Source organism: Adiantum capillus-veneris, chromosome 21 (assembly GCF_014529385.1).
Source record: "Adiantum capillus-veneris isolate H3 chromosome 21, ASM1452938v2, whole genome shotgun sequence".
NCBI classification, from domain to species: Eukaryota; Viridiplantae; Streptophyta; class Polypodiopsida; order Polypodiales; family Pteridaceae; genus Adiantum; species Adiantum capillus-veneris.
In genome coordinates this window covers 143,667,075-143,811,253 of record NC_140951.1, presented here as the reverse complement: position 1 = coordinate 143,811,253, position 144,179 = coordinate 143,667,075, and the positions used below count along the sequence as shown (strand labels likewise).

At 42.7% G+C, this 144,179-nt stretch overlaps 2 protein-coding genes and 1 pseudogene across 2 annotated transcripts; 2 read left to right on the top strand and 1 right to left on the bottom strand.

The window, feature by feature from the left end:
• Positions 1-39,620: 39,620 nt before the first annotated feature.
• Positions 39,621-103,218, top strand: LOC147431871 (adenine nucleotide transporter BT1, chloroplastic/mitochondrial-like). Its single transcript, XM_086494339.1, has 3 exons — positions 39,621-40,495; positions 101,637-101,792; positions 101,867-103,218. The coding sequence occupies exons 1-3, from the start codon at positions 39,809-39,811 to the stop codon at positions 102,335-102,337; spliced, it is 1,314 nt and encodes a 437-aa protein (XP_086350465.1). The 5' UTR covers positions 39,621-39,808; the 3' UTR covers positions 102,338-103,218.
• Positions 103,219-128,392: 25,174 nt separating this feature from the next.
• Positions 128,393-129,093, bottom strand: LOC147431870 (uncharacterized; annotated as a pseudogene).
• Positions 129,094-130,946: 1,853 nt separating this feature from the next.
• CDC25 (Rhodanese/Cell cycle control phosphatase superfamily protein) lies at positions 130,947-140,189 on the top strand. Its single transcript, XM_086494338.1, has 3 exons — positions 130,947-131,119; positions 139,640-139,778; positions 139,862-140,189. The coding sequence occupies exons 1-3, from the start codon at positions 131,031-131,033 to the stop codon at positions 140,039-140,041; spliced, it is 408 nt and encodes a 135-aa protein (XP_086350464.1). The 5' UTR covers positions 130,947-131,030; the 3' UTR covers positions 140,042-140,189.
• The last annotated feature ends 3,990 nt before the right edge of the window (positions 140,190-144,179 follow it).

The following is a 144,179-nucleotide window of genomic DNA, read 5'->3' as shown; positions in this document are numbered from 1 at the left end:
ATAATCCGCTTTTGTGTACAACAAAATGGATGCATCACTATTCCCCAAAGCACAAAGTACTTGTCTGTTGTGCCTTTCAGATATCTCAAGATGTGCTTCACTGCTTCTTAATGCTTTCTATCACACTTGCCATAAATCTACTAACCACTTCCATTGCAAAAGAGTGTGGGCTGGTACATAAGATTGTTGATTGTTGAAGAATATGGCACCTTGGCCATTTTTGCTTTCTCAACATCAAACTTGGGAGCATCATTCTTGCTAAGTTTTTTAATGCCTACATTGGGGTACTCAATGTAGCCTTCCCCCCTGCACGATAAAACACTACAAGACCTTGTGGAGATACGTTTCCCGAGACAACTCCAATATTCTACGTCTTTTATTCCTCTTGATATGCATTCCAAGAAAGTGACTTGCATCTCCAAAATCCTTCATAGTAAACTGTGTGCTAAGTGAGTGGCCTCTTCAAAATGGCAATCGCAATGAGCATATCATCTTGGGACTACTGTACTTGCCAAAATTCATGTACCATTGCCTTGAGCCTTGCTTTAGTCCATACAAGCCTTACACAATCTACACACTAGTTCTAACCTTGTAAGATTTTCAAGTTTGACTTCAAAACCCTCTGACTGTTTCATGTAGACATCCTCATCAAGATCCCATGAAGGAAAGCCGTCTTCACATCCATTTGGACAAGTTCCATGTCCCAGTGGCTACTAGTCCAAGCACAAGATGCAATGTAGTCATCTTGGCTATTGGAGATAAAATCTCATCAAAATCCATGCCTTTCTTTTGCTTGAAACCCTTAGCAACCAATCTAGCTTTATACTTAACGCCCGGGATCTTCTGCCGTGTACTTCTTCTTATACACCCATTTGCAAGGCAAAGCTTGTTTGCCCTTTGGAAACTCTATCAGTTCCCAAGTTTCATTAGCCATAATCAAATTATACTCAAATCGCATTTCCTACTCCCACTTCATGCTATCTTCCATCTCAATAGCCTCTTGGTAGCAAGTAGGCTCTACGTAGTTAGTGACCAACAAATAGTCTAACCCTGGCTGAAAATGGTCAGGGGCATGAGATACATGTGTAGATCTCCTCGTTGCTTAATAGCTGGACTCTGCTCTCTCAAGAGCATCACTAGCTCTCTCTGGAGCACCACTAGTGGTAGGTACATCGCTAGTAGATTGAGTTGTTTTTGTAACTCTATTTGAGGCTACATCCTTGAATCTTAATTTACAATATTCAACCATTTTTAGGCCATCTGTGCATATTTGATTCATTAAAGATCGCTTGTGAGCTGCTTACAACTCTTTGAGATTTTGGGTGCTATAGATAATAGCATATTTCACCATCTGCACCATAGCCAATGAAGATGCATTTGTGTGACTTGGGCTCTAGCTTCTGTCTAAGCTCTTTAGGCACATGCGAGAATGAATCACACCCAAACACATGTAATCTAACATAATTAGGCTTCTTGCTTGTCCACATCTCCTATGGAATCTTGTAGCTCAATGGTGTACTTGGTGACCTATTGATTATATGCACCGCTATCATAATAGCCTCTTCTCGGAACTCTTGAGGTAAATTTGTCATAGATAGCATGGAAGTGACCAGATGAGATTCTCTTTGACACTAGAGACATACAAAGAGTACAATGAGCTAAACTTTTGGCCTTTGAGCATGATCAAGTTACCTTTTTTGATAATCCAAGAACAATTGCCAAAACACTCTAGTGTATCCAAGATCATAAGCTATCCTACTGAAACCAAGCTTTTAGTTGGCTTTGACACATGTTTGACACCTCGAAGCTATTGGGTATTCAAGCTCGATCTAGTTTTAATTAGTAGTCTACCCGTGGGCACATGCCCTTATGGCATACACATAAGCATGCAGTTGCAAGTCAAGTTTGCATGGCAGTCGCTTTTGGCTTTATAAACATTGTAAGGTTTACAAAGCAAAAATAATATACATAACGTATCATTTTATTTCTTACTGTGTTGAATTCTCTCTCTCTATCGGTTGCTCTGCACTTGTACACCATGAGTCTTGCAAGGCATCATCCACCATAACCGGCACCACCCATCACTTGGTATCACAGCTTGTGCTCTCGGCCTCGGCAAGCTTAAGTCAATACAACGTGTGCAGGAACCGTCGCTTGCAGAAAGGCAAATCCGTCAAATAGAGCAAACCCAGCCGCAATCGGGTCGCCCTGGATTTTTGAGCATTTTTCGACTCTTGACGCCTTCAACTGGTGCCTCCTCGGCCCGCTACGAGTGCATCCAGCTTGCCCATCATCTACTGTCTATGCTCTACAGAGAGAGCTCATTTTTCTTTTATGTTCACACCTTATTAAAGTGGCCAACCCTATTTTAATTTTCAAGCAAGTGGGCATTCCCACCCTCGCAAGGATCTTTCATGCTACACACCCTCGCAAGAATCTTTCATTCTACACCTTCTGTGGAATCTATGCTCGGTGTTGAGTAATGTTGGCATGCGATTTTGAAGACGTTTGCCACAAACTCAAAACAATAAATTGACATAAAATGGTATTAGCCATGTTCTAAAGCATCAACACCCTTGCTTCGGAACTTTGAAAGTTGATTGGAATTCTGCTACAAGTGGAATCTGGCTGAACCCTTCACCTTCTAAAGACTTCAACATGGCGTCAAAAGTCGACAAATTTAACGGATCCGGCTTCTACACTTGGCAAATTAAAGTAAAGGATATTTGATGCGAAAAAATATGTGGAGCGTCGTTAAGCCTCTGACAACTGACGAAGCTGACACATCCACTGCAGTTACCGGAGCATTATCTGTTGAGCAACAACGCAAGGATGAGCAAGCATTAGGTATTATTTTGACATCTCTCGAAGATAATTTTATTCATTCTCTGGATGACATGCAATCTGCCAACGCTGCGTGGATACAGCTAGAGAAGGTTTTTGGTGCTAAAGCTAAGTATTCAATGATGAGTCTAAATATGGAACTATACTCTCTTGCTATGCGTGCTGATGAAAATATTACATCTTTAGTTAACCGGTTGAAGAGTATTTAAAATCAACTTGTTTATTTCGAAGCCCCAGTACTAGAAGAAGATCTCATAGCTGTTTTGTTAAAAAGTTTGCCTGACAAATTTCATCAGATTGTTACTATTTTAAAGGAGAAAGATCTGGTTCCCTCCTTGGATGGTATCATCAATTCATTATAGGAAGAAGAACAAAGGGTACCTAGTACCGATTCTACTATTTTTCCTAGTGCATATACAGTCTCCAATGCAGTATCCCCCGTTAATTCTTATGATAATTCTAGTGCCTATGCAGTCACTAATTGTGCTTCTACCCCAGATTCATCTCAACCATTCAATAGTACCAGATCTTGTGCCATTCGTGGGTGCAACAATCATTAGACAAAACACTGTTTCAAGAAGAATCCTTGTGTTCACTGTGGTAAAACAAATCATCCGTCAAACATATGCTTTCAAAAGAGTAAAAATCAAATTTATATGATTGAGGGAGACACTGAACCTACAATATATTCTGTTGACAATGATGTCCTTTAGTTAAACTCTTTTCATATGTTTTGGTCAAAATAAATTGCCGGGTATTTGTAGGAAATTGATCTTTGCCAAAAAAAAAAAAGTTATCATAAATATACAAGAAACTTGACGGCATACCCTTCCTTTTGCATGATTTATAGTGCCACGGCAACCCATCTTTCTTTTGCATGATTAATGGTGCCACAACAACCCATAGCCCTCCTAGCGGCTCCTTTGTGGCCTTGGTCTTGATACCTGTCAAGAACGAGAGAGAATTCAGAGAGAAAGGGACATCAGTCCTTTAGTTCATGATTGCTCATGATAGATGGAAACCTGGTGGCCTTGTCACTATTCCTTGTGCCCTTAATGGCTTGGTGGCATGCATTCTTTTCAAGAGTCTTCACAGTCCCAATTCCCCAATTGTGAGCTTGACACCGCTTGCGCTCGCAGTGTCCGTGGAGGGAGAGCTTACCTCTTGGCCTTTTTTTGGTGGTAGCACTTCATGGAAGCAACCTCTCTTTAATCTCCTCATGCTTGCTGCACTCTCACAGGAGATTTGTACCCTCTTGTAGTGGCTTCTTTCTTATTCTATCCTCATATGCCTTACAACGTGCATTTTTTTGCATAAGAGTGAAATCTTCACCTACAAAACATTTTTTACCTCTCAAATAGATCCAACTATTATCAAGGATATCTTCTACTTGGTCTAACCCAACATAGTGCATACAATTTTTCTTTCTCGAGGATTCCTTGCTTGCGCACTATAGGTGCCCCATAAACTTTAACTCATTATGTACCAGTGAAGCAATTTCAATAACAATGGCAAAGAACAAGGCGTCTCGGATTTCTCTTCAAAAATTCAACGAATGAAATATCACTCCAACTTTCTTCAACTCCTCTATATCCACATTCTCAATAGTGTTTGTTTGAGCCATAGCTTGCTACTACATACATCAGCCCAAGACTTGGTTTTTCATGCATTTTTCATCTCGCTTACATCATGTCTGATAGTGTTAAAATTGGGCTCTTTCAACATGGTCATGCCCCACTTTGCTCATGCAATCCTTCAAAGCATTCAAGTTGGTAACAGAGCATTTACATTCTTTGACGTCTTATTCAAGTTCCATCAAATGTGTTGTTTGTATCTCAAGTGTCTCCTTCACATGCTTATTCTCAACAACAAGAGCTCTTAGCATGCCGTTCTCAATTGCAAGTGCATGTAACTCTTTACCTTGCTTGTTTATGGTCTCTTACATCAATACCAACAATTTTATAATCATGGTTGTTTTTTATTGAGTGGCTAAGATCTTTTTTCCTCGTGATTCATGAGTGGGTTTTTAAAAAGCGTTTTCATGCATGGCATCCTCAATATTTTCACTATGCAGAATGTCTTTATTTTAAATGGTACAAGTGGTGTCCAACAGCATGTGGTTGAGAGGTATTTTTCTTTGAAAGGTTTCTTTGCTCACCACTATTGAGGCGCTATTGAGGTTAATTTTGTGGCAAATGCATGGGTCTAAAAGGATGGTTTCTTGGCGGAAACATTCATTGCTTGATCGTCTAGTATGACTCCTTTGCCATCTTGGTTATGGGCTTTTCATGGCCATGTCCAATGATGGGCTTCTAGCCTTTATACATAGTTGTTTGATTGATCATTTGACCATGCATATTTCTTTTAGGTAATCAATATAATTACAAGAGCAGAAGAGACCTCAAACATCTATCGATAGAAAGGTTATGAGAGAGAGAGAGAGAGAGAGATGTTGAACAACATCAAGCTTTACAACCCTCACCCTATGCCTTTGTCATCAACTCCCTTCCTCTTTGCATACAATCGCCTTCTCTATCTTTGCCCTCTCCTTGTGGGTGCTCCTATCCAATGTTGCTCACTGGTCTCAACGTTTTTTGATAGGTTTCCCACCCCCTACTCCACCCTTCTCCTCCCTTGCCATGTCATTGCACCTATGTGCCATGTGACATGTCTTCTTTTTGGTTTGTTTTTCTTACAAGCTGATTTCCTTCATTTTCCTTGTATTTTTCTTTTTCTTATTTTCATTGCTTGCAACATTTTTCCTTGTCGTTGCTTTCTTGTTTTTTTTTTTTGTCTCTCATAGCTCTATATGTGGGAGGTATGTTTGTGTGTGGTAGGTATGCTTGCTACTTCTACATGTTGTTGCTTGTTTTTTTGTTTTCCCATGTGTAGTGGACGGATTTTCACTTCAAATACAAGGATGGAGGTAAAGGAATTGGTGGTTTTGATGGAAAGGGACCTTAGCCTCATTTTTAGCCCTTTTCCTCTACCTTTTGTTGTATCTTTTGCACGTTGCAATTACTAGAGATGGTGGAGGCTTCTTTCTCCTCTACTCTTTGGATTCTTTATACAGAGTTGCTTTATAGTGGAGGTGTAATCTTCTGTGGGAGTACATGTTGCAAGAATGGAGATTTGAAGCTTGCTTTAATGGATCTTTTTGCTTCTTTTGGGTTCAAAGAATTTGATGGCCTTATTTTGTTGTAGCTCTCTTCTTCACTCATAGTTTGATGGCCTTGTTTTGTTGTAGCTCTCTTCTTTCACTCATCCCGTGCTCCCTTGTCTCTAGCTTTTGATGTATCTCTGTGGTTTGTCCCTTGTACCATTGGTTGTTTCTCCCCTATGGCTTTCTAATCCTATTATATCCTAGGAGGGGTTTCTAATCCTATTATATCCTAGGAGGGGTTTCACTATTGTTTGGTGATTTATGATGCCTACGTACTTTTGTAATGCCTTCGGGCTTTTTGTAATTTTGCAAGTAATAGAAAGGGTTGAAGCCCCACTTTTGAGAGAGAGAGAGAGAGAGAGAGAGAGAGAGAGAGAGAGAGAGAGAGAGAGAGAGAGAGAGAGAGAGAGAGCTGTTCCAAATGTCACTAATGCCTCTATGCACACCCAATTTTTGCTGCACCATCTCCTTTTTGTGAAGTAGTATCTCCATCTAGTCAAATAATGTCGCCATTTTCTAGATCTTGATCGATGCAAGCTCTCTTTGTCAGAGAACCTTCTTTTCCACATGTTGTACATCTTCTTTATGGCCACTTCCTCCAAGAGTAGAAGTTGGCCAAGATGCGATAACAAATGTGACTTGATTAACTTGTGGAATTGATATAGCGTCCTCATACAATGTGTGTAGAGAGAGGGTCTTTATAGAAGAAATAGAATAGATAGGGTTTTCACTAAATGGAGAGCACTTTAGTAGAAATGGAGGAAATCATCGAATTGATAGAAGGCTGGAATACATGACTCATACAAGTGGCTAAACAATGGAGAGTAGGTAAAGATAGGGTTCACATCTCATGGGTATCTTATGATACAAACATGATAACATAGAGAGGATACACATGAAAGGAGCAAAGAGGTATTGCCAGCAAATAAGAGTTTTTACCTAGGCCTCCGTATTTTTTCTAAGCTTAGGGAACAAGTATTCCTTAAAAACATTGCAATTTTGTGAGGGTACTATTTATGGTTTTAATTCTTTATCATAATAAGCTCAAAAAGTCGAGGGAGAAAAATTTGCAATTACTAATTTAAGGGCCCTCATAGGTATTTTTTGAGATTCTTTTTAAGAAGCAAGTGGTGTTTTATTTTATACACACACACACATACACACAAGTACTTGTACCACAGCCTATTAATACTCACACAAAAAAATCCCCAAAAAATTTAAAAGGCACGAAACTTCTCCACTCTACATCGGATACCCTCCCTTAGTTGGTGGTTGCCCTTGGGATTTAAACCTCATAGAAACCCCTTCCTAAGCGGAGTGTGAGTCTTTCTATACCTTGGGAAGTATGCTGCACATATTCCCCCTACTCTGTGTTGCATACACACTAACAACTCCCCACTCCTTCGTATCGATGTGCTTTGCTTTTGTTCACTCCAGACACACCTAGCCTAACAAAACACCCCCCCCCCCCCCCCCCCCCCCCCCCCCCCCCCCCAAATGGATTTACCACGGCGACTGCCGCTGGATACTATTCTCCTTGTGATGATAATAGATCAAAGAAGATTTGTTTTTATTGTGGCTCCTTAGAATGTATACCAAACTGGGTATTTAAAACCAGGTGAGGGTTGCTCTATGCCCCTCAGTTAGCCATGACTCTTGCGTTTTCTGTGTGTGTATGTGAAAGAGAGTTGTTGAGGTCCTGATCACTTGCTTATTGTGTGGCTATGGAGATGGTTGACACAAGGAGGCATCACAGGTTGGTACTATGAAAATTTTTAAAAAATAAAAATTTGCATTCTTTGCAGTACTCTGCACCGCCTCAAGGTTGTTAAGGTGTTGATAATCCTTGGCATTGACAGCGAATGGTGACTAAAAATTATGTTCGTTGGGTTTGGATTAATGATGTGTTTTTCTGTACAAAGTACCTCCGCATCATTTTTGTCCTTTGACATGATATTGCATTTTATTTTCAAAAAAATCTACTACAATGACTAATTAATGTAAAAAATAGAGGTAGGTTGTGTGGTCAGTGGTTGTTTGACCATAGTATTATATGGTGATGTTCCTAGTCCCAAAGGGGGCCTGGTCTTTTTTGGCCCCTAGTTTATGTTTAATGGTTTATGCCACTCTGATGTTTGCGCTCTGGTGAGACCCTCTTCTATTGAACTAAAATGGTTTGGCTGCTTGCAAACTAACGTTGCCACCTTTTCGGCGCACTTCTAATTTAGGGTTGTTGGCGTATGCCGCATTGATTGACTTTGTGCTATTGATACCATTAACTGCGAGGATGCTTATGTGATAAAGATGTTAGTCTTTTTTCTTTTGACTTACCAGAAGTTGGCCTTTTTTCCTATGACTGAGTAGGATAGCAAGAGTAAAATCTCCTCACTTTTGTGTAACACTTATAGAAGAATACCAAGGTATGATGAGGATGTCTCTGACCCAAATTAAGGGGCTTTTATCAATTTAACTTTTTACTTGATTTAATTAGGCTAAGTCTAATGACTTATCCATGCAAAGATATATCATAATAGGTAGCCAGTACCAGCAACAAGGTCACTTGAAAAAGGGTGTTTTTTAACGTCCTCGAGTTTGTTGAAAATTGGGCACTATAAGGCTGACTCTTCTATGCCAATATGCGTATTATGACACTTGGATCAGAGGGGTGGTAGCCTTTTGATCAAAATGATATGTACAATAATACTTATTAAGGTCTATTAAAAAATAGGGGCTATATAGAAACCATATTTTAAAACTATCTCCTTAAAAAGAAAAAAACACTTTTAAAATAAATCTAGATTATATGAGCACTTTACACATTTGTTGTAAAGTTAAAAAAGTTGTAAGTTGGACATGGATAACAACTGATATAGTCCATTGACACCCGTAAAACGCACTCAGGGTTAATGTATTTGTTGTCTTGTTTGAATGGATGTAGGTGAGGACTCTATCCTTTCTTGGAAATTTTTGGCTTGAAGTAAATATCTATCCTTGACAACCAGCTCTCGTTCACCGCATCACTCCAGGGGGGATTTGTTACCATATACATGTGGTAGTGATGTGTGTGAACACACTAGGACCGCCGGGGCATTTTTTCCCTCTTTAGGAGGTTTTTTCCCCCGAGCATTGTATATACGCCCATCACTCTAGGGCTATCTATCTTTCCATTGCACACTAAGTAACACACTCTCTATTGTTTGCCTTGAGCTTCCTTCGTCTTCTTCAAGCTGTGTGTACTTCTCTGCAACCCTAATTCCAACATTTCTTGGCCCATTTTTTAAAGTTAGATGGTTCTACCCTCCTTGAATGCAGCTTGACTCACAAATGGCACTCCCAATCCTTTTTCCCCAAACAAAATTAGTTTTGTAATTGGACACGGGTGTCTTGTTTTCATACCAAAGATTTGGGTTTATTTTGTGAAGCTAGAAACAAATTTTAAGGTCCTTATTGTGTAAATATGCTATAACAAGAAAATTGGGGATTTTTTGTATGTCAAAATCAAAACTATGTTAGGAGATTCATGGAGTTTTAAGTTGAAAATTTCACCAAAATTTTAAAGTAAGGAAAAATGATACCACCAATAATAGAGTGTACTATTGATATCCTCTTGAGGACTTTGTACCTCATGTTAAGAACTTTGCTTTAGTCTTAAAATAATGCATGTGTTTGTGTAGAGGGAGATTGCTATGCTACCTCATGGTGTTTATAATGTGATCCATTCAATGATGGCTTTTTAGAATAGCTAGGGAGAAAGTTTTAAAATACCTAGAGGCGGATATCGGATAGAAACTAAGGTCCCAACAAAGCGTTACTAAGGGATGAATTTTAGGAGGGTAGCATCAACAACGAGATGGGATCCCCTCAACATTAAACCTAAAATCAAACTCAACAAGATTGAGAAGGACCAAGGGAATAAATTTATAAGATCTTAAGCTAACACAAGAAGGTAAATGCTAAACCAAATAGCTTCAAGAGAAAAGGCCATGAGTAAAGGGAAGTGCCATGCCTTGAGGACATGATCAGTCCACAACGGGGAGTAAACCCAAAGCTTTGCGGAAAGCTTCAAGCTTCTCACGAGACAATGCCTTTGTGAAAAGATTTGCAAGGTTGTCCTGTGTTGGCACAAAAGCCAAGCTGATCTCTCCTGCTGAGAGCCTCTCCCTGACATAGTGGTAATGCACCTCAATGTGCTTTGTGCGAGCATGAAAAACTGGGTTCCTCGCAACTGCCAATGCGCTCTGACTATCAGTGTAGATAGTGTTGGCAGTGTCCTGTCCAACACCCAAATCAGCCATAAGGTGTCTGAGCCATACACACTCAACCATAGCTATGAAGACTGCCTTGTACTCAGCCTCACAACTCGAAGTGGCCACAGTAGGTTGCTTCTTGCTCAACCATGATATACATGAACTGCCAAGCATGAAACAAAAACCACTTGTGGAAACTCGCGTGTCAAAACAACCAGCCCAATCTGAGTCCGAAAAAGCATGTAAGTCTGGCGGCAATGATCCCCCCTTGGGATAAAACAAGCCAAGATGTAAAGTGCCACTAAGGTAGCGGAAAATTCTCTTGACAACCTGCCAATGCTTAGACCCTGGGCTATGCATAAATCTGCTGACTTGTGAGACTGCAAACTGAATATCCGGCCTCGTGTTGCATACATAAATGAGGCAGCCAACAGCAGTTTGGTAAAGAGTGACATCAGCAGGATCGCCAGCATCATGTAGACTCACTTCAAACCTGTTTCCATGGGAGTGGCAATAGGTTTGCAATCCTCAAGTCCAAACTTACATAGCAATGTCTCTATGTAACTTTTCTGACACAAGGCAATACCACCATCACACTGCTTAAACTGTATGCCCAAATAATGATGCAACAGCCCCAAATCTTTCATCTTGAAAGTAGCATTCAAATCAGCCTTAAATTCAGCAATATGTCTCTCATTTGGTCCAGTGATCAGCAAATCATCAACATAAAGAACCACGATGAGAAATACATCACCCTCACGCTTTACATACAATGTGCTTTCTGTTGGACTGTTGCGAAAGCCTTGTTTGACCAAATGAGTGTCAGCTTTCTCATACGAAGCACGAGGAGATTGCTTCAACCCATACAAAGCCTTGTTACATTTGCACACTTTGTCCTCTTGTCCTTTTATGACAAAACCGCGAGGCTGCGTTACATAAACTTCCTCAAATATGTCACCATTCAAGAAAGCAGTAACAATGTCTGATTGATGTACATCCCAACCAAAATGAGCTGCCAATGCACATAGAAAACGCACAGTAGTCATACGACAAGTGGGAGCAAAAGTCTCTTCATAATCTATGCCTTTTTGCTGTGCATAACCTTTTGCAACAAGTCGAGCCTTATGGCGATCGATCTCACCATCCGGCTTGCGTTTCAACTTGTAAACCCACTTCGTACCAATGGCCTTTTTGCCAGGAGGCAAATCACATAAAGTCCATGTGTCATTCTCTATAAGTGCATCATATTCTGATTGCATGGTATCCATCCAATTTTCTGAATTCTATGCTTTATCAAAAGTCAGAGGCTCCTCAGCATCATGTAAGCTAGACACAGCCAAAGCATAACAATCTGATGCATAAGATGCATGGCGAGAGCCTGAACGAGTACGACTAGACAAAGGTGCATCCATTTTACTGTCACGCAAAGTGTGCACCAGCCATTTTGGCATACCTCTAGCCTGCTCATTTTCAGCCCTTTCCTCATCAAGTACATCATGTACATCTGCATCAGTAATAGACTGATCTAAAACATTTTCAGAAACCCCCATAGGTTGTACATTTGCCTCATTGGAACTTACATTCGTATTTCCACCACTGAAAAGAGGCAACAAAGTGTCATAAATGTCTTGTGAGCTTACATGACTGTCTCTAGTACATGACAGCAAGGGCTGAACAGAATCTTCCACAAACACTACATCCTGAGAAACCAAAATACGTTTTGTTTGTGGATGATACAACCTGTAACCTTTGCTTTCAGCACTATAACCAACAAAAATACATTTGACAGCCTTATCATCCAATTTTCTGCGCTGCACTTGTGGCACCAAAGCATATGCCAAACAACCAAAAACACGCATGTGCTCAATAGAAGGCTTTCTATCATGCCACGCTTCATATGGAGTAATAGACTGCAAAGCTTTCGTAGGACACCTGTTAAGTACATAAGTGGCACACATGATGGCCTCAAGCCAAAAAGAATGCGGTAAAGCTTGACTTTTGACCATACATCGTGCCATTTCCGTCAGTGACCTGTTTTTCCTCTCAGCAACACCATTTTTCTGAGGCGTATAAGGCACTGTACATTGGTGTTTTATCCCACGACTAGCCAGAAATGCATTAAATTCATGAGACATATACTCCCCCCCTCGATCGGAACGGAGGGTGCCCATAGTACATTTCGAGACATTTTCAACCATAGCCAGAAATTGTTTGAAGCACATAAAAACTTCGGACTTTGCTTTAAGCGGAAATACCCATGCATGCCTGGAGTAATCATCAATGAAAGTCTATTCTGCACAGGCTATTTCGTCATTTTGTGCAGAATTTCTGTCAGTGCCATTTTCTGCATAACAGGTGCCTTATAGTCTTCTACAGTTTGTGCTATATAGCACAAGTTGTTCCCGCTCCGTTTCTCCTATTTTTGGGCAGTTTTCACATCAGGTGCAACATTTACCATGGCTGACAACAACAACACAAATGTGTTCAAGATGTTTGCTGCTGAGGACAGGTTGGATGGGGACGACTACCCTATGTGGGCTTATATGATGCAACATGTTCTTGTGTCAAAGGGTGTCTGGAACATTGTGCAGGGCATTGATGTACGTCCTGGTTCTGAGGATGTAGGCGATGTTGAGGATGTTGCAGGTCTTGCTGCAAGGATTGCAGCTGTTAGAGTTGTTTTGGCTACGGCAGAACAAGCTCGTTGGGATGTTAAGGATGCGCAGGCTCATGCATTGATTGCGTTGTCTGTGAAGCGCACCATTGTTCCTCACATCCGTTTTGCAAAATCTGCAAAACAAGCTTGCGAAAATGACGAAATAGCCAAAGCTCACTGAAATCGGAGAAAGTGAGCATGCGTGTACTGGAGCAGCTAGCGACTAAGCCCGGGAGGACGTGACCTGCTCTGATACCAATTGTTGGAATTAGGGTTGCAGAGAAGCACACACAGCTTGAAGAAGACGAAGGAAGCTCAAGGCACACAATAGAGAGTGTTTTACTTAGTGTGCAATGGAAAGATAGATAGCCCTAGAGTGATGGGCGTATATACAATGCTCGGGGGAAAAAACCTCCCAAAGAGGGAAAAAATGCCCCGGCGGTCCTAGTGTGTTCACACACATCACTACCACATGTATATGGTAACAAGAAATTCAATGGATCCAAGGATCCCTATGATCATTTTGTAGCTTTAAAAGAGGTTTCTAGAGCAATACGTATTTATGACTTTTACTTTTATATTGAGAATTTGGAAGGATTTAAGAGAAAAAATTGTTATCTTTGTTGCAAACTCTTGTACGTGTAGTACCAAAAACCTTAACTTAGTGGTAGTAGACTTTGTCACAGACTCCTCTCAGGGGTTTTTACACAATAGTGTTGCTCAAAGGTACGATTTTAAGCAAAGAAAAGAGATTCTAGTAGAGCTTATATAACTAGAATATGGCAATATATTGCTCGATGTTTCGAGAAACAAGTACTTGACTAAGAAAGGCTAGTTTTCTTATTCCTATATGGATTGCTCAAAAAAACTTTGCAGGCAGCCCTCCTACCAAATGAAGCACAAGATCTTAACTACTTGCATGAAAGATGCAATTTGCTTTGGATGACGACGATGATTTCTTTGGTGATGATGAAGCAAAGAATATAGATGATAGTGCGTACACATCATCCACTTCACTAGCTAGAATATGTGGCATGTAGTGAACAAAATCAAGTAGATATCATTGGAAATGTACTTATGAGATTCTCAACTCCTTAAACCACCTTAAAGGACCATGTAGTGAAGGATGCTAGGACAAAGGGTCAATGTAAAAGCACCCAACATGGCTTGCCAAAAGAAAATGAAATGGTGTGCTATGGGAGGGAAAGTGCACAAAACACAAAACCCATGAGTGTTGGTAACATGTTATATGTGCCTACCTAAAAGCACCACCAACCTATAGGTTTCCACCGACTTTGAATCAAATAGAAACAACAACCTTGGGAAGGGATAGACCTTAACAGGTGTTGGGAAAACAACCTCCATTGCATGATGATAATCAATTTTTATTCAAGTTCATGCAATCAAATAAGATCAAGGAAGAAACTCCAATGGTACCCATGAGTCCATATAATGAATGTAAGGTCTGTAGTGCATATGTGGGTGGATTGGTCATCAATGATATTATGGGGTGCTCCACATGGTAGATCACCATGGATCTTAGTTTATTGCTTTCAATAGGTAATGTGGGTAGGATGAAACAAGTGTCTAAGCCCAAAAGAGGAAAACTAGGAAATTGTCCTTATTGTGGGGCTGATTTTCATTGGAGAAGTTAGTACCATATTAGGGGCTTTTGCAAGATTGCACAATAACTCATTGAACCTAGATTTTCCCAAGATCCCCAACAAATTAGAGAAATATCCCATGAACTTAGCAAAGATCATTATTATCAGTTGCCTTGTTTAAGATTGGGCCAATTGTGCCAATCAAAGAAAGAGCGCGGTTTCCCCGAGCGTGGAGTCTTCAAGAAAGGTGCATGAATGACTGCCGAAAGAGAGTTGATGGTGAAAATCCTCACTCACCTACAAGACACCCAATGTAACATATTTGGTAGCTTTTGGCTCAGTCCTGAGTTGCTTGGTACAATTTTTAGCTTGTATGTAGAGGAAGAAAACTAGGTAGGCAAAGATTCAGATGAGGTGATGGAGCAGGAAGTTGGGCAACCTTAGGGAACTAGAGCCTACTACCCAATTAACAAGATGCAGAACCCATTCCGGTTCCAACAAATAAAATGGAACTGGAGAGTGTCTGTGTGTTGGTAAAACTGGATTATATCTCCAAATACAACTTTGCCATTTTACATGTTGTTGAATGTGGAAGAAAGATTGGGTGGGCTAACCTTCTATCTCAAAGTCTTAGTACTGAAATTTACCTAAAGAAAGAAAAGGAGGACGAACTACCAAATTGTTGCCTTTCTACTGCTCTATAGATCCATGCAGTTAATATGACAACCTTGATGGGAAGTAGTCCAAGTAAGGTGGAAGTGCAGGTTTTGACCAACAAGGGTTCTTCATTGTCAGAGAGTCAGGTGGTGGCCGTAAAGATTCACGTGTAGAAAAGGTGCAAGATGAAATCAGGAAGAAAGGCTGGCAAGAAAAGACACAACAACAACAACCTTCCCCATAAGCTGGCAGGAACATGATGATATTTGGAAGTATTTGGGGATGGAATTTGACTTAAATTGGACACCTTTCTGTAAAACCCCAAAATGACCCCAAAGTAGGCATTTGTTAATGTTTTTTCACAAAATCCATTCGTGACGTTGAAGAGAAAGACGTTGGACGTTCTGAAAGTTGAAGAAAAGAAAGATATGGGTTCATGACCTACAAAGGGAGAGCAGATGATCAGCAATTTGATAACTAGATTATCATTGCTCAACTGTTCAGTTCTAAACAGAGAAAAGTTTCAATTGCAGGCACAAATTTTTGAATTGCCGAAAGTGAGTAAAAGGAGTGATGAAGATGCCAAATTGAATAAGGATCAAGAAGATCCTATTGAAGATTTAAAACTGGAATTAAAGAAAGCTAATGGCTCATCCTCTTTTTACAGCTCTTGGCTAAGCAAGAAGGAAAACATTGCAGAAAAGATTAAGGAGTGGAAGAACCAGTGGTTTTCAAGATTAAATGAACAGCTAGAGATACTACAATTTGATTATTCAAAGTTGCAAATGAGATAGCATCTTGTTGAGCAGGGTCCAAGCTTGCAAGGAGTTGGAGAGCAAATTGACGGATATGTTTGATGAAGACTTAGATCTTGAGGGGTGGCACAAGCTACGACAAGATGTAGAGGTTCTTAAGTCAGAAGTCAGGAAGCAAGGTGAACAAGTGTGGATAGAACTCGGAAAGAAAATGTTTGCTCTAGTGAACATTCCATACCAAGTTTTTGCAAAGGAGGAACAAAGTGCAGAGTATTTGCTACTTCAGCAACAATTTGAAGACTTGTAGGTGGAGTTGACTGAGCTCAAAGAAAAGATAGCTACAGGGTCAATTTGAGAGCACTCACAGATTGAGGAGACAATAGCAGAAACAGTTCAAGAGACTGTAGTGAACAAAGATTTATTGTACACTTGTTGAAGCAGCAAAGAAGCATGAAAAACGTAGAGAAGGATCAACATGAGATTGCACTTGAAGGGGATATTGAGCAAGTGATGGATCAAGAAGATCGGGTAAAAAGTATTGTAACAAAGTTAATTCATGAAATTATTGGGGAGAATGCAGGAATGTGATGAGGTGATGTTAGATCCAATGGACACTTTGGAGGAGCCCTCAGGGGAGGTGTCAAAGTCTTCATTTGACATAGTTGATTGAAAAGTGTTTCTTTAGCACTAATGGGGAAACTGGGGAGTGAATCATACTTTGACATAATGTAGCTTGTGTACCTTGGATTCAGTTCCAGGCACTGCACTTTGCATTGTGTTATTCCATGACCACTCAGATTTTTGAACGAGGGATTTTGTGAATTCAAGTTTAAATTTTTTTGGAGTGAAAAAACTTTTTTCCATCGGGCTATGCCAAGTGTTTAATCCATAGCTAGTAGTCTCTTACTTTGCAGTAAAGTGTTTGTAGACTTTCATGCAATTTTCAGTACTTGTAAGGAAAAAGAGAGTATGCCTCTTCAAATCAAGATACGACGTTATCCTTGATGGATGTAACCTTTTGACGTGCATGAATGAAGGAGAAGAAGGAGCTTTGCTACTGTGCGATGTCGTTTTCTCTATTTTTAGTTTTCAATCGCGGTTTAGGTTCCTGAATGTTTCTTGATTTCTGTTACACTGTACTACAAAGTTATATAAACACAGCTTTTATGAATTGAATGTGTTTGAGTAATGATTATGTAGTCTTTGTGAGTCCCCATAAGCCCCATCAACCCCTTACCCATGACTTCTCTGCTACCGTGTTTACCTGGAATGGTCTCAAGGATCCTTTGAATGTTGTCTGCATCCATATCGCACTCATTCTCCAACATTTTTCTCATTTGTTTCCAAATATGCTAACAAATTCAGGAGCATCTTCTAGTTGTGATTGAGCACATTTTTTCCAAGTGCGAAAAGAGATGAGGTTCTTGTCCAGCTAAAAATCTAGCTTTACTTCTCTTGATAGCTTTTCTTTATGTTCACCAATAATGTTGCACTTGATCTTCTAAGAATTTCTTTATGTACTGACTGATCTTGCTATGGTGGTGTCCTTGGGTCGAACTTTTTTTGCATTTTCTTTGCTTTGATCACCTGCTGTAGTCGATTTTGGCTCATTTGATTGTGTTACTTCACCTTTTGCTTTCAAATTTTTGAGCATTATCTGCATGCATCTGTGTAGGTTTTGATCTTAAACGATCCATTGTACTTTCTGGCATAATTTGTCTCTTTGGAGGAGATTTTGTTGGTGACCTTTGTGTAGGTTTTTAAGCTTTAGCTTCCATTGACTTTGAGTTATCCTTCACTTGTTGTGGCAGCTTGAGGTTTTGCACCAACATGAGATAGTCTTTGACTTCAGGCTGCCACAGTCATAAGCTTGTTGGTATTCATTTTGCAAATTGCATTTCGATATGCATATGTGAGTTTGGTCATGTGAAATTGCTCGAACAGTATTGAATTTGTCAACTTTTGACTTTGACTTGTGGAAGTCAGTTGAAATCTTTGTCCTTGATGATCTTCATATAGACACTTGTCAACAAATTTTGATGGAAACTCAAAACTCTCCTCTACCGTGAAAGTGTCAAAATTGACTGAATCTTTTGAAATGATGGCTCTGAATAGCCTAATCTGCAATCACATGTGAATTGCCTATAGTTTTATGATCCTAGGCTCGATTTGCAATGCAACTGCTTGCACTTGCTATTTTTAAATTAGCACGATCACTTTAGCTAGTCGACTGAATTGCAGAAACACTTTCCAAAATTGGCTACAATAATGATGTTCTTGGTCGAAACAGTTAAGCCCCAGTTTTCAAAGGTTTTCCTTGACTCTAGGTCAAGATTTTGAGCTCTAGTGAGTTTTACAACTTGAATTTTGTGAGCCTTGCCAAAACAAGCTTAAGATTTGCACCAATTCGCAAATTCGGCTTGTGAACACTTTCCTAATGGGTAAATTTTACAAAAAATCTCATTTGAATTGAGTTTTTTGAGCAATTTTTCTTGATTGATTCGGTTTGATGATTTTTGTTTTCTCTATTTCAAGCGGATTTGCTTTTGACACTTCTGAATTTTTATCCGGCTCAAAGCTCGCTCGTTTTGAAAAAAAAAAATCTCGCTTTTTCTTTCTTTCTGTCTTTTCTCCTGCTGCTCTCGTTTTTTTGCTTGCGGTGTGAATTCCTCAACGATTTTTTTTTTCTTTTTTGCTTTTTTCTTTTTTGGCACCTCCCCTCTTTTTAGTATTTTAATTTTTGTGAAATTTTTGAATTTATATTTTTTATATAATTTCTTATAGTAGGATTAACCACTAATTAGTTAAGATCAAGCTAATAAAGCATCATTAACAATCACAAGAGAGTATGAGAGAGGCATATTGAAGGAGAATCAAGCATTGATCAGTGTTAATCAAGTCACACGAGCAAGGAGAAGCTCAAGGACTCCATAGCCACACACCTCAAGAGCTCTCACTAAAGAGTAGTCTCAACAAATGAAGATAAGAAACCTAATTCCATTTACACACTGCCTTATATACCTACGATAAAAATATGCAGTGTCAGGCTCCACAACTTACTGAATTTGCGACCTAAAAAGACTAAGTGACCTATTTTTTATAGCTTGGAACTCTCATTGAGCCTGTAACACATTACAAATATTACAATGGCTTGAAATAAATCGAAAAATTATAATACATGGCCATTTTGGAAAAATGTAAATTATGTGTAACTCTAATCTTCACTGCTTCTCTTTATTTATCTTTCATGTGCCTTCATAAGGCTTGGGCCTTTAGAGCATATTTTGTTAACTGACATCACCTCAATTGACAACGTCTTTGAGCTATGAGTATTTAATTGCAAGGGATTCTTGGAGGCATCATGACTCAAACACTCCCACTAGCCTTGTTCTACCATCATAGATATTGAAGTAAGGCTCGACTACAAGACTTTGCTGCCACCTATTCAAGTTGAGCATATTTTTGCTTACTTAGGTTGCATTGCACGTACTATCTCCTTCGCACTCCATTAAGTAGTCTACAAAGTTTTGCTAGTCATATCAATAAGTTCATAACTTGTTGAAACAATGTTCCTTGAGCTACAAGTTAATTGAGATAGTTGCATCATTGACAGATCAATAATCTACCTTGAATCGAGCCTTAAATCATCAATTTTGTTTTCGCTCTTGGAATTTTGTTCATTTAATTTCATTACAAACGTTAGAAACCACCTTAACTTCTAGAAGATCAATTTGTTAGGGCTTCCCTTTGGCCCCACTTCTATTTGTATTTGCAACTGATGGAGTTCAAAAGAAAATTCAAGCCATATTAAAGGGATCACTCTCCCCAACTCACAGCCCCAACAATGCCTCTCTCAGATTGCAGACGACACCAATGCCCGTCTCTCACATGATGGAGACTCTCAATGCTTTCTGGGAGGTGCTGGATGTGTCTCTCCTCTCTCTGTGTAGTTAAAGAGCCTTGTATGTAAACCCATCCTAAAGGTTAATTTTTTGGCATCCGTATGGGGTCTCGCTCAAATAGAGGTGGGACTGGGTCTGTGATAGGTTGAAGTCCAAACTCACTAAATGGCGAACTATACTAATCGGACCCACTCTATTGGGTGACATTATTAAAAAAAAAATAAATCTCTAAATACATTATTGTGCCATTATGGTAAAAAAAGAAGATGTTTGTTGGTTTAAGTTGGATTTATATACATATCTCGTCATATAAGCTACTTCTACATCCTAGTTCATGGATGTTTCACAAGTTAATTCACTGAAACTTTAATGGTTATGACAATGTCCAATCCAAGTATATGTACATCGTGGCACAATTGTCCAAGAAGCAAATGTTGATTGCACACTTTATATGCTGTTGTTTGTTTAAGTTGGTATCATACATACCTCCTCATGTAAGCTCGCTTGATCCCCCTTGCTCTAAGGCATGGCTCATGGACATCTCACAAGTTAAGTCACAGAATTTGTCATGGTTATGAAAAAATTAGATGAAAGTATAGGCACATCGTGGCACAATTATCCAAGAAGCCATAGCTTTCCAAGAACCTAATCTTTATTGCAAGCTTTATGTGTGTGTTGCTGCCTATTATAAGCAAGAAAATTTCAAACTTTGTTAACACGATGTCTCCAATCAATAATTTTTTTTGCTCAAACTTCTTGAGCTTGGAAGATTTAAAATATTGAATTGGTAAAATTGAGCAAGGTTAATACCAGGTTTGCGCAGGAGCAGAATGTCAAAAGCTAAGCAAGCCTAGATTGCAAAAATAAAAGCAAGCTTCTTATTAATCCGGCTTGAAGTATTGTTTGATAGATGCCCGTCCCTATATCATTTTCTACTCTAATCAAAAGCGTAACATGTTATAGAAGGGCAACTAATAATTGAAAGTTTCGACATGTTAGAGAAGTTAAATAGTTAACTTCGACTATACTTTGCAGGGCTCATCCCATGATTGTAACTTGGTAAAGGTTTAATATGTGTATTTAGCTTCTTTATTTTTAATGGCATTGCCTCCTATAATTACAACAATCGGTCACCACTTATCCTCTAGCCACGTGTCTCTTCATTTTCAAGTGACAATTCCTAGAAATCATCATCTCGTGAGCTTGGTTAAATTTCCATACATTTTTAGCACAAAATAAAAGGCACAATAAACTCAACACTATTATGGGAATAGTTTGCAAAATATTTTTTTTGATGGTAGAAGTGCGTTCAAGGCTACATGTGCTTTGGCATTGCCATGAAAAATTTCAATAATCCTAGCCCAAACCCCATAACTGAAAGGATGGAGAGGATGAAGGACTACTTTAAGTGGTTATAGACCTCATCGAAGGCAAATCTTGGAAAAAATGAACCCATGTCATGAGCGTGTTTTGTCCCCTCCCACATGGAGATGATAGCCTCCATAAGTTTCCTTCCTTTGATGTAACCCTTTTGTTCTGAAGTGATCCATTTCATGAGGTGTGCACAAATTCTAATGGGTATGGCTTTGGATAAGATTTTGTATGCAATGTTCATCATGGTGAGTGGTCTCTAGTTGTTTAGGTTATTTTTCACTCCTTTATTGTGAAGGAGTTTGATAACCCCAGTGTTGATGGCGTAAGGGAGGGCTTTGTGAGAGGCTGATACTTCCCAAACTTTGAGAAGGTAGGGCGTTATGGTTTATAAAAAGAGTTGGAAAGCCTCAATTGTTGGGAGGTTGTCTAGCCCTAGTCTTCTTGGGTTTCGATGCTTTTATGGCTATTTTGATGTTAGCTCAGACAAAGGGGAGTCAACGGCAACGATAGCCTCTTGAGCAATAACCTTTGTCCTTGCATCCATGACCACTTGCTTGTTCAGGGAAAGACTGGGTAGTAATCGGTTCAAGAGGGCTGACGAGATCATCAAAGTTCTCTGACATATTTTAGGTTTTCTTCTGCTAAAGAAGCTTTGCCTTGGGGCGTTTGGAAGAGGGGGGTTTGCTCCCTAACATCTTTCTTTCTAAGCAGCTAGAATATTTCTTTGCTGGGATAATCAATGCAATGGAAATGGCCTATGAACTTTGAGAATAGCGGAATTAGGAAATTAGGTGAAGCACTTTTGAGAGATTACTTTGTGAGCATAGCGGGTGAACTTAATCGATGGGTAGCAACATAAACATGGTACCTAGTTAACTTGGCATGAACATTACTTTTGCAAGAGAGAGAGTTTAGAGAACATGACAATAGTTGAGGACCGGATTCATATGGAGCCGGTCCCCCCTCCAATAGGCATTTGTATTATAGTTTCTCCCATCAAGAGAGACTTGGTACAATACAATCTTTGTGCTCCTTGTAACCTAGGTGATGCAATGAAGATGGAAAGCTTCATGCATCACAAGCATAACATAAACTTGAAGAAAGCATTAACTATCCCAAGCTTCAGTCCCAAGGCCTCAAACACCTTCGAAGGTGGAGAGAGCTAGCGGGGAATGAGGATAGGGAAGAGGAAGAAGAAACATTCCATAGGAGAAAGAAATAGTTCCTCGCTTATCATTACTCTTCTTGCTAGCATATATAATAGCATAGTAATGAAGATGGAGAATATGGCAAGCTTAAGCATTGAAGCATAGCTCTTGGTTGGATTTGCATTCCATAGCCAAGAGTGTTGGTGTAGGCTTTCACTCTCACAAGCTTGGAGAAGGAGGTGGTGTTCCTCAACTTTCACCAAGTGAGAATAGCCTTGCAAACGAGTGTGTGTGTGGAGTATATCCCCCTAGCACCCCCCTTTCTTGCTTTGGGTGAGAATAGCCTTGCAAACGAGTGTGTGTGTGTGGAGTATATCCCCCTAGCACCCCCCTTTCTTGCTTTGGGCGAGAATTCTACTTGCTACAAGCTCATTGGACCCCTCTCCCCTTAGCCAATCACATCCAGCATGCAGTCAAGCATATGGGTACTCTTTTGACAAGTGTCCTCCTTACCCCTTAGAGAGAGAGAGAGAGCTTGAAAATATATAGATATTTGTTAGATGGAAGTAGAATCTCATTGGACCCCTCTCCCCTTAGCCAATCACATCCAGCATGCAGTCAAGCATATGGGTACTCTTTTGACAAGTGTCCTCCTTACCCCTTAGAGAGAGAGAGAGAGCTTGAAAATATATAGATATTTGTTAGATGGAAGTAGAATCTCATTGGACCCCTCTCCCCTTAGCCAATCACATCCAGCATGCAGTCAAGCATATGGGTACTCTTTTGACAAGTGTCCTCCTTACCCCTTAGAGAGAGAGAGAGAGCTTGAAAATATATAGATATTTGTTAGATGGAAGTAGAATCTCATTGGACCGCTCTTTAGCCCAACCAATAGCATTCAAGCACACCATGTGGTTAAGCTTAGTGAGAATCTGACATGTGTCCCATGTGCTCTTTTAGAATTCCTCTAACTTTGAGATTTTTATGCATAGGAAGTTTCTCAAGCAACTTCCTCGTTAAGTGAGTAGGTTCTCTTTTTGACTCAAGCATCTTACCCCCCATGCATAGGAAGCTTCTCAAGCAACTTCCTCATTAAATGTGACAAGTACCTCAAGTACCTTAGTTATCAAGCATGACAAGCACCTTAGATAGGGTTCCCACCTCAAGCACAGCCTTAGCTTGCTTAAGTTTAGGTCGGGTTCCCACATCAATCACAGCCCTAGCTTGCTTAAGTTTAGGTCGAGTTCCCACCTCAAGCACAGCCCTAGCTTGCTTAAGGTTCCCACCTCAAGCACATCCCTAGCTTGCTTAAGTTTAGGTCGGGTTTCCACCTCAAGCTCAGCCCTAGCTTGCTTAAGGTCAAAGGACTTTTAACACTAACCATTGGAGGTCTTTAATGAAGCTAACCCTACGGTCTTTTAAGCTTCATTAGTTGCACATTACTCTTGATAGACTACCTCCTTTTGGACCCCTATTGAGATGTAACCCTCTCTCCTCTTGGTCCCCTACTGAGGTAAGTCTAGAAGTACTTATTGCACATTGCTCTTTGATAGACCATCTCCATTTGGACCCCTTTTGAGATGCAACCATCTCTCCGTTTGGTCCCTCATTGAAACAGGTCTAAAAGCACATGTCTCTATTCTAACTCTTGTTCCCGTTTATTCCCCCACATTAAATGATCAGTTTAATATGAGAAAATCATTTGGTAAAGTTAGATATTATATTTTATGACATTACCTCTGTCTTGAAATCATAGTCATCCTCGACTATGAGGTAGAGAAGATAAAGCCTAGTCATTAGTCCATGTTTCTTAGCGGGTAGAGGATCCCTTTTTACCCTACGACATCATTCCAAGATAGATGACTAGTCCATTTGGTGCTTGGGAGACGTAGCTGCTGCAAGCATGTCTGCTCTTTAGTCCATATCATACTTCCAAAGTAGAGTGACAAGTTCTACTTGGTGTTTGGGAGACGTCGTCACCATAAACATGATTCTAAGCATGCATGCTTTTAAATTTGTGCACAATAAAAAGAGAACTAGTCTTATAAGACAAAAACATTTTCCATTTAAAATGCATTTTCATATGCTTACTCTAGTGCAACATTGTAAGCATGGACAAGGTTCATATTATCCTTAAGCTAGGTTCTTTGCATTCATCTAGCATCTTTCAAAGAATGATTCTTAAACTTAATAAGATATCGTCAAATAATCTTACCGTTTCTTAATACCTTGTCTTCATGTCATGGGATGGACTCAGGTTGAAGTACTTCTTCTTGATCTTTGATTTTTGGAGGGTCTACAACAACTATTGCTTCTTTTGATGGTGCTCCTTTGTAAAGCTTATGTAGGTTCTCATGAAAAACATGGTGTATGAGCCAATGGTCAGGCAACTTCAATTGATAAGCCATATCATTGACTGGCTTAAGAATTTTAAGGACCATATTATCTTTTTGCTAGTTTAGCATCATACTCTTGGTGGTCTGTAGGACTCTTGCCCGTAGTATGCCTCAGATGAGCCTCAAGAAACTTTAGCAAGACCCACTCATTTTCCTTAAAGGCTAAGGCTCTTTTGTGCTTATTAGCAGCAACCCTTTTTGCCTTTCCTGTGAGATGGATATAACCCCTTTAATCTTTGGAAAAGATTCTTGTAGGTCTCAGCTATATTCATCAGCAGCGAAGATCTTCCCCTGTAATTGAAGTAGTAAGGGACTTTTGGATCTTCCCTCTTTAACCTCGAAAGGTGCTTTCCCCATAGAAGCGTTTACAATGTCATTGTACGCATACTCTATAAGAGGTAGGTACTTCTATCATTGAGAACATTGATCTACTTCCATGACATAGGCTTTTAGTAGATTCAAGGATCATTAGATTAGTTATTTCACTTTGGTCATCCGTTTGTGGATGATAGGCCGAAAGAGAAATTTAATCTACTTCTTAGATTCTAAAAGAGACCCTTCTAGAAATTATTGGTCATTCTAAGATCTTTGTCCGACACTATAGATGTTGGAAATCCATGATTCTTGAAAATTTGAGATCTGAAGAGGGTTGCCATTTGATGTGCCTTAATAGTCTTTTTGACAAGCATAGAGTGTGCTTTCTCGTTAAGCATGTCAACTGAAACAATCCAAGTTGCTTCCCTCGATCAATTTTCAACTTTTGGTATACCATGCATTTTGAAACATACTCTCGTATGTTTACTTTTCATGGTAGACCAACAAAAATTCATTTCTACTCCTCGAAGAGTAGGCTATGGAATTCCTCTTTGCCTTGCATAAGGAGAAGTATGGGATTCATACATGACTTTCGTATTATATGGGGTGATTAACACATAGCCTATTGCCGTTTGGAAGATAACCATCCTTCAAGGTGAATGGTTCTTGTTTCTTTCCTATTGCAAAGGCTGTAATTACATACTTAAAGTCTTGGTCAATAGCATACTCATCTATCATAAAAGATAGATCATTGTGAGTTGCTATAGATACCACATTTACCCTTGGTCGTTGTGAAAGTACATTGACCACTTGATTGTGCTTGCCAACAATGTGAGCAATATGAAATTTAAACTACAAAAGAAAAATTTCCCACCTCATTTGTTTGTGGGAGAGCTTGGTTTGCGTCATGAAGTTCTTGAGGTTTTGTGATCCATTCGTAGGATGAATGGAGTAACCAAGAGATAGTGTTTCCTCGTGTTTAGGACATATAGAATAGCTAATAGCTTTTTTTGTATCTGCCCAATACTCACTTATTGAAGTTGAGTCTTTGACTCTCATATGTTATGGCATGCCCTTCTTGAAGCAAAATAGCTCCAAGGCAATCACCACAAGCATCAGATTGGACCTCAAATGGCTTTGAGAGATCTAGTAGTGTGAACACACGGTGAGAGATAAACTTCTCAAAAGCTTCTTGCACTTTTAAAGTCCATGAATACATAACGTTCTTTTTTTGTTAAGTCATGTAATGGGCATACATACCTACAAAGCTTCGTACCTCTTGTAGATTCCTTGGATTAGGCCATCTTTTTATTACCTCTAACTTTGTTGCATCCATACGGGTGCCATCTTTAGAGATAATGAGACCTAAGTATTGAATCTCTTGTAGAAAAAAATCGCTTTTCTTTTGATTAATGAAAAGCTTATTCTCTCTCACAACTTGAAAGGTTACCTGGAGGTGTTGCTTGTACTCTTCAAGAGAATTTGGATGGCCTGAAGATTTTTGTCCATCACGAGTTTGAATGCGAATGGAGCATTTGTCAAGCCAAAACTTGTAAATTATGAAATAGATTTTCTACCTGTGGCACAGGAAATCTATTTTTGATAGCGATCTTATTTAGTGCTCTATAGTCGACACACATGTGATATGTGTTGTCTTTCTTCTGCACTAAAAGCAACAGTGAACGAAATGGAGAGGAGCTAGACCTCACCATCCCCCCCCCCTTCTTTTTTTATAACAAATTCATGCACTTGCCTCGTGATCTCCTCTTGTTGAGCTTGTGAAACTCGATAAGGAGGCTTGTTAGGCGGTGAGCTTCTTCATAGGAGCTCAATTGCATGGTCATCATCCCTCGTTTTAGAGATAGCTCACTAGGGATGCCATCAATGAAAACATCTTGGAATCCTTTTAGAAAATTAGACAACTCTAATTCCTCTTGATTCCCTTTATTACAGGGATATGGTGTTCCCCAACTCATTAGCATCTATGTACATGCTCTTTTCCCTGTAGTGAAGTAGATTCTCCTTTCAAGGAACTTCATGTTGGAAGCCATGTGCTTAAACCATGGTGCCCCAACGATAACATTCTCATGTTTGAGAGGGGAGATGAAGAAATCCTCTTTGTCCAAATAGCTTTGGACATGAAGCCTTAATTTTCCAATGAAAGAAGTAATTGAGACGTCTTGCCCCTTGATAGATCCATTGGCTTTCAATGCATCTCCCATCTTGTGGGCTTGTATGCCTAAATTAGCGGTCAACTCCGTGGATATTAAGTTGTGAGTTGAACTAGGGTCAAACAAAATAAAGGCATTATGCTCTTGTATCTTTCCCCAAGCATAGGAAAGAAGAAATCCTTGGCAATGAGCATCCTCTTTTGGAGCTTCAAACATAGAGACTGTAGGAGTCTCATTGCGGGCAATTCTCTTGGGGCAAGGACGATAACCATGGCCTTGCTCCCCACACTTGTTGGAATTAGGGTTGCAGAGAAACACACACAGCTTGGAGAAGACGAAGGAAGCTCAAGGCACACAATAGAGAGTGTGTTACTTAGTGTGCAATAGAAAGATAGATAGCCCTAGAGTGATGGGCGTATATACAATGCACGGGGGAAAAAACCTCCTAAAGAGGGAAAAAATGCCCCGGCGGTCCTAGTGTGTTCACACACATCACTACCACATGTATATGGTAACAAATCCCCCCTGGAGTGATGCGGTGAACGAGAGCTGGCACATGAGTAAAGGGAAGTGCCATGCCCTGAGGACAGGATCAGTCCACAAAGGGGAGTAAGCCCAAAGCTTTGCGGAAAGCTTCAAGCTTCTCACGAGACAATGCCTTTGTGAAAAGATCTGCAAGGTTGTCCTGTGTTGGCACATAAGCCAAGTTGATCTCTCCTGCTGAGAGCCTCTCCCTGACATAGTAGTAATGCACCTCAATGTGCTTTGTGCGAGCATGAAAAACTGGGTTCCTCGCAACTGCCAATGCGCTCTGACTGTCAGTGTAGATAGTGTTGGCAGTGTCCTGTCCAACACCCAAGTCAGCCATAAGGCGTCTGAGCCATACACACTCAACCGTAGCTGTGAAGACTGCCCTGTACTCAGCCTCACAACTCGAAGTGGCCACAGTAGGTTGCTTCTTGCTCAACCATGATATACATGAACTGCCAAGCATGAAACAAAAACCACTTGTGGACACTCGCGTGTCAAAACAACCAGCCCAATCTGAGTCCGAAAAAGCATGTAAGTCTGGCGGCAATGATCCCCCCTTGGGATAAAACAAGCCAAGATGTAAAGTGCCACTAAGGTAGCGGAAAATCCTCTTGACAGCCTGCCAATGCTTAGACCCTGGGCTATGCATAAATCTGCTGACCTGCGAGACTGCAAACTGAATATCTGGCCTCGTGTTGCATACATAAATGAGGCAGCCAATAGCAGTTTGGTAAAGAGTGACATCAGCAGGATCGCCAGCATCATGTAGACTCAACTTCAAACCTGTTTCCATGGGAGTGGCAATAGGTTTGCAATCCTCAAGTCCAAACTTACATAGCAATGTCTCTATGTAACTTTTCTGACACAAGGCAATACCACCATCACACTGCTTAAACTGTATACCCAAGTAATGATGCAACAGCCCCAAATCTTTCATCTTGAAAGTAGCATTCAAATCAGCCTTAAATTCAGCAATATGTCTCTCATTTGGTCCAGTGATCAGCAAATCATCAACATAAAGAACCACAATGAGAAATACATCATCCTCACGCTTTACATACAATGTGCTTTCTGTTGGACTGTTATGAAAGCCTCGTTTAACCAAATGAGTGTCAGCTTTCTCATACCAAGCACGAGGAGATTGCTTCAACCCATACAAAGCTTTCTTACATTTGCACACTTTGTCCTCTTGTCCTTTTATGACAAAACCGCGAGGCTGCGTTACATAAACTTCCTCAAATATGTCACCATTCAAGAAAGCAGTAACAATGTCTGATTGATGTACATCCCAACCAAAATGAGCTGCCAATGCACATAGAAAACGCACAGTAGTCATACGACAAGTGGGAGCAAAAGTCTCTTCATAATCTATGCCTTTTTGTTGTGCATAACCCTTTGCAACAAGTCGAGCCTTATGGCGATCGATCTCACCATCCGGCTTGCGTTTCAACTTGTAAACCCACTTCGTACCAATGGCCTTTTTGCCAGGAGGCAAATCACATAAAGTCCATGTGTCATTCTCTATAAGTGCATCATATTCTGATTTCATGGCAGCAATCCAATTTTCTGAATTCTGTGCTTCATCAAAAGACAGAGGCTCCTCAACATCATGTAAACTAGACACAGCCAAAGCATAACAATCTGATGCATAAGATGCATGGCGAGAGCCTGAACGAGTACGACTAGATAAAGGTGCATCCAATTTACTGTCACGCAAAGTGTGCACCAGCCATTTTGGCATACCTCTAGCCTGCTCATTTTCAGCCCTTTCCTCATCAAGTACATCATGTACATCTGCATCAGTAATAGGCTGTTCTAAAACATTTTCAGAAACCCCCATAGGCTGTACATTTGCCTCATTGGAACTTACATTCGTATTTCCACCACTGAAAAGAGGCAACAAAGTGTCATAAATGTCCTGTGAGCTTACATTACTGTCTCTAGTACATGACAGCAAGGGTTGAACAGAATCTTCCACAAACACTACATCCCGTGAAACCAAAATACGTTTTGTTTGCGGATGATACAACCTGTAACCTTTGCTTTCAGCACTATAACCAACAAAAATACATTTGACAGCCTTATCATCCAATTTTCTGCGCTGCACTCGTGGCACCAAAGCATATGCCAAACAGCCAAAAACACGCATGTGCTCAATAGAAGGTTTTCTATCATGCCATGCTTCATATGGAGTAATAGACTGCAAAGCTTTCGTAGGACACCTGTTAAGTACATAAGTGGCACACATGATGGCCTCAAGCCAAAAAGAATGCGGCAAAGCTTGACTTTTGACCATACATCGTGCCATTTCCGTTAGTGACCTGTTTTTCCTCTCAGCAACACCATTTTGCTGAGGTGTATAAGGCACTGTACATTGGTGTTTTATCCCACGACTAGCCAGAAATGCATTAAATTCATGAGACATATACTCCCCCCCTCGATCGGAACGGAGGGTGCCCATAGTACATTTTGAGACATTTTCAGCCATAGCCAAAAATTGTTTGAAGCACATAAAAACTTCGGACTTCGCTTTAAGCGGAAATACCCACGCATGCCTGGAGTAATCATCAATGAAAGTCACGAAGTACAGGTAATTGCCCAAGGACGGAGTTTGCATGGGCCCACAAACGTCACTATGCACAAGCTGCAACCTGCATGTAGCCCTAACTGAACCATCCTTTGGAAACTTAGAACGCTGCATTTTACCCAGAATACAGCCTTCACAAACATGTTTGATAGGTGCTTCAAGAGGCGGCAAAGAAGCAACCATATCAGATTTCTGCAAACGCAGCAAACTGGCAAAATTCAGATGACCAAAACGTGCATGCCAAAGTTTTGCATCTGAAATAGCCCTTGAATCTGCAACAGCATTTGCAAAATTTTGTCCACACTTGTCATACAAAGTGAGCTTATACAGCCCACGGCACAAAAGCCCAGATGCAACAATTTCATCACCAAAACTGAGATCATGAACTGTACATCTGTCATCCACAAATTTGACTACAAGTCCAAGTCTAGCAAGTGCGGATACAGACAATAGATTCTTCTTGATCCCAGGTACATAAAGTGCATCAACAAGTGTGAAGGAACTGCCATTAGCAGCAGTGAGCACAATCTTTCCAACTCCCTGAACTGGATAAGAGGCGTTGTTGGCACAAGTGACTGAATTCCCATGAGGGACAGACTCGAGAGAGGTAAACAATTCACGATGTGAGGTAATGTGCTTTGTAGCACCACTGTCGAAATACCACACATGTGAATCTGCAGCAACTGACAAGCATGCATCATGGACAGCAGGATTGTAAGTGCACTCTGCGCTAAAAGCCCATTCTGCATCAACATCAGCATCACAATCTCCTTTCACAGAAGACTCAACAATGGCTGCATTTGTAGTGGAACCAGCATTTGCAGTGGAACCACCCTCTTTCTTCTTAGCCTCTTTGGCCTTCAACTTAGGACACGACTTGATCAAGTGATCATTGGCTTTACAATAATGGCAACGCATCTTCTTTTTGCCCTTATCACCAGAATTGCCAGACGAAGTGCTGCCAGCAGAAGCATTAGGAACAGAATTTTTGCCACTCGCAGCAGAACCATAAGAAGTGGCTGTATTACTGTTACCACCCTTTCTTTGAGAAGCAATAAAAGCTTGTTCAACTGCACGCTGCCTAGTCCTGTTTTTTCTAGAAAGTGACTCTTGCAACAGCAATGTGCATAATGCATCAAACTTGACAACTTCAGGATTTCCTTGGGTCATCAATCTCCAAGTACTAGCAAAAGTCTGGTAGGAATCTGGTAAGGCATCAAGAACAGTCTGCACAAGGGAACTGTCAGAAATGACTTCACCTGCAGAAATGAGTTGCTCATTGATATCCTTGACACTAGCAAGGAAAGTGTCCATATCATCTTCCTCATGCATAATCTTCGACTCTAGCTCTTTACGCAGCAAAGCAATTTTAGCCTCATTGCGGCTTGCATAAAGACCTGCTAGAATATCCCAAGCCTGTTTTGCAGATTTTGCTGAACGGATGTGAGGAATAATGGTGCGCTTCACAGACAACGCAATCAATGCATGAGCCTGCGCATCCTTAACATCCCAACGAGCTTGTTCTGCTGTAGGCAAAACAACTCTAACAGCTGCAATCCTTGCAGCAAGACCTGCAACATCCTCAACATCGCCTACATCTTCAGAACCAGGACGTACATCAATGCCCTGCACAATGTTCCAGACACCTTTTGACACAAGAACATGTTGCATCATATAAGCCCACATAGGGTAGTTGTCCCCATCCAACCTGTCCTCAGCAACAAACATCTTGAACACATCTGTGTTGTTGTTGTCAGCCATGGTAAATGCTGCACCTGATGTGAAAACTGCCCGAAAATAGGAGAAATGGAGCGGGAACAACTTGTGCTATATAGCACAAACCGTAGAAGACTATAAGGCACCTGTTATGCAGAAAACGGCACTGACAGAAAATCTGCACAAAATGACGAAATAGCCTGTGCAGTACTGCCCGTAGTGGAAACGGAGGCCGAAATGAGCCCAAATCAAAATTCTGAGCAGACTAAGCTCTTAGAGCTCTCCCAAAATATTTGTCGACCTGCGAACGCTTGCCAAAGCTCACTGAAATCGGAGAAAGTGAGCAGGCGTGTGCTGGAGCAGCTGGCGACTAAGCCCGGGAGGACGTGACCTGCTCTGATACCAATTGTTGGAATTAGGGTTGCAGAGAAACACACACAGCTTGGAGAAGACGAAGGAAGCTCAAGGCACACAATAGAGAGTGTGTTACTTAGTGTGCAATAGAAAGATAGATAGCCCTAGAGTGATGGGCGTATATACAATGCACGGGGGAAAAAACCTCCTAAAGAGGGAAAAAATGCCCCGGCGGTCCTAGTGTGTTCACACACATCACTACCACATGTATATGGTAACAACACTTAAAACATTTGTGGTCCTTACTAAAAGATTCTAGCTCTTTAGGAGAGAGTTCATATTTACCTTTGTAAACTCTCTTCTCCTTGGACCAATTGTTGTTGTTATTGGAATAGCCTTGTAAGAATTGTGGGCATTGGTTTTCCCCTTGGCATCATTTTTGTCTTTATTTTCCATGGGCTTGACATTCCGTCTAGCCCCTTGTTGGAAATTGCTGCGCGAAGCAACCATGGTGTGGTGGATTACTTTGGTGATAGAACTAAGCTGTTGAGGAGTTGACATACTCGGCCATCTCTTTGGGTAATCTCGCACAAAATTTTTTCTTTTGCACGACAAAATATATCTTTTGAAAGATAGTAGTCTTGAGATGTAAATCCCAAACTTGTCCACATATTTGTGGATAGACTCATGAGAGAGAAGCTTTAAACTTCACCATTTGGTAAGCACTTTGTCCTTTGAATCACTTGCAAGGAATTGCTTCATGATGGAAACTCGTAGAGTTTTCCATGTCTTTGGGGCTTTGCCGTTGCCACAAAGGCTAGCCTACCATTGATGAGATGATTTTTGGAAGTGCATAGCTACATGGTGTAGCTTGGAGGACTCCGTGAAGCCCTCGTCTCGAAAGGCCGCATTAAATTGTTGGATGAAGGCCAATACTTTGTCGGTAGCACTGAAGGTGCCATCATAGGTGAAAAAAGAGATACTCTTTCCTCCCTCTTTGAACTTCTTTAACTTTTGTGACCTTCGCCATGCAGGGTAAGATTTGCGATGTCCTCCCCTCTTGTATTCTCTAGGAGAATAGCCATAGCTTTCATCAGTAGAGGAGGAAGGTGAAGCAGAAAGAGAAGAGGGTGATCTCTTTCTTGCCCGTTTCTTCCTTTGTTTCCTCTCTTCCCTTTTGGAATGACGAGGAGAAGGACTATGGCTTAACCGTTTTCTCTTGGGAGGAGTTGGCGATCGTTTAGTCCTCCTTCTTCGTGGAGCCACATCTTCGGAGGAATTTTGGGATTCATTGCTTTCTTGATCTTTGGATTCCTCCTCTCATATGGGAGAGAGTCTTCTTTTGGGGATCTCTTTAAGAGGCCTCGTAAGCGCTCTCTCCTCTTGGAGAGGAAAGGAAATCCCATAAGCACGAAGTTGTTGAGTAACTTCGGCTTGCAAAGTGGGGTTGCTCATAACTTGTTGCAACCTAGTGACAAGATAATTAACAAACATGGGGGCATCATCATTAGCACCTTCATGTGCAAAATCAAAGTTATCAATGTTCATTCTACTCTCTTGGTTATTGTCAGCCATGTTAATTGATCTTTTGTGTTTACTTAGTGTATGCTTTGGCAATTCAAAACCTTAATTGCTACTCCTCTTAGCCTTTGAAAATAGGCACTTAAGTATCTACACCCACGGCTCGAATTGGTTAATTATAGACTAGTGGGTGAGTCTAATATAGCGAAGTTGTCGAGGGATAACTCCTTTCGGACTTCTTATGGCTCAATAATGGTAAAGCCGTAGGCGTCTAAATAGACTCCATTATTAAGTCCAAAGCTCCCGAGGTGTGCACCATATCCCACATAGTGGGTTCAATAAAACCGATAATAGATCCCAGTCCCACTTACCCTAATATAATTAACAAAATCAACCATTAATAGGCTACTTAAGGACCTCTCTTCTTAAGCCAGAAAAGAGAAACCTAATCCTCTGATACCAATGTAATGGAAATGGCCTATGAACTTTGAGAATAGCAGAATTAGGAAATTAGGTGAAGCACTTTTGAGAGATTACTTTGTGAGCATGGCGGGTGAACTTAATTGATGGTAGTAACATAAATATGGTACCTAGTTAACTTGGCATGAACATTACTTTTGCAAGAGAGAGAGTTTAGAGAACATGACAATAGTTGAGGACCGGATTCATATGGAGCCGGTCCCCCCTCCAATAAGCATTTGTATTATAGTTTCTCCCATCAAGAGAGACTTGGTACAATACAATCTTTGTGCTCCTTGTAACCTAGGTGATGCAATGAAGATGGAAAGCTTTATGCATCACAAGCATAACATAAACTTGAAGAAAGCATTAACTATCCCAAGCTTCAGTCCCAAGGCCTCAAACACCTTCGAAGGTGGAGAGAGCTAGCGGGGAATGAGGATAGGGAAGAGGAAGAAGAAACATTCCATAGGAGAAAGAAATAGTTCCTCACTTATCATTACTCTTCTTGCTAGCATATATAATAGCATAGTAATGAAGATGGAGAAGATGGCAAGCTTAAGCATTGAAGCATAGCTCTTGGTTGGATTTGCATTCCATAGCCAAGAGTGTTGGTGTAGGCTTTCACTCTCACAAGCTTGGAGAAGGAGGTGGTGTTCCTCAACTTTCACCAAGTGAGAATAGCCTTGCAAACGAGTGTGTGTGTGTGGAGTATATCCCCCTAGCACCCCCCTTTCTTGCTTTGGGCGAGAATTCTACTTGCTACAAGCTCATTGGACCCCTCTCCCCTTAGCCAATCACATCCAGCATGCAGTCAAGCATATGGGTACTCTTTTGACAAGTGTCCTCCTTACCCCTTAGAGAGAGAGAGAGAGCTTGAAAATATATAGATATTTGTTAGATGGAAGTAGAATCTCATTGGACCCCTCTCCCCTTAGCCAATCACATCCAGCATGCAGTCAAGCATATGGGTACTCTTTTGACAAGTGTCCTCCTTACCCCTTAGAGAGAGAGAGAGAGCTTGAAAATATATAGATATTTGTTAGATGGAAGTAGAATCTCATTGGACCGCTCTTTAGCCCAACCAATAGCATTCAAGCACACCATGTGGTTAAGCTTAGTGAGAATCTGACATGTGTCCCATGTGCTCTTTTAGAATTCCTCTAACTTTGAGATTTTTATGGATAGGAAGTTTCTCAAGCAACTTCCTCATTAAGTGAGTAGGTTCTCTTTTTGACTCAAGCATCTTACCCCCCATGCATAGGAAGCTTCTTAAGCAACTTCCTCATTAAATGTGACAAGTATCTCAAGTACCTTAGTTATCAAGCATGACAAGCACCTTAGATAGGGTTCCCACCTCAAGCACAGCCTTAGCTTGCTTAAGTTTAGGTCGGGTTCCCACATCAATCACAGCCCTAGCTTGCTTAAGTTTAGGTCGAGTTCCCACCTCAAGCACAACCCTAGCTTGCTTAAGGTTCCCACCTCAAGCACAGCCCTAGCTTGCTTAAGGTTCCCACCTCAAGCACAGCCCTAGCTTGCTTAAGTTTAGGTCGGGTTCCCACCTCAAGCTCAGCCCTAGCTTGCTTAAGGTCAAAGGACTTTTAACACTAACCATTGGAGGTCTTTAATGAAGCTAACCCTAAGGTCTTTTAAGCTTCAATAGTTGCACATTGCTCTTTGATAGACTACCTCCTTTTGGCCCCTATTGAGATGTAACCATCTCTCCTCTTGGTCCCCTGCTGAGGTAAGTCTAGAAGCACTTATTGCACATTGCTCTTTGATAGACCATCTCCTTTTGGACCCCCATTGAGATGCAACTATCTCTCCCTTTGGTCCCGTATTGAGATAGGTCTAGAAGCACATGTCTCTATTCTAAATCTTGTTCCCGTTTATTCTCCCACATTAAATGATCAGTTTAATATGAGAAAATCATTTGGTAAAGTTAGATATTATATTTTATGACAATCAATCTTTCCAACCCACCACTCTTTGAAGAAAACAGAGTAGTGTTTAAGTGCCACTTCTTGCTCGAGTATGAGATCATTCCCTAGCATATATATATGGCTTGAGTGTACAGGGGGAAGGAGGGGAAGAGTCTAGCTTTACCAGGCATGGATGGAGAGTGTCTTGTCTCTTTCTTTACATAGTTAAGACTTCTTTCTTGAAGCTAATCATGCATTTTTGGATGAGGTGAAGTGAAGGCGAGGCTCAAGAAGGGGATATAGTGGGTCATGAAGGCTTGGACCCACATGTTCTTAAGTGACCCTTGCACCTCCTCCAACAAGTGTGTGAAACTAGTTGTTCTTGATCTTTCTAGATTTGTCGTCGATGGTAATCATCACAAGGTAGTGGTGTGAAAGGCAACTGATGAAGACTTTGGCCTTCATCCTTACAAAAACATTGGCAACTAGGGTGCTGACGTAGCACCTATCCAATGGTGCTTTCCTTGCTATTCTACGAGACCATGGTTCTACCATGAGAATTCACCCGATTGGCCATTATCCCAGAGTTGGCATTGAGTGAGGAGACCACCCCACCTTGTTTTCTCATTGCTAGAGATGATGTTTCCCTTTCTGAGGTAACGATCCTCAAACATTTCAACCTCGTTGAGGTCTCCCATCAGAACACACTGAGCTAATCAGGAGGCAAGCTCACTCCACTAAGTCCTGCCCTAAACTGAGCCTCTTGCATAAACAAAGACTAGGGGACAATTAAAAGGAGCTGGGAGGTTAATAGAATGCCAGAACTTCCTAGCTTTAAATTGCACTTTAGCAATGTCTTAATGGGATGGGAATCATGGTGGTGCCACATGCTCCTCTAGGATGAGTTGAGGCGGTCCACTTCAAATCGTCGGACACTTCTACAAGATGTTTTGGGAGGGTTTCCCAGGTAGCACTACATAGTCACATTTGTTAAGCCTTAACCAAGCAATGAATTTCCTCGCCTCAAGGGGGGTAGGACTTTGTAGAGAAACTCCAAGAAACTTTTTATCTTTTTTGCCTATGTTACCTTGTCGGGGGGGGGGGTCTGGGCAACATTGGCATGGCTCCGTTTGTTAATCTTTAGGACTTCCATTGGATAAATTTTGTGTTGAGTAGGGTTTGGTTGGCTAGCAGGGATTTGCGAGCTTTGATTTTCCTTGTTCAAGTCTAGCATGGCTCGTGGTCTAGCTAATCAACTTGCATTTCTAATATGGCTAAGCTTTTGGCATCATTTGCTTGTGGGAGGGCTTGAGGAGGAGGGATGGAGTTGCTTGTTTTGAATTCGTCACCTCTTGAAAGAATTGCGAGAAGGGCAATCTGTTGACTGATTTGGTGTGTCCTCTATTGTTGTTCCTCCGAGGTTGTATTCTCTCTCGTTGGAGAGGTGGAATGGGGGTGCAAGGGAGAGGGGGCTAGAAACTTGAGCTGCATGAGGAGGTTAGGTTGGGGTCGGATTAACAAGAGCTATCGAGGGAGGAGCACATGGGGATGGGGGGGGGGGGGGGGGGGGGGGGGGGGGGGGGTGCCCCGTGATGCCACAAAGAAAGCAAGCTCACGGTAGGTACTTGTACTTTATGGCATGTTCAAAGGCTTCGCCATCATTGATGAGGATGTCTATGGCCTTTGTCATGGGTTTGGATAGGTCCATCTCTACTAGCGCTTGGGGATGCTAGGATGGATTTTACTCTTTTCTTTGTCAAACTCCAAGGATTAGGGTTTAGTCTACGAGCCCTACCCCTCTTTGAATTCAAGGGTCCATTTGAATAGAAGCAAGGAGGAGTTCCTTAGCATCCATTCTCGAGTATATTGAAAGCCATCTCATCGGTTTTGAACACAAACAGAAAGTGATTTTAGAAAGGGCATGGTAGGATTTCACTTATGCTCCACGTGCCCGGCACTGTGCTTTGATCCATTGCTTAAGGAAAGCTGCTAGGGCTCTGGCCCCTGTGGTGATGAGACCAACAAGGGCTCTTTCCTCTAAATCTTATTGTATTTTTCTAGCTTGACTAGCAAGCTCTTAAGAGTATAGAAGGCTTACCCGTGCCAACTCCTTCTTGCCCTCTTAAGAACTTATGAGGGATGGCCTTAAGTTCCCCCTCGACAGGGACCTTAGTAGGTCCATGATCCGACCTTGCCACGCTTTGGAGATGCGGGGACCCACCATTTGCCATAGGGAGGATGGATGAGTCTTTGAAACATGGCGTATTGAAGCTGGTCTACATGTACGTGGTGTAGAATCGCTTCTATAGAAGAACCTGCTTCGACTTGTAATGAAAGGTTGGGGATCACGAGTGATTGATGGGGCAGGTGATTTGACAGGTCCCAAAACGTAGGGAGAGAAGTGGTGGCAGGGTAGCGAATGATGAAAGGAGGAGGGGGGGGCTAGGGAACCAGGGAGCGCCATATTCCCCCCCCCCCCCCCCCCCCCCCCCCCCCCCCCCCCCCCCCCTCTCTTTGATGGGACGACGGAGGAAAGAGGAGGGCGTAGACCTAACCCTAGGCCATAGCTAGAGCAGATCGTTCACACTTGAGCATCGACAAACTCACACACTCTTACACACAGGCTTTTAGAGAGAATGTATTTATGACAAACACACATCTTCAAAGTCATGGTAGCGTTCGTTTTTTCAATTTTCAAAATATCGCATAAAATTGAGCAAAAATTTAATGAGAAAATCCAACAAAGCATGTGCCATGACTAAATGGCACGGGGTCTTAAATGCCGCCCCGGCCATAGGATCGATGGCACACGACTGAGGGCTACAATCTCGAGGAGATTGATCGGCTCCAAAGATCGGGCAACGAGTGCGGGATCGAGGATTCGAACTTGGACAGGCGATGTGGCAGCTCGATGGGGTAACCAAGCGCGCATATGCATTTTGTCGAAATGTGGGTGTGTTCACATTTATTTATGCTTGTTTGAGTGTACACATTGGATGTCTGAGTTTACAAAATGTGTCCGAGTTTAGTTTTTGAAAACCTAACGGCGCCTGGCGTCTCTGCTTTTGTGCATGCACTTCTCCTCCTTGGATCCCATGGCTGGATCTTTCAAGACCCCCTGTTCTTTTGTATGTACTATGAGGCATCACCAGGCCTAGTTTTGCAAATCGAACAACCTGAGAACGGTCATGCTCACATTATTTATTGAGCTTGCTTTTATCCAAGGACAGTCATTACTTCAAGGCCACAGGCCAGCTTGAAAGTTGAAAGAGAGGTTCCTAGGGTAAATTTTCAGCATTAACGCCAGCATCGTCGCCATCATCATCTTTTCCATGCTCGGTCATATCCGCACAGAAGAGGCTCATCAAAAGGGGTGTTTTGAGTTCCCAGCGTTTACATAACGCGGGTTCTGAACTCCTCCTCTGTTAAAGTTGCCATTTATTTTTCTGTGCACCTTATCAAAACTAAATTTCACAAATTCTCGCCATGGTATCCTTCACCAGCACCAGAGAACAGCATCCCTTCTTCTGCACTTTCCCGTCATTGGAGGCATCCTCTTCCTTACCGTCTCCATCTTCATCTTGTGTGCTTCCATCGCCTCCGCCTTCTGTTCCTTCAACTGCATCGCCTACATTTTCATGTCCATCCGGCATCTCCAATAATGCATGCCTTGTTCAGAAACAGAGACAGATGCGCCACCTTGTTGCAGAGAGGCTACCCTTGCCAGAACTGCCATTTGCTTCCTTCGTCCAATCGGATCTCAGCAAACATTTCAAGGGAAGGGATGCCATTATGCGTCCTGTTTCCATAGCCGAATTTGGCTTCAAATCCCTATTTTCGCAAACTTTAGAGGAAAGCATCGAAGGTGAAGAAGAAGAAGAAGGAGACCGCAAAGTGAAAAAGAGACAGAAGAGCAAGAGGAATCACAGGCCTCTGCGGTTTAAGGTTGGAAACGCATCTGCCAAGCGATTACTTAGTGGTGCATTTGCAGGTGCAGTTTCAAGGACTGCAGTTGCTCCTTTGGAGACCATTCGGACTCACCTTATGGTAGGGAGTGGTGGACGCACTGTTCATGACGTGTTCAACCACATCATGCAAGACGAGGGCTGGCAAGGGCTTTTCCGAGGCAATGGTGTTAATGTGATTCGCGTAGCTCCAAGCAAGGCAATTGAGGTTCGTAGTCTCTCACTTCTTCTCAACTCCTTTAAAATGTGCAAAGCATGTTCAAAAGTTATTAGAGAATAAAAGTTCATGCATGTACCATGTGGATGTTTTAGCAGTTTTAGACTATTAGCTCATTTTGAACCTACATATTGCAAGTCAGATACACCTCTTTTTACCTTTTACATGGCCATGTTAGCTGTTTTTAGTAATGAATGTAGTGTTTCAATTTTTATTGAATTGCATGAGCATGAAGCTCTCAACTGCTTTTTTTTTTCTGGAATTAGATTTATTGCTAAACCCAGAAGAGTCAAGATGGTACTGGTTGATTAATTCCTCTTTGGAGTGCTCGGTCGGACTTTGATTCTGTTGTATGAATATAACTCTGTGGTTTATTATTCTTTTTTCTTGGGTTCATTTTTCAGTTTATTGTCAGTAATTTGTGGTTTTAAGATTCATTAGATGACATTTGACATGGTATAAGCTGTCATAGTCTTTATTATTGTCTTACAATTTCTCCATTTGACATCAAGTTACAAGCAAACATTACTACATGTGCTACCTTTTGTCATGTATTCTCAAATGGCAGCTGCGTGTGTGTGGTGCTAGTGTATGAGTATGTGTGTTTTGATGATGTCGTGAGCTGTCAAATATTAGGTCGTGGGCTGTTTTTCTCATGAGCTTCCCTATCGAGTGTATCGGCTGCTTCCTCTCTATGCTTGGCACAGAATATGGTGGTGCGAGTAAAGCAGGCCTTTTGGCCTTAGGCCTTACACTTACTCTCCTGCCCCCCCCCTCTTTCTCTCTTGTGTATCCTCTTTTACTCTCTCTCATTGTTTTTGTTTTACTGTCTCACTGTCTTGTGCTCTAGAGTTTGTTTTCTTTTGTAATTATGGTTTTGCTTATTTAATTGATTGCTAGTGTTCTAACTAGTTGTTATTGTGTGGACTCTTTCTTCTTAACTAAAGTAGTGCTATCGAAGTGTAAACAATAGCCATTTATCAGTAATAGTCAATTCTAATACTTTCATTAATGTAACATCGTAAATATTGGATAAATTTGTTTTCAAGATATTTCTATCTCCATTGTAAGTCTCTTAATTGCTAGGAGTTCAACATTTTTCTCTTTATCTCTTTACTCTTTAAGGTATCTCGTGTTTATGCTTCCACAATTGCATTGTATATTGTGATATGGTATCATAGCACAATGGCTTGTGATCCTAGGCAACTATGGGCTTAGGGACTGACTTCGGAGATTGCGTGCACGAATGGAGAATAGTTTATGGAAAGGGTCCTAGCATCGATTCTTTACTGCAGCTAAATAAGTAAGGCTTGAGTTTGCCTTGCTTTTGTTATCTATAAAACGTGATGTGATAGCTTATGGATTTTTTTGCAAATAAACAATTAAGACCTTAGTCTTCGAGGCTTTTGCCTTGGTCATCTACCAAGCACGATTTGTGATGATGTGACATGATGGAGACCGGACCCAAATAGACGAGGATGCGACTCTTGCCGATTACGATCTCAAGGGCCAAAATTTGACCATGTAAGCCGGTGATTTGCGGCAGGATTCACGTTGCTTTTGCGGTGGAAAATGCGGGCTGATGTGGTATTTGTACGAACAAGTGACGTGATTGTAACAGGCATGCAAAGGCCTCTTAACTACTAGGAGTGGAACTCTTGCCAATGCATATCTCAAGTGTGAAGTTTTCAGTTTCATTTAAAAGTGTAATTTTGCATATTCAGTTCCATTTGTTATTATCATTTGGCACTCGGTGCCATTTTGGTTACAATGGTATTATTGTTAAAGTTTATATTATCTCAAGTGAATAGCCCAATGTGATCCCAATATTTATTTTCTGCTATAGGGATTTATTTTACTTATTTGTCAAATCTTGGATAGGGCAATTTGCTTAGGAGGGTATTTATGGTCCCCAAGGCTAGTATATTAAGCACCCAAGAGCCCATTGTATTTTATCAATTTCATTGCCAAGGTTTGTTGGTTCACAAGTCTCTCTCTCTCTCTCTCTCTCTCTCTCGTGCTTCTCCCTTGGTTCATGGCTTTCGCATTGTCGACTTTGACATGGTATCAGAGCCTTGGCGTCGAGAGCACGTGTTGAGAAGCAAAGAAGGAGAAGTTGTCGACAATGTCATTTTAGAATGTTGGCAACTCAACGATCTATCTTCTCCCTTGGAGTGCTTTGAAACGCAAGCATATTGGCGACCTTTTCCCTCTCAACGCAAGAGCGTTTTGAGAGGCTAGGCGGGCACAAAGGGACTCTTTTGCGGTAGCTCCAAGCTTTGCAACGTTTTGTAACGCTACAATAGAGGAAGTGCAACTGTGTCGTTTTCTTGAGTGTCTTGAGAAGCCTATGCTTACGACCATTGCTTGGGAGCCCATTCAGAATTTCGTTTTAAACACCGAGTTCTTGGAGGGCTTGGGAGCAAGGACTCCCTTGGGGGCTTGCGAAAGTTGCAGGGAGTTTTGCCTTGTCTAGAGCGGCTTGGGGGATTGTAATTTGTAAGAAGCCTATTGGAGTGCGAGAAGGAGGACAACTCAAGTTTCCAGATCTTACACCTGCGACATGGCTCCCAACTAAACGGGGATAATTATGCTTAAGAAATTTGACCATGCGACTTTGGTTTATGTGGAAAGGCTTATGGCATATAGCCAAGGACTCGGAGACGCGTCCCACGAGGGATAGCAACAATAGGTACACCCGCCTTCACGATGAGGAGCATCTAAAATCATGCGTTGATTGGGATGCGAGCAATATGAAGGCAATGTCGGCCATTGCAGAATTTCATACGAAGAAAATTTCTCGAGCCATACAAACTTTGAAGATTGCCAATGCTATGTGGTCCAAGCTCGTTGGAATGCTTGATTGGGATTCTACGATGCAAGTGGTCACCCTTCTTGGACGGTTATTTGCCATCAAGTTTCCAACTGGAAGTTCCATGCAATCTTTTCTTGAGAAGGCAAAGGTTATTCATGAACAACTATCGGTTATGAAAAAGTGCATTGCCAAGTACTCAGTTAGTTGCTCACGAAATTGCTTGAGGAGCACGAGACGGTGTCCAGGACACTACGCTAATAGCTGGAATTTGATGATCTTAACTCTTTTCTCATTGAGGAAGACGCCATGTTAATCAATCAAAATTCGAGTTTCCAACAAAGATGGTGAAGCACTTGTTGCTTCGGATTCTAGAAAGCAGTCCATTAGCCGTTGTTAGAAATGTGGGAAGTGTAGTTCTTCGTCTAAAGATTGCAGATTCAAAGGCAAAGACAAGCATAATGAGGAAGTAGTCTTAATGACTCTGGGAAGGACAATAATAAGTTTGTTGGAGATTGCATTGGCAAGGACTCCCTCCTTCTAGTCAATTGGATGCCGTTGCTGTGGCCTGCCACTAGTCAGCTTAAGCTAGGGAGAGGCTTGTGAGTGGCAAAGAGGGGCAAACAATGCTCCCTACAAATGATTTTGACCTATCAGTGTTTGAACTTGTGGGTCAAAGCTCTATGCACATGCATCTCGCAAGGAACCAATGCGACATATCTAAAACATTATGGATGAGTGCACCGATCCATTGTTGTTGGTTGGATTATGGATAGGATGTGTTTCAAAGTTCAACATCTAGGAAGTTTGGACGTGATGAGTTCACAGTTCACGAATGGGAATTCTTGGACGTAGTAGAGGCAACTGGTGCTCAAGATGGCATTTTTTCTCAGGGGACACATTGATAATAGCAAATCCGAGGTGTATCGAGCATGACAGTTGTTGCTGGAGTGTCCATGGTAGCTTCTTCATCGACTTGGTCTCACTATTTATGTCCACTATGAGCTACAGATTGGGTGTTAAATGTTTATAGCATCTCAAGTGAATAGCCCAATGTGATCCCAATATTTAGTTTTGGCTTTAGGTATTTATTTTACTTATCTGTTAAATCTTGGGTAGGGTAATTTGGTTAGGGGGGTACTTATGGCCCCCAAGGCTAGTATATAAGCATCCTAGGCAAAGAGCTCCAAGAATGGAGGAGGGTGCCTTCAATCTTCGACACAACTTTTGGCACAAACGACAACCCACTTCTATGCATAGTTACATGGAATGGCCCTTTTCAGGTCATCGTTGCCCGTTCCCGATCGCCATTTCCCGTTCCCAATCTAGTTTCCCGTTCCAAATCCCCGTTTCGTGTTTCGGACGCGAGTGTCTGAAACAGGGAATGGCATTTCATACCAATTGTCATCCTTGTTCCTCATTCCCCGTTCCTCGTTCTTGATAACTATACTTGAAGTTCTATGACCTAATGCATACATATGGTCAATTGGCTTCAATGGAGGATCAGAAGGATTACAAAGAAGGGGGCCAAAGCGTCGAGTTTGACACCTTCGTATCATCTAGGATCTCTAGATGAGTTTTACCTAGTAGTTTGATACTGCTTTCTCCTGGTACTTCTTCTTTGAAGCCTCAAAAGCATTTTTCTTTCTTGAAGGGAATGCTTTGAAATGGTGGTCGTCCTTTTACTTCATGGACAAGCATCAAAGGTTTGGGTGGGACTCAAATAGTTGTTCGCTTCCCTTTGGTTGACACTAGCATATGAGGTGGATATTTTGACTTTTTTGAACCACTTGTGGTTCAAGTCAGACACTCTACAATCTTATAACCAAAAGGGATGCTTTTCTTTGAGTCATTTCTTTCAATCTAGAGTTGAAGTATAGCCTAAAGCAGGCGGCCTTTAACATAGACGAGATGATGGCCCATGCACAAGATGGTTGTGATGAGATGTTGATGTGGCAATTTTTGGGCCACAATGTTTGGAAGCAGGTTACTCTTGAAGGCCATAGTGCCCATCATTGATGTCTGGTGCCATTTGTAAAAACCTGATTAGAGCGTGGTCGAAGAAGAATAATTGTGACTTTATCTGATTAATAAGTAAAGAATTATTGCTAGGGACTCGACTTGAAGACCATTACCCATTGGAAGGAACTACTGTTATGTCCCCAGACATCAGGATGGGCATTTGCAATATGTCCGGCAAGTCTGAACATGGCCCTTTGGTTATTAAGTCCTATAAATAAGACTTGGGTCTCATTTGTGAGACATCTTGTGTAATCACCTCACTTTGGTTATTAAGTCTGAACATGGCCCTTTGGTTATTAAGTCCTATAAATAAGACTTGGGTCTCATTTGTGAGACATCTTGTGTAATCACCTCACTTGGACTCTTAGCCCTTGGCAGCTTTGCTCGCAGACCCATACTGGTGTGGGCTCGAAGCCTCGATGGTATCGGACATTGGCTCTTGTGGTAGAGGCTTGCCCGCTTGGCAGCTCTGGGGTGAAGCCAGTATTGGCTCTATGGCTAGGAACTGAGCTTGATGTCTGCTCACTATGTGTGTCTAGGTGTGAGTTTGACTTGTGTCATGTCATGTGTGCAGGATGGATTCGGTGAGGGACTAACATTGGTATCAGAGCCCCTTCCTGCTCGTATGCACTACATGGCGACGTGCACAAATGTCACAAAGTGATGACGTGGTGGATAGCAGAAACCCTAAAAAAACTTGCAAATCCTAATTTTTGCCACAAACCCTAATTTTTGGAAATCGCAGAGGTCCTTTTTTTTTTTTGGGATAATTTTGAGCAACGCAAATCTCAGCTTTTGGCCAAAAAACCATAATTGCTTTTTATTGCTCTCCTTGAGAGAGAGAGAGAGAGAGAGAGAGAGAGAGAGAGAGAGAGAGAGAGAGAGAGAGAGAGAGAATTTGCTTTTGCTTTCAGAAACTCTTTGTGAGAGAGGGAAAAGAGCTTTTGCTCTCAGGGCTTTTGATTTTGAAGCTTTTGGGGCTTTGCTTTTGGGCATCCCTTGTAACCTTTAAATAAGTGGTGAGGGCTTCACTTCTCAGAGCATCTGGACGAAGAGTCTGAGAGTGAAACCCTAACCGCTCTCTTGTACTTTGATGATTGATTAATACAAAAAGAAATACTGAAAGGGGCGCAAGTCTTTGGGGCCAATATCTCTAGGCACGGAACTCCGTCGCGCCAGTGCAAATCTATTGTGATTTGTGAATTGTTTGAAGTGGTTATTTGGTGCTGTTGTGATTGATTCTTGACTTGGAGTGTCCAAGTCTGTTACAGTGGTATCAGAGCACGGCCGATTTCTCTTCTACGGGAAATCCGATCCCAAATTTTTTTTTCCGCGACACCTACGGCTTTAGGCAATGATCAGTCGACTCCCTCTGAATCTGGAGATGCGGGCAGGGATCACAACGAAGATTCTGGCACGGAGTATGGCCCGCCTAGGCCTACTCAAGCGGAGCAGCAAGAGATGGAGCGTTGTCAATTGATTGGCGATGCAACAAAGATGATGCTCAATTTTGCCAAGGACCTGAAGATGGCAAAATATATGAACCAGACCTCTTTGGAAGAGGTACAGACGGAGTGGCAGAGAACCACAACACCACTCCCGAAACCCGCTCTCAAGAAACCTTCTGTCTCTAAGAAATATACGGAGAAGGAACTGGAGAACGTGGTTGATGCACGGATTGCTCAGCTTTTCGGCGTGCAAAAGAAAGACAAAAAGCACGGCAAAAAGCAGAAGAAAGGCACCGACTTCCTAGGATATTTGGGTCGTCGATCGACATTCGACAAGGCAAAGAAACAAAAGAAGCGTGTCAAGTTTGAAGGCTTACCCAATTCTTCTTCTTCTTCTTCTTCTTCTTCTTCTGACAGTTCTTCTAGCTCTTCAAACTCGAGCGAAGAAGACTGAAAAAGCAAAAAGCGAAGCAAGAAACAAAGCTTCGGAAAGGGTAAGAAAAAGGCAAAGAAGGCTACATCTCGCCCATAGACTGACAGTTCTACTAAGGACTCGTCTATAGACAGCTCAGATTCCCATGACGGAAACTTTTATGCGAACAAGAAGAATTTTTTTACAAAGCTAACCAGTATGACTTTCTCGAAGATAAAAGCAAGAAAGTCCGAGAGTTTAAGGAAGGTGGCCACTCGATCAAGTTTGGTTTTTTTTTTCAGGATACTTAGATGCTTCGAACGGGATATTTGGGTCGTCGGTCGACATTCGACAAGGCAAAGAAACAGAAGAAGCGTGTCAAGTTTGAAGGCTTACCCAATTCTTCTTCTTCTTCTTCTTCTGTTGCGATCGCAAGAACCCAAGTTCGCTTGGGCGTATCGATTCCTAATCTTGTTTTTGAAGAGTGACATGAATCCCAAGAAAGAAGGGCTTGTCCAACCTCCCCTTGTGTCTCTTTTCACTCATTGAGAGCGGACCGTGCCCTTAGCGGCCGGCCACTCGACGCGAGGTGGGAAAAAGCAACCTTGTTGTGAGCGCAAGGCCGCCAAGTGGTGCGTCCGCAGAAAGGAGTAGAACTCGGGTGAAGAGAAGATCCTTCTCAAACACAGATTGCAAGCGAAAGAAGCCCTCAAGATCCTCAAGAACTGTAAGAACCTCAAGAATCCAAGAATCCAAGACCCTAGTGCATGGTCATCACCCGAAGTGGAATGGATACTTCGCATACAGGTGGTGGGCATGAGACAGGCGACGAAGAGTTCTCTCCACCAAGAGATTTTTCCGACCCTCCCCCTTTGCCATCTACACCATCTACGCCACGAGTTGTACCAACTTCTATGGAGGAGATGGTCAAGTCGATGTTGGAGATGATGGCACAACAACAAGAAACGAATCGAGTTGCGTTGGCACAACTAGCAAGAAAAGCAGAACAACAGTAAGCCAAGGACCGCGAGCACGAAGAAAGAAATGGAAGAATTGCCGAACAATAAGAAGCAAATCGCCTTGCTTTAGAACGCGAGCGCAATGAACGAAACGAAAGAAAAGCAAAACGAAAGGCCGAGCGTGAAGCTCAAAGAGTGGCCTTGGAGATCGAGCGTGAGGCTCAATGAGAACTACGCACTCGAGAATTGGTTCGACAAGCGCTTGCCTTGAAGTACGAACCAACCAAAGATTGTGGGAGTTCCTCAAGTGGCGTAAGCCACGATGTGGATTTCAACCATCCAGTCACAGAGAAGTTGACTTTCAGTAAGTATGATGGTAAGATCTATGCTACGGTTATTCATTCTTGGTTGCATCAATTTAATGCTTATTTTGCGACAACTAAGAAGAAAGGAAATAGCAAAGTTTTGACTGCAGCCATGTACCTTGTCGGTGATGCCATTAATTGGTACCACGCGTGGCAAGAGGCACAATTAGCCGTGCACCTAGAGGAAGCCGACGAATTCACGTTCCTTTCCTTCAATTGGGTTGATTTCCAAGACAAGCTCAAGGTGCGGTTTATGCCACCTCAGTACCTAGCAGGATTGAAGGAAGATTGGCGCGCTCTCAAGCAAAATGGTATGCCTGTTATGTATTTTTCTAATCATGTTTTATAGCTAGGTACCCAATTACGCAAGTCGGATGATGAACGCAAAGAGGCATTCCTTTTTGGGTTAGACGACTATATCAAGTTTGATGTAGAAGTCTTCGACCCAATCGATCTCAACAAGGCGGTAGCGATTGCTCTCGCACAGGAGATGAAGCACAAGAAGAGAAAGCCCAAGGAGAACAAGACTTCCACAAGTACCTCGCAGACTTCCCAAAACCCTCGGAACGATAAGAATGATAACTCTTCTAACCAATCTTCCAACAGTCTCTCGGAAAAGAATTCTTCCAATGAATCTAAGGGTAAGGCTAACACAATTGCTGAACCTAAGCTTACTCCATATGAAAAGGCAGCACAAAGAATTGTAGGAGGATACATCACGTGGGAAGAGCAAAGCACTTATTCTAAGGAAAGTCGATGTTTTCATTGTCACATTAAGGGTCACATAAAAAGAATATGTCCTAAGCTTGAATCGAATGAATCTAAAGAATCCACAGAACCCACTTCCTTTGTCAATGCAATTAATGATAACACGAGTGTACCCCAATTTTCTCTTGACCCTCCCATTGATGATTCTCTCATTAAATGTTATGGTCATGTGTCGGGGCAGCGTTTTGTCATAATGTTTGACCCAGGTAGTATGCATGATGTGATCAGTCCCTCTCTTGTTGAGAGAGCCCACCTAGAAGTTAGTCAGAAATCTCCTCTCGAGGTCTCTGGCTTTGTTCTCGGTATGGACACTCTCATCACGCAAGAGTGTCTTGGTGTGTTGTTTGCAATTCAACAAGCTGCCTTCACTAGAAGATTTGTTGTCTCCTCTCTCAGGATGTGATGATTTTGGGCATTTGATGGTTCCGTGATCTTAACCCTCTCATTGATTGGGAGGCTAACACTCTCACTCTCCATGCCAAAAGTGATTCTCCCATTGTTATTCGTGAAGAGGACATTGTTCATTCTCCATCTCTCATTGCTAATATGCAGGACAAGATTGAATGGATTCAGGAGAAGGAGACTTTCTCAGTCTCTTCTTCTCCAAAGCAAGACACTCATGATTTGCATGATTATGATAAGCATGATGATTTGAATGACAATGATTTGCATGATGATTTGGATGATAAGGAAAAGCATGATGATTTGCATGATAAAGATGTGATTTCTCACAAGCATGATGAGTTGCATGAAGATAATGTGATTGTTCACGAGGATGATGTGTTAGTGGATGCTTTTTCTAGCGAAGCTAACCTCATTGTAGATTCGATCAATCACGAAGAATCGATCTTGGCTTTCGAGTTGAGGTCCAAGAACCCTTGTAGGACGATTCGATCATTCAAGTAGAAGCGATCTTGGCTCTCGAGCCTAGGTCTAAAGAAGTAGTATGTGTTCGCATGATTAATACTCATGCATTGTTCGAGTGTTTCATTCGTGATCATTTCTTGTATTTTAGTCAGCATCTTTATGTGAGCCCTTTTCCTAGGCATGACATTGTACGTTGAGCACGTTTCACTCATGAATGAGCACGAATGTATGCGGATTTTTCATGGAAAGCTGAAAAGTATGTATGTAAGGAAGTCACATTCCATGTCTCTTCCTTGGCATGACACATTTGTAGAATGAGCACATGAAAGTACGAGCACCAAGCATGGGCATTTTCGTTGTGAATTGCCACAGTTGATTGCTTTAGATCAAAGAGAGATTCGATCTCATGTTTGCGTGTGTGTGGTGAGCGGTTTAGCACTCCGTCTATTGGTTCATTTACATTACATGCACAGTCTTTGAGGAAGACAAGATTTTTTCCACTCACTTTACATGGAATAGGTATGTTCATGGTTTTGTGTTGGAAATGGTTTCACGAATTTTCAGCCATGGAGATTCTTGAAGAAGAAAGAAGCATGACTCTAGACGAAGTTGAAGCATTGAAGGAGCCACAGAAGACTGTGTCGTTTTCGACGCGGCCCAAAGAAGCAAGCGTTGCAGACCTTTATGAAGTTCAAGTACCGCACGACCCACACATCAGAGTGGGCCGGCGAAGAGTCCCTTCCAGGATTCCGGATGCTATTGGCGATCTCCCTCGACACCATACAGTTCGGTAACAATAACTCTCTTTGAAAAGAAGGAGATGTCACGTGACACATCCAGCCCTATGTTTCTGTGGACAAGGTACAGCATGATCAGGGTTCAGTCAGTCCAGTTAGTCTAGATTTAGTAGTGATCTGGCACTTTTGTGAGTCTATTCGTAGACCGTGCATGCCCAGTCACTTAGTGTAGATGCATATCCTTTGGTTGGTTGCACACAGCATGATCATGAGCATTCCCATCAGAATCCATTAGGGAAATTTTTCAATGGATTTAGCCTATTTTACCTATTTTTGACATTTTTCACTTGTTATTTTTAAGTGACTTTTGTTGGAAAGTATTCGTAGACCGTGCATGCCCAGTCACTTAGTGTAGATGCATATCCTTTGGTTGGTTGCACACAGCATGATCATAAGCATTCCCATCAGAATCCATTAGGGAAATTTTTCAATGCACTTAGTCTATTTTACCTATTTTTGACATTTTTCACTTGTTATTGTTAAGTGACTTTTGTTGGAAAGTAGGACGGGAAGTTGGTCAACACTGGAACTTGTAAAGTAAAAGGATGTCTAGGTCCCCCTGTTGCACTTAGCAAGTTGGTGGATACTAGGAAGTGAACTTAATAAAGACATAAAGTCAAGGTGGGATCACCAACAAAAAGTATCCGACAGTTGGGTCAGATTGCACTTTGGATACGGTCCCAATGAGGATAGATGGTCAGATGACCAGTGGAAGCCCAATGGAAGCATCTTTTAAAAATTAGGGAACTGCTATTTTAAGGCATGAAATGTGTTCGCGTCATTACCTTCAGAATGACAAGGGAAACATTTTATTACTCTGTTGCAAAGTCAACTGATGCACCAGTTGAGAGATTTTTAAGTAGGAAGGCCAATGCAAGGAAATTGCATGTATGAGTGCCAAGTGACACTTTTTGGTCAATTTACCAAGTCTGGGAGAACAAAACTCGTAACTGCCTTTTTGGAGCAGTTTTGGAGGTTGTTAACTCTGATTTTCAACCATTTCTCTCCATTTTTGAGCTCCCCATGACTTTGCCTAGGAGCTCATTTTCAGCATTGGAAGGCATCATATGCGTGTTTATAAGGCCGTTTTGCTTCGTTTTCAACGATACGCAGGTTTTGGCAGCCATGAAAATCTTCCTCTTTTTGTATCTATTTGTTCACAGATGCATTACAGGTCAAGGGCAAGAGAGGGGACGCTCGATTTATGCTGGGGGGGGATGCTTCATTGAGAACCTGTCTCACAGGTTAAGAGCTTTGGAGTGCTTGCTTTCCTCTCTATGTATAGTGTGGTGCTAGGAGTGGTGACTTGCACACTACACACTGCTCTCTCTCTCCCCTACGTGCAGTTATGTGATGCCCCACAAGAGGGCTCTTCATTTGACTGATGTACAACTGTGTTGGTTCATGCGTTTGTGCTGAGGCAAGAGCCTCCTTGAGCAGGAACAGGGGTAGCTAACTGCTACTCCAAAGCAGGCACCGGTAAGGGTCATAACCTCACCGTATAGGTGCGTTTTCAGCGCTGTGTATGCGTTGTAAATTGACTGTTTTTCAGCCATACGGACGCTAGAACCATTGGGAATAGTGCCCCACTGGCAGAGGACAGTTAGGGGATTGTTTGGGGCTGAAAAGAGGGCAAAAACCAGTAAATACAGCGTGCTGAATTTACTGTTTTGTAGCAGGAATCAGAGGGTTTATGCCAATGGAAGTCGGTTCCAACTGGGGAATTGGTTTCGCGCAAGTTTTGGGGTTGTTATGTTGCCAAAATTTGGCCAAATCAAGTGGTATCTAGTTGGATATAGACAAAGGATTCCCAGGACTACTTTGTAAATTTACCCTCTCAAAGTATAAAGAAATACCGAAAGGGGCGCCAATTTTGGGGCCTACAGGTTGTCGGCGTTTGCTCAGAGCATTCTAGCTTCCGAGCCGTGTGTGTGCTTAAGTTTTAATTCCCGTCGTAGGTTCCCTTTGCAAAGTACTTTGTGTGTGTGTGTTTAAAGTAAAGAATTTCGGGTGAAAGCCAACGTTTACCGCCCCACAGGCCGGTTTCACTTCACAGCGGAAAACCCAGTAGCCTAGCATTTTTTCTTCAGGCAAGGATCGCCAACAGACCCATCCAGCTATCGTTTTTGAGGAACCTTCCCTAGCGTTTTTCAGAAACACATAAGCCTAGCGTTTTAGAAGATCCCATCGGTTGCAGACATCGCCATTTTAGCAATAGAAGACTAGCAAGATTCAGCCCTAAGAAGGTAGCAGATTCAGCCGAGTTTTCAGTCTTGAAGAACCTCAGTTTTCAGCCCTAGACCTGTAGATTTTCAGCGTCAAAGACCTACGAAAACAGTCCCAAAATCAGCGTTTTTGGACTAGTCGCAGATTTCTGCCCATAGCGTTTTTGGACAGCAGTAGAAAGATTGCAGATTTCAGCCCTAGTGTCGGCCTCGTCATCCCTGCCGTCGTCGTCAACATAGCCTAGACTTGCATTAGTCTCATGGATACTGTTTGTACCAGATTGTGCAATCAATAGTAGATCACTCTCGTCGACGAGAGTGGGGCCTTCAGAGGAGGGTTTTACGTCTCTGGTGTCGTATCTCTCTTCTCTCTCTATCTCTGAGTCTCATACACTTGCACGCACAGTGTCCATTGACTTTGTTTGTGATCATAGCATTCTCTGATTCAGAACGGAAGGCTCTACCTTCCATAAGAACAAAAGGAACCTTGAGCACAGTTCGGAGCACTCATCTTGAGCAAAGCACAAATATTCATTCCGCTGCACCTAACAAATAACCTAACCCTAATTTTTGGTGTAGGTTTCAGGATGGAAAGTCGCTTAAGAAGCTTGTTGACTTGAAGATGAAAGAAGGGACACCTATGTCCAATCATCTGAATGAATTCAACACAATCTATAGTCAGTTGTCAGCTCAAGGTGTCAAGTTTGATGAACCTGTTAGAGCTATGTTCCTGTTGATCACATTGCCGGAAAGTTGGGACACTTTTAGCACAACTTTGAGTAATTCTGCACCTCCAGATGGTTTGAACATATCACGTGTAGAAGGAAGTCTGCTTACTGAAGAAACCAATAGAAAGACAATGGACAAAGGCAAAGGAACAGCCTTAGTTGTCCGGGAAGGACCAAAGAAAAGTACAAAGGTGGAAAGAGGCGATATTTAACCTTTGCAGGATCTATACTGATACCATCCTTAGACACTATGTGCCCAGGAAAGTGACAGCCCAACTCTTCGAACACAATGGTCAAGTGACGCCTTTGCTCCTCTTCATTCTTTGAGTAGAGTATCATGTCGTCAAAGAATGTGTCAACAAACTTCTTATGCCAGCGGAAAACCCGGTCCGTCATTCTATTGAACCTGGCAGGAGCATTTGTAAGACCAAATGACATCACTAAGAACTCATAAAGACCAAATGTCGTTCTAAACGCAGTCTTGTGCACATCCTCTGGCCTTATACGAATCTGATGGTACCCACTCTCAAGGTCTATCCTGCGTAAAATTGCAGTACGCTCTAAACGGGCAAGAATAACATTAATTCTTGGGATAGGAAACTTGTTCTTGATGGTATTCTTGTTCAACGCACGATAGTCAATACACATGCGCAAAGAGGCATCCTTCTTCTACACTAAAAGCACTGGGGAGCAAAAGGGTGAAGAACTAGGATGAAGCAGCCCCTTCTCTAAAAGCTCCTCTACTTGGCTCATAATCTCTCTCCTGCGCCGCACTAACCTTGTAGGGAGGTCCGTTCGGTGGGCTACACCCTGGCACCAAAACTATCGCATGGTCCTCAGGCCTCTCCAACGGCAATTGCAACGGTAATGAATAAAAACTCTCGTTAAAATGTTGACCTTTCATTATCTAACACAAATAAATTTGACTGTCAATTATCTGAAACATCACGTGCGAATATCAAGTACACAAAAAGATGATTTTTAATCACAGAAGTGATAGCCGAAGTAGATACAATAGGGAGTTTGGACAGACTCCCCTTTGAGCTTTACATCCAAAACATGAGTTTTGTCTCTATTCTAAAAGGTGATCGTTTTGTCGAAGACATCCAGTACACCATGTGCTTTGAACATCCACGGGATTCCCATTAGTGCATCACACCCTTCCAATGGCATGATATAGAACTCTTCAGTGTCCACATATGACTGAATATGCAGACGTAGTTTTCCAATGATGGGTGTCACACACTCTGAGTGGCTAGGACATGCTAACCTTGCCTCTGTTGTGTACCCCATCTCTTCAGCTCTGATGCCGAGCTTCATATCCAACTCTGGTGATATAAAGTTTGCTTTGGCACTTGGATCAAAGAACATGAGTGCCGTCTGATCTCTGACTTTACCCCATGCTTTGCATAACTCGTTGGCATCTGTACTTGGCCTGTCACCCACCATATCTGGCACCAAACCTTGTCATGGGCTTAAGCTTCTTTCCTTTCTTATCTTCGTTATCATCCGAATCAGTTGGCCTTTTCCTTTGTGGACAATCTGCAACAAAGTGACCAAGCTGTTCGCATATAAAGCATTTATTTTCAGCCTTCAAGACCTTCTTTTCCTCAAGCGTCTTGCGCACAAAAGGCTCCCTTTTTGGCTTCTTTGCCTGTGCTCTAGAAGTTTTGGCTGAGTCCTTATCCTTGTTGTCCTTTTATGACCCGTGTGGTGCTTCACGAGCCGTTTTGACAAAGGGCTTCTTTGCTGAATTTTTCTTTTGTTGCCTCCCTTTTGTGTTGCCCGAGAACCCAATGTCCTCTCCCTTCAATAAGGCAAGACCATGTTGGAAACTTCCATAAGTTGAGTGAGGGTAGCCATTCCGTTCTTTGTACAGTAATCCCGAAGCCCTCTAGGCAGCCCACAACAATTCTTCTCAATCTGCTCTGTCAGTGACACAAACCTATAGGAGGTTACTGAGAGCAATGCTTTGGAGAACCTCCGATTGTACTCCTGTAGGCTCTTGCAAGTAGCCGCAGTGAGTTGGTGCCAATCGTCATGACATCAACTTCAAATTCATTTGACAGCCATGTAGATGCGAACATTTGTTTGAAGTATACCCATGTGGCAAGTGCCTGTCCTTGCATCAACAATGTCATTCACCATGTAAGCGCATTGTCTTTGAAGAAAGTGCTAGCTTTCTTGACCTTAGAGGCCTCTGTAAAATTCCCCCCTTCATCAGTTGTATCAAATTGTTGGAGGAAAGTAAGAGCCTTTGTCTTATTCTCAAAGCGGCTGAAAGTGCTAAACTTTACAGCTGCACCACCTTCTTTTTAAGCTTTTGGTTTCTCCTGTGCCCCCAAATTGTCGTAGGGAATTGTTTGCAACATGGGCACTGTGATAGGGATCATCGGCGCGCCTTGGCCATTGACATTTTGCGTCGTAGGTGCCGTATCTGCCTGTTGTCTAGAAAAACGAGCCATGCTAAAATTACCTTGTGGAACCTCAAACTGGCCCTGGTTGCTTTGAAAGCCTTGGTGCATGCTGATGCTACCATACATGTGTTTCCATGCGCATAACCAGCCATACTTTGGAACACAGATCCTCCCTGAAATAGTGTAGGTTGTGGAGAAACTTGATGCATTGCCTGGAAACTGGTTCCTTGTCCCTGTAACACATGCGGGCTTGGGAAGGTGGCGGGTTGAACAAGCAAAGCCTGTAAATAGGCGTCCTAACCACGTGTTCAAGGATGGAAGGAACCTGTTTTGGAGCCCCTGACTCCGCACTATGCAAGTGTTCCCTATCCTGGTGAGACGCATGAAGTACTTGGGGTGAGCTTCAACAGGCTCCACGGGTTGTGTGAGTTGCCTTGACTGTTGTGGCATTGGTGGTGCTTGCAAAAACTCCATAAACCTTGGGTTTTGCACCAGTCGAGAAAACACATTCACAGCGGCAAATAACTAAGTCTTGAACGCATCATCTTCAAGTTGCCCAGTCATAAAGCCCTGCATTGGGAGAACATTCACATCAATAGGAGGTACAGACCGGGGTGGCCGTGAACTCTCGCCAACCTCAAACACGAGGAATTTTTTGCCTCTTCTTCGAAGAGGAACCCTTTCCCATAATGTCCTTGCCTTTGTCAGCCATATTGTAATCCCACGTTCTTCTACTCTGTGTCTTCACCAAACCAACCGAGGCTCACTTCTTGAGGAAAAAGTTATTCTATCCAATGGAACCATGAAACCGGCCCGTAGGGCGGTAGACTTTGGCTTTCACCCGAAACTTTACTCTAGACTTTAGGACACAAAGAAAGTTGCAAATAAAACCTGTGACGGGGATTAACACTTCAAGATACGCGGCTTGAAAGCTAGAGTGCTACCAAGTAGATGTCCACACTTGTTGGCCCCAAAGGCTGGCGGCCCTTTCGGTATTTCTTTCTTGTATTCAAAGAGGGAATAAAACCCGTGATTTCCTACAAGCTGCCCTGCATAATTTGGGCTGAAAATGACATGATCTGGCCCGATTTCAGTAGCATAACTCTACTAGGACGCTTCACAGACAATATCCCCACACAATAGGTGTCACCAGGAGGTGTATTTTTCCTGTTGCCTTCCGTATGTAAGTATTAGATATATTTATTTTATTTTTACTTGTTTGTTCCAGAACCCTTGAAAAGGTGCAAGTGGACATTGCATGGCCAGTGTGAAACGGCTGCAGCCAAATGGGTTTCTCACATCGGGGATCTAGGTCGGTCAGACAGGGACTGCTCGGGCCAGTTAGCACTGAATTCTGATGAGTATGGAAGCTCGTGTGCGCCAAACTGGAATTTGGGCCACTCGTCAAGTCACTGCAACTTTATAAGTTGAAAGGGGCCAATAAATTAACCCACATTGTAGATGTTGGTCAAATGGTAGTCTTCAATGATGGTTAGGAGACCGATAGGGACGCCATGGAAGCATCTCCTAAAATTTAGGGAACTGCTATTTTTGACCGGAAAATGTGTTTGCGTCATTAGCTTTGGAATGACAAGGGGAACATTTTATTGCTCTGCTGCCAAGTCAATTGACGCACCAGTCGAGATATTTTTAGCAGGGAAAGCCCAAACTCGGAAACTGGGCGACGTGTCAGCCTGTGAGCCTGTTCTGCCACTCTGGGAGGCAAAAACGAGTTGCATATCAACAAAGGGGTGCCATTTTCAGCCTTAGGTGGATTGTAGCAGGTACAGAAGCTATGGAATGCTTACCTTGCCCTCTATGCACAGTATGGTGACGGGAGTGATGCCTTGCACGCTACATACTGCTCTCTTTCTCCCCTACGTACAGTATGTTATGCCCCACTAGTGGGCTTCTCATTTGACCTATGTACAACTGTGGGGAAATATGCTTTCATGCTGAGGCAAGAGCCTCTTTGTACAAGAACCGGTGTAGCTAGCTGTTGCACCAAAGCAGGTCCACGAGAGGGTGATAACCTCTCGATTGCGCAATAAATTCAGCACTGTTTGCTTGCTGTTTTTACTCTGTTTTGAGACTGTTTTGTGCCCGGGATGCTTCCAGAATCAAGGGGCACCAAGCCCAAGGTGCAGGGAACAGTGTAGGGACCGTCGTGTGCCCAAATCAGGTCAAAAACAGGACGGAACCAGAATTTACAGCGACCTGGAATTTACTGGATTGTGCTCCCAACTGAGGGATAACGCCAGTGGGATAGAGTCTTGAGCTTGGAAACTGATTCGGATTAATTTCGGTTGTTATGTTGTTGAAATTTTACCGAATCTGGAGCGTACTAGTTGGATGCAGGTGTTATCTTCCAAGGACTCTCTTTTTGTAATTCCTGCTCTCTAAATTAACGAAATACAGAAAGGGGCGCCAGTCTTTGGGGCCTACAGGGTGTCGGTCTCGTGTGCGCAGTGACATTCTAGTCGCTGGACGCAACTGTGTTCTCTTCCCTTCTCAGTGCTTTGTGTGAAGTTAACAGGTAATTGAAATAGTACCGCCCTCTACGTTGTACGGGCCGGTTATATGGTTCCATCGACGGGATAGTCACTTTTTCTTCAAAAAGTGCAGCGTGGATTGTTGTGGGTGAAAGCAACACAGAGCTTGTCGATATGGGAGAGAAGGGAGACCAAGTACTTGAAGAGGGATCTTCCTCACATGGCACAGAGAAAATCCCTTCAACTCTTAAAAGAAGAGGACAGGTTGTTTAGAACTCAACTGCGTTGTTGCATGGACATGTTTCAACAGTTAGCTAGCAACCCAAGGATGCAGGAATTCTTACAAGCTCCCACACAGGGTTTTCAGCCTCCTACACAGGGTACGACTGAGCCGTTGCAGGAAAAGGAGATTTCCAATGCGCAGAGGACTCATGATGCTCGAGGGAAAGCCCATGTTGTTAAGCAGCTAGCGGTGTCCAATGATCCAAAGCAACTTGCTTTAGTTGGACAGGAACCGTTTATGAATGGTCAAGGGAGCAATGAACAGGCTATGCGTCAGACCCTTCCATTACCTAATACTTATCCTGGTTATTTTGGAGGTGGTTCAGTGTTTCAAGCTACGGCTGGACCTTCCACAGCTTATATGCCAGGGAATGTGTTCGGGACAATGCAAAGAGGCATGGGTAACCCTATGTACGCGAACATGGGTGTCCAACCTGGTTTTCAAGGTGTCTATGGGCAGTTTCGAGTGCCTGGAACACAATTTGGTATGGCTGTTTTCTCGCAGCCATACGTACAAAATGCAGATATGACAGGGAAAACAATTGATGGGAGTGCTGGAATGAACAATCATGGAGCACCACTGTTACAGGCACCTGTTTATGATAATGTGGTTCCTTTGAGTCACCTGAAGGATTACAAGGAAGGTGGGCAGGGAGTGAAGTTTGAAACTTTCAGAGGAACTGAGAATCAATTGAAGGCTTTGACCTTCATACAGTAGTTCGATGCAGCTTATGCTGGAGGAAACTTCACGGAATCTTCAAAGATACGCAAGGCTGCCACTTTCTTGAAAGGGAATGCACTTCAATGGTGGACCGCATTGTTGAACCAGGGTCAAGCCCCAACAACGTGGGTCCAATTCAAACAGCTTCTTGCGCGTGCATGGTTGACAAACACTTTTCAAGTGGATGTGATGACAGAATGGCACGAGTTGAATGCTAAACAGTGTGCGAATCTGGAAGAGTACAAGAAAAAGTTTTGGGCATGATTGTTGCCTGTCACCTCTTACAGGTTTGTGCCCTTGTCAGAACAGATTGAGAAGTATTGTTCGGATTGCCCAAGAAAATCAGAGACTACTGCACAAAGACTACTGTCGTGAATATGTTTCAGTTGATAGAGAATGCAAGAGTGGCCAGCAATCTGTCGAAGGGAGATTCCGATGGATTTAATAGCCAGAAGAAAGGGTCCTAGGGCAAACAGTTTTCAGCCAAGGGCAATGTTGCAGCAAAGCCTTCTGAGTCTCCTGTAAAGAACCCCTCCACTCAAGAAGCTGATACGTCCAAGAAGCAGTCTAAATCTTCTTTCGAACGAGGACAAGGACAAAAAAGGCAATTTTTTTGGCAAAACTTTTCAAGAAAGGAAAGCTCTTAGGGAGGTCAAGAAATGCTACATTTGTGAACATGAAGGACACTTTGCAAATGAGTGCCCACAGAAGAAGTCACAGGATAAGGATGACAAGTCGGACCATAAAGGGAAGAAGCCAAAGCTGAGTGCAGGACTTGTTCCAGATTTGGTTGGAGATCAGCCAAACACAGATGCCACGGAGCTGTGCAGAGCTTGGGGCAAAGTTAGAGACCAGATAGTGCTGGTTTTCTTTGATCGAGGAGCTCGTGAAAATTTCATATCACCAGAATTGGCATCAAAGTTGGGCATTCGTGTAGAGGAGATGGGTATGACAGGCGAAGCAGGTTTGGCATGCCCAGGACATTCAGAGCCTGTTACTCCCATTCTGGGAAAGCTTCGTCTCCACATTCAGAGCTATATGGATGCGGAAGAATTTCATATTATGCCGCTTGAGGACTGTGATGTGTTATTGGGTATCCCATGGTGTTACAGGTTGCATGCTACGGTCGATACTTACAACAAAAAGATTACCCTTGTACATAGAGGAAAGACTCATGTCCTTGATGTAAAGCTTAAAGGCGAGTCTGTTCCAGTTGTTTCTGCTTCTGCTATTTCATCTGTAATAAAGAATCATCTTTCTGCGTACTTCATCTTTGCAAAAGAAGTACCTCAAGTTGTATCTAATTTGTCTACCCTAGATAAAGACAGGTCAACTTTTTTGAGTGGTTTCAGTGATTGTTTTTCGGACTCTTTGCCAGGGGAGTTACCTCCTGAGAGACCTGAGGATCATACTATGGATCTTGTGCCAGGTTCTAGTCCACCGAATAGACTACCATACATGGTTAGTGCAGCCAATCAGAAAGAGATTATGGGTCAGGTCAACGAGCTTTTAGAGAAGGGGCTGATTCAGCCCAGTTCATCCCCTTTTTGTTCGTCTGTACTCTTAGTGCAGAAGAAGGATGGTTCATGGCGCATGTGCATTGACTATCGCGCCTTGAATAAGAATACTATGAAGAATAGGTTCCCCATACCGAGGATAGATGACATTCTGGATCGGCTTGAGGGAGCGTCATTGTTTATAAGAATAGACCTAAAGAGCGGGTATCATCACATACGCATTATACCAGAAGATGTCCATAAGACTGCGTTCAAGACAACATTTGGTCTCTATGAGTTTCTTGTCATGCCATTTGGTCTCACAAATGCTCCTGCCACATTTAATAGGATGATGGATAGAATTTTTAGACCACATAGATACTTCGTGGGTACCTTCTTTGATGACATGATTGTCTACTCAAAGTCTGAAGAGGAGCATAGGGATCACTTGACCGCAGTTTTCAATGAGCTACGCAAGAATAGGCTACTCATCAATGCGAGGAAAAGTGAGTTCTTTTTGCAAGAAATTCACTTCCTTGGGCACATTGTTTCAAAGGATGGGGTACGCATGGATCCCGCTAAAGTGGAAGCAATTAGGTCATGGCCAGACTTGAAGTCCGTACATGACATTCGAAGCTTTCTAGGCTTATGTTTCTATTATAGGAGGTTCATCAGAAATTTTACTGAGATTGCTTCTCCGCTCCATGCAGTACAAGGAAAAGGAGTTACTTTCAAGTGGACAGCCAAGGAAATTTTAGCGTTCAAACACTTGAAAGAGAAGCTGACTTCAGATCCGGTAATTATTTTGCTAGATCTTTCTAAACCTTTTGTGGTTCAATGTGATGTGTGTGGCCATAGTCTTGGTGCAGTTTTAATGCAGAGTGGCCGAGTAGTCGCATATGAGAGCACAATTCTTTTGAAGACTGAAAGGACCTTGCAAGTCTATGAGAAAGAATTGCTGGCAGTATTTCATGCTCTCACTAGTTGGAAACACTATTTGCTAGGGGCTGATTTTGTTGTCCAAACGGATCATCAAACCTTGCGATATTTTCTTACACAGACGAAGTTGTGTGAGAAGCACATGCGATGGGCAAACATCTTGTCAATGTTCCATTTTCAGATTGTGCATGTGCAAGGGAAAAAGAACGTGGTGGCTTATGCGTTGTCACGAAAGCCCCAAATTTCAGCAGTGTTAGTTCCGTACCATTGTGAACTAGACGAAATGAAGACACAATATGCTGAAGATTCAGATTTTGCAAGGATCTATGACCAGCTTGTTGATGGGCAACGTCATGAGCACTATATGCTTAAGAATGACTTTCTCATGATGCATGGAAAGTTATGCGTTACTAAACAGTTACGGGTCATGCTCCACCTTATGCTGGGCATCGTGGAATTGATGCGACAGTGAAAGGGGTTGAGGCATTCTTCTGTTGGCCAGCTTTGCGTCAAGATGTTGACACATTTGTAAGATCATGCTTAGTATGCCAAAAAGTCAAATTTGACAGACAAAAGCAACCGGGATTGTTGCAGCCTTTGCTGATCCCTGATAGGCCATGGGAAAGTATAGCAATGGACTTTATCTTTGATCTTCGAAGGACGCAAATAGGAAATGATGGTAAATGGACTATCATTTTTAGGTTCAGTAAGTAGGCCTGTTTCATTCCTGTTAGGAAGAAGATAAAGCCAGAACACATGGTCAAGATATTCATGAGCAATATCTTTAAATATCATGGGATGCCTCAGTCAATTGTCAGTGACAGGGATCCACGTATGACGAGTCTTTTCTGGAAGGCATTGTTTGAGAACATGGGCACTACGCGAAAGTTCTCTTCTTCGTTTCATCCGCAAACTGATAGACAGTCAGAAGAGGCAAATTCTACTGTCTTGGACCTACTCAAATGTTATGTATCAGAGCACAAGGCAATTTGGGAACACCATCTCCCATTGGTTGAATATGCTTACAATAACACTGTGCATACATCAACAGGTAAGGCACCATTTGAGATAGTGGAAGGAGGAAAGAAAGTCCCACCCATTTTGCTGACTAAGGAGAAGATATTTGAGGCAGACAAGTATGTGCAAGATATGGATGAAACATACAAGAAGATAAAGATTGCTCTTGAGAAGACTCAGGCTAATCAAAAGAAAGCTGCTGATCGTCACCGTCGTGAACTTGTATTTCACTTGGTGATTGGGTACCTTTGCGCTTTGAAAAGGCCAGGTTAAGGAAAAGGAAAGGCAAGGAACTCTTGTTTCCTAAGCTCAATATGCAATATTATGGTCCTTTTCAGATTTCAGAAAAGATCAGCGACGTATCTTACAGGTTAAGGCTACCAGAGGGTTGGAAAATACATAATGCTTTTCATGTCAGCCTTCTAAGGCCCTTTGTTGGTGATGTGCCAGAGAATATGCTTTATGAGGAACAACCCGAAGTGGAAGAATTGGATGAAATCCTTGTTCTTGAATAGATATTGGCACATAAAGAAAGAAAGGTTAGAGGAAAAGTTGCAAGACGCTATTTGGTGAAGTTCAAGAACTATCCATCGTTAGATGCCAAATGGATGGAAGAGTCTGAATTGATTGATTCACCTCAGCTATTGCAATTGTATCTTTAAGCCTTTCAGATGGAACCCATAGTGACTTGATGCAGCCTTTTTGCAGCGAGGGAAGAGCATGGTTAATGATGGTCAAGAGAGTAGAGCAATTGTATCTACTCTTTCCATACATAATTTAGCTAGAGAAGTTTGTGCTCAAGAGTACACTAGAAGACTTCTATGCTTGATATATGTCGTAGCCAGGTTGGTGGGATTGTTTAATCATCCAACGCTACATTTTCGGAAGCATGTATATCGTGGATTCCCATCATAGAATATATGTGATATCAGGAGATATCCGCATGTATTATTGGCATGCAAGCGAGGTCGCTTGCAGTATTTCAAGGGTGGGGTGTGTCACGAGGACTTTGGCTTTCACCCGAAACTTTACTCTAGACTTTAGGACACAGAGAAAGTTGCAAATAAAACCTGTGACGGGGATTAACACTTCAAGATACGCGGCTTGAAAGCTAGAGTGCTACCAAGTAGATGTCCACACTTGTTGGCCCCAAAGGTTGGCGGCCCTTTCGGTATTTCTTTCTTGTATTCAAAGAGGGAATAAAACCCGTGATTTCCTACAAGCTGCCCTGCATAATTTGGGCTGAAAATGACATGATCTGGCCCGATTTCAGTAGCATAACTGTACTAGGACGCTTCACAGACAGTATCCCCACAAAATAGGTGTCACCAGGAGGTGTATTTTTCCTGTTGCCTTCCGTAAGTAAGTATTAGATATATTTATTTTATTTTTACTTGTTTGTTCCGGAACCCTTGAAAAGGTGCAAGTGGACATTGCATGGCCAGTGTGAAACGGCTGCAGCCAAATGGGTTTCTCACATCGGGGATCTAGGTCGGTCAGACAGGGACTGCTCGGGCCAGTTAGCACTGAATTTTGATGAGTATGGAAGCTCGTGTGCGCCAAACTGGAATTTGGGCCACTCGTCAAGTCACTGCAACTTTATAAGTTGAAAGGGGCCAGTAAATTAACCCACATGGTAGATGTTGGTCAAATGGTAGTCTTCAATGATGGTCAAGAGACCGATAGGGACGCTATGGAAGCATCTCCTAAAATTTAGGGAACTGCTATTTTTGACCGGAAAATGTGTTCGCGTCATTAGCTTTGGAATGACAAGGGGAACATTTTATTGCTCTGCTGCCGAGTCAATTGACGCACCAGTCGAGATATTTTTAGCAGGGAAAGCCCAAACTCGGAAACTGGGCGACGTGTCAGCCTGTGAGCGATTCTGCCACTCTGGGAGGCAAAAACGAGCTGCATATCAACAAAGGGGTGCCATTTTCAGCCTTAGGTGGATTGTAGCAGGTACAGTAGCTATGGAATGCTTACCTTGCCCTCTATGCACAGTATGGTGACGGGAGTGATGCCTTGCACGCTACATACTGCTTTCTTTCTCCCCTACGTACAGTATGTTATGCCCCACTAGTGGGCTTCTCATTTGACCTATGTACAGTTGTGGGGAAATATGCTTTCATGCTGAGGCAAGAGCCTCTTTGCACAGGAACCGGTGTAGCTAGCTGTTGCACCAAAGCAGGTCCACGAGAGGGTGATAACCTCTCGATTGCGCAATAAATTCAGCACTGTTTGCTTGCTGTTTTTACTCTGTTTTGAGACTGTTTTGTGCCCGGGATGCTTCTAGAATCAAGGGGCACCAAGCCCAAGGTGCAGGGAACAGTGTAGGGACCGTCATGTGCCCAAATCAGGTCAAAAACAGGACCGAACCAGAATTTGCAGCGACCTGGAATTTACTGTTTTGTGCTCCCAACTGAGGGATAACGCCAGTGGGATAGAGTCTTGAGCTTGGAAACTGATTCGGATTTGTTATGTTGTCGAAATTCTGCCGAATCTGGAGCGTACTAGTTGGATGCAGGTGTTATCTTCCAAGGACTCTCTTTTTGTAATTCTTGCTCTCTAAATTAAAGAAATACCGAAAGGGGCACCAATCTTTGGGGCCTACAGGGTGTCGGTCTTGTGTGCGTAGTGACATTCTAGTCGTTGGACGCAACTGTGTTCTCTTCCCTTCTCAGTGCTCTGTGTAAAGTTAACAGGTAATTGAAATAGTACCGCCCTCTACGTTGTACGGGCCGGTTATAATATGCAACTTTCCCGACGCATACGGACACTTTGGAAAACTTGGCAAGAATCTGCAGCCTGTTGAATTCTCTGTTTTCTGCCCTGAAAATGCACCAGAACACTTGCACAGGGGTCCCGTGGCGTCCCCGGACCTCTTCGGGGTATTAGGGACTGTTTAGGGCCGAAACCCTAAACCTGCAAAATACACAGCAGGCTGTATTTCCCTGTTTTGGGCTCCGCTACACGAGTCGGTCGCATCAGTAGCAAGGCCTCGAGCTCCTGCTCCTGTAGGGCTACTTGCCCTTCGAATCGGATGATATTTTTTGTGTGAAATCTCTTGAATTTACCTGTACTTACGGGGGATTAGCAACTAGCTAATCTAGTACCTGTGCAAGAGGCTCTTGCCTCGGCAATTGCGCATGAACCTTCACAATTGTACACAGATCAAATGAAAAGCCCTCTTGTGGGGCATCACATAACTGTACGGAGGGGAGAAAGAGCAGTGAATGCTGTGCAAGGCTTTAGTTCTTGCATTCATTGTACATAGAGGGTACGCAAGCACACAGTAGCTTTGGTACTTGCAACAATTCAGCATACGGCTGAAAAATGCAGCCCATGTTTTGTTTTAATGCTCCCCTCTCTAAGTTGGAAAATGCCCGAAAATGTGCCAAGTGACACTTATCCATTGATTCCCCGCTTTGGACCTTCTGGTCTAAAAATATCTCAACCTGTTTTTCAGTTGACTTAGTGGCAGAGTAATGAAGTGTTCCTCATATTTCATGGCCCAAAATAGCAGTTTTCTAAATTTTAGGAGATGCCTCCATTGGATTCTCACCGGTCATTTGACCATCTTTCACCACTGGGACCACATCCAAAAATGCAATGTAGCCCAGTTCTCGGGTGATTTTCTATGGGTTACCCCACCTTGTCACTGTGCCTCTATGGAGTCAAATTCCTAGTATCCACCAACTTATTAAGTGCGACGAGGGGACCTAGATGACTTTGAACTGAGCCTAGACACCCTTTTACTATTGGAATTCCAATGTCGACCAACTTCTCGTCTATGGGTGAAGCTACTGTTTCACACTGGGCATACAATGTCCGGCCTTTTGCAACTTCAAAAAGAGGGTCTCAAAAATTAAACGAAAATCATCGGAAAGAAACTAACAACTAAGGTTAGCAGTTGCCACGTCCTCGTGACACCTACTTTGATTTGTATCGTTTCACTGATGTCCAACGCATCAATCAAATATAGATCGTGGTCTAGGCAAGGCTTATGCGTGGTGGACTGGGTTACAACCAAGCCAACAACTTGGGTAGATTTTGGACGGTGTTTCGCGCTCGCTTTGTGCAAGTGGATAAGATCAAGTGTTTCAAGAAGCCGTTCAAGCAAGAGATGGGCAAGAAGACCCAGGATGCTAACTTAGTGGAATTCAAGGACTTTGTTCACAAGACTAAAGGCTTTGAAGACCTGGAGGTCATATTGCAGATGCTTTCTATACCAAGATGGCCCGTAGCATTTGAAAGTCGCAAGCTCACAGACGTGCAAACAAGTTATTTCACAAGGAGAAGGAATTATTGGCAGTCATTCATGCCTCGAAAGTTTGGCGCTTGGTGCGCACTTCGTGGTGTGGACGAACCAGCACTCTTTGAAATATCTGTTTGCTCAGCTGGACTTTCGTGGTCGAAAGGCAAGGTGGGCCGAACCCATGCAAGAGTTCGATTTTGAGATACGTTGTCAGAAGGGTGCTACCAATATGGTAGCCGATGCCCTTAGTAGGATCTTTGAGGTAAATACTCTTTTCATTTGCTGAAATTTCGACTGGCTTCTATCTTTCTCTCAAAGGGCGTTGCCAAAACAATCGTCACTATGGTGCAATCTGGCAATGAGTCCAAGAGGAAATACGTAGCTTGGAAAGCTATGGCGGTCCGAACGTCCTTGAGCTGGTTACAAAGAGGAAGATAGTGGAGAAATATTTTATTCGTAATGGATTACTTTTCAAGCAAGGCAAAGTGTGTGTGCCCTTTGATGAGGATATCCGCAAGTAAATGTTGTTCGAGTGTCCTGATGCAACAAGTGCAAGAAAGTGGAGGACACCCTCGCATACACCGTAGTTTGGCCTTGGTTGGGCGGTATTTCTATTGGCCGCACATGAAAGCTTTTGTTGAAAAGCATGTGCGGGATTACACGCAATGTCAGCTCAACAAAGTTGAAGGTTAAAGAGGTATTGGGTTTCCACGTCCTTTGCAAATTCCCGATAGCAAATGGACAAGCATTTCTATGGATTTTGTATTTGGATTACTCAGGACCAACCGTGGTATGATGCCATTTGGGTTGCTGTTGGTTGACTCACGAAGATGGCCCGATTTATTCCTACACGCTCCACCGTAAAGAGCCATGAGCTCTATATGGAACATTTATAAAAACTATATGGTTTGTCCGATGAAATTTTAAGTGATCGTGATTCTAAATTCATAGCCACTTTTTGGCAAACGGTCTTCCGAAAATTGGAAACTTGTCTGTGCAGGTTGTCCTCAGATCACCCTGAAACTGATAGACAGACCAAACGCACGAATCAAACTATGGAGGATATGCTACGAGCATACGTCTCTTGACTCAATGTCCTATAAATAGGACTTGGGTCTCATTTATAAGACATCTTGTGTGATCACACTTTGGACTCTTAGCGCTTGGCAGCTCTGTCCGCACACCTGTATTGGTATGGGCTTGGTGGTATGGGACACTAGCCCTTGTGGTAGAGGCTTGCCCGCTTGGTTGTAGGCTTCCGTATTGGCTCTATGGTTGGGAGGTGAGTGTGATGTCTGCTTACTACGTGTGTCTAGGTGTGTTTGGCCCTTGTCATGTCATGTGTGCAGGATGGATCCGACGAGGGACTAACACCTACGCCTCTCTCGTGTCGTCTACAAAATGTAAGTGTTGTTTTTTTTGTTTAGTTGTTGGCTGTCAATTATAGTTTGTGTGTATTTATGGATCATCCGTCCATGGAATGGGAAATGGTGAAAGGGTCGAGAACGTGATTGGGATCACAAAAGTTAGAAAACGGGGTAAATGGCAATAAAGAACCTTTTCTTGGAAATTTTTGGAACTTCACATTGGTACTTCAAAGACTTGAGAGAGAGATGGCAAAGATAGTGGAGAGAGAGAGAGAGAGAGAGAGAGAGAGAGAGAGAGAGAGAGAGAGAGAGAGAGAGAGAGAGAGAGAGAGAGAGAGAGATTTAAGCGTGAGTACTCATATGTTGGGGGGGGGGGGGGGGGGGGGGGGGGGGGAGGCGAAGGAAGCGCCCTTTTATAGTTTGCTAGGAAAACCCAAAAAATAGGTCAAAAATTGTCCAATATTGTCAATTTTTAAAGCTGTTTTTGACACATGGTGTCAATTACCTTAGGAACAGCCTCTTGTCCATGGGACGAGTCCTCTTGCGACCTTGTTGTTTGCCTGTCTGGCCTCCTGTCCCCTATTGTGTCAAAGATTTTACGTATTTTGGGCTAACTCAGTGTAATTTTTGTTGGACATCCCACATTTTTACTCGTAAAGAGAGGGCAAAGTATCCAAAAACGAGTAAAATGCATGTCAACGGTGGGATTTCTCTACCTGGGATTGGCATCCACCTGTCCCTTGGCCTCGACTCCCCGTCCCATATTACTATGGTTGAAATTGCAAATATTGAGCGAGAGACATGATAGAGATAGGGGGTGCGATCGTAGAAAGAAATTACGGGTGAAGATGGAAAATGTTGTAGTGAGAGGACGAAGCTGAGGAGCAAGGGGTCCCTATATATAGGGATCCCTCCTCTACATGCAAGATTCATAAAGATTGTGCACGACTCACAAAAAAGGGAGGTGCCTTTTATAAATGCGATATTGACGTAAAGGTACCAAGTGACATTTATGCTGTATTAGCTCAAAAATGCCACATGGCATACAATTGCAAAAAGTGGACTCTAGAGTCTAATCCCCAAATGACCTAGGGGCAAGGTATTGCCTTTTGCTAGCCTATCGCGCGGGCACATACAGGGCTCAACAGGCTTGGAGGCTGGTGAGATATGTCTACTTGACAAAGTCTTCACACAACCACAAAACAATCCTCGCTTCTTGATTTGTTTGGGAAGATACCGAAGCCATCATCGTAGAAGAGGTGAACCAAATGTTATCAACGTTGACCAAACGATATATAACTTCCTCTTCCTATGAACTTCTAGGGAGAAGTGTCCATTAAAGCTGCGGTTTCATGTTGGAATTTCAATTTGATGTAGTAGTATTTTACTATGGAGCGGCGTGCATGGAGCAAATATTGAGCCAATGTGTGAAAGGCGTAGTTACATATTACAAACTTGGACACTCTAAGTGAGAAATCACTAGCAACCCATGAAGAGAAATCGCAAAATCACTGAAATTGTGGAGAGAGAGAGAGAGAGAGAGAGAGAGAGAGAGAGAGAGAGAGAGAGAGAGAGAGAGAGAGAGAGAGGTATGGCATGATAAAGTTTCGAGCCAAGATGCACTATCCCGATGCACTGTCCCCAAAGAGTGGCGCACCTTTCGTTATTATTATGGTCGCGACGTACAACTCCCCGAGGGTGTATTTAACAGACTTGGATACTCCAAATCCGAAAATCAATAGCAACACACAAACAAAGACTTCAAAATCTCTGAACTTCAAATAAGAGAAAGAGTCGATACTGCCCGGCGTAGTTCTGTGCCCAGAGGTATTAGCCTCAAAGATGTTAGTCCACGTGTGCGAAAGCGTGAGAGAGGAGAGAGAGAGAGAGAGAGGTAGGGCAATGCTTAATAAAATCTCCCAGGACCCAACAAGAAATAAATTAAGTACGAGGGTGCCCAAACAAGGTGGGCGATCGGCCTAGAAGTGGACGGCCGAACAGTGCAATCTGTATGTGTATGTAAAGGGTGGCCAGCTCGGAGTCACACTAGCCGTACAAGTATGCCCTAGACCTCTTAGTCTTAACACCCCCTCTCAGCACCTGATGCTGAACAAACCGCATAAATCCGAAGATGTGGGGCAAATGATGAAGATGTCTATTGTAATGTCCACTGAAAGACGACTCTCCAACGAACTCCGCGATGGTTGCTTTTTGGGACAGTTTTTAGGCCACTTTCAGGAGATGAATATTTTTGAGCCTAAAGCTTTTGGAACTTTTGCTTTTGAGTTTAATTGATTTTGGGGCTTTGCTTTTGGCATCCCTTGTAAGAATAAAAGAGCCCTAAGGGCCTCCCTTCTCAGAGCATCTGGATGCAGAGTCCGAGAGCAGAGGACCTTGCAGCAGTTGTACTTTGCTCCAAGGTTAATATAAAAGTAATACCGATAGGGGCGCCAGTCTTTGGGGCCAATCTCTTTGGGCACGGAACTACGTCGATGCCGTGTCTACCAAATTGAACTGTGATTTTAAAGTTGATGTATTTTTAAGTGATTCTCTCTGAGGCTGCGACAAATTCTAGATTCGGGGTGTCCAAGTTTGTTATAGTGGTATCGGATCATCAAGCGTGTGCTTTTCTCAAAGCATACAAGCCCTATCAAATTGCAGACAGGGCACTCTTGGAAATTGTTATTTGAAGTATCTTCGGGTCGTGACCTCTGTCTTATTAGCCCCTTCCACCCTTCATACAACGCGCATTGGGCACGCTCCCGTCTTCATCGCTCTGTCTTACAGGGCATTAAGCAATAAAGAATCCCACATTACTTATGGATTTGAACAAAGATTAATTGACTTCTTCTGCATCCGCTAATGCGGGAGGAGATCACGAAGAAGATTTTCATGAGCAAACAGAGGAAGAGTACGACCCACCTCGGCCTACTTAGCTCGAGATTGAAGAGATAGAATGGCGACAACTCGTTGACGAGGCAACGAAGCAGATGATTAAATTGCGGAGGACCCAAAATTTGCAAAATTTTTGACCCAGCAATCAATGGTTGAAGTGCATACTAAGTGGCAGAAGACCATCGAGCCACCAATCAAACCGGGGATCAAGAAGCCTCTTATCAAGAATGTTTATTGAAGAACTCTATGATGTGGTCAAGGCCCAAATCAATCAGTTTTTGGACACGAAGGCTGAAGCACCGTGGGAAAAGCAATTGAAGCAACGTAACAAGGGAACTAATTTTCCCCAAAAATACACTTTTGAAAACGCCAGAAAGCAGAGGAAGCGTGCAAGCTTCGAAGGACTGCTTAGTTCGTCCTCATCTTCTTCTGACCTGTGTGATGAGGACAAGAAGGGCAAGAAATGACGGAAAGATTACGTGTTTTATGCAAAAAGAAAGCTTTTTTACAGTGCCAATCAATATGATTTCCTAAACGACAAGGGCAAAAAGCCCAAAGAATTTAAAGAGGGAGGACATGCAGTAAAGTTTGAGCACTTTTCAGGGTTTCGAGATGCTCCCAAGGCTTAAGCCTTTGTCCAAAAGTTTGACATAAATTTTTTGGAGGCCGCTATACAAAGCACTCCAAGATCAGACTGGTGGTATCCTTTTTGAAAGGCAATGCACAGACATGGTGGTCCACTGTGTTGTTAAGGAAACAAGCGCCGACAAAGTGGTTGAAATTCAAGAAACTCTGTATTTCTTCATGGCTCACACAAGAATACAACGAGACGTGATCACTGATTGGAACCATGTTCGGATGGACAAAACAGAATCTTTGCATTCTTACTGTGAAAGATTTTGGGAAATTTTTTTACCTGTTTCATCCTTAAAGAAGATCAGCTTTAAGGAGTAGATTGAACGATTTTGTGGTGGGCTTTCCAAAGAAATTTGAGACTACTGTCTCCCAAGGAAGTCCAAGTCTATACAACAATTGATGGGACACGTGAAGCTGGGATTTGTTATACATTCGGGTAAATTGACTTACCCATTAGATGAACCTTCAACAAGTCGTAGTAGAAGAAACAATCGACGAAGAGATAGACGACCTTCTCTCACAGAAGACTAAAGAGATGAATATTTCAAAGCAGGAAAGTGTTTTGAATGTGGAGAACAAGGACATATCACTACACGATGCCCCAAAAGGACACAAGAGTCAAGATTATTGGCAGATTGAAAGAACAGTTGGACGTGGCGATACTCGTTCGAGAACATTAGTATTATTTTGCTTTACGAATGTATGAAACAAGACTTTTTGGAAGATGATTTTAAATTTTGAATAAAACTAATGTTTTATGAAAGAATCAATTAATTCTGGAAAAAGAATAGAATGAAAAATGAGATGGAGTAGTGACAGCTCTTGAACAAACCTGATAACGAATCATGAATCATGATTGATTCAATGGAATGAATGATTGGACCACTCTGTTCAATATGAACTTAGTGATAAATTGGGATCCCCAGAAATGATTCTCGCATACGACAGTGCTTGAGGCGACAGATACTCGCACATGACAATGCTTGAGGGGACAGATTCTTGCACACGACAGCGCTTGAGGTGAATGATTATTGCACACGACAGTGCTTGAGGTGAATGACTACTTGCACACGACAGTACTTGAGTCGAAAAATCTCTATAGACATGACCGCAATATGGGAATAGTTAACCCGACATCAATGAGGTCCAGAATGGATCTAGATGTGGCTACTAAATACGTTGCTAGTTCATGGATTCGGCAGAATGCTTACAGTTTCTCCTTGACAAGCTTCGCGACATTCTTTTGCGGCATCCTTAGCAGTATCTTTGGATGCTACAAAGTTTTCAACAATTTCTGAATTACATGTTACCTCCTCTGATGCCCCATGTGGTATTTCCTCCTTCGACACGAGAAAGTACGAGAGCTTTCAACCAGCAACCTTCCCAGCCATTTGTTCCGATCGGGGAGTCTTCATGAATATGGTGCGACCATCGGACCCTCATCCAGTGCAACCGCCTTTGCCACTGTCGTTGCCCCCACCTTCCCCACTGCCATTGCCACCAGGCTACAATGGTTGGAGCCCATATGGATATCCTTATTATCCGTACTCGAGATATGCGCCTATTCAACCGAAAGATTTGAAGGCTGGTAGTACGACAATCAAAATTTTCACCTTTTCCGAGGTGAATTATTGATAGAAAGCATTGCAGTTCTTACAACAATTCTACAACATCTATGCTTTGGGGAACTATACAAAAGAAATTCAAGATTTCTCGAGCCGCGGAATTTCTTAAAGATAATGCTATGCAGTCGTGGAGTTCAATTGGACACAACCATGTGCATGCTCCAAGGGCGTGGCAAGCTTTCAAGATAGTTTTTATACGTAGTTATATGACTTCTCTCTTTGAAGTCCGGATCTTGGCAAAATGGGGCAACTTGAAAATGCTTGCCACAAAGACCATGGACAACTATAACCAAAGGTTTCTTGACGTCTATCTCAAGATGTCCTTCTCTAAGTTCATTCCCTTGGAGGACCTATAACCGGCCTCTACAACGTAGAGGGCGGTACTATTTCAATCACCTGTTAACTTTACACAGAGCACTGAGAAGGGAAGAGAACACAGTTGCGTCCAACGACTAGAATGTCATTGCACACACGAGACCGACACCCTGTAGGCCCCAAAGACTGGCGCCCCTTTCGGTATTTCTTTATTCAAATTAATATAGACGATCCGACCACTTAGCACAAGCTTTCACAAAGCTGTCCAAACCTGGTGAGGGCTGAAAACGCAGGTTTTCGACCTGATTTTGGCAGCATAACGGCGCAAAAACCTCTGTAGGTCAAAAGCACCTGTCTAGGACGGATTCCCTCGCTATTTGGAAGCTTTCTGGTGAGCTGTCACAGAAATTCAGCGGGCTGTAATTCCCTGATTTTCACTGTCGGGTGCCCAAAGCTTGTACACGCATCCCAAGGCTCTCACGAGGCTCCCCTGGTGTTCCCTTGCAGTGTAGGTGCAAAACCCTACACCTGCAGAAAAACACGGCAGGCTGTAATTTGCTGTTTCGGATTGTTTTTAGCGGTGCGAACACGCCTACGCGTGTCCCAAGGGCTCGCTTCTGCACGCAATGGGACAGTTCCCCTGTGAATTGGACGAGTTTTCACGCGAGAAAACTCTCCGAACTCGCAATCTTTCGCGATGGAACTGTGCGTACCTATGGGGGATTAGCAATTAGCTAATCCGGTTCCTGTTCAAAAGGCTCTTACCTTGGCAAACACGCATAAACCCCAGAACTGTACATGTTTATCTTAGTAGCTCAACTAGTGGGGCATTACCATATGTGCCAAAAGAGAGAGAGAGAGATGCACGAGAGCAAATCATCGCGCTACATGAGACAGAGGAGAAGGCAAGCTTTCCATTAAAGCTGTAAACCTGCACCCACTATTCACACACACACACTGTGTAGCTCAATTATGAGTCAAATCAGCCTCCTCTCTCAAATTGGGCGTCCCCTCTTCATGCTGGAAGTAGCAAAACTGCCTGGAGCCGCCATGTGTCCAGTTTGCCCCTTTTGAGTTAATTCTCTAGTTCCCACTGACTTATAAAGTTATAAGTGACTTTTCGAGTGGCCAAGACTTCATTTGGCGTGCACAGGCTTCCATACTCATCAGAATTCAGTGCTAACTGGCCCGACCAGTCCCAGACTCCCGCTGTGAGAAACCTATTCGGCCACAACTGTTTCACACTGGCCATGCAATGTCCACTTGCACCTTTTTAAGGGTTCCGGGGAAAACAAGTAAAAATAAAAATATCTAGTACTTATTTACGGAAGGCAACAGGAAAAATATACCTCCTGGTGACACACCCCACCCTTGAAATATTGCAAGCGACCACGCTTGCATGCCAATAATACATGCGGTATCTGTTGATATCACACATATTCTATGATGGGAATGCAAGATATACATGCTTCCAGAAATGTAGCGTTGGATGATTAAACAATCCCACCAACCTCGCTACGACACATATATCAAGCATAGAAGCCTCCTAGTGTACTCTGAAACACAAACTTCTCTAGCTAAATTCTGTATGGAAAGAGTAGATACAATTGCTTAACTACTCTCTTGAGCATCATGAACCATGCTCTTGCCTTGCTCCCGAAAAGGCTACATCAAGTCACTGTGGGTTCCATCTGAAAGGCTTCAAGATACAATTGCAATAGCTGAGGTGAATCAACCAATTCAAACCTTTCCATCCAATTCGCATCCAACGATGGATAGTTCTTGAACTTCACCAAATAGTGTCTTGCAACCTTTCCTTTAACCTTTCTTTCTTTATGTTCCAATATTTGTTCAGGAACAAGGATTTCATCCAATTCTTCCACTTCGGGTTGTTCCTCATCAAGCATATTCTCTGGCACATCACCAACAAAGGGTCTTAGAAGGCCGACATGAAAAGCATTATGTATTTTCCAGCCTTGTGGTAGCTTTAACCTGTAAGCTACATTGCTGATCTTTTCTGAAATCTGAAAAGGACCATAATATCGCATACTGAGCTTAGGAAACAAGCGTTCCTTGCCATTCCTTTTCCTTAACATGGCCTTTTCAAAGCGCAAAAGTATCCAATCACCAAGTGAAAATACAAGTTCACGACGGTGACGATCAGCAGCTTTCTTTTGCTTAGCGTGAGTCTTTTCAAGAGCAATCTTTATCTTGCTGTACGTTTCATCCATATCTTGCACATACTTGTCTGCCTCAAAACTGTTGTCCTTAGTCTACAAAATGGGCGGGACTTTCTTCCCTCCTTCCACTATCTCAATTCGTGCCTTACCTGATGACGTATGCACAGTGTTATTGTAAGCATATTCAACCAATGGAAGATGGTGTTCCCAAGTTGCCTTGTGCTCTGAGACATAACATTTGAACAGGTCCAGGACAGTAGAATTTGCCTCTTCTGACTGTCCATGAGTTTGCGGATGAAACGAAGAAGAGAACTTTCGCATAGTGCCCATGTTCTCAAACAATGCTTTCTAGAAAAGACTCGTCATACGTGGATCCTTGTCACTGACAATTGACTGAGGCATCCCGTGATATTTAAAGATATTGCTCATAAATATCTTGACCATGTGTTCTGGCTCTATCTTCTTCTTCACAGGAATGAAATGGGCCTGCTTATTGAACCTACAATAAATAGTCGAAATCCCATCATTGTCTGTTTGCGTCCTTGGAAGATCAAAGATAAAGTCCATTGCTATGCTTTTCCATGGCCTATTTGGGATCGGCAATGGCTGCAACAATCCCGGTTGCTTTTGTCTGTCAAATTTGACTTTTTGGCATACTAAGCATGAACTTACAAATGTGTCAACATCTTGACGCAAAGCTGGCCAATAGAAGAATGCCTCAACCCCTTTCACTGACGCATCAATTCCACGATGCCCAGCATAAGGTGGAGCATGACTTTCCATCAAAATCTTTGGCCGTAACTGTTTAGTAACGCATAACTTTCCATGCATCATGAGAAAGTCATTCTTAAGCATATAGTGCTCATGATGTTGCCCATCAACAAGCTGGTCATAGATCCTTGCAAAATCTGAATCTTCAACATACTATGTCTTCATTTCGTCTATTTCACAATGGTACGGAATTGACACTACTGAAATTTGGGGCTTTTGTGACAACGCATAAGCCACCACGTTCTTTTTCCCTTGCACATGCACAATCTGAAAATGGAACATTGACAAGATGTTTGCCCATCGCATGTGCTTCTTAGACAACTTCGTCTGTGTGAGAAAATATCGCAAGGTTTGATGATCCGTTTGGACAACAAAATCAGCCCCTAGCAGGTAGTGTTTCCAACTAGTGAGAGCATGAATTACTGCCAGCAATTCTTTTTCAAAGACTTGCAAGTTTCTTTCAGTCTTGAAAAGAATTCTGCTCTCATATGCGACTACTCGGCCATTCTGCATTAGAAATGCACGAAGACTATGGCCACACGCATCGCACGGAACCACAAAAGGTTTCGAAAGATCTGGCAAAATGATTACCGGATCTGAAGTCAGCTTCTCTTTCAAGTGTTTGAATGCTAAAATTTCCTTGGCTGTCCACTTGAAAGTAACTCCTTTTCCTTGTAGTGCATGGAGTGGAGAAGCAGATGAACCTCATGTAGTAGGAAGATAAGCCTAGAAAGCTGCGAATGTCATGTACGGACTTCAAGTCTGGCCATGACCTAATTGCTTCCACTCTAGCGGGATCCATGCGTACTCCATCCTTTGAAACAATGTTCCCAAGGAAGTGAATTTCTTGCAAAAAGAATTCACTCTTCTTCGCGTTAATGAGTAGTCTGTTCTTACGTAACTCATTGAAAACTGCAGTCAAGTGATCCCTATGCTCCTCTTCACACTTCGAATAGACAATCATGTCATCAAAGAAGGTACCCACGAAGTATCTATGTGGTCTAAAAATTCTGTCCATCATCCTATTAAATGTGGCAGGAGCATTTGTGAGACCAAATGGCATGACAAGAAACTCATAGAGACCAAATGTTGTCTTGAACGCAGTCTGATGGACATCTTCTGGTCTAATGCGTATCTGATGATACCCGCTATTTAGGTCTATTCTTGTAAACAATGACGCTCCCTCAAGTCGATCCAGAATGTCATCTATCCTCGGTATGGGGAACCTGTTCTTCATAGTATTCTTATTCAAGGCGCGATAGTCAATGCACATGCGCCATGAACCATCCTTCTTCTGCACTAAGAGTACAGACGAACAAAAAGGGGATGAACTCGGCTGAATCAGCCCCTTCTCTAAAAGCTCGTTGACCTGACCCATAATCTCTTTTTGATGGGCTGCACTAACCCTGTATGGTAGTCTATTCAGTGGACTAGAACCTGGCACAAGATCCATAGTATGATCCTCAGGTCTCTCAGGAGGTAACTCCCCTGGCAAAGAGTCCAAAAAACAATCACTGAAACCACTCAAAAAAGTTGACCTGTCTTTATCTAGGATAGACAAATTAGATACAACATGAGGTACTTCTTTTGCAAAGATGAAGTACGCAGAAAGATAGATTCTTTATTACAGATGAAATTGCAGAAGCAGAAACAATTGGAACAGACCCGCCTCTAAGCTTTACCACAAGGACATGAGTCTTTCCTTTACGTACAAGGGTAATCTTTTTGTTGTAAGTATCCACCATAGCATGCAACCTGTAACACCATGGGATACCCAATAACACATCACAGCCCTCAAGCGACATAATATGAAATTCTTCCGCATCCATATAGCTCTGAATGTGCAGACGAAGCTTTCCCAGAATGGGAGTAACAGGCTTTGAATGTCCTGGGCATGCCAAACCTGCTTCGCCTGTCATACCCATCTCCTCTACACGAATGTCCAACTTTGATGCCAATTCTGGTGATATGAAATTTTCACGGGCTCCTCGATCAAAGAAAACCAACACTGTAATGTCTCTAACTTTGCCCCAAGCTCTGCACAGCTCCGTGGCATCTGTGCTTGGCTGGTCTCCAACCAAATCTGGAACAAGTCCTGCACTCAGCTTTGGCTTCTTCCCTTTATGGTCTGACTTGTCATCCTTATCTTGTGACTTCTTCTGTGGGCATTCATTTGCAAAATTTCCTTCCTGTTCACAAATGTAGCATTTCTTGGCCTCTCTAAGAGCTTTCCTTTCTTCAAAAGTTTTTCCAGAAAAATCCCTTTTTTGTCCTTGTCCTCGTCCCGAAGAAGACTTAGACTGCTTCTTGGAGGTATCACCTTCTTCAGTGGAGGGCTTCTTTGTGGGAGGCTCAGAAGGCTTTGCTGCAACATTGCCCTTGGCTGAAAATTGTTTGCCCTGGGACCCTTTCTTCTGGCTATTAAATCCATCGGAATCTCCCTTCGACAGATTGCTGGCCACTCTGCATTCTCTATCAACTGAAACATATTGACGACAGTAGTCTTTGTGCAGTAGTCCCTGATTTTCTTGGGCAATCCGAACAGTACTTCTGAATCTGTTTTGACAAGGGCACAAACCTGTAAGAGGTGACTGGCAACAATGCGGCCCAAAACTGTTTATTGTACTCTTCCAGATTCGTACACTGTTTAGCATTCAACGCGTTCCATTCTGTCATCACATCCACTTGAAAAGTGTTTGTCAACCATGCAGGCGCAAAAAGTTGTTTGAATTGGACCCACGTTGTTGGGGCTTGACCCTGGTTGAACAATGCGGTCCACCATTGAAGTGCATTCCCTTTCAAGAAAGTGGCAGCCTTGCGTATCTTTGAAGATTCCGTGAAGTTTCCTCCAGCATAAGCTGCATCGAACTACTGTATGAAGGTCAAAGCCTTCAATTGATTCTCAGTTCCTCTGAAAGTTTCAAACTTCACTCCCTGCCCACCTTCCTTGTAATCCTTCAGCTGACTCAAACGAGCCACATTATCATAAACAGGTGCCTGTAACAGTGGTGCTCCATGATTGTTCATTCCAGCACTCGCATCAACTGTTTTCCCTGTCGTATCTACATTTTGTACGTATGGCTGCGAGAAAACAGCCATACCAAATTGTGTTCCAGGCACTCGAAACTGGCCATCCTTGACCATTCACAAACGGTTCTTGTCTAGATAAAGCAAGTTGCTTTGGATCATTGGACACCGCTAGTTGCTCAACCACATGGGGCTTTCCCTCGAGCATCATGAGTCCTCTGTGCATTGGAAATCTCCTCTTCCTGCAACGGCTCAGTTGCGTCCAACGACTAGAATGTCAATGCACACACGAGACCGACACCATGTAGGCCCCAAAGACTGGCGCCCCTTTCGGTATTTCTTTATTCAAATTAAGATAGGCGATCCAACCACTTAGCACAAGCTTTCACAAAGCTGTCCAAACGTGGAGAGGGCTGAAAACGCAGGTTTTCGACCAGATTTTGGCAACATAACGGCGCAAAAACCCTTGTAGGTCAAAAGCACCTGTCTAGGACGGATTCCCTCGCCATCTAGAAGCTTTCTGGTGAGCTGTCACAGAAATTCAGCGGGTTGTAATTCCCCGTTTTTTACTGCCGGGGCCCAAAAGCCTGTACACACATCCCAAGACTCTCACGAGGCTCCCCCGGTGTTCCCTTGCAGTATAGGTGCGAAACCCTAAACCTGCAGAAAAACACAGCAGGCTGTACTTCGTTGTTTCGGATCGTTTTTAGCGGAGCGAACACGCCTATGCGTGTCCCAAGGGGTCCCGCACTCAATGGGACAGTTCCCCTGTGAATTGGACGAGTTTTCACGCGAGAAAACTCTCCGAACTCGCAATCTTTCGCGATGGAACTGAGCGTACTTGTCGGGGATTAGCAATTAGCTAATCCGGTTCCTGTGCAGAAGGCTCTTGCCTTGGCAAACGCGCATATACCCCCAGAACTGTATATGGTCATCTGAGTAGCCCAACTAGTGGGGCATTACCATATGTGCCAATAGGGAGAGAGAGTTGGGCCGTCAATGCGGAAGGTGCGTGGTGGGCGCGTTTGCGCTCAAAGGGCCCAGCTCGAACGGGACCGTCTCGGGTGAAGGTGCTTTTGTCTTCAAGGGGACTGGCTCGGACGGGACCGGCTCGGGCGAGTTGCGACGGCCCAGCTCGGACGGGACCGGCTCGAGTGGAGTTACTTGTCTTCTAGGGGGGCCTGGCTCGGACGGCTCGGATGGGACCGGCTCGGGCGGAGTTGCGTTCCGTGGGTCGACGGCCGTGGTGTGTTCGCGGGTCTTGCGTTCCGGGTCCCTAGCCCCACGTAGCCTCAGGCTCCGCCGCACTCACGGACGGTCATAGCGTGCCTTGTGGAACCTTGCGTGGAGTCCCCACGGTGCACGAGTGCGTGGAGTGAGGCTAGCGTGTCTAGGTGGGGGGTGCACCCACTACTCACACACACACACACACACACACACACACACACACACACACACACACACACACACACTGTAGCTCACTTATGAGTCAAATCAGCCTCCTCTCTCAAATTGGGCGCCCCCTCTTCATGCTGGAAGTGGCAAAACTTCCTGGAGCTGCCATGTGTCTAGTTTGCCCCTTTTGAGTTAATTCTCTAGTTCCCACTGACTTATAAAGTTATAAGTGACTTTTCGAGTGGCCCAGACTTCATTTGGCACGCACAGGCTTCCATACTCATCAGAATTCAGTGCTAACTGGCCCGACCAGTCCCAGACTCCCGCTGTGAGAAACCTATTCGGCCACAGCCGTTTCACACTGGCCATGCAATGTCCACTTGCACCTTTTCAAGGGTTCCGAGGAAAACAAGTAAAAATAAAAATATATAGTACTTATTTACGGAAGGCAACAGGAAAAATACACCTCCTAGTGACAGGACCAGTTCGAGCGATACAGCATTGGAGTACCATCACCATTGTAGGAATATTGTTTGTCCACGCAAATCTCATCCATGCAAGAGCTCATGAAACATGCCGTGGTCGGGTACAAATTGAGGAAAGGCAAGCCAAAGTTTACTATAGAAGCAACTACGGCCAATAACCAGAACTCCCGACAACAATGAACAAATTCTCGAGATTCTCGTGAAAATCAATCGCAAAGGCCTCGGTGGACGCCTCAATAACGAGACACCTTATCACAAGAAGGCCGATGCTTTGGATTTTTGGGATGTTTTCAAACAGCGCATAACTATTTCGGTTGTCTCTCCCATCGCATTGATAGACCTGCGGAGCGGACGCCTGCGTCGACGGTCGACAGAACCTCATGACCATCTCTAGCCAAACGAGCTATAGATCGGTGTTTGGACTTGTACCTGACATTTGTGGCATACGCCTTGAAAGAAAGTACAAATAAATTACGTCGAGCATATGGGAAAGTCAACGTCTGCAAAGCCCTAATTTTCGTTGACCTTGGAGCTATCGAAAGCTTCATCCATCTAGAATTCTTGAAGTAGATGGACTTTGATTATGATGCACAGGGTGGCGAAATCGAGACCGAGTTAGCTACTGGTCGGACCTAGAAGGTGGTAGGTACCTCTCATTGGTGCTCTTCCAGTGACCATCCAAGGATATCACGAAAAAGCTGATTTTCACTCATGAAGTTGGGCAACCGTGCCGTTCTCTTGGGTATGCCTTAGTATGACAAGAATGACGCACCACTCCCCGTTTCGTCTGTCATGCATCTGTTTAAATTCAGTGTTATTTGAAGTGCTTAAAAATGTTCAGTCTGTTCTTTTCCGTTTGCACGTGGTGACAAAGTTCCTATCTTTTAGAGGCTATTGCCAGCCCCTCTCCACTTAGCTTGCCATGGCACTTTTTACTCTCTTTAGGAGAGGTTTTTTCCCTTGGCTTTTAGTCTTCTCAGTTTGGCCATGTGTCTAATTGTTTCTCGTTTTTACAGTTTTCCGTTTGATGCCTATCATGTAAACACTTATGTACTTGCTCTCAGAATAGACACCATTTGGGTGTTCTAGGAAGTAATAGAATCAGCCTCTTTTCCTTGCCGAGAGAGAATATCCACACGTTAGGCACAGAGTGGTAGAGTTTCACTCCTAGATCAATGCCTTGAAAAACCTTGGTGCGCCTTCTTTCTTTTATATTGCTTGACAATAGGTACAACCGTCGGGTAGCTCAGCCTCTTCTTCCGCATACGCAAGAATACTAGAGTGAGCCCCAAGGCTCTAATTGAAAGGCTCTTGGTCCCCAAAGAACAATTACTATGAAAAACTCTGGCACCAAAAGCACGTGGCAGCAAAAGTTCATGTCCAACTTCCCAAGCCATAGAAACATTGTACAGGGAACCAGAATGGAGAACGAGGATCAATGCTCGGAATAGCAAAAATAAAAATCATTCTGAAACTTGTCCGTACGGCGATAAACTTTAACTTTCACCCAATCTTTACACTGTTGAATTTAACTTGAACTCTACGACACAAAGGAACTTCACGTATAAACCTGTGATTGGAATTCAACACCTCAAAACAAAACACGGCTTGGCGCTCCCAAGCTCACAGCATTAGAGATCCAAAGACCTGTGCCCTGTCACAAAATGGGGACGTTGGAAGCCCTCGGACACTCACTCACACCCTGTGACGTGGCATCGTTCTGTAAAACATGCGGACAGGCTGACGTCGCAGACCTCCGCAAAACTCGCTGACATACTGATGTGGCAGCAATCTACAGACAGCAACCTACAGACGCTCCATAAAAAACGCTGATAGCTGTATCGATTTTGGAAGATTAGTTGCTTGTGGGAACTTTGCTTTTGAGTTTAAACAGATTTGTGGGGCTCTGCTTTTGGGCATCCCTTGTAAAAATAAATAAGTCCTTTTGAGACTCACTACTCAGAGCATCTGGACGCAGAGTCTGAGAGTGAGTACTCGCGACTCTCTTGTACTTCGTGCATAGATTAATAGAAAAACAAATACCGAAAGGGACGCCAGTACGTCGTGAATTTGTATGTGATTTGTCAAGTGCTGTCCTGTGATGTTTGGTGATGTGATTGTCGTTCTGTACAAGTGCTAGATGTTTCATGTCTAGTGCGTCCGTACTAACAATCATTGTCTACTAAGACAGTGTATGGCCTCTGTCTGTTTTATAGGTGTAATAGAGGGCGATTACAATTCTTTAAAGAGGGGGGGTACGTCACAAATTGGTGACGTGGCAGGTCCTCGAACACACACCCTGTTGACGTGGCAGAGTCCCGTAAAACGCGCCCACTGGCCGACGTGGCAAACCTTTGCAAAACGTGCCAACATGCTTATGTTGCAGCAACGTACAGACGCTCCGTAAAAAACGTTGACATTTGTACGGATTTTTTTGGAAATTACGCTTGCTGTTTTAGCAGCTTTTGGAAGATCAGTTGCTTTTGGGAACTTTGCTTTTCAGTTTAAATTGATTGTTGGGGCTTTGCTTTCGGGCATCCCTTGTAAGAATAAATGTCTTTTGGGACTCACTACTCAGAGCTCTCGACGCAGAGTCTGAGAGTGAGTACCCGCGGACTGTCTTGTGCTTTGCGCACAAATTAATATAAAAACAAATACCAAAAGGGGCGCCAGTCTTTGGAGCCAATACCTCTTGGCACGAAACTACGTCGGGCTGTGTCGTCTTGTGGGAACTTTCTTGAAGTGAAATCTCTGTTGTGTCTCGATAGAATCTTGACTTGGGGTGTTCAAGTTGGTTACATGCCCCTTTCGGCATTTCTTTTTATCTATTACACTTGAGAAAAACTTGCAAGCTCGCACTTTTATCGGGTAGAAACTGCCGTACTCTAATCCGATTTCGGCAGCATATCCACAACAGAAGTCTCCACGGACAAAATCCGTAGGAAACAGTGACTTTCCACGCACTTTACAAAACCGGGCGAGAAACAAGGGCACGCTGAATTCTCTGTTTTTGGCCTGCAATTTGCACCACAACACGTGTTTGGTGATTCCCTAGCTTCCTCGAAGCTCTTGACACTTGTAGGCATTAAAACTGGCCAAAATCCTAAACATGCAATAAATTACAGCAAGCTCTAGTTCTTTGTTTTGTGCTTTGATTCGCGTGTCGATCACTCATGTGGGTAGCACTCGAGCTCCCGCACTTGTAGGGGCACTTACCCTTCACTCAAAAGATTAGAAGGGCGGCATCTTATCTAGAAGGAAACGCTCGAACATGGTGGTCCATTGCACTGACCAAGTGGCTTAAATTCAAGCGACTTTTCATTTCCCCTTGGCTCACTTAGAAGTACGAGCACGATCTGATTATAGCCTGTAATTATCTCGGATGACTAAGGGAGACACTTTGGATTCATTTTGCGAAAGGTTTTGGGATGCTTTTCTACCTACCTCTTCCTTCAAAAAGATCAGTTTTAAACAGCAGATCTAGCGGTTTTGCTGTGGACTCCCTAAGGAGGTTCGAGATTATTGTTAACTACAAAAATCGGAGTGCATCCAGGAGTTGATAGGACATTCAAAGCAAGGGTTTTCTATGCATTCGGATAACCTGACTTATCCCACCGATCAATAATTGACGCCAAGGATCGGACAAAATTTAACCAATGATAACAGAAGGAAAAAGAAGTTTCAAAAGAAGAAAGATACTCGTCCCCGTTTGACGGATGACCAGAAATCCGAGTATCTCAAAGAAGGTAAGTGTTTTGACTGTGGCAAAGAAGAGCATATTGTTGCACGATGCCCCCAAAAAGTCACACAGAGCACCATCAGAAGATAGGTAAGAGAGTTCCAAGGCAGTTCAAGAACGTGGCAAAAAAGGAAAGATGAAGCAGGGCTGGTACCAGATTCTGTAGGGACCGACCCAGATTAGATGGATGAAAGCACAGAACTTTGCTGCGCATGGGGCAAAGTACAAGATGAAGAAGCCCTTATCTTCTTTGACGGAGAAGCTAAGGCCAACTTCATTTCACTCGAATTGGTGGCTCGACTTGGAATCACTATTGGGTTAAAGGCCTAAATAACCCCTTTTTGTACATTTTTATACTTAGTCCACGTTCATATTGAATCGGGACACATTTTTTTAAAGTCACTTATAATAAAAGTGGAAAAACCCAAAACTCACTTATTGAGTTTTTCCCAAAAAACGTGAGCTCTCTCTCTCCCTGCTTCGATCCCTAGCACTTCCTCTCTGCTGCACTCCGCCTCCTGCTTCTTGTCCCAATCCTGCACTACATCGTGACGCATACCTACCGGTACCTTTTGCTTCGCGCTTTCAACTGGTATCAGAGCCCTAGGGTTTCAAAACAGCCCTGCGCAGTCTATTGGACAACGAGTTAAAATTGCTCTTATGCATTCAATTTCGCTTCCATCACGAAGCCCCTTGCTTCCGGAGTCGAAATGTCACAAGGCGGGCACCACGTGCCAATAGAAAAGAACATATTGAACAACTTTAAGCACTTCAAATAACAACTGAACTGAAATAGAGAGAGACGACATGCGACATGGAGTGGTGGAATTCCACCCCAGAGAGTATTGGCCTCAAACCTTGACGCCCTTTTTGTATTCCTTTATTATATTGTTGATTCGCAAAGTACAACAGTCGGGGAGCACCTCCTGTGCAATCTGCGCGCTAAAGAGTGCCAGAGGGGGCTCCCAAGGCTCATATTTAAAGGTCCAAAGCCTAAAAGCATCAAATATGAAAAGGTGACCCCAAAAAGTCACTTTCCTAAAATTTCAGAATTTCCCTAAAAATCCGTTGCGAATTCCGGAACGTTCGTACAGGTGCCACGTCATCATATTTTGATGTGCAATGTCCTTTGATTGTATTCTGCTTTATTTTTAATGCCTTTATGTCACTTGGGTCCCATTAGACGGGGTCCTGTAAGTTGGTGGAAACTCTTCTTTAAAAATAGGCTACTCGTAAAGACTTTGTAAGTCTGTAAAACTTCTTCTTCTTCTTCTGCTGCTTCTTCTTAGGGTTTGGGTTAGGGTTTCTGCAGTTTTAGGGTTAGGGTTTTTAGAATTAGGGTTTGCAGGTTTTAGGGTTAGTCTTTCTAGAATTAGGGTTTCAGTAGTTAGGGTTTTTGGTAGGGTTAGGGTTTCTTCTCTCGGGCAGCCACGTCATCACTTTGTGACAATTTAGGCACCTCGGCCATATCTGTAAGTTGGCTCCATTCTTTAGGCTTTGACACGTCAGCAGTTTGTTACACGAAAAGATCACCAAAACCGCCAAAACAATCCAAAACAGGTTGTTTTTAAGTCAAAACAGGTGATTTACATGTTATAACAGGTCAAAACAGCAATATGTATGTGTACCAAAGTTGTGGGATAACATGTATTGATGTTTGTCACGATAAATTGAGTGAAAAGCTAACTACAGGCGCTTGAAATTGCACTTTTCAGCTGAAATTTCAGATTTGGACAGTTTCATGTAAAGAAATTGTAATCTATCGTATGCGAAGTCTTGTGGTTGCTCCTATTTGTTGAAATTTTCAGCCTATTGCATCTCTCTTGTATACACACTTGTGGTTGAATTAAAATGGTTTCTTCCTCTTCCGCGTTTGACACTAAAAGTTTGATGGAAATTAAACTTTTCGATGGTCAAGGCTTCGACCTCTGGCAAAAACGCATGCAAGGTATCCTTTCCTTAAAGGATTGTGAAGATGCATTGGAAGAGAATAAGCCGCAAGGTTTGTCTGACGAAGAGTGGCCCATGTTGAATAAGAAGGCTATGGCCTACATCAAAATGGCTATCAATGATGACATTTTAACGGACATCGATGACATTTTGATGGACATCAAGCGTTTGGAGTTTGCTTTATGCAATATGGCAAAAGCTAAAGTCCAATTATTAAAACCACGCTTGTGAACTAGGTGCATTTGATGTGAAAGTTGGTGAATGCAGCTTGATGACTCTTAAGTCAGCTTCTGAGTATTTGAGTGCTTTTACAGGTGTGTTGAGTCAGTTGCAGGACAATGGGCTTCAACAATTCGATGATAAGCTGAAAGCTATTTTCTTGCTTATGACATTGCCAGATACTTGGGAAACCTTGGTTGTCTCTTTGGGCAATAGTCCCACCCTCACGTATGACGGTGTGAGGAGGGTCTATTCTCAATGAAGAGATTAGACGCAAGTATAGTGGGGAAGGTGACAGTTCTGCCTACAATGCAAGAGGTAGAAATCAAAAGCGTGATGCGGGTAACATGACTCAAGATAGAAGTAAGAGCAAAACAAAGGATAAGGATGTCACTTGTTATCAATGTGGCAGAAAGAGTCAAAAGAGTAGGAAAGGAAGAAGGAAACGCAAGATAAGAAGAAGAAAGATGAGAAGAAAGGGGAAAAATCAGCAGGTGATTCCTCTAGGGATGTTGAATATGCAAATGTATCCTCTATTGTGGTCATTGAGGAGTTTTCAGACGTTGAGGAAATCTTGGTTGCGGCTTCATGTTCCTCAGATTTGGTGATAACTAATGCAGAAGACATGCTTATCTTGAAGAAATATGTCATTGATGTATTGCTCAGTCCTAATGATAGCCTATCTCAATCATGGATAGTGGATTTTGGTGCTTCATTTCATGTGACTCCATGTTTGGAGTGTTTTGCTACATATGATGCAAGCAATTATAGCAAGGTGTACCTTGGTGATAACTTTGCTTGCAATATTGATGGAATGTGTACTATGCATTTGGCTCTTAACAATGGTCAAGAGCTTGTGCTGAATGATGTCAAGTCTGTACCAGGCATTAAGAAAAGTTTGCTATCTGTTGGTCAGTTAGATGCACATGGTTGTACTACCGTCTTTGTTGAAGGGTTCATGAAAGTTGCTTAAGGGCTCTATGCTTGTTGCAAAAGGGTCTAAGAGAGGTACTTTGTACTATCTTCGATGCAAAGCTTTGCTTGGCAAGTTTCTTGTTGTTGCTGAAGTTGCTTCACACATGGAATTGTGGCATAAGAGACTTGGCCATATGAGCCAAAAAGGTATTGATGTGCTTTCGTCTCTGAAAAGGGTTGATGTAAAAGGCAAAAACTTGGATTTTTGTAATGATTGTCTTTATGGAAAGCAAAAGAAATCGTCTTATTTCTCTGGTGTCTCTCGCAAAGCTAATCCTATTGATCTTATTCACTCCGATGTATGTACTATGCCTGTTAAGTCTTTTGGTGGTGCCCTGTATTTTGTTACATTCATTGATGACTGTACTCGGAAAGGATGGGTGCATTTGTTGAAAAGTAAGTGAGACTTTTAATGCCTTTAAGAAGTTACATGCTTTTGTCACTACGCAAAAGAGTACTAAGCTTAAATGTCTCAGATCTGATATTGGAGGAAAGTATGTATCTGTGCTGAATTTCAACGTTTTTGATAAAAATGGGATTAACAAGGAGTTGACAGCCCCTTACAATCCGTCTTCTTATGGTGTGGTTGAAAGGTATAATCGTACTTTATGCGAGAGAGTGCGTTGCATGTTGTCCACCACTAATCTTTCCCAAGAGTTTTAGGGGGAGGCATTGAAAAGTGCAGTTCATATTTGCAATCGCTCTCCTAATAGTACTCTGAAAAATGACATTCCAGAGGAGGTTTAAAGAGTATTTGGCTGCGAAGCTTTTGTTCATGTACGCAATGGGCTCTAGAAGTGTGGTTACCACAGTTTAGAAAGGTAATACGCAACCGAGATGTAGTGTTCAATGAGGCAAAATTGCTTAAGAATGCTACAAAATCTGATGCTAACAAGAAAACAGTCAGATTTCAGCCTTGTGTGCGACCCATTGATGTTGAAAAAGAGCTTCATGATGCATTATCGCAAGTTGAATTTGATAATCAACCGGTTATCTTTGAGCCAGAAGAGGTAGGACATGATTGTGATGTTCCTAACGAGGATGGACAACCACCTAAATTGGCTGAAAATGATTTTCAGCAACATGATAGAGCTGAAAATGAGTTGCCTTATGATGTAGTACCGTTGCGTGAGAATGTAGATCATTGGGTACGCAGGTCAACTCGTTTGAGAAGGCAATCGCAGAGATTTAACCCCTCTTTGGATCATGTAATGTTGACAGATGAGGGTGAACCTGAAATCGGCACGTAGGGCGGTAGGCGTTGGCTTTCACCCGAAATTCTTTACTTTATACACACACACAGAGCACTTTGCAAAGAGAACCTGCGACGGGAGTTAGCACTTGAACACACACACGGCTCGGAAGCTAGAATGCTCCGAGCATACGCCGACAACCTGTAGGCCCCAAAATTGGCGCCCCTTTTCGGTATTTCTTTATTCTTTAGGAGGGTAAATTACAAGGTAAGGTCCTGGGAATCCTTCACGTGTATCCACCTAGATACCATTTGATTTGGCCAAATTTCGGCAGCATAACAGCCCCAAAACTTGCGGGAAACCAATTTCCCTGCTGGAACTCGCTTGCACTGGCGTATACCCTCTGATTCCTGTCCAAAAACAGTAAGTTCAGCACGCTGTATTTACTGGTTTTTGCCCTGTTTTCAGTCCCAAACAGTCCCCTAACTGTCCTCTATCAGTGGGGCACGATTCCCAATGATCCTGGCGTCCGTATGGCTGAAAAACAGTAAATTTACAGCGCATACACAGCGCTGATTTTGCACCTGTACGGTGAGGTTATGACCCTCACCAGTGCCTGCTTTGGAGCAGCAGTTAGCTACCCCTGTTCCTGCTCAAGGAGGCTCTTGCCTTAGCACAAAAGCATGAACCCACGCAACTGTACATCAGTCAAATGAGTAGCCCTCTTGTGGGGCATCACATAATTGCACGTAGGGGAGAGAGAGAGCAGTGTGTAGTGTGCAGGGCATCACTCCTAGCACCACACTGTACATGAGAGGGAAAGGAAGCACTCCATAGCTCTTAACCTGTGACAAAAGCTGAAATGAGGCCTCTCTTAACATAAAAATTAGCGCCCATTTTTCTGCAAGAGGAAAGTTCACGAAAATGTGACACTTGGCGCATTTTCAAGCATTTTTCCGTTTCGGGTTCGTCGCTTAAAAATATCCCAACCGACGCGTCAGTTGACGTCGCGGCAGAGTTATAAAGTGTTCCCCTAGTCATACCGGAGGTAATGACGCGAACACATTTCACGGCCCAAAATAGCAGTTCCCTAAATTTTAGGAGATGCTTCCGTTGGGCTCCCACTCGTCTTCTGACCATCTATCCTCATTGGGACCGCATCCAAAAATGCAATGTGGCCCAACTGTCGGATACTTTTTGTTGGTAGTCCCACCTTGACTTTACGCCTTAATTGAGTTCACTTCCTAGTATCCACCAACTTGCTAAGTGCGACGGGGGGACCTATATGATCTTGCTCTGAGCCTAGACATCCTCTTACCATACGAATTCCAGTGCCGACCACTTCCCGTCTGCGGGTGAATCTACCGTTCACATTGGCCATACAATGTCCGACCGTTTGCTACTTCAAAAAGAGGGTCTTAAACAAATAAAATAAACCCCATTGGAAAGAAACCAACAACCAAGGTTAGCAATTGCCACATCTCTGTGACATGGTTAATAACTGCCACATCCTCGTGACAGAACCTCTTACATATAAAGAGGCCAAATCATGTGAATCAAGCAGTAAGTGGGAGCTTGCAATGCAAGAGTGTAGCGCGGATAATGTGTCATGGATAATGTGTCATGCTCTCTACAGTGGGTGGTCCTCAGTGCAATGTGCGAGACAATCTCACTCAAACAGACGGAAAACAAGGAACAATAGACACACCCTAGCTCACAGAGACACAACAACAGCAGTAGAGTAGACCACAACAAGTGACTTGACTATCTCAAAGCACCGATACAGACTCTGGCATGGCAGCACACTCAGCTCCAGCCCAGGACTCACAGATACAATGGGGTGTCGAGGCTCAGATGTGCCGGGATGGTGAAGACGTGCTCTGTGTATAGACTCACTACTCTAGAGGACGATGCTGGACCAAAGGTGAAGACGATGCTGATAATGACTCAACCACTCATAAATGTCAGCCACCTAAGCCAATCTCCAAATTGAGTGGTGGTGGTGACCTGGCCACGATGTCCACTAGACCACCGTCCGTATCCTGCCACGTGTCACTGCCCAGCTCAGCCCAGAGAGTTCGTCCAGAGTCCGACTAGTGTGAACCAGGCCAAACCAATCGTACTAAGTGTCCTGTGAAAGTGACACTGTAGCTTGCTACAAAGAGGAAATGAAGACGTGCTTTGTGTATAGACTCACTCCTCTAGAGGACGATGCTGGAGCAAAGGTGAAGACGATGCTGATAATGACCCAACGGCTCATAAATGTCAGTCACCTAAGCCAATCTTCAAAGTGAGTGGTGGTGGTGACCCGGCCACGATGTCCACTAGACCACCGTCCGTATCCTGCCACATGTCACTGCCCGGCCCAACCCAGAGAGTCCGTCCAGAGTCCGACTAGTGTGAACCAGGTCAGACCAACCGTACTAACTGAGTGTCTTGTGAAAGTGACACTGTAGCTTGTTACAAAGAGGAAATGAAATCCTTGTATGCAAATGATACTTGGGATCTTGTGCCATTGCCTAAAGGGAGAATGGCTCTTCCTAACAAATGGGTCTACAAGAGAGCTTTTCGGACAACCTTTGGTTTATCGAATATTTGGTTATGCACTTTGGACTTACGAATGCTTCAACAACATTCAAACGAATGATGGATAGGATTTTGAGAGCGTATCGATTTTTTGTGAGCACATTCTTTGACGACATTATAGTTTTCTCCAAGAATGAAGCAGAGCACATACATTATCTGGTACAGGTCTTTGAAGCATTGCGGAAGCATAGATTGGTTATCAATGCGAAGAAGAGTGAATTTTTCTTGTCCGAGATACATTTCTTGGGGCACATCGTCTCAACAGAAGGAGTACAGATGGACTTGGCCAAAATTGAGACTATTCCAAGGTGGTACAGAATGTACTATACATGGCGTATAGGTATTGTTGGGTTAAAGGCCTAAATAACCCCTTTTTGTACATTTTTATATTTTGTCCAGGTTCATATTTGAACCTGGACATGTTTTTTAAAGGTCACTTATAATAAAAGTGGAAAAACCCAAAACTCACTTATTGAGTTTTTCCCAAAAACGTGAGCCTTCTCTCTCTCCCTCTTCGTTTTGCTAGCGCTTCCTCTCCTGCTGGCTTTCGTCACCCCTCTGCACACACTGCACTTCCTCGCGTGCTCTTTCACTTGCACACACCGCCGCGCGCTCAACAACTGGTATCAGAGCCAGATTAGGGTTTCAGAAGCTTTGCGCAGGTGGCTGGACAGCAGGCGAAAGGCTTCTCTCACGTCAAATTTTCGCTTTCATCACGAAGCCCCGTGCTTCCGGTGTCACCTAGGGTGATTAGGGTTCCAAAACAGCCTAAAGCAGGTTGAAATTAGGTCAAAACAGGTAAAAACCAGAAAATTACAGGTCAAAACAGCAAAACGCAGGTGTTCTAAATCGATTCCCGTGAATGCCCCTTGCTTTTCCCACTCAAAACAGGTCCATTTGATGCAAATTGATACGCCAAAACAGTATATTTGCAGAAAATTTAGAATTGGACTGTTTTTATGTACACAAATTGAGGTTTATGTACGCCTTTTGTGGGTTTATGCAAGTACGCATTGGGGATACTTGTTAATTGTTGAAATTTTCAGCACATTGTATGCAACGTGCGGTACACATTGTGATCACTGGAAATTTTCAGATTTTGTGTAGACATTTTCTGCTGCATTTTTATCCGTGCAAATGGCGTCTACTTCCTCGTTGTCTGATGCCAAGAGCTTGATGGAAATCAAGCGATTTGACGGTGCAGGTTTCGACCTATGGCAGGATAGGATGCAGGGGATTTTGTTCCTCAAGGATTGTGAAGACGTCCTTTTGGCTGTAAAGCCTGAGGATATGCCAGATGAGGATTGGGCCAAGCTCAACAAGAGGGCAAAGGCCTACATCAAAATGGTTGTGACCGATGACATTCAGGTGGACATAAAGGGCTTGGACAGTGCACATGCAATTTGGCATAAGTTGAAGGCCACTTATGAGAATGCCACCCCTGTGAATCAGGTGCATTTGATGCGCAAACTGGTGAACATGATGCTTGACGAAGCCAAGTCGGCTTCTGAGCACTTAAGTGCTTTCACCAGTGTTATGAGTCAGCTACAGGATACTGGGCTTCAACCTTTTGATGACAAGTTGAAAGCCATATTTTTGTTGATGACTTTGTCAGACTCTTGGGAAACGCTTGTGGTTTCTTTAAGTAATAGCCTCAACCTCACATATGAAGGAGTGCGAGGCTCCATCTTAAATGAGGAAATTAGACGTAAGTCTAGTGGTGGGAAAGGTGGCAGTTCTGCTTACAATGCGAGAGGCAGAAGTCAGAAGCAAAATACAGATACCAAGACTCAAAACAGGAGCAAAAGCAAGTCTAGGGATAAGGATGTGACTTGTTACCAGTGTGGCAGGTACCTCCTCCAAGGATTCGGAGACTGTCAATGTATTCTCTAGTGTGGTTATCACAGAGTTATCCGAGAGTGAGGAGATCTTGGTTGCAGCTTCATGCCGCTCAGATTTTGTTGTAGCAAATGCTGAAGACATGCTTATCTCACGTAGAGATGTCATTGATGCATTGCTAAGTGCAAATGATGGCCTTACACAGTCTTGGATAGTAGACTCGGGTGCCTCATTTCATGTGACTCCATCTGTGGAGTGTTTTGCTTCTTATCATGCAGGCAAGTATGGCAAGGTTTACTTTGGGGATAACCATGCTTGTGACATTGAAGGAATGGGCACTGTGCGCTTGGCGTTAAACAATGGCCAAGAGTTTATGCTTAAAGATGTAAGGTATGTACCAGGCATCAAGAAGAGTCTATTGTCTGTTGGCCAGATGGATGCACAGGGTTATACATTAATGACATCCTGGATGAGAGTGCGACTGACCTTGGGGTGGCTATTCAAGGCCTACTCCTGAAGATCCAGGGCCTGCTTTTTGCAGATGATTTTGTTTTATTTGCGGAGTCTAAGGAGGATTTGAAGGCTAGTTTAGATAGATTGCATAGTTGGGCGGAGAAGTGGGGGATGAAGTTCGGCATAAAGAAATGCCAGGCGACCGTGTTTAACGGGGACCTTGAGGAACTTATTGCCTTCAAGCCTCACATCGGACTTGAGGAGATTCAAGTAGCCTCAGAGTATAGATACTTGGGCATATTAATAGACAGCGAAGTCTCGATCGATACTATCCTTAAAGATAGGATTGAGAATGCACGTAAGTCTCTGTATGTCCATAAACATCTTCTGTGCTCTAGGAAAATTCCGGTGTGGTCAAGGTTAGCCTTTCTCAAGGCGTGCGTCTTCCGAGTGGCAACTTATGGAGCGGAGATTATGGGTTCACATGACATGAGGAAGTTGAATCCATTAGAGACGCTTATAGCAACTGGAATGAGGTGGGTAGTCGGTAAGGCCGCGAAGTCGAGTTCTGTCGAGATCTAGCCCAAAAAAGTAAAAAGTTAAAAAGGTTATACAACCATTTTTGCTGGGGTTCATGGAAGTTGCTTAAGGGATCAATGCTCATCGTCAAGGGATGCAAGAGTGGTACATTGTACTATTTACATGGCAACGCTTTGCCTGGCAAGTTTCTTGCAGTGGCTGAAGTTGCTTCTCATTTGGAGTTGTGGCACAAAAGACTTGGCCATATGAGCCAGAAGGGACTTGATGTGCTCTCCTCTTTGAAGAGGGTTGATGTAAAGGGCACCAAGTTAGATTTTTGTAATGACTGTTTGTATGGTAAACAAAAGAAGTCTTCTTATTATTCTGGTGTCTCGCACAATGCTAATGCTATTGATTTAATTCACTCGGATGTATGTTCAATGCTTGTTAAGTCTTTTGGTGGTGCATCATACATTGTTACATTCATTGATGATTGCACTAGGAAAGGCTGGGTATATTTGTTAAAGAATAAGAGTGAGACATTTAATGCATTTAAGAGGTTTCATGCTTTTGTGACCACGCAAAAGGGTAGTAAGCTTAAATGTCTGATATCTGACAATGGGGGGGAGTACATGTCTGCTGAATTTCAACGTTATTCCGAAGAATATGGGATTAAAAGGGAGTTGACAGCCCCTTATAATCCATCTTCTAATGGTGTGGCTGAGAGGTATAACCGTACTTTATGTGAGAGAGTGCGTTGCATGTTGTCCACGGCTAATCTCCCTCATGGGTTTTGGGGAGAGGCTTTGAAAACTGCAGTTCTTGTATGCAATCGCTCTCCTAACAGTACGCTGAAAAATGACATTCCAGAGGAGGTTTGGTCTGGCAAACCTGCCTCTTATGATCATTTGAGAGTGTTTGGCTGCGAGGCTTTTGTCCATGTTCGTAATGACTTGAGGACAAAGCTAGATGCAAAGTCCATCCAAGGACTCTTCCTAGGTTATGGGGAAAAGGGTGAAATGGGCTACAGGATATGGTTGCCTCAGTTTAAGAGGGTTGTATGCAGCCGAGATGTAGTGTTCAATGAGGCTAAATTGCTGAAAAATGCTACATCTTATGAAATTGACAAGAAATCGGTCAAATTTCAGTCTCTCTTGCCACTATTGATGTTGAAAAAGAGCCTCAGGATGCATTACCGCAAGTTGAAATTGATAATCAGCCGGTTAACCTTGAGCCAGAAGAGGTAGGACATGATTTAGATGCTCCAAATGAGGATGGACAGCCACCTGTCATGGCTGAAAATGATTTTCAGCAGCATGAGCATGCTGAAAATGAGTTGCCTCCTGATGTAGAACCTATGCCTGAGAATGTAGATCATTGTCTACTTGTGTCAGAAGGTTGATACAACGCTTTGACCCCTCTTTGCATCATGTTATGTTGACAGATGAGGGAGAGCCTCTTACGTATAAAGAGGCAAAGACATGTGAGTCGAGTAGTAAGTGGGAGCTTGCAATGCAAGAGGAAATGAAATCCTTGCATGCAAACAATACTTGGGATCTTGTGCCATTGCCTAAAGGAAGAAAGGCTCTTCCTAACAAATGGGTTTACAAGGTCAAATGTGTTGATGGAAAGCCCAAGTATAAAGCGAGGTTAGTTGCCAAAGGGTATGCACAGAAAGAGGGGATTGACTTTCAAGAGATCTTTTCTCCTGTTGTAAAGCTTACGACATTGTGTGTCCTTTTTGCTCTCGTTGGAGTGCTTGACTTAGAATTGAATCAAATGGATGTAAAAACAACTTTTCTTCATGGTAACATTGATGAAGATATCTACATGAAGCAACCTGAGGGTTTTGTAGTTCTTGATAGAAAGAACTTGTATGCAAACTAAGAAGGGCACTGTATGGTTTGAGGCAGTCATCACGTCAATGGTACAAAAAGTTTGATACTTTTATGCTGTCTCAAGGCTTTAAACGTAGCCATTCAGACCATTGTTTGTATACAAAGAAGGATAATGATGGAAGTCCTATAATCCTTGTGCTATATGTAGATTATATGTTGATTGCTGGGAAGCATAAGTCTACCATTGATGCTCTTAAACGTCAGGTGAATTCAACTTTTGCAATGAAGGATTTAGGTGATATTGAGCACATCTTGGGCATGAGAATCAAGAGAGATAGAAAGCTGAAATTGCTCTTCTTATCTCAAGAAAAGTACATTGCTAAAGTACTTGACAGGTTTAACATGGCTGAAGCTAAGTCACTTGGAGTACCTTTACCTCCACACACAAAACTTAGCAAAGCGGATTGCCCAAAGGATGACATGGCAGTGAATGCTATGAAGGGAATCCCTTATGCATCAGCTTGTGGTTCTCTTATGTATGCTATGGTTGCCACTCGTCCTGACAGTGCCCATGCGGTGGGAGTTGTTAGTAGATACATGTTCAATCCCGGCAAAGCACATTGGGAAGCTGTGAAATGCATTCTGAGATACTTGTCAGGTACACAATCTAGGTGTATATGCTATGGCAAAAGTGACCTGAAGTTGCAGGGCTATTGTGATGCAGATATGGCAGGTGACTTGGATACCAGGAAGTCCACTAGTGGCTATGTGTTTGCTATTGCTGGTGGTGCTGTCTCTTGGTGTTCACGACTGCAGAAAATTGTGCCATTGAGTACTACTTAGGCTGAATATATTTCTGCCACTGAGGCTTCTAAAGAGGCCATATGGTTCGGCAGACTTATGAAAGAGCTTGGTATGCCTGCTAGTACTCCTGTCTTGGGATGTGATAGCCAGAGTGCTGTCTATTTGGCCAAGAATGCCATGTTTCATGCACGGACAAAGCACATTGATGTGCGATACCACTTCATACGACAGGTATTGGAGGATGGTCTAGTCACCTTAACTAAGATTCACACACAAGATAACCCTGCAGATGTTCTCACCAAGAGTCTTGCTAAGGCTCAACATGAGCATTGCATACAGCTGGTGGGAGTTGGTTAACTTAAAGGCGTCATTTATTCCTTTAAGTGGGAGGTTGTTGGGTTAAAGGCCTAAATAACCCCTTTTTGTACATTTTTATACTTTGTCCAGGTTCAATATGAACCTGGACACATTTCTTAAAGGTCACTTATAATAAAAGTGGGAAAACCCAAAACTCACTTATTGAGTTTTCCCCAAAAAAGTGAGCCCTCTCTCTCTCCCTCTTCGTTCTGCTAGCGCTTCCTCTCCTGCTGGCTTTCGCCACCCCTCTCTGCACACACACTGCACTTCCTCGCGTGCTCTTTCACTTGCACACACCGTTGCGCGCTCAACAGGTAGGTATTGTACGTTGTTCCATACAATAAATTTTTTTATTTGCAAGACATTGCAAGTTGGTAAGACCTTTGGTGTTGCTTGTTCTTCTTATGGTTTGGGTCCCTCCATTGGGATTTGCAGGCTGGCTCCGTTCTTGAGTGGCTTGACACGTCAGCAGTTTGTGAGATGAGCAGTTTGTTATCAACATGGAGAGCCTTCCCTCTCTCTCCCTCTCTCTCTCCATTGTTGCCTTGTTCATGTATGTGGTATTGCTGTTTTTCTCTAGTGTTTATTGGACTCGAGCCAGGTAGGAGCCGAGGTGTCTATTGGGAGGCCAAGTCTAGTCTTCATTGCATCTTCCGCTGCCTGTTTGACAAAAATATTACCTAGATTTTGAGGAAAATGGTAAAGCTAATAAAAATTAGCTCCAATTTTCAAAATGTTCTCTTGAGAAATACATAAAGGGGAAATGTGTGTTGTTGGATTTTTTTTCCCAACCATTGGAGGAGGGAGAAACCATACGGCCTTGAAATTCGACGAGAAATACACTGAGAAATGTGGTGCGTTTTGCGGGCATTGATTGACGTGACCGTTGGGATGCGTGCTGCTTTTTCGGCAATTATGAAAGCTGTTGACTTTTGAAGTGCCAGCTTTTCTTTGCAGAGCTTTTGGGTGCAAGTTTGTAGTGTTTTTGCTTTTGGCCTTGTGCCTTAACAAGTGAAGCCTCAGGGGCCACTCTGTCAGATTAGCGCATGGTTGTTCAGTTGCTGAGTGACTCCATGGCTGTTCTACTTAGTGATTATCAATACCAAGAGAAGTACCGCGTGGGGCCCTTGACTTGAGGGTGAGTGCATTTGGGTAGAGAACTATGATCTGTTATGTGTTGTCTCTGGTGCTCTTTGAAGTTAATCAGTTTTCAACTTCAGTTGTGTGTTTGCTGTTGATTCACTGCCTCGCCATGGTTACAAATGGACTTTTTAAGCTAGTTGGATAAGGAAATGGCAGTCCTTATGCAGCTCTGATACCACTTGTCAAATTCGATCTGTCATGTCAAATTTTGATTTTCAGCATGTGTTGGCTGGGTATTTGAGGTTGTATCAGCATGCTATTAATAGCCCCTCAGGTTTCAGGAGGCATTTTATAGGGGCTCAAGAAACTTGATTAATATGCCGTAAACCTCGGAGCAGAAACGAATTAAAGATTTTGAAATAGGAAATGGAGAGAAGGGGAAGTCTAACAGAAAGCTGTGGAAGAATATGTGGAGTGGAGGGTTGGTGTCTTGTGGACATGCCACAGGTTCACAACACAAGATATGGTAACACAATGAAGAGAGATAATACAAGAGATTGACAACTATAATGCTTTGACAGATCCACTTTTCTATAATGAGATTTTGTTACAAAATGAAGGGTAGGGTAGTTTAAATATGAAAGTGACTTTGGGTTGCGTAACTTGTTTTTGATAAATAAATTTATGAATTGGCTAAAATTGTCCTTGAGGACGAAATAGACTAAAATTGATATGCAGGGGCCTTAGTGGCATTACAACTATGAGACGCAGTCAAGTCAAAGCTCACCACCAAATCTCCGACAGCTACTCTTTAGCACCAGATGGGTGGTCCAATGGGTGCTTGCTGATGAAGATAGTCCAATGTAGGTCGGGGGTGAGATGATTTGCAAAGGTCGTTCTTGGAACAATGCTTTTTGTAGGACCATCGTCATAAAAGCCCGCAGAAACTGGTAACCTGACTAGCTGAGTGTAGGAAATGATGATGGAAGCAGCTGCTCACAGGTTTTGACAGGGGGTTGGTCCTCGTGAAATTCCAAGCAAGAAATACTCCAGAGTATGATGTCCTGAATAGAAGACATCTCATTGCCTCACGCCAATGAGAAGGAGACAGCGGCCAGCCTCCTCTACAGATTCACACACCTCAATTTTCTGTAACTAGGCCATCAAGATTCGAGTCACATGTGAACTACGAGGGACTCGCTGTGGAGCTGTAGAAGATCCGTGACGAAGAATAGCATTTGACAAATCAAAATCTGCAGTGGAGTGTGAACCCCACAAGGAGATTCGTTAGGTTTAGCATATGTAGAAGAGGATACTGGGGCAGCACTTGAGAATAGCAACCTTATATTTAGTTTTCAACTCAACATCTTCGCTTTGAAATCCTGGTTTTTGTAAGCTGTAGCAAGGAAGCTTCAGCGAGTTCTTGTGCCTGTTTCTTTTCTCTGTTGGTAACCGTCTGTTATCTGCAAATGTTTTGTTATTTTTAAAATCATAGGACATTGCAGTTCAATACCTAGCTTTCGAAATCAATAAGTTTACCTTTGATATTTGAAGTGAAATTGTTAATGGCCTGGTATATCATAACAAAGAAGCATAGATGGGTTGTTTGGCCTTGTCTTGTCAGTACCATAGTAATTTTCTGTTCCATATTGATATTGAAGGCTATGGTATCCATTTTTTTGCTAGAAAGGACACGGCTTTGTCTTTGAACATTGAAAGATTGAAATTTTGGTGACTGTGCTTACCTTTTCTTGGAGTTGTGTTTATGCTACTAGGCTTCTGTGTTATGTGATTTGTGAAGCTTATTCTGCTTATGGCTTTTGTCAAGGGTCTGACTAATGAAGGATTATTTGCAGCTGTTTGCCTATGATACTATAAAAAAGACTTTAGAGAAAAAGGTGCCGTTCCGTTTACCTATTCCTACTTCTTCCATTGCCGGAGCGGCAGCTGGAGTGTGCTCAACCATATGCACATACCCTCTTGAGTTGTTGAAAACACGCTTAACAATCCAAGTAAGCAATTCATACGTTTGTCTTTAAGAGCTTTATCATGACACTTCTAAACCCATTTTCCTGGACTTTGGCAGCGAGGTGTATACAAAAACCTTATGGATGCTTTTGTAAAGATCTGTCAAGAGGAAGGTCCTAAGGAATTGTACAGGGGCCTTACCCCAAGTTTGATTGGAGTGGTGCCCTATGCTGCCACTAACTATTTTGCTTATGATTTTCTGAGGAAGTTGTACAAGAAATTAACGAAACAGGAACAAGTAGGAAATTTACCCACTCTTCTAATTGGTTCAGCTGCGGGAGCTTTTGCCAGTGCATCTACTTTTCCGCTAGAAGTAGCAAGAAAGCAGATGCAAGTTGGTGCCATCTCTGGGCGCCCTGCATATGATAGCCTCTTTCATGCGCTTTCTAGCATACTCGAACAACAAGGGCGTGCTGGTCTCTATAGAGGACTTGGAGCTAGCTGCATCAAGCTGGTGCCTGCTGCTGGTATTTCGTTCATGTGCTATGAAGCCTGCAAAAGGATATTGATTGAGGAAGAAACAAGCTGAGTTCAAGCTGTCTGTTATCTCAGTAAGTGTGGCAAGTGGGGGATTTCATTAACTTGTAATCCTGTCAGTGCTTTTTGGTATGCTTCAAGCTAAGCTGGAGTGCAGGATCTCACTCAGGACTGGTCTACTTGAAGTCTCACAGTACATTCTGCATAGCATACTACTCCTGGCCTGTCTGAGTTGTCCATTGACACTTTTGTAGGAGGCTCGAAAGAGCAGTTTTACGAGTAATTACCTTCATTGAAGCTTGATTATTAATTTCTAGTGAACAATCACGTGTGTAGCTGCTTAGTTATCTAGGCCTTGGTGAGTTTCATCACTACTCTACTACATTGTACAGCTGAGTTTTATCAGAGGATCAAGTATGATCCCTGGTGTCAATTATTTGCTGATGAAGTACACCTGCTAGTAAGGGAGCCATCAAGAGGAAATTGTTCACAACAAAGCTTTCTTCACACCCATCTTATTTTGGCCCTTACTAATTTCAGCCTATAAGTTTTTTCTCATTTGGAGGGGCCAAACAAATTTTGAAGGATTGCAATTGGAATTTGAAGGTCAGATCCAGCTACCTATTGGAGACAAGGACTAAGATTACAAGGTCTGGTTTTACCACACGTGCAGCTTAACGGCATTGACTGTATGCTTTAACATGTGTAGCAATTCATTTGACAATTGTGCTGCAATCAGGCTTATACTAGTCTTGATTGACGAATCTGTTGGGTACCCAGATTTGATGTTATTCCTTCAGAAAAGTTTTTGAAAACGAGTCGTTCTTCTGTAAAAATACCTGGCCAGGACTTCTATTGTAATCAAACATGTTGACAAGGTTATAGATTCAGAAAGAGAGATTTCAATTCGAAAGCTATTTAATTTATGTGGTATTCAGTGTGTTGTAAGATAAGTCTTCTTATGCAAAAAGTTGTCCCGATTCTTGTTTCCGTACTGTGTGTTAGCTCTTTTTGATGAAAAAAAGCAGAGTATGGTGTACATGGACTGGTTTAAATCTATGTAAAAGGCTCTCTTTTTTGTTTTTGATGTCCTATTGGGGCCAGGGTTACAATGGCAAGACAATGCCTCTCAATTCCATCCTTGCATTGAAGTTTCAACTCTCTTCTATGCCCTCCCATGCATGGGGGAGGCCAATTGGGAAGATGTCAATGCCTTGTGAAGAAACTACCACCCAATGTGCAGGCCAAAAAGTTTCTTGGGCCTTGTTCTCATATGAGGGGTCTCACAAGTCCACCCATGCACTTGCTTGTTTCCGTATGGTAGTGTTTTATCTGAACACCTTTCAGTTCATTGGCTTCTCTCTCTTCATTACATTAGTCTAGGGCTACATTATCTTTGCTCATTGACACTAATATCATTCGTAATATGTACTGTTATGCCTAGATTTGTGATCAATCTTGCAACCGTAAGCCTAGACATGGCATCAAAGTCAGGTGGGGAGCTGGCTTCTCGAGTGGTGTCATCATTAGTTCTTCCTCTTAATCTTTAATTAAGATCATCATTGGTGAGTTTGTAGGTCCACTTGCCTTGTTGGCGTTAGTCTTTTTCACACATGCACATGCAAAACAATTTAAAGCTAGATTGTATCAATGTCGCTTACCTTACTTGCATAAGCAATTTGAGGAGATTATGAATGAGGTGGATGAATCTACATTATATTTTCATCAAGAGTATAGAAACTTAGCAGCATTAATTGTTACATATAAGAGATAGTTCTTTCTTGAAATTAGTGGTTTAGGAATGCATGCACAAAGCTTGGAATAGGAGAAGCTCAAGGACAACATAGGAAATTGTATGAGTTAGTGTGTACAAGAAATGATAAGGGTGTACCCTAATGCTATTGGAACATGTACAAGCTATAATAAAAAGCATGCTCATGAGGTAGAAGGTTGCTATGGCAAGTGTACTCAATTTTACAAGTATAGTTATTGTAGGATGTTTCTTGCTCAAATGATACGCATTTGTTACTAAGCATGAACCACTTGTAGCTACACAATTGTCCTAGCAACCCACCTAATTTGAGTCGGAAGCCTCAAAAAAGGGATGTAAATTTGGTGACAATCATGACTCTTTGGATAACTTTAACATGTAAAGAAAAAGATGCACTTAATACACTTCCATTAATGCTTACACCTTGGGCTATGCATAAATCTGTTCAACTGAGTCCTACAAACGTAATGTTCGTCCTCATTATACATACATAAATAAAGCAACCAACAACCTATTGGGAGAGATCAAAGTATTCTTAGGCTTCATCAAGACTAATCTTCAATTTTTTCGTTGTAAAAGTAACAATAGGCTTGCAATCCTCAAGGTTGAATGAATGTAGCAATGTCTCATTGTACTTGTTAGACACAAAACAATATCTCTATCACACTATTTTTGTATGTTGAAATTAAACAGTGACATCTTAAAGCATACAAATCAACAATAAAAAATCTCATTTTTTTGAGTGAGCAACATGCCATCTTTGTAAAGAAAAACCAACAAAAGTCATCAACCACACTCCATACATACAAAGTGTTCTTAGTTGGATAATTTTGAAAACCCTGTGAAGGGAAATAAGCATGTATCTTCTTGTACCAAGCACAATGAGCTTGCTTTAATTCATATAAAACTTTTTTCAATATGGAGATTTTTGTTTTCTCCCACCTTGGAACAAAAGGACGAGGCTCTAGTACATACACATCTAATTCACTATTTAAACGCAGTCTTTATGTCCAATTTATGTACATTCCAATTATTATGAGCTCTCAGAAATACATCAAGATTAACGCCCTTTTCCTAAGCATAACTTTTTGCCACAAGTGTAGCCTTATAGCTATGAACAATACCATCCAACTTACATTTCAACTTAAAAAATGCATTTAGTACCAATGGACTATTTGCCAAGAGGCAAATCACACAAAGACTTTTCTCAAGAATAGCATTTTACTCAATTTCAATAACATCCACAAAACGTTTTTGAATTCTATGCCTCACCAAACGAAGCAAGTTGCACCTAATGACACACAATCAAAATAGTATAAGCAAAAATCCATGAGGCATGTTAAAATTTTAAGATATTATCATCAATTCTACTTTCACAAAAGTTTACACTAAAGATTTCTACATAGTTCTAGGCTATTCATTTTAATGCCTCTCTTCTTCGAGTACTTCATGTGCATTTGCATCAATAATAGCCTAATCTAAGACCATATATACAAGTTGAGAAAAAAAAGTTGCCTTGGCCCTCATAGCCCTATGGTTGAGAACTCCATTGATAGAATTTTAGAAGTTTTAACGCCAAGAAAAGGAAATTAGTTTTGAAATTTATTAGTTTTGAAAATTTTTATCCCACTTGCTATACATATTTTGGACAAAAAGTGTAAACAGAAAAAACTTAGTGAGTGAACTTTGCTCTGGCCATATGGTAGGAAAAGAAAAGGGATGCGGGGGGGGGGGGGGGGGGAGGGTAAGGTAAGAGAACAAGTTTACACCAAACGTGTGTCGCTTTCATTAGCTCATTAGTGGTGCAAACAAGAAGGAGGATAAGGGGGGGGTATAAATAGTGAGGAGTGGTGTGGCTCAAAAAACCGTAGTTATACCATATTTGAAGAGGGAGAGACTAACTTAAACACAGGTTATGGCTCATCTTAAGAGGGTACTTACAGAAAAGGGAGGGAAAGGTGGAGAGTTATTAGGGAATTTAAAGGAGTGAAAAAATTGTACAGGAAAGGGACTAGTCAATAAAGGGATTTGACTTAGCCTAGGGTATGGGTGGAGTTTAGAGGGGTTGCATACATACATGAGGCCGAAGTTAGCTGAGGTAGGGTTTTGTCCATTACGGGTGGAATTTCTTGGTGGGAGGGTGATCGGAAAAAGAAGCAGGGGGTTTAGAGAGGAGGGTTTCGAGATTGGGTGCATTCATCCAACATATCAAAGGTCGAGGTAAGTGTGCGAGGTTCGTGTTCGATTTAAGCAGATTAGTGAGGGGTTGGTTAATGCAGTGAGATAAGTTGAGATGGCGGATTAGGGGTGAGAAAGGAATCTTGATGATGGTAGGAGAAGGTTTGGTATTGGACAATTTTTGAAGGAGAGAAGGTCTTAGATCGTAGGAAAGATAGAGAAAGCAAGCTTTCAACAGGGGGGAGGGATAACCTTTGGTTCTAAGCCTAGTATAGAAGAGGTTACGAATAGAAATAAAGCGTGCAAGAGAGCTTTCCCGAAGAATGTACCTCTTAAGCTCTGAGAGAATAAAAGAAATCTTTTGGTGAGTAGGATGCCAAGATTGCCAAGGGATATAGTTGTGGGAGTTAAGGTTTTTTTGGTGATAGTGGGTAACAAGGATCCCATAAGTGGCAAAAGAGTGTCCCTTGAAAAAATGGATGCTTAGAATAAAAGATTCTTGCGAGGAGATTGAAAGGGAAATTCTGATATGTTCTTGGAGAGGGTGTCCATACTTTTGGTGGAGTTTGCTTAAGCTTGAGCGAGGACTGTCCCAAATTCCAAAGGCATCATCTACAAATCTCTTGAAGTAGAGAAGGGAAGGGGAAGAAAGGAGGTTCATGCCTTCCTCTAAAAAGCAAAGGAAAAGGAAAGCATACACAACTGCAAAGTTTGACCCCATAGCGGTGTTCTTAATTTGGTGCCAGAATTCTCCATTGAAAGAGAGATAATGGTGATTGATGATAAGAGAAGCTAAGGACAAGACGAAGTTGACCTTAGGGGAAGGGAAGAAACCTTGGATGAAACTTTTAAGGGCAAAGAGGCCTTCGTGGATGGGGATACTAGGGTAAAGATATTCAACATCAAATGTGAAGAGGATAATATTGGGAGGAAAAGTAGTAGAAGCTAAGTTTAAAACAAGAGAGTGAGAGTCTTTAAGGTGCTGTGTTTTGGACAAAAAAATGGGGTACAGTTGTGCATGGAGCCACTTAGAGGCGTTCTCCAAGATGTAACCCTTGTAAGAGCAGATGGGACGTCCTACGAGGATAGGTTTGTGGATCTTAGGTAAAAGGAAGAAAGGGCAAGGCTTGGGGTTTACAAGTGAGGAGGAGAGGATAAAGATTCTTTCGTTGTAGGGAAGAAGAGAGTAATTGGTGACGATGGAGGAAAGGAGGGATTACACAAAGGGTAACGGAGTTGTGGAGATTTTGGAGTAGGTGAGGGGGTCCATAAGGTGACGAAAAGCTTGTTTATAGTACCAAAACTTAGAAAAGATAACTGGTCCTAGATTTTTATCTGCTGGTTTGATAATGATGTTACGATTATTTCTTAAGGATGAGATGGAATTCATTAAGAGAGGTTTAAAGTGAGAAGGAGGAAGAGAGGATAGGAGAGGTTTTAGGAGAGAAGAGATAAGACTAAAGGTTTGGTTAAGAGTTGTGGAAGGAGAGGGAGGATTCCAAAGAGAGTTCGGGATAGAAAAAGGAGAGGGAGGAGAGAGGGTTCTTTATTAAAAAACATTTTTAGTTGCAAACCCCTTTCTAAATTAGAATAATCTTGAAGAATAGAGGAGAGGGGGGGTGGGGGAGAGGGAGGAATATAATTGAGCCCAAGGCCTACAAACCTTTGTTCGGTGGGAGAGAGGGAACGATTAGAAAGGTTATGGAAAGAGAGGTTAGTAACCCTGTGTTCAAGGAAAAACGTGGTAATTTTGCTAAGAGTCAAAATCTTAAAGAGGTGAGGGTTAGTGAGGGGTAGCTAAAATTTACAACGCTTTCTACCTTTGTAAGGGGGGTGGGAAAGAAAAGAGAAAAAACAAGGAGGGGGGGTCCAAATATGAGGAAAGAGAGGGACCTGAGAGAAAGTAGGGTGCTCCTTCCCTACTTCTCCCTCCTCCATCGCAAGTTTTTTGAAGTTTTAGGTAAGCTATACTTAGGGTGCATTGGCTTGGGTTGTGGTGTGGAAGAGTTGAGGGGGTAATGGGGAGTTTTGAGTAAAGAGGGTAAGAGGGCGATGTATGATGAGGAAGGAGAAGGGCAGGGTTTCTTTGGAGTGGTTAAAATAGGAGGATTGTAGGAGGGGGAAGTAGTGCAAGGGTGGCCTAATGGGGGAGTTGGCTTGGGCTTTTTAAAGGGTTGATGGGTGAAATTTACATGGGAAGTTTTATTCAAAGGGGGAGGCTTCTTCAAAGGTTGTCGAGTGTTATGTGAGACCACTTTCGGAGGAGAGGGCTTGTAGGAGGTTGAGTGAGAGTTGTTAGAGGGCTTGTTTCGGGGGGGGTGAAAGAAGCTTTTGCATTTGGGTGGTGACTTCATGGAGCACCAATTCACCCACCGTTTCTTCCTTAGGTAAGGACTCTCCTGCTTCCAAGATGGAAGATTAGGACCTTTTCCTAGCATTGTGTGCCGCTTAGCTTAAGGAAGAGGCCAAACGAGCTGATTAAGGGAGGTTTGCTTCCAAAGAAAGAGTTGATTCGCCTAAGTCGCGGGTTGCACCCTTGGGAAGGAGATGGGTGCAAGCTTTTTGGTAAGGTCCGAAAGCCTCTCTTCCACAAGATCGCGGTACTCATCAAAGGTTTTTTGGAGGTTATTGACAAGTAAATCTTGGGCTTGGATGTAAGCTTTAGTGGAATCTAATTGGCATTGGATATTGAGAGCGTTAAGCTTGGCGCTTAAGAGTGCTTGAGGTTGAGAGTCATCCATGGTGAGGCGAGGAGGTTTCATACAAAGGCTATGCGGGGCTTTTTGAAAGGAGTGCAGGTTTTGCAAATGAGAATGGTGGTGATTTCGCTTTGCTAAGCTTATGATGGAGGGCCTTAAACTCTACGAGAGAGAGGGATACAATTTTATTGAATTCCAAGGGCTTTTCGATTTAGGGTAAAATGAGAGAAGGAGCAACCGCAAGGGAGGAAGATCTTGCGGAGAGAGAGCCAAAAGAGGAGGGGACGGCAAGGGGAGGGCTTGTGAGGAGGCCGCTTTGTGAGGTGTTGGAGAAAATTCCACCATGCATGGTTTGTGGAGAGTTAGTAAGGTCGAGATGATGTGAGAGGGAGGGGTTAACCGTGCCGAGGTTTTTTGTCACGGGAAGGGAGAGTTGATCAAGATCTTCAAGTGGTAGGTTAGCGGTGAGGCTGAGGATTTCTTCAGAGCTAAAAAGGATCTTTTTTGAGGAGGTGGGAATAGATGACGTTGGAGAGGGTATGTTGATGAGGTTAGCCGCCGAGGTAAAGCCGGCAAAGGTAGAATTACCAATAGAAAGGGTATTGGGTTTCAACGGAATTACAATGGCCGGGGAAGCGGATGAGGGCGCTAGAAGATTTGTGGGGTGGGCTGCCATATTGGAGATAGGGGAGGTCGGAATGGAAGGATCCGGAAGCGAAGCATTGGGGTTATCTTCTATTGCCATTGGGGCAAGGTTTGAACCCAAAGTCGATGACGAAGAGGGGGAAGGAGTTGCCATAAGGATTACTCAAAAGGAGAAAGGGTTGGGTAGGGAGATTACCTTGCCTTGAGAGGAAAAAGGCTTGTTTCCACTTGAGCTTTCAAAGGGTAATAGCTAATCCAGAGACATTAATCAAAGCTATCATACCCCTTGCTTGTTGAAGATTCAAGAGGTCCAAGAAGTTGGTAAAATTGTAGCGTTGCAGTCGATGAGTGGCCAGTAGTGCCGGGTTGGAGAAGCTCCAACATAGAGGTAATGCAATTGCGCCGTAGGAGTGTGTGAGCGCCGAGCGTAGGAGTTTGTGAGCATCGAGCTTTGTTGAAGAAATTTGTGCGCGCCGAGCTTTGTTGAAGAAGAAGCAAAAGAAACACGGTGAAACTTTCGGGGAAGGGCGTTGTTGACGAACTTTGTGCGTGTCGAGCTTTGTTGAAGAAGAAGCAAAATAAACACGGCGAAACTTTGGGGCAAGGGCATTGTTGACGTTGACCCGATGCAAAAGAAAACGCTGTGAAGGTTGCCAGGAGAGGTGGTTTCCACTTGGTAAGATAAGCTTCACCAAATGAGAGAGGATAAGCTCCACCTGTCTGGGCCGGACTGGGCCGCCTAAGGTGGTGGCACGTTGTCGAGAGACTTGAAGTGGAGTTGTGAATGAATGGCGTTGCCTTTCAACTGGGCTCAGTAATTGAATATGGGGGCGCTGCCTTGCAACTGGCTCGAGGCCTTGACTTGGGGTCGCCTCCTTTCAAAATGCTGTGAGTTATCAACTCATGGTCTTCACCTAGAGTGAGTAGCAAATATGCGACACAGGGTTTGGAGCCTCCACTAAAAGCTTACCTAGCGTAGGAAAGGAAAGAGCTGCTACACAGGAGCGAGTATCCTTCACAACTTTGTGTGAGTGAAAGGGGGTGGCAGGTTGCTGCGTGCGAGAGAGCAGAGAATGAAGTGAATGAGGGGCGGCAGGTTGCTGCGCACGAGAGAAAGCAAAAAAAATTGCAGCAAAGCGAGTGATTAAGTGCAGCAATAATCCTGCAACACGGTGGGTAAGTGGTTAAGCTTGCTAACGATGCATGTAATGTCGTCTTACTGCAGCGCATGGTATTGTATAAGTGATAATGCTTGCGAACGAATGCAGGTAATGCAATCTCAAACCACCGAAGGGTATTGCAAGCGAGAAAAGGGGGCTGCAGCTATGTGTCGAGAACTTAAGGTGGGCGGGGTAAGGCTGCATAGCCCAGGGAGGGACGCAGAGGATGAGTAATGGGAGAGAGGGCGTAGGTACCGGGGATGTGGAGTAAGAGAGAGAGAAAGTACTGCACAATACATGTCAGGGCCGTAAAAAGGTTGAAAGCTTGAGAAAAAATAAAGAGGTGGAATCGGTTCTCACGCAAGTATGGAAAATTGGTTCTCATGCAAGTATGGAAAAAATTAAAAAGCGAAGAAAAGTTGTTATGTCCAGTTCTTGTTTCGGTATTGTGTGTTAGCTCTTTTTGATGAAAAAAAGCAGAGTATGGTATACATGGACTGGTTTAAATCTATGTAAAAGGCTCTCTTTTTTGTTTTTGATGTCCTATTGGGGCCAGGGTTACAATGGCAAGACAATGCCTCTCACTTCCATCCTTGCATTGAAGTTTCAACTCTCTTCTATGCCCTCCCATGCATGGGGGAGGCCAATTAGGAAGATGTCAATGCCTTGTGAAGAAACTACCACCCAATGTGCAGGCCAAAGTTTCTTGGGCCTTGTTCTCATATGAGGGGTCTCACAAGTCCACCCATGCACTTGCTTGTTTTCGTATGGTAGTGTTTTATCTGAACACCTTTCAGTTCATTGGCTTCTCTCTCTTCATTACATTAGTCTAGGGCTACATTATCTTTGCTCATTGACACTAATATCATTTGTAATATGTACTGTTATGCCTAGATTTGTGATCAATCTTGCAACCGTAAGCCTAGACATGGCATCAAAGTTAGGTGGGTAGCTGGCTTCTCGAGTGGTGTCATCATTAGTTCTTCCTCTTAATCTTTAATTAAGATCATCTTTGGTGAGTTTGTAGGTCCACTTGCCTTGTTGGCGTTAGTCTTTTTCACACATGCACATGCAAAACAATTTAAAGCTAGATTGTATCAAGCTAGATATGAGATTCATGTCGCTTACCTTACTTGCATAAGCAATTTGAGGAGATTATGAATGAGGTGGATGAATCTACATTATATTTTCATCAAGAGTATAGAAACTTAGCAGCATTAATTGTTACATATAAGAGATAGTTCTTTCTTGAAATTAGTGGTTTAGGAATGCATGCACAAAGCTTGGAATAGGAGAAGCTCAAGGTCAACATAGGAAATTGTACGAGTTAGTGTGTACAAGAAATGATAAGGGTGTACCCTAATGCTATTGGAACATGTACAAGCTATAATAAAAAGCATGCTCATGAGGTAGAAGGTTGCTATGGCAAGTGTACTCAATTTTACAAGTATAGTTATTGTAGGATGTTTCTTGCTCAAATGATACGCATTTGTTACTAAGCATGAACCACTTGTAGCTACACAATTGTCATAGCAACCCACCTAATTTGAGTCGGAAGCCTCAAAAAAAGGATGTGAATTTGGTGACAATCATGACTCTTTGGGATAACTTTAACATGTATAGTGTCACTCAAAAAGAAAAAGATGCACTTAATAGACTTCCATTAATGCTTACACCTTGGGCTATGCATAAATCTGTTCAACTGAGTCCTACAAACTCAATGTTCGACCTCATTATACATACATAAATAAAGCAACCAACAACCTATTGGGAGAGATCAAAGTAGTCTTAGGCTTGATCAAGACTAAGCTTCAAATTTTTCGTCGTAAAAGTAACAATAGGCTTGCAATCCTCAAGGCTGAATCCATGTAGCAATGTCTCATTTTACTTGTTAGACACAAAACAATATCTCTATCACACTATTTTTGTATGTTGAAATTAATGTACAGTGACATCTTAAAAATAGCATACAAATCAACAACAAAAAGTGTCTCATTTTTTTTGAGTGAGCAACATGCCATCTTCGTAAAGAAAAACCAACAAAAGTCATCAACCACACTCCATACATACAAAGTGCTCTTAGTTGGACAATTTTGAAAACCCTATGAAGGGAAATAAGCATGTATCTTCTTGTACCAAGCACAAGGAGCTTGCTTTAATTCATATAAAACTTTTTTCAATATGGAGATTTTTGTTTTCTCCCACCTTGGAACAAAAGGACGAGGCTCTAGTACATACACATCTAATTCACTATTTAAATGCAGTCTTTATGTCCAATTTATGTACATTCCAATTATTATGAGCTCTCAGAAATACATCAAGATTAACGCCCTTTTCCTAAGGATAACTTTTTGCCACAAGTGTAGCCTTATAGCTATCAACAATACCATCCAACTTACATTTCAACTTAAAACATGCACTTAGTACCAATGGACTATTTGCCAAGAGGCAAATCACACAAAGACTTTTCTCAATAATAGCATTTTACTCAATTTCAATAACATCCACAAAACGTTTTTGAATTCTGTGCGTCACCAAGCAAAGCAAGTTGCACCTAATGACACAGAATTGAAATAGTAGAAGCAAAAATGCATGAGGCATGTTAAAATTTTAAAATATTATCATCCAATCTACTTTCACAAAAGTTTGCACTAAAGATTTCTACATACTTCTAGGCTATTCATTTTAATGCCTCTCTTCAAGTACTTCATGTGCATTTGCATCAATAATAGCCTAATCTAAGACCATATATACAAGTTGAGAAAAAAAAGGTGCCTTTGCCCTCATAGCCCTATGCATAGCTATGGTTGAGAACTCCATTGATAGAATTTTAGAAGTTTTAACGCCAAGAAAAGGAAATTAGTTTTGAATTTTTTTATCCCACTTGCTATACATCTTTTGGACAAAAAACAAATTTTTTTTGGAACCAAGTTTCGTGAGGAAGTGCATGTACTACAACCTTGATAAAAATTATCATCTAAGAGTGATGTAACGAACATATGTTTGAGTGCTCATGTGTAGAGAAGTGCTAGACCCTAAGATACATGATCATAACACAAACTGGGATAAGCCCAAACTTTTGCAAGAGACAAAGCCTTTGTGAAAAGATTCGCATGGTTATCATGCATATGCACTTCATGCAAATTGATATCTCTAGAATCGAGTCTCTTCCTAAAATAATGAGAATGCACCTCAATATGCTTGGTGCAAGCATGTAAAGCAAAGGTGAGGCTACCTTTTCTACCAAAAAACAGAGTTTTGAAAGCACTACTTAGACAGAGGAGGTTGATAAGGATGAGAATACATTAAAAAAGAAGCACTTTTGTATGAAATGTAAGGCTAGTTGTCATATTATTAAGTAGTCTTTACGGTTAGATGTAAATGAGGTTAAGTTGAAGGAAGTAAATTGTTGTTTTTATCCCGCTTCTCTTTCACTGAGGAAGCTACAAATAAGTGCTAGACAAAAAATAGGCCATTTAGTGGACAAGTCAATAATGACTAATTGTTACATGATGCATGCATGTCTATTGTGGATTTTTGAAGTGTGGTACTTAATAATAATGGTGCTAGTGACAATTATGTTCTACAAAAAACAGTGCTGCTTGTGTTAATAACTCTTTGGGCCCTACAAAAGATGTATGGAAAATCATGCTAACATTGTTCACGGAAAGTTTTTTAGTTGTTTGTGTGGTTAGTATATACTTGAGCTGGGGCAAGTTGAATTTACTGCTAGTTTTTTCATTTGCCAAGATTGGCTCGGTTGTGGATGACAACATCTAAGGAAACCTTTGTGGTGATAGTGTTATCAATGTGGTTTTTTTCTGGCATAGGGTAAGTATGGAATATGTGGCAGAGGTGTCACGTGTGCTTTTATACTCACAAGTTACTTCAAACAAAAAATATGTGATGAATGTTTTGGGTCCGTTTAAATATTGCTAGTTTTTATGCTTGCAACAATTTGATAAGGCATCTACATGGTCCACATTTAGGAACGTTTGAAATATGTACGTGAGGGATTTTTATTGGGCAAAACATACATATTGCCTTCCCAAAAGATGCTTCAGTGAGAGCATTTTACAAGTTGTAGCATATGCATAGTGATGTTTGGTCCAATGTAGACCTTGTCTTCACATATCACACTACATACATTATAACATTTTCTCCCATACATCAAGACACACAAAAAGTGAGGTAAATATAATTTCACATTATATCCATGCCACAACTTGACAATGTATGCTCAATTTGTTTGTGTTCTTCATGACTTTCAATGAGGATTACTCAAGGCATGCATGGGTATATTTGATGATTACTTCAGACATGCGCGATAGGGCGATATATAAATTTTTCTATTGCTTCTGTGAAAGCCAAGCGATTCTACCATTTGCAAGGTACAAAGCATATGGCAGGTAGAGGAATTTCTATATGCTCATCATATACAAAATAAATCAAAGAATCTTCTAACGGGACAAATCATTATCCTTGTAACTTTTTCCATAATCAAGATTGATTTTAGTGTGCTTTAGTACTCTCTTTCATGTTCCAATGGTGCTTCATAGGTGCTTCGATCAAATGAGAGTTGTGGGAACAATTTTGTTGACATAACCAAAGGGGCATAATAAATAACAAAATTCTCATCAAAGTGGCCTTGAATATCTCTTAGGTGCAAAGTAGTCAAGCACGCAATCTAGCACATCCATAGTCCCGGGTGGCCGCAATGAATCAACATTAGAAGTGGCTTGAGAAATATGTAATATGGTTGAACTTGCAAATGCTACTGTGAGTGTGCAACAAGCAGCAAGTGCACCCTTGGAGCTTCTCCGAAATAGTTTCATGCACGAGCATCTAATATTATATGTCACTACTATAGTGGCCCTACCAAATTTGAGCATCAATGACACGAGCCTGATGCAACAACTAATCAAGGAACCAAATACATGAAGCAAGATCGATGTCATTGAAGTATGTCTCTACAATGATGCTTGCATGATATTTACAACTGCAACTGTTTCCATAAGTGTGCAACAAGTAGCAAGGGCATGAGAATCTAACATTATTTATCACTACTACAGTGGACCTATAGCTCATCGAACTTTGAATATAAGCAGCTATGTGGGCCTCAATGATAGGAGGCTAATGCAACAATTAGTCAAGGAGCCCATATACATGAAGCGAGATTAATGTCATTCAAGTCATCTTTGCAATGATGCTTGTATGATATCTGGCATTTGAGATGCTAAGTGTACCTATCGTGTGATATGGCTGACATGTGCCTTATTGTCAACTCTAGATGGTGCTCCAAGTGGAAGCAAAGAAGATTGACTCGGATTGCGTTAGGGTAAGCCCATGCTAGTGGCACGACATGGGAAAGATCCCTAGTCTACTAGGATGGATGAAATGATGACTTGGTCCAATAGCAAAAAGATGCAACCTCTCTAGCTAATGGATGTAAACTACCAAGCTTATATTAGAGGCTATTTTCTAATTAATCTTTGCACTTTGGGCTATCATCATTGTGTCTATATACTCTCTCTATGCTTTTGCTCTTGGCATAATCCTTACCCTTATCTCCATCTCCCTAATCCTAACCCTAACACCATGATTGAGCTAAGGCTCCATCCTCCATAGCCTTTGCTAAGCCATTGGTAATTACGGAGCATGCTTCTGCACTTCCCAACAAATGGTATCAGAGCCAACGATTTTGTGCCTAGGCCTATCACTTTACGAATCTCTATTGTCTTTTTGTTCTCAATAATTCCACTCCCTAATTACCACTTAGGCATGAGCATGCTCCACTAACATTGGGTGATTAGGTGAGGAGAAACTTGCAATTAGCTTTTTTAGATTCATGATTATTGTATTGTGTGCGCAATTTTCTTCGCTTTATTGTGCTTATTTTCAGCTTGTTTCATTGCATCATAGCTTTCACTATAACCATTTTTTTTGGAGCAACTTGTGTGTGTGTGTGTGTGTGATGCATTTTTGAAAGCTTTAAATAGAGCCCTTAAGTGTGTGATTTGCACAAAACAAGCTATCAATTTTGTGTGAAAAAACCCGTTTGCTTTCAACCTCTGTAATTGCTTGCACTGCAAAAATTTTGGCTTGTGTGTGTGTGTGTGTGCACACTGTGCTTCTTTGAAAGCATATAATTCTCAAGAATCTAAGTTGTTTTGGTCTTGCAAGACCACGTAGGAAGCCAAATGACAAGCTCTCCACGCATCACATTCGTGCTCATCTGACTCTCATCCATCATCCCTGTGCTCTAATCACAAGGCAGATTATTACCTAGCACAGCACACACATTACCCTCAAATTCTACTGCGCTGCCGTTTTTTGTTGCTGCCATGCTACCAGCTATATTGTCCTTGTTATTGCGCCATCAAATCGACGTGACTGACCCGATGCCTGTGATCGCCGATCGGTCAATTGCCGACTGCATCAGAGCACGACTACCCCTTGAGGCTTGGCTGCTCTTGGCCCCTGTACAAAACTGACCCCTCTCAGGGCGCCCTTCCCGCGGCCTCATTGCCCAAGAACCGGTTTTTCCTTAGGCCCTTACTAAGGATACTTTCCCACCATCAACAGCTCAAGAGGCTTAGGCCCTTACTCGAAGCATTTTCCCACAGCTTGGCCCCATTTCCAAAGGCCTCAATGTAAATTCATATCCCACTACCTACAAAACTCGCAAAGAGTAGCTCTTGTGAAGAGGTCATTCTTGCATCAGAAATTATTCTACGCCGAATTATTGAGTGCATCCAAAGCCTTTCAAGCTTACAAAGCCAAGGCAACTGATCTACGAGAAGATATTCAAATTTCAATTTTTTTTTACCATTGTGAAGAGGTGCTTTTGTATTTGGCAAAGAGTTCCTTCACAATTTGTCATTTTATTGTAACTTCCTCTTGTAAAACTTACATGGGATTAGACACTGCCAAATATGGTAAGACCTTCCCAACAAGCACATAGACAAGCATCATAAACAGTGAAATGTATGCGTGCTATGCACCATCGGTCCCTAAGATTGCATCGTTGAAATTTTGGATCAGTGAATATCAAAACAACAACAACATGAAGATGAAGATCAAATGACGACCTTGAAGGGGGCGACAATGACAACCTCCCTTCTTCAATGAATTAAAACTTTATGACATGAATTATTTTTGTATTACCATAGGTCTACCTTGTGAGCCTAAGATGAGTACTATTGAACCATGGGTGATGAATCCGTTAAGAGAACCTCCATGATGAATCATGTACGATATTTTCATGTCATAGTGTACTCCTCGTGTACTCCTAGGCTCTAATGATACATCTTTGTATTTTGCCCCAAGCATTGGCTTAAGGGGGTGATTATTAGGGTAAGCCCATGCTAGTGGCACCAAATGGGAAAGATCCCTAGTCTACTAGGATGGAGGAAATGATCACTTGGTCCAATAGGAAAAAGATGCAACCTCTCTAGCCAATGGATGTAAACTACCAAGCCTATATCAGAGGCTATTTTCTAATTAATCTTTGCACTTTAGGCTATAATCATTGTGTCTATATACTCTCTCTATGCTTTTGCTCTCGGCATAATCCTAACCCTAACACAATGATTGAGCTAAGGCTCCATCCTCCATAGCCTTACGCTAAGCCATTGGTTATTAGGGAGCATGCTTTTGCGCTTCCCAATAGATTGCATTATGTTCTTTTTGAAGAAGCAAGGATGTGACTATGCTTAGTCAATGACAAGCTAAAATGCTCCCTAGTGGCAAAGATTCCCAATGTGGGTGGAGTAATCTCTTTCATTATTGCCGCAACAATTGGTGGCATTGTCAATGCATAGTTGACTAGCGTCGGGACTAAAGAACGAGATGAAGGATGTTGGGTTGGCTCTATGCTACCAATAAACCAAGATTTCTAAGCGATGCAGTAACTTGAGGTCATCAACTACCACAATTGTGCTTCTCAACTACTCTGCAAAGAGAATTTTGTAGTAGCTCTATAGCCTCAACACCCTTGAATCCAACATTCTTCACAATGTGAAAAAAACAAAGACTCTTCCCAATGGCCTCCACCTCGCTCCTCAACAACAATCACCTACACTTGTGCAACTATTTTGCAACAATGCCCAAGGACGTGCATCCATTAGGAAGGGTAAGTTGTGTAGTGAATTGTCACACACTACATAGGAGCAAGCTATAACCACCAAAGTAAAGGTCCAACTGGAGTGGGAAAAATAAGTCTACAAAATTCCCATTTTTGTAATATTTTCAAGAAGTTTCTATGCAGTGTGGTAAATGGTATAATGGGCATATTGTAACCGTAGGTATAAAAGAAAACTTGTAGAATGTGAACTCACCGTTTTAGGAGGTGAGAAAAACTAAGGATCTTGAGAGCTTTTGGCTATAAGTTTCCTTCATCTTCTCCCTCTCTTTCTTTCTAGCTAACAATTTAAGTCCTTTTTGCTTGCTTGATTTGAGTGATTATACAGATTTGTGTTGCATGTGTGCTTTGTATGTTGAGCTTTCTTGTTGTGCTTGTATTCTTGGTTTGTTGATCTTGCTTGTGGTTTACCTACACATAGATGGCCACTCATCTCCATGTATTTGAGTATGCTAAGTAGAGTAGAGGTGTGCATTTATTTCACGTGGGAGGTATACTAGTCCATGAGCAAGTGGAAATGAGCCATGAGAAGGTTGAGCAAGTGTAAGAGATGGTATTACTCAAATAGCTAGTCTACTCTCCTAACATGGAGAATATACAAAGAGTGAACACATTCCAATTTGTCAAATTTATTGCCTCAGTATTTTGAATATAGTCCAATACACGATGATCTTGGCTCTCGTTCTCATATCTATTGTTACGAGGTGCCTTGATCAAAGTCGTCCTCTAAATTAATACAAAGAGCTCTTATGTTGGCTTCAATTTTGATGCAACTGCCTAGAGATGGATGGTGGAATTCCTTAACATGTCCCTATTTCTCAATAGAAAATCGCATTCTAGTAGCTTCTCTCTATTAGCCATCACTTACTTAATTGCTTTGTTGTTTGTCTCTTTTTTATCTCAAATTTTTCTACTAAAAATGTTTAGTGCATAATGCGCATGTGCATATGATGTTAATGAAACCATATTTACATGACAAAGCTATGATAGTAATGGGCATCATGAATCGTCTTCAAAGACATCGTGCTCGTATATTTCTCTAACATTATAACAATTTCTATATTGTGATGTATGATTTACAAATTTTTCTACAGATTACACATAGTTAGATTATAACAAAGTAAAAGTGGTTGAAAATTTCAAAGATAAACTCAATAACTTTTATTCCATAAAATATTTTTTTTAAGCTATAAATTTGCTTGATCCTTTTGAGGCCATCATTGTATTGATATGCATAATGTAGCTCCTCAACAACATTCTTTGTAAAAATCAATGATATTTCAATATATTAGTTGTATACATTAAGTTGTGGATTTTTTCCTTGAGTCCCCCAAGGGTTTTTTCATCAGTCTTTGTATATCGTGTTTCTATTATTGTCTTCCTCTGTCTTATCAGTACTACTAACCATTCCTCTGAATCGATCGATTGCATTTTTGCCTTCCCCCTATTAAGATGATAATCTGATACAAATTTACAAGAATAAATAATATTATATGTAGATAAATAAGCAATCGAAAAAATATGAGAGAGTTTGGATGAAGATTGATAGAAGTAGAGATTAATCAAGGAGCCAACGTATAACTTTTGAATTGTTACTTCAATGGAGCTTTTGAGAGATTTGTTGGCTTTGAAGTGAGGTATCCACGAGGGGTTATCTTGGATTTGAGGTGAGGTATCCGGATGCTTTTGTATCCAAGATGCTTTAGCTTATGTGTTTGCTTCCAAAATAGAAGAAGTAAATTTGCTTTCTCTCCAACAATAGTAGGTAAAGTAGATTTCTATATGCAACATCACATAGTTACACTATTCAATTGTTACGAATGAATATTTACATATGTGAAATTACAAATCAAAGTCTAAATGACAAAGTTTGTCCAAAATATATGAAAAATTGATAGCAATGGGCGTCAACTGATTGAGATCCACCACCTTCTGTCGTATCACTCGAAACTTTACCATCTCATAAATCTAGCTTAGAATAAGTATCTAGTGAAGTTTCATTGAAGAATATGCCCAAAAAGTTTGTCAGTGGCCAAAAAGTATAAAGATCAGACTAAATAAGTAGATTAACTCCTTTTGAGAGATTTCTTGATCCGATTTGATTAAAAATCATACCAATTAGAAGCAAAAGTCTAATACACAAGAGTGATTAGGTCAGATTTCAATATTTTGGTAGCATATGGCTTGTAATCGATGGGCTTCGTCATAGGAGGTAGTCTGTGTTGGGGTAATGAGCCATTGATTGATCCCCTTATGGCTCACCCCCTACAATAACACCGACTCATTGCTCATCTCCTTCTCATAATACAGAAAACCCTAGACATTCACACTGATATTGTGTGGTTCCACCCCATCTATGGTCTCTCCTCTCTGTCTCTCTCCTCTCTGTCTCTCTCCTCTTCCCTATCTGCACACACGCGTCACATATGATTACAACCACATCGGTTGTGGGAAGGACAACGACAGGGCTAGGGCTTGAGAGCATAGATCCAAGAGGGATTTCAAAAGGCTCAACCTTAGGAGCCAAATAAGCACAACAAGGAAGGAGGAGCCTTTTGAAATCCCTCTTGTATCTATGCTCTCAAGCCCTAGCCCTGTCGTTGTCCTTCCCACAACCGATGTGGTCGTAATCATACGTGACGCGTGTGTGCGGATAGGGAAGAGGAGAGAGACATTGAATCTTTGTGTTTTTCTGTGTGTAGAAGCTTGGAAAAGCTTTGGTAAAGGAGTCAAGCAAGGCTCAACCTTAGCATCGAAGCAAGATAGAACCAAAAAATAATGCAAGCAAGTGTAGCCAAAGAAGCACAACAAGGAAGGAGGAGAGGGTGTGTGTGCTCTCAACACGCAGAGACACATATGACATCAAATGTGGCTCCTTCAGAAGAAGCGAGGGTGTGTGGGCAACATATCTCTACAACATACCTTTGGATTGTGTTCTTTTCCCTCGCAACTGGCATCATCATCAACATCCATCCACATCTCCTAGCGTTACACGTACCTCCAACACATCTAGTTTGTCACCCGATTCCCTCCCGGCATCCTCGACATACCCTTAACATTCCCCAATATCCTTGATGTCACAGCATCCTTTGACGATGACATCCGATTCATAGCTATACTTCTACACACACTTCCTCTTGCTATTTTGGCACGTACCCGGTCTTGAATTGAAGTAGAGAGCAAGACAAGGAGTGGGTAGAGTTAGGGGGGAGAGAGAGAGAGAGAGAGAGAGAGAGAGAGAGAGAGAGAGAGAGAGAGAGAGAGAGAGAGAGAGAGAGAGGACTTTGGCTGTCCTTGGAACTACGTAGATAGTCTCTTCATAGACAAGTTTTGCCAGCAGACTGCTTGGAGGCAAAGATGACTGCATCAATGAGACAAGTGTGATAGGAGTTGCGTGGCTAGGGAGCCATGGTGTGCTACAGCAGAGAAAGCGAGAGAGAGAGAAAGAGAGAGAGGTCGACACAGTAGGCTAAACAAAAACACGCTATTTCATTGATTGTTTGTGAAAGAACCTTACATATATAGGACAAAGGTGGTTGCATGTGCCTAATTTTAGGCAGGAAAGGTGTGGTGTCTGTGAGTCACCTTAAGGGTGTGTTCCCGCAAGGTTGGACAAAGTATCAGACAAAGGGCTTGTACCCAAAAATCCCCCCTCAAGCCCGAACTGGACAAGCAACTCATGATACCTCAAGTTTTTGGTGTACTCGTGAACCGTGAGTTTTAGGTTTTCTCACAACCAAGGATTTCTGGTGTCTCCATAACCTGGTGCTATGATAAACCCCCCCTTGGACAGTTAGGGTGTAGGTAAAAAAATTAGCTACCAAAAATGGAGTTTTTGGTTTACTACCAAACCTTGGGTTTTAGGTGTACCCAGTAACCTCATGAGAAGTGGTAACAAAACAGGACTTGAGAACATATGTTTTGGGAGGTCTTACCACTTATGTGTGGCAGTGTCTATAGCCCTTACAATTTATTTTGACTAAACAACATGAAAAGAGTTGATCTAAAAAGCTTCCTCATCAACAAAATATATTGGAGATTCAGTGTCTCCCTCAACCACATGAATTTGATTTTTACCCTTTTGAAAGCATCTATTTGACGGATGATTTGTTTTACCACAGTGAACACAAGGATTCTTCTTGAAACAGTCTTTCGTCTGATGATTGTTGCGCCCACAAATGGCACAAGATCTGGTTCCATTGAATGGTCGAGATGAAGCTGCTGTGGCAACACATTTAGTGACTGCATATGCACTGGAAGTATCAGAAGAACTGGTAGGGGATATGGTATTCGATACTGTATATACATTGGGAAAAATAGTAGAATTGGTACTAGGTACCCTACGTTCTTCTTCCTGCAATGAATTGATGATACCATCAAAGGAGCGCAACGGATCTTTCTCTTTTAAAACAGTAACAATCTGATGAAATTTGTCAGTCAAGCTTTTCAACAAAATGGCTATGAGATCTTCTTCTGGTACTGGAGCTTCGACATAAACAAGTTGAGTTTTAATACTCTTCAGTCTATTAGCTAAAGCTGCAATGTTTTCATCTTCACGCATGCGGATGGAATATAGTTCCATTTTTAAACTCATTTTTGAATACTTAGCTTTGGCACCGAAAAGCTTCTCTAACTCTACCCAGGGAGCACTTGAAGAATCGACATCGTCCAAATAATGAATGAAATCGTCTTCTAAGGAGGTTAGAATGATACCAAAAGCTTGTTCGTCTTTCCTTTGCTCAGCAGATAATGCCCTTGTTACTGCAGCGGATGTGCCATATTCATCGGTTGCGAGAGGCTTGACCACGTTCCATAGGTTTTTGCGCATCAAATAGCCTTTAACTTTGATCTGCCAAGTGTGGAAGCCGGATCCATTGAACTTGTCGACTTTTGATGCCATATTCAATATGCAAAGGATAGCTTGGTCGTGCTTGGTCGTGTTTGGTATGCTTGCGAAGAATGATTGTCGATGTTCGTTAATGGAGTTTCGAATTACCTTTTAACACATCAGTGGATCCATAGCATAAAATGACCAAGAAGAGCCAGCAGCCAACTGAACTTCATTCAATAGCCCATTTGCAACGGCTTCAGCTTGAACATAAATCTTCAAAGTCACTTACGAGCACCGAGCACAAATGATGGGGTGTGAAGACCCTCTTGACTGAAGGCCTAAGACCAAATAGGGTGGCCACTGTTTGATAATAGTGTGAAAAAAGAAAAAAAAAAAGCAAGAATGGCGAAACAAAACCCGTCTGCAGACAGCACTTGTTCGAACTTGGTGTGTGTCGCCTGTAGAGGCCAATTTGGAAGAAGCTATGGCGTCGTGAAATGCTGCTCAGGCCAGGGCGATCACCATTATGCCAACTTTGTGCGTTTTGCATCAGGTCGACTCTGCGTCCTTCCTCTCTGCAGGTAGCGGTTCCCACAGGGCTTCTTCGAGTCGAGCTGAGGCCGAGGGCAGGCTCTTATGGCTCTGATACCAATTGATAGGAGTTGGGCGGCTAGGGAGCCATGGTGTGCTACAACAGAGAAAGCGAGAGAGAGAAAGAGAGAGAGGTCGACACAGCAGGCTAAACAAAAACACGCTATTTCATTGATTTTTTTGTGAAAGAACCTTACATATATAGGACAAGGGTGGTTGCATGTGCTTAATTTTAGGTAGGAAAGGTGTGGTGTCTGTGAGTCACCTTAAGGGTGTGTTCTCGCAGGGTTGGACAAAGTATCGAACAAAAGGCTTGTACTCTCACCAATTGATGAGAGTTGAAGTTAGTCTCCTTTTCACTACCTCAATCATCATATTCTTCTCTCTAGGTGAGATAGTATTAGGATGTGTGAGAGAAATGTAACCTCCCCTCCATAAATGGGAGCTGTAATGAAGTGTCTCTCTAGATGAGAAAACTATTGCAAATCCTCTTTCTCTATTTTTTTCAATGAGTCTATTCCTCTTCTTTATCACATAAAATGAGTTAATCCTGCAAGTGAAAGTCTATGGGAGTTGTTGGCTTGGCATCTCTCACTAGCCATCAGATAAAGAGAATAACACTTTCTCTCTAAATATCTCTCAAAAACAAGAATTTGTTTGTGTTTCACCAAGAGATTCACATATTCTATGAGATTGTTACTTCCTTTTTCTCTTATTTAAATGATAGTATCTCTTTGTTCCTATGAGAGTCCCTTGTCAAAGTGTACAAAGGTAAGCATTGGCTAGTCAAAGAGTTCATCCTTTTGAGTTTCCTACTCTCTCTCTTCAAAAGAAACTTTTACTGAGTTTTAAGAAATAAATGAGATTGCCTATGATTTGAACTTTTACTGAGTTTTAAGAAATAAATGAGATTGCCTATGATTTGATTGTTATGTGGACCTATGGAATGCCACCAAGGAGAGAGAACCATGACTACAATTACGAGCAAGCCTACATTCTATATTGGTATATTATCGACAATTGAGCGGTGTTGTGCATAGCCAATTACCCATTTGTGGATTTCAGATTCTTTATTTCCATGAAGGGTTGAGACTACACCAACACTATTGTCATGCGTCTATATTGTTGTTGCTACATATTGTTGAGAGTCGCTTGCATCTCTCCTCCTTGCCCCCTTTGTGTTGCACATTTAACCTACTGCTCAAGCATGGCTACTATTGCTATTCTGACAAGATTGGCTGCCAAGATGCTCTCAAGATAGCTCTTTATCTAGCTTGCAATGATTCTACTTGCATTTGACAACCATCCATTGGCATCATGAGAGGGACCACAAAGGTCACTAGTCACATCTAGAATCTATTGCCCATGCATTGATTGCTTATGTTAATTTGAGTGCTAGGCCAATTGTTATAAATTGTGCTATTCTCCCAAACTAGGAGCCAAAACTACAATGGACAAGTCCTCATTTTGCACTTGTGCTTTTGTAGTATATACCTATTTCCATTGATACTATTATAGATACTTACTTTTTGATGCACAACGCATAAGCAACAACAAACTCACATTTGTTCAATAAGTAAAGCACTCAAAACACAAGCATAAACTTGAACTTGAAAACTACATAAATGCAAAGATAATCTAATTGACTACTCTTCAATTTTAATAATCTTTAACCTCATGACATGCTTCGAAACACACGTAATAAATGCATGCAGACAAAGCATTTTTGATATTCTTCAACAAAATCATCAAACATTGCATTTGCAAAAGATATTTACCTCTTTCCAAATCTCTTACATAGAGAAGCAAAGGAGGGATGTAGGACATCGCCTATGTGCATGCATGTGGATGCCAATATTTGAGGATTGATAGAAAGAAAATAGAGACAATACGTAGTTGGGCACAACAAGACTTTTTCTTTTATGGGAATTGAGAGTATTTATAGAGGGAAGGGAGGTGCATATTTCATAAGCAATGATGCAATCAGAGCTTGACCTCATTAATGATGTCATCTTAATAAGGGAGGTTTCCCACATGCCTTAAGATTGGTAGTATTTATTGCGATTGTGGATTCTCGTCCATAATCAAGGATGCCACCTACTTTGAAACTAGTGAAATGTAGGTCACGTAGCCTCTTGAGATGAGGTACCTAGGAGTTCTAAGAGCAAGATAATGGACTTGCCACCAAATCGTCAAAGTCCTATATATAATGGTCTAGTCATGTTCATACTTGGACAAGACACTCGTCGAGCACACCCAGAGGTGTGGTGTGCCAGGCAACACACTTGCATGACCATCCAAGGCCTCATGCCATCGCATGCGGCCATCTGTCACACAACCATTGGACTCCACCCCCAAACTATGTGCATCTCAAGATTTTTAGTTATAAATATCAAGTTCATCCTTCTCAAACATGGTTTTCACCTTCTCATGAAGTGGTGAAAAGAATTCAAAGCCGAATTCATAAACATTTTTTCAAGCCCTGGCCCCAGCTTAAATAATAAATACGATGATAAGAAATAGTGTGCGCCCCCTAGTTAATGCATCTTTTGAACACTCCATCAAAAGTAGGAAAAACACTGAAATGGTGAGCTTGAATTAGAACCTTCTGAAAAGTAGGAAAACCCATTGAATGCAATGTGGTCCTATCCATCAATCTTAGTCCAATGGTCTACAATCACTCAAAACGAGCTTTGAATCCAATGGTCCACCATTGCTCCCAAAGGATCGAGGGACCAAGCCCAAAAACATTATAAATAACATAACTTGTATCACCTCTTTTAGAAGGCCAAGACTTGTCCAAGACGGAAGGCCCATGACTCTATATATGACAGGGTCTTAATGAACCCAAGGCAATGGGTTCGACGATGAAGAATTGCACACATACATCTCAAGGTTGATAAGCGGTTCAAATAAAATCCAGCGGGTTGGCTACCCCCTCGCGTGCAAGTTTCGAACCCACAACCTCATGCTTTGCAATCTTCTGCTCCAACCACATGCCTGCGTGGGATTCCACTCCCCTAAGCCACTCCACTTTGTAATGAAGTGAACTCAGAGAAGAAAAAGGGGGAGGGGGAAGGGGGAAGGGGGGGGGGGGGGGGGGGGGGGGGAGGGCGCCCAAATCTACGGCCCACAATCCCCCCACCATAGATCCCACCCCCCCATGCCCATGCCACTTAGTCCCGAGGGGGGACTCGGTCCTCGGATAAGAGGCTCTTCGTACGAGCAGGGCTTAACCCTTGCCAATTTGGTCGCTTTTGGGCGTGCGGATTGAGTTAATCCTGCTCCAACTCAACTCCGCCAGAAATGGTAGAGTTATGAAACTAAGGCCCCTGTCACACTGGGACACCCGGCCATGCTGAGGTGTCCAAAGATGTCCACCAAGCCAACAGGCGCCCCAAATTGGTGGCTTTGTTTGCTGTCACACTGGGGCACCGTGGAGGCGGATTTTTGAAAAAAAAGAATTGCCTTGCGCGCGCTACCATAGACCAGACCAGCACCTTGCCCGTGCAAAACGCGAGCAGAATGCAAGCTGATGATGAGAGCAACTTGTCCAGAATGCAAGCTCTCTCTCGGCCTGTGCAGAATGTAACCAGAACGCAACCAGCCTGTGCTGAATGTGAGCAACCTATCCAGAACACAACCAGCCTGAGGTAGAATGTGAGTAGAATGCGAGCTGATGAGACCGCTACATTTTGCAGATTACCTCGCCAAAAGACGGAAAAAAGCAGCCCCTCCCCCCCCCCCCCCCCCCCCCCCCCCCCCCCCCCCCCCCCCCCCCATTTTCATGTACACAATAGAAGCATCTATGCCAGCTTTCTGTGTGACAATAATAGAGATAAAGCTCCTACTTTGAAAACTTACAAGCATATTAGTCCAAAGTTGCTTTTTCAGCTGACATCTTGCTCATAAAATTAATGGCAGGCTTTGACATCAAATCATTTACAGGACAACCCACTCTCAAGCTGTAATCAAGCAATCTATAAAAAAAACAAAACTGTAAACAGAACATAATCAAATGGATTTTGTACAAGGAAAGCACATTTTTTAACTGAGCAATTCAGGATTGATCAATTAAACAACCAGGACCTATGTCCCAATAGAGGACGCATGACTCTTGCACACCACGTTTGCCCTGTCATGCATGTATTCATCCACTATGTCATACAACTTGCATGATATTTTTCTATCGTTTCCTGAAATTGCGTTATGCGCTTTGTCCTCCCTATACTGCTTGTTCACCCTTGCCCACTTCTTTCTACATGCCTGCCCATCCTTGTCGCAATCAAAAAACATGGATGCCAGCTTTGTCACCACCTTGCCCCAAAGATCAATTCCTTGCTTTGGCATTTTGTTAAACTCGTCATTCATCCCTCCTCTAATGTGTATGAAGTGCTCTACTCAAAAATCCTTCCACATCACTTTATCTGCATTGTGGTCATCCTCTTCTTTGCCTTGCTAGTTTGGCCTCGTTTTGGAGCAGTTCCATCCCCATCACTTGTTCCCTCCTTGGGGGATTGGTTTTGGCTGCGAGCATTTTTACGTGGCTTTGCAGAGTTTACCTGCATAGACTCTTCAAATAGAAGCTTGCCAATTATTGGGCTTTTAAAAGCGTTTTCACCAAGGGAAGCAACATGGGGCATGCTGCGAATGGGTGGTGGCCCAAACAACATAGGAGGACTTGGAGATGAAGAAGTAAGAATTGCACTGAATCCATGGGAAGGCATTGCATATGCCATCAATGGTGGGGTTGATGAACTAAATTGGTAATAAGGCGAGGGAGTAAACATTGGTTGAGAGACAACAAACTCTTCCTCTTGTTGGGATCCAAGGGGGGGTATGTGGGAATCCATTGCCCTGATGAATACATATGAAGAATAAGTGTACATGTAAAAGGGCAAGAAAGACTGTTCAAATGTATAAACCGTTGTTGCATTTTCAGCACTAATCCATGCATCATCTACTTTGTTTCATTCCCTCGCCTACTAGTGAACACTTGCTGGTGTTATTCCTTAGTGCAACACAATAAGCATGCAAGTGCAACATTAACAGCAAAACAACAAGATTCTTTGACTCGTGTGGCTTGGCTGTGCTGTTGTAGACAACAGGAAGTTTTGTGTATGTAATGCAGGTTCAGAAGGTGCTGGCGAAGATGCCTAGCAGATTGTTAGAGGATAACTTGGTTTCTTGGACTGCTTTGGCAAGGGTTGGGGCGACTTCTATTCTCCCAAGGTCGATTCGAAGATGCAAGAGATATCCAACAAAGGGGATCAAGAATCACTGGCCCTTCACAGGTGTGAAGATCAGGCACATGAATCAAAGCCTTCTCCTAGATCTTTACCTCCCCAAGAGAGAGAAGCTCAGTTTGTTGGCGCAGAGTCTGAGGCTAAGAGACGTTCTCATGGTTCCCATTGGCCTCAATCTGTGACAAATACACCAATCCATTCTTCCAGCTCTGATGGAGTCAGTGCATGGAGTTACCCAATGGGATCTTTACAGAGACCATTTCTTTACCCACCCTGTGTTGGTCGTTTCCCACCCGGAGCAGGGCCATATGTTGTAGGTTTAAATCCACCAATGGCGTCTTTCACCTTCCCTTGCTACACTGCAAGGCCTAACCTGCCAGCACCTATGTTTTGCCAGAGTATCAATGGCCTACTCCTATGTACCATAATCCATTGCAGCTGTCAAACAACTTCGCTGGAGCACATGAGGGACTAGTGCAGAGGCGAGACGAGGGAAGTGCAACACAATAAGCGGGCAATGCAACATTAACAGCAAAACAACAAGAGCTTACCTTGTGTGCTGGGACTGCAGAGCTGCTCACGATGTCCAAAACAGGTTGAGAAGAGCAACATAAGAAATGAGAATTGGCGGGCTTGGTAGGTGGGTAAACGAAGAGAGAGAGAAGGTGTAGAGAGCGGTGCTGCTCGATGATTGGCTGCTGTATAAATTTCGTAGGTTGGTCGACCTGGTGCGGTTGGCCATCTTCACGCAAAAGTTGGCTCTGAGCTGGACCTCTAGCTCAGCCTTTGAAAACCTGTCCACTGGCCCAATGTGACACCAATTGAAAATGGGTGCGGCTATACTCTTCAAAAGGCATGGCCGGGTGTCCCAATGTGACACCAGCCTAACGAAAGAAGAAGCATAGTTTCACGTTGAGCCAAGGTGGGAAGGGGTCAACGACATTTGTGAGAGAGAGATCGCACGATTCGCAACTGGCACTGCTTGGAGTTCAGTGCCTCCTCTGGACATGTCCTCAGCACTAAAGGGCACAGGTAATTTAATGAAACCCAAGCGGTGGGATCCACGACAGTGAAGCTAGGACAAGGGGATCGGGACGCGCACAGCCGTAGGATGGCCAGGGTAAACTAGGACACGAAAAAGTAAACTTGGACAAACAGGGAGCCTGTCCAAGTTTATTTATCACATGGTTTGCCCACATGTCAACTTCCCCGTCTCGCGGGCGTAGCAGTTAGTGCATTGGGCTCTCATGGCGGTGGCGAGGGTTCAAGTCCCGTGCCTGCGATGGACGTCTATTTTTTACCACCCTCAATTTGCCTCAAGATTCCCCCTTTCGACCTCCACCGCGGATCCCATCTCTCTCTACCCGTGCCCTTTAGTTCTCACGTGGACCCGTCCCAACTTCTCTCAAGAAAGTGTCCTGGCTCCTGCTAGGCCTCCCTATTACCGATTTGGAAGCACTCCTCCGCGGAACGAAGGAGCTATGGCCTCGCCTCCCACCATTACCTACATTACAGCTCCTGAGCTCATCCGTCTGCAGCCGAACGCCAAAGTCACTGTCATCGACGTCAGGTTCTCGTCCTGCCCAAGCTTATGCTGGTGTAATGCATCGCATTGTTTTGCCGTCTTTATTGCACGTGTGCATTTATTCTCATTCAAGGAAACTGTACATCACAGCAAGGGTGTATCCTCTTAGGATCAATGCTTAACCGTCTTATGGAGCTCACAATGACGGCATGCGCCCGCGCTCACTGCGCCGCTTCATAATTTCATTAAACGTCAATTTTTAAGCCTGGTTAAGAATCGCGATTGCATGTAGCAATTATCAGCATCAGGTCTTGAGAGCTGTCTCCTAAAGACAATTCTTTGTTAGATGGCCCCCAAGTGCACTTCTATGGCGAAGACTTAGGATTTGAGCTCAATTTCAATCAACCCGAGAGTGAGCTCAAACTTGTAGATCATGCAAGATTTACATGAATACACATGCAACAAAAAAAAAAAAGATAAGTAGAGCCTTCAGAGTCCCCAAAGAGTTGGTCTAACGGTAAGGCTTTGATCTCTCAACCTACGGGTTGTGGGTTCAAATCCCCCGTTGGGTCACACTCTAGAGGGACACCTTGTGCTCACCTGGTGTTCATGTTGCTAGGGCTCTTGCCCTCGGACATTCGATAGCATCCTCCTCCTGGGGTGGGTCACCCGAAGAGGAGGTTCTTAGCTGGTTGCTTCTGTTGTTCCCAACATGTGGTGCATCAATTAGGGGATAAGCACCTCCCCTTGTGAGCCCTCTGGTGTGTCGAAAAAAAAGTAAAGCCTTCAAATTTGTACAAAATCAGCCCATCCTTGCCATATAGTAGTGGTGCATCTTCATGATCGCATCCATAGCAAGAGGGAGACATTGTTATATGCAGTGAAAGTGATTGATGGTGAATGCTTAGGATGTGTGCTCAATGCGTACTCAAGGCTTTTACTTCATGAGAGAGATGTGCAATAGACTAGAGAGAGAAGAGAGAATGATATTGTGAGTGATAGAGGGAAGAAGATTAACATTGGATGGTGTCCCAAACCCCCTCCAAGGGCCCCCCTCTCTATCGCTAGAGAGGTATTTTCTTTAGATTGCATAGATGCTGATACAATATATCTAGATGCTGATGGGATTTTGCGGTAGATGCTTGGATCAGCGAGGCTAAGGGGTGAAATCTAAACAGAAGGGCTGATCTGGCTTGAATCTGCAAACTGACAATGATGCTATGGCTAAAATCTGATGAGGGATGACTTAAAACTGAAAACGCTGGGCTGATTTGCTCGTGGGAAAGATCTGCAAGCGCTAGTGGTGTTGGTGTAAAAATACTGAAGGGCTGAGCTGAAGGTGCAAAAACGCCAAGGTCCTGATGGCAGAAACGCCAGGGAATGCTTGTGGTGCTGGTACTTGTAGTGTACGTACTACTTTTTTGCCTGGAGAGGAGACCCCGAGGGTCTTCTGTATATCTAATAAAGCGTGGGTTAAGCAATGTCAGATTGAGCCCCCATGACTTTATAAAATGATGCTAATATGTCATTGTTGTATTGGAACACCCTCCAATGCCTACACCTAGGATTTGACACAATTGTCTTGTCACTGACGAGTGTCTTGACATATGTCTCAAGTGTCTTGACGGTTGTCTTTCTTATAGAACACTCCATATAATTCCTTTCAATAACTTATAAGGTCAATTTTTTCATCTGCTAGGTGTCCGGCTGGTCATGTCATGTCATCACTTTGTGACAACGCAAATCTCGACACAATGCCGATGATAGACAACAATGGAGCACTCAATGCCGACAAGGGAATGGCTGAGGGGAGGGCTGAACGGGTTGTCGAAGTACTGGACTGCATCTGCAAGGTGTAGGGCTAGCTAGTCTCGCACCACCGCGACGGTGATGGGCTGAAAACCGTATACGCTGGCTTAATCTGCTGCAAACAGGTGGCACCAGGGCTGAAATCTGCAATCGCTGGCTGCACTGCAGGCTGAAAACACTGGCTGATTTGGAGCAAAAATGCTGGAGGCCACTGCTTTTGCAGGTAGCGCTAGTGCATCTGTGAAGAAACACTGGGTTTGCTGCCTCCTTTATAGGTGAGATTTGCAGGTTATAAACTTATTAAGGCCTAGGTAGGGCAAGCTGTCCATGAGAGCCAACAAAATAAATCATTAAAATGATTTATTAAAATCGAGCCAAGGGGACCGTCCTGATTGGGTGAAACTGTCGCACATCTCTTCTCCCGGGAATCCGATCGACCCGGGGAATGGCTTGTTGGATTCCTCTAACCTAGAACTACATGCTCGTCATGCCAGATGCCCACCGTAGTGTAATAACATCTGTCAAAACACGTGTACAAACCATTTATGCAAGAGGGTTCCAAAAATGGAAAACCTAATCCAATGACTCGTCCGGACATGCAAGTCCTGCGAACAGGTTCACAACTTGCTTAATCTTCCTAGGATTCTAGACATCCCTATCTAGGAAGAAGTGGAAAACTGGCTCTAGAAGTCAATGAAGCATGTCCACGTGGCACACAGAGCCATGTGCACGTGACATCCCCTCTTGCTTAAGGTGAGGTACGGGTACCAATCTGCATGGCCTCCTTATATGAGGCTAGCAAATCTAGGTAGTTGGTGAAGAACTCCTCGTCCACACAAGCCGCTTAATGCGTCCCGTGATCCTTGAACTTCAGGAAGTATTGCCTTGCTTGCTGCTTCTTATTGCCAAACTGGAACGGAAGTAATTGATTGTGCTTTGGTTTGATAACTTTGATTGGAACAATGATCTCCGATGGTTCTTCTTTTGGATTGCTCCTTGGAAATCCACCCTTGTGGTGGCAACTCTACAAGTCGACTTTGGAAACTCGATGTACCTCTTGGAGACTCTCCAAAGGAACGGCCATATGAGGTCTCACCTTCTGGAATTTTACCATCCTGTCCTGAGTGCCTTGAAATCCACACAACACTGAAATGAGTTTGGTTTGTTACGAACAAAGGGAAGTGGTAACCCGAAAGACTGTACCTTGGGAGGGCGAAGCCTCCTAAACAAGAATTTACATGGTTTCGGCTTCTCTTTATCCGATTCAAAAGAATGAGAAAAAACTTTACCTACGTGTTTCGCGTCATGCATTTGTTTGGAGACAATGTCCATAGGTCGATCGGGATGGTGTGTAGGGAAATGATGATCCTGGAAAGCACAGTATCGACTTTGATAACTTGCGCACTATATATGTTAGGAATACCCAAGTTCCTTGATGTGGGGTTGACATAGATGACCTCCACTTGGGCTCCTCGACGTAGCTCTCTGTTTTCCTGGACGTGAGAGATGAGAGGGAGAGAGGGAATACCGCTCTTGCCTCGAATGAGGACGGGTTGCGACACATTATCTTTAATGAGAAACGTGAGCTTCTCTCAATCGATAATGGGCTTGAACATGCGAAACCACTTAATGCCCAAAATAATGTCACATCTTGCAAGTTTAGAGACTACAAAACGACGAGTGAATAGGGTATGTTGAATGATTAACTTAACATCATCACATTCTTTATAAATCGAAGCGTCCATGCCTTCAGAGAACCCCTGCATTGGGAGGGTGGGGATAGAAGTGGTCCGAAGACGAGCACGTTTCACAAGAGATTCACTCATGACATCTTGAGAACTTCCAGAATCAAGTAATACAATGACTCTTTGACCATTACCATGACCATAACATTTTATGAGTTCATCTTCTGTGAAAGTCTCCTCCTACTTAGCTTCTTGCTCAACCACACTCGTAGCGTTCACTTGAGGAGGTGAGTCAGAAGTTGACCCAGTAGAGGTTTCACTTGTAGATTCTTTCTTAGGACATTCCTTTTTCATGTGACCTACAACTGAACAATAAAAACACCTATGTTCCTTTGCATACAATGATTGTTCTTCCTTACTTAATTGACCACCTAAAACTTCTTGAGCAACCTTCTCATTAGGTTTGAGTTGAGGTTTATCAGAATTCTCCTTTACCCTTATCCTTAGATTTATCGCCCTTAGATTGAGATTGAGATGGAGAATTTGATTGAGAAAAAGAATTGGAAGAGTTCTTTTTACTATTAGAATTCTTGTCCTTGTCCTTAGATGAGTCATGAGAGGAAGAGTTACCATTAGCGTTGTTGAGCTTACCCTTGTTGTGCTTCATCTCTTGGAGTTGAGCCAAGCGTATCACCTCTTGTAATGTCTTTGGATCACCGGCTTCTACGTCAAACTTGATCGAGTGGTCCAATCCAAAGAGAAAGGCCTCTAACCTTTCCTCATCTGATTTCCTCAATTGCCCACCTAACTGCGACACACGGTTAGCATATGATATCACATTTACCTTGTTGAGACAGCCCGAAAATCCTCCTTCAACCGCTTTAGGTACTGTGGAGGCAAGAAGCGAGTCTTCAAATCCTCCTCGAACTCCTCCCAACTAAGCTCGAGAGGAGGAACGAGAAGAGACTCGTCATGGGCCTCCTTATGGGCCTTCTTCTCCATCCACTCATCCTTCTAGGTGATAGCATCACCCGTGAGATGCATGGAAGCCAAGAGAACCTTGTTATTATTAGACTTTTTCACAACCGCAAAATAGGATTTAATTTATGTAACCAAGAATAAATGACAATATTGTCCATCTTACCGTCATACTTACTGAATGTGATCTTCTCGGGAATTGGTTCATTGGTCGATCGTGTAGCCTTGGTCGCCTCCGTGATGGTCTTGGCAAGCTTTTCATAATCGGGCTCTGGGGGTGGGGTATTAGATTGCACCGCCAAAGTGGTGAAGAGATCACGCATGGTTTCCCTTTCTAGCCTATGAGCCTCGGCTTGGGCTGCCAATTGACGCTCCTCACGCTCTGCTGCTTCCACCCGCTCGAATCAACGTTCTTTCTCTGCGTCCATACGCTCGTCGCCTAGCTTCGTCTTGCCGCATCATCATCTTGATCATAATGCACATCATAGCGTCCATGGAATTTGGTGTCGAAGGGGGAGGGGTAGGGGGAGAACAAGACGATCCGTAGTAATGGCAATTGCTCGCCTTCTTGATTGGTGGAGGTCTCCATACCGCTATGAATCTTGACCATGCAAGGATTTCAGCTCTTGGTTCAAAGAAGGTCGCACAATAATCTTTGGGAGACTATCTACCCCCTTGTCGGCGCACCCCGCATGCAAAACCCGGTATACAATTGGTTGCTATTTTTCGATGCTCAAGGCGCACGACTGTACACGCAATGGCAGGCCTGCTGTTCCAAGAGTGGGAGGAGTATACACCGAAGTGTTACCAACACAACCAAAAAACACAAGAGATAATTATTTTTTGGGGATTAGCGGATTAGTGCAAAATCTTCAAAGCTTTGATACCAGTGTCAGGTGCAGCGGAATTGCATGCACCTCGCATGCAACACCCGGTATACAATTGGTTGCTATTTTCCGATGCTCAAGACGCACGACTGTACACGCAATGGTAGGCCTGCAATGGTAGGCCTGCTGTTCCAAGAGTGGGAGGAGTAAACACCGAAGTGCTGCCAACACAACCAAAAACACGATATATATATTTTTTTGGAGATTATCGGATTAGTGCAAAATTTTCAAAGGCTTGATACCAGTGTCAAGTGCAGCGGAATTGCAATGGTGAAGATCTAGTTTTACACTTCCACAAATCCTTCAACTTCTTTCCTTGTGGTAGTGATTCCTTTTAGCTTCAACGATGGTTCCTTTTACTTTCCGTTGAAGAGAGGGGTTGAGAGAATACAGTAGAGATGTGGAGAGAGAGAGAGAGAGAGAGAGAGAGAGAGAGAGAGAGAGAGAGAGAGAGAGATCCAATGGGGTTCCAACAAACCCTCTCTAGGGACCCCCACACCATTGGTGAAGTGGTATTTGCTTTTGATTGCGTAAATGGAAAGTACACGCAATGCAATACCTCAAGTGCAGACAATATTGACTCGACTGAGACCATCTCCGCGGTAACTCCTCAGAAGGAGGTACCTCCGGGGCTGTTTTGATGCACCTGGGATCCTTCTTGATGTGGGATTGAGGATGGCCACCACAGGGCTGATTTGCACTCCCGATGGGAGAGGAATGAAGGGCTGAAAACGCAGATCTCGACACGATGCCGATGATGGATAGCAATGGAGCACTCGATGCCGGTGAGGGAATGGCCGAGGGGAGGGCTCAATGGGCTGCTGAAGTATTGGACTGCATCTGCAAGGTGTAGCGCTAGCCGATCTCGCACCACCGCGACGGAAAACCGAAAGCGCTGGCCTGATTTGCTGCAAGTTGCTGGCACTAGGGCTGAAATCTGATATCGCTGGCTGATCTGCCCAAAAACGCTGGTTGCATTGCAAGCTGAAAACGCTGGCTGATTTGGAGCAAAAACGTTGGAGGTCTCTGCTCTTGCAGCTAGCGCTAGTGCATCTGGGAGGAAACGCTAGGTTTGCTGCCCCCTTTATAGGTAAGATTTGCAGGTTATAAACTTATTAAGGCCTAGGTAAGGCGAGCCGTCCACCAAACCCAACAATAAAAATTTAGCCAGGGGGGTCCAAATTGGGTGAAACTGTCGCTCATCTCCCCACCCGGGAATCCGATCGACACGGAGAATGGCTCGTTGGATTCCTCTAACCTAGACTACATGCTTGTCATGCCATATGCCCACCGTAGTGTAATAACATGTGTCAAAACACGTGTACAAACCATTTATGCAAGAGGGTTCCAAAACTGGAAAACTTGATGTAATGACTCGTCTGGACATGTAGGTCCTGCGAATAGGCTCACAAAATCACCGGTACTAATCTCCTAGGATTCTAGACATCCCTATCTAGGAAGAAGTGGAAAACTGGCTTTGTAAGTCAATGAAGCATGTCCACATGGCACACAGTGTCACGAGGAAGTGGCAGCTGTTAACTATGTCACAAGGACGTTGCAACTGCTAACCTTAGTTGTTGGTTTCTTTCCAATGATTTTTTTTTAATTTTTGAGACCCTCTTTTTGAAATAGCAAACGGTCGGACATTGTATGGCCAATGTGAACGGTAGTTTCACCCGAAGACGGGAAGTGGTCGGCATTGGAATTCGTATATTAAGAGGATGTCTAGGCTTAGAGCAAGATCATGTTGGTCCCTTGGTCGCACTTAGGAAGTTGGTGGATACTAGGAAGTGAACTCAATAAAGGCATAAAGTCAAGGTGGGACTACCAACAGAAAGTATCGACAGTTGGGCCACATTGCACTTTTGGATGTGGTCGCAATGAGGATAGATGGTCAGATGACCAGTGGGAGCCCAACGGAAGCATCTCCTAAAAATTAGGGAAGTGCTATTTTGGGCCATGAAATGTGTTCGCGTCATTACCTTCGGTGTGACCAGGGGAACATTTAACAACTCTGCCGCAAAGTCAATTGGGCAACAAGTCGGGAGATTTTTAGGCTGCAACCCCGAAACGGGAAATGGTCTGTAAATGCGTCAAGTGGCACAATCCTGTGCACTTTCCTCATGCAAGAAGAAGTGGCACTGAATTTTATGTTGGGAGAGGCCTCATTTTTGGTTTTTATCACAGGTTAAGAGCTATGGAGTGCTTTCTTTTCCTCTCATGTATAGTGTGGTCCTAGGAGTGATGCCCTTTATGCTACACACTACTCTCTCCCCCCTACATGCAGTTATGTGATGCCCTACAAGAGGGCTCCTCATTTGACTGATGTATAGTTGTGTGGGTTCATGCTTTTTGTGCTGAGGCAAGAGCCTCCTTGAGCAGGAACAGGGGTAGCTAATTGCTACTCCAAAGCAAGCACCGGTGAGGGTCATAACGTCACCGTACAGGTGCGAAATCAGTGCTGTGTATGCGCTGTAAATTGACTGTTTTTCAGCCATACGGACGCCAGAACCCTTGGGAATCGTGCCCCACTGGCAAAGGACAGCTAGGGGACTGTTTGGGGTTGAAAACAGGGCAAAAACCACCAAATACAGCGTGCTGAATTTACTGTTTTTGGGCAGGAATCAGAGGGTATACACCAGTGGAAATAAGTTCTAGCAAGGGAATTCGTTTTGCGCAAGTTTTGGGGCTGTTATGTTGCCGAAATTTGGCCAAATCAGGTAGTATCTAGCGGGATACAGGTAAAGGATTCCTAGGACTCTACTTTGTAATTTACCCTCTTAAAAAATAAAGAAATACCGAAAGGGGCGCCAATTTTGGGGCCTACAGGTTGTCGGCGCCTGCTCGAGGCATTCTAGCTTCCGAGCCATGTGTGTCGTTAAGTGTTAATTCCCGTCATAGGTTTCCTTCACACGTTCTCTGTGTGTGTGTTCAAAGTAAAGAATTTCGGGTGAAAGCCAAAGCCTACTGCCCTACAGGCCGGTTTCACACAGAGCCATTTCTAGGTGACACAGGGTTTTTCCCATACTTCTTGTGTTTGGACGTGTGGTCGAGTTTATGTATTGCAAAGGGTTAAAGCTCCACTTTGCGAGAGAGAGAGAGAGAGAGAGAGAGAGAGAGAGAGAGAGAGAGAGAGAGAGAGATGAATCTGCACGTTGATTAGAGAGGAGTTTTATTTTGCACTCAGTTTTTGTAGTCATAATCAGGGATGAAGAGCGGAATTGTGATGGGCACATTGCAGGGTCCTGGCACTTTGCAAGTGACACTTTTGTTGAGCAGCTTCCTGCCTTGGCTGGAAAACTTGACGGACAGCAAGCTGTGGTTTTTCACTGTGCGAAAAGTCAGGTTCGGGACCTTTTGGGTACATTCTTTACGTGGGGATTTTGTGGTGTCTAATCTAATCTGTACTTTGCTCCCTTGGTTTTCAGATTAGAGGACCCACCTGTGCAAATAAATTGGTGGATCACTTGTCAACGCTAATGTTGAACAAAGAAATCAAAATTGCACCACAGGTTTATGTCCTTGAGAGAGGATTTAATGGTTGGGCAGGTGCAGGACATCCGATCTGTAAATGCGCACAAGCTTTTTGCAAGGGTTGTGAACTCTAGTTACAACTCCTATATTCGGTTTTCTTTCTATTCAAGCCAAAACATGTCAGCATGTCATGATTTCACTATTCATATTTCGAGCTGTCATCTGGACTCTATGATAAGTGTATTACCCATTGGCAATATCATATTAGTAATGTTTGGCACTCATGGTAGTACTTGGGCGTGTTTATTACATTAGCAGTGAGAGAGGAGAGTTCTACAGGATTGCACGCCAATGTGTGATGCGACAGCTTAGTGAATGCTCGATTAGCGCAGAACTGATAGAGATTGCAGATTCTTATTGATTTTGCAGGCTGCTTTATATTCGTGGCTAATTTGCCCTGGAGAGGATAGCTCTTCTAGCAGCATATCTCAGTAATTTTCTGACATCTAATAGTACTTGTAGAAGACTCTCATAAAGTGGAAACATTGTGAGTTGCAATGGATTTCTTAAGAGGAAAAAGAACCAGGTTTGTGTTACTGACTGTTGCACATTCCCAACTCTTTAGAAGGATGCGAATCCTGTACTTATATTATGTGCAAGGACTCTTTGACCTGATCTTTTTTAGAGACTTGTTAGCTTCATCATTCTAACGGATACTGTTGCACTCCGGTAGTAGTTTATCCAAATATCATATTGCAACATGAGCACAATCTACTACATATTGGAAAGGTGTTCCATATGTATTTAGTTTAATATGAAATTATTCTTTTAATGACGCAATGTGGATGATGGAAATTTAACTCAAAAGACTATAGTTGAACCATGTAACCAAGTACATGGGTTGAGTTCCCGGTCTACCTTGCTTCTCATGATTGTATCTCCCTCATATGAAGTCTTGTCACAATTCCGAAACTTATATTGCAATCAAGTGAAAAATCTTCAATTGTACGGAAGTTTCTCGTGTATTTCTGTGTTTTTGGCATGGCTGATCCTCATGTTAAAATAGCTCGTTGTCTTCATTTTTATGCATTTATTTCAATTTTTGAGCATAGGAGAGGATAGAGAGCTCCCTTAGACATCGCTATAGAGGGAATTAGATATTGCAATCGGCTTGCTAAAAGCAGGTCAGTGTTTATACTTGTTTTTGGGATCCATACATTGGTTGGGGGGTTTGAGACTAGGGAGTGTTTGGTGTTGCCTACCCACCTATCAAATTTGGTTACATTTCATGCACTAGCTCAATAGAACGCACTTTTGAGCTTGCGACAAGAAGACTAGCTTTCATCGTTTAACAAACACTTGAGACTAACACATGATTAAGAGTGACTTGTAAGCAAGTTTTTTGAGAAATTGACACCTACTTAAGCCTCCATACCCGTTGGATCATCTACATCCCATGGATTGACTTTTTTGGTATGTGGTTCACTTTTTTACACAAGATATAGAGAGCCCTAAATATTTGGCGTCGTTGTCAGAGATGGAACAAGGTAGACTAGAGAAACCCCCATGTATTCAATTTCATTGTCAATGACTTCCTCTACTTATTCTAGAGTAGTCATCGTTTTCATCTTTTTGAGTACATAGTGAATACTTGCCAAGGACCTCACGAGTATAGATTAGATTTGATTTGGATAGTGTTGGATACTTGAGACTCGTGGATGAGTTAGAGATATCATCAATAATTCGGATGGTAATTGTTAGTGTTTTTTGTTATTTTTTCACATCATTGTATCAAATTTTTTATAGAAGTAGGGTAACGCAGAACAACTCATCAGAGGTGTGATAATCCAAAATAATTTAGAATGTGCCTTTAGGGGAACTCAAGGCCTATTCTAGCCTTTTGGGGCTCTAAAGTCATTTGTTTGTGTGTTTCATTGTAGAGAGAGGTACAAAATCACTTGCTAGATAGTCTGCCACAAGCTAAAGGCAAGAAATCAAAAGAATAAGTCAAAGTTAATATTTGCAACTATTAACCTTGTGACTAGTAGTAGAATTTGAACTTTCTTTTACTAACTTGGGGAGATTCTGTTTATACAAGCTATAGCGAGTGTGTTTATCAAGTTCCTGTAAGGTTTCTGGGCTTTCTCGTAGAGTCACCATGGAGCATATCCTTAGTCTATTGGGCATCCTAGGTGGCATATGGTTGGCATGTGTAGCATTGCCAAAAGAAGCCTTGGTCATAGACTACCCCATGTGCATGTCATTAGTATGCATCTCTCTTTAATCCGCTTTAAACCTAGCATATGGTATAAGAGATCTGAGGAGATTAGCACCTCTTAATCTCGCTAATTATATCCTCTTATTTTAAGCATACTAGCTAGTTATTCTTCTACTAATCAATGTCTAATTGATTATATGAGAGCATGTTCTTGGAAACCCCAATGAGAAATCCATGATCAACAAGCATTGATTGGACAATAGTAAGTTCTTTATTATGCATTTTTAGGCTTGCACTAATCACCTTCTTTGCATTGTTAACATTGAGAATAATCTCGAGCTTCTTATACAATCATGAGCGTGCTTTGATAGTGCTTGGTGAGAGCTTTTAGCTACACCCTCAAGCACTCGATTTGGAGTTGATTAGCCCATCTAATTACTCTCCCTATTTTTTGTGTGTGTATGTATTTGCTCTGCATAGCCGAATATAAGATCATGTTTTGTGGATCCCTCACACATCCAAATGTGGAAGGTCATGTGGCTAGCTTGCCTGAAGTTAGTGATTATCTACTTGCACATTACGGTCAAAACTCCTGACCACTTTTGGTGGGCACATTAGGAGGACTTGAAGCTAGCAATAAAATCCACCTCACAAGCATGGCGGATCCACTAGCAGCATTTCACGCGTGCGAGCTACTTTTTGCTTGGCGCTTCAATTTGGACGCCACTTTTGACTCAAAAGGAGTTCATACTTCAATTCAAGTTTGCAAGGGTCCCATCCCGCCAACCCCTCTTCTTTTGCCACAACTGGAAGGCCCTCCTCCAAGAGGACTTTCCCACTATGAAAGATCTTTCGACCTATTAGTTAAGGGGGTTCTCACTCGTGAAGAAAGTTTCGGTGCACTCTCTACTAAGCAGGGATTCCCCCAAGCCAACAGAATTCCAAAGGTTAAGAACATAATCAAAGGGAGGCTCAAAATTGTCTCAAGAAAAGCAAAGGAGGAAAAGAGGTGTACTACTCATTCTCTAGTGAAGGGTAACTTTACTTCTAGTGAAGAGGTACTTCAATCAGAGACTAAAGGAAAATGATATCCTTCTCTCTCTCTCTCTCACACACACACACACACACACACACACACACACACACACACACACACACACACACACACACACACACACACACACACAGTGGTACTATTAAATGCTTTATTTTCACCCTCCTTTTATATCCCCCCCCCCCCCCCCCCCCCCCCCCCCCCCCCCCCCCCCCCCCCCCCCCCCGCCTTGGGTGCATAATAATGATAACTGGGGACTTGGCCCCCGCTTAGACCAAAGCGTGAAAATGAAATCATTCCATGGGGTAGGCGGCCTCCTGTCCACTCTCGATTACCTTCCCAGGCTATGGCGCCTACAAGCTTGAGAAGTTGAGGGCGGCCGACTGCATTCAAAACTGACGACTCTGGGAGCGTGCATGACTTCCTATTTATACTGAGGTGAGGGAACACTCTGGCCCTCACTTAGCCCTGGAGTAGGCCTTTCTTTGTGTTTTTTTCACTGCTGTCTGATCTTGCCAACATGGAGCTCGCAGCTCAAGTAACACAGGTACCTTACTAAGCTTAGGATTTTGTTCAAGTAGTGTTGCAATACCTTGCATGGTAAGAGAGGAATGAAGTCGTCTGAGCTTTACACTGTGTATTTTTTGTTTTGCCTAAAGCACTTGAGCAAAATAATGGATTCTTTTTACCTGCATATAATCGGCTCAGAAAGTAGCCACTGCGTAATCTCGACTACTGTACTGTGAGATTTTTTTGAGCCTTGGGACTGCTTGTGCATATAAAGCATCTGCTTTTTCTAGCATATCTTACTGACTGTACACTTGAAGGAATAGTGTTAGCATGGGATGGTAACTATGGGCATAATACACCCCCGTCTGCTATGGGCTGACATATTAGGATATAACATCATGGTAATATGTGAGGAGCTCCTAACCTTGGATTGGTTATGCCACTTCTTTGGTAAGATGTCGGGATTTGTTGACTCTTCATAATTTATGTG

Excerpts from the sequence above, each read along its gene's own strand:
- LOC147431871 (XM_086494339.1), top strand. The coding sequence starts at position 39,809 with ATGGTATCCTTCACCAGCACCAGAGAACAGCATCCCTTCTTCTGCACT. Across the intron at positions 40,496-101,636 it reads CTCCAAGCAAGGCAATTGAG|CTGTTTGCCTATGATACTAT; the intron begins GTTCGTAGTCTC and ends GATTATTTGCAG. Across the intron at positions 101,793-101,866 it reads AAACACGCTTAACAATCCAA|CGAGGTGTATACAAAAACCT; the intron begins GTAAGCAATTCA and ends GGACTTTGGCAG.
- CDC25 (XM_086494338.1), top strand. The coding sequence starts at position 131,031 with ATGGCCTCGCCTCCCACCATTACCTACATTACAGCTCCTGAGCTCATC. Across the intron at positions 131,120-139,639 it reads GTCACTGTCATCGACGTCAG|GGATGAAGAGCGGAATTGTG; the intron begins GTTCTCGTCCTG and ends AGTCATAATCAG. Across the intron at positions 139,779-139,861 it reads TTCACTGTGCGAAAAGTCAG|ATTAGAGGACCCACCTGTGC; the intron begins GTTCGGGACCTT and ends CTTGGTTTTCAG.